Raw genomic sequence first — 144,179 nt, 5'->3', positions numbered from 1 at the left:
TTCAGGAGAGTTAAATGAGGAGGGAAGACTGGAGGTGCATGACACCATCGTCCCGTGGACTAATGCCCAGGTGGAATGATGCTGGAAAGAAAGGGAGAAAACCAGGTGCCCCGCAGCACAGGCCTCTCTCTTTCCAACCTCAGACATGATGTGACAAGCTGACCTTGTACCCTTGTTACCCGGCCTCTCCCACCACGACAGGCCGAACTCTCCAAGACTAAGCCAAAACAAACCCTTCTTTTCCTCAACTGCTTTGGTCAGGTATTTCGTCACGGCAATGAGAAAAGTAACTAGAACTTCTAAAGTTTCACCATCCTCACACGTGCTCGTTATCCCCGCTAAGTCCTAATTGTCAACAGGACTCATCTGAATGGAGAGAGCCTCAACTGAGGGACTGCCTAGTTCAGGTTGGTCTGTGAGGATTGTCTGTGAGAGACTGTCTGGATTATTAATTGATGTAGGAGAACCCAGCCCACTGTGGGCAGCACCATTCCTCAGGCAGGAGGTCCCGGGTTGTATTAAAAAAAAAAAGCTAGCTGAGCATAGGCCAAAGACTGAGATAGCAAGCTATATTCCTCCATGGTTTCTGCTTTAAGCTCCTGCTCCATCAATGACAAAGTGTGACCTGGAAGTGTAAGCCAAATAAACCCTTTCCTCCCCAAGTTACTTTTGGTCAGAGTCTCATCCCCCCCCCCCCCCAAACCTGAGACAGGGCTGCTCTGTGTAATAGCTCTGGCTGTCCTGGAACTCTCCTTATAGACCAGGCTGGCCTCGAACTCATAATGATCTGCCTGTCTCTGCCTCCCGAGTGCTGGGATTCATGGCAACAGAAATCAAACTAAAACAGCCATAAAAGTTTGCTGAGCTGCTTGGTGGCTCCTGTTGAGGGGGTCTGGTTAAAGAAACCCAACCGGCTCCACAACAAGCTTTACTTTCTCACTGAACCAGCCTAGGCCTAACTTTCTGTTTCTCAGGAATAGAGACTTCAGTTACAGGAAAAACCACAGAAAATGGGCAACCAATCAGAACTGGCCAAGACATCTGGCCAGAGGAGATAAGGTTGCTCAACTGCGGGTTTAAGCCAGCTTCTAACTCATGACTAACTCTTATCTTGGTGCCAACCAATCCCCAATGTAGCCATACCCGTGCTTCCAGTTTAGACCAATGGAAATAAAGATGTCTTAACTGTATCTGGAATCCCCTAACTGGCTTTAAAAAAGAGTCTTTGAGCTCGCCTCAGGGTGTGTGTGTGGGTGTGCCATTTTGTAAAGTGCTGACCCCTGCATGCAGGATTCTTACTCTCGAGACATAAAAACACTCTTACCAATTGCATGCTTGTGTGAATGATGGTCTCTGAGTGGTGAGTTTCAGACCCTGACACCATGGTGGCCTGTGTGGTTCTAGAGGCTGCATTAAGGCTAGAGATCTGGTGATGAATGGTGATATCCACACCACCATGTAACTGATGATCCAGCAAGAAAGACAAACAGCAGCCCATCACAAAGCATATAGCGTCTGTTGCAGGTTGAATGAGAAGTGTCCCCCACAGCCATGTGTTTGAACACTTTGCACCCAGCAGGTGGCGCCGTTTCGGAGTGCTGTGTAACCTTTAAGAGGTGGAGCCTTGCTGGAGGAAGTGGGTCACCTGGGGTGGGCCTTGGGGTTTTATAGTCTGGCACTACTTCCTGTTTACTCTCTGCTTCCTGAGAGACCAGTCTCTTTCCAATCTGTTGCCATGCTGTCCCCTGTCGTAATGACTGCATCTCCTTGAACTATACCAAAAGAAATCTTGCTCCCTTCAACTGCTTCTTGTAAGATATTTGCTCATTGCAAAAGGAACGCTAACAACTACTGTGCAATGTACAAGCTGCTACGGAAAGAGAGCATCTTCTGCTGGTGGAGTTGATGGAACATAACAATGACCACTAGGGCTGGCTTAGTTGGCTCAGGCTACTAGGCACAGAAGTCCAGCCTTGTTTTCCTCGTCGTCGCAGCTGTTTTCTTTGCTATTTAATAAGCATTGTTGCTGGCTTGATGATACTAAAGTCTGATGATTTCTTTGTTGGCACTCACATTACTTTTTGACACTTTTAGAATCTCATTTTTTTTTTTTTCTTGTGACCCTGAGCATGTAAGAACCAGCATCAATGTCCTTATAGTTTGTCTCTACCCTATGAAAACCCTACTATTTTTAGTCCGTTGTGTCTATTTCTCATTTCAAAACAGAGTTCTTTGGCGGTAGGGGCTGAGGGTTGTGAGTACAAGATCAACCTCAGCTAACCAGTGAATCTGAGGCCAGCTTGGGTTACTTGAGATCCTATCTCCAAGAATTAAAGCCGCCAACCATAAAGATCAACCAACCAACCAACCAACCAACCAAACCCTAAAACAACTTGAAGCCCCTACAGGATAGCTCAAGACATTCTCATTTCTGTCTGAGGGAGCCTGCTGGTTCTGTGCTGCAAGAGAAGCCCCCCAAACAAAGAACAGCACATCTCTCCTGACTCAGCTTAGCTTCTCCGGATACTTCCATAGTTTCCAAAGAGTCACATGTGCCCTCTGAATCTTCCAAAATTGACTTTTCTAACAAAATAGGAGTCACCTGGGGTGACCTGAGGGCTGCTTGTAGGGTTCCCCTAATCTCTTTAGGAAGCCATCAATTCCTGCAAATCTCTTTGGGTAAGTCCCTGGCACTTAATGGCTGATGGTTTTGAGTTATTTGTTTGCTTCTTTTCATGTGTGTGTGTGTGTGTGTGTGTGTGTGTGTGTGTGTTTGTGTGTAGGTTCTCTATGCAGCCCTTGGCCATCCTGGAACTCACTCTGTAGACCAGGCTGGCCTTGAATTAAGAGAGCCACCTGCCTTAATCCCAAATGCTGGGATTAGAGGTGTGTGCCACCACTGCCTGGCTACTGGTGGGGGCTTTAAGGCTACACAAGAAGCAGGGCAAAGGAAGGCAGATAAGTATTCTTAGAAGCCAGAGAAGAAACAGACTTAATTTTGAGACCCAGCTTTCCAGAAGGCAGTACATCTGTGGCCAGCTGTTCACATCCCTTGTCTGCAGCCATCGGATGCTGTACCCTGTAGCCTTATTTTCCTTGTCTCCATCTGAAATCAGCCATAAATCATTTCCAATGCTGAGACTTCCACAAAAATTCCCTGTGGTTTCTCCTCGTCTGGCACTCCATCTCTCACGTCGCGATTCCCATTGGTAATAACGTCGGCATCTGCTCTCTTTACCCACACTGTTTGCAAATGCTTTGAGTCCTTGATCAGTACTCCAAAGTTCAACCTCTGTTCTCCAGGAGCCAAAACACACACTGCATTATCCAGTTTAAATAGTTTCCGATCCTCGTCTGGGTGGCAGGCTTCATCAGCTCCCCTTATTGGCTTTCTTCTTCACTGCTCTTAATCCTTTCCGTTCACTCACTGGAGAGATTAACTTCGGTCTTGCGGCCATGCTAACTTAGCCACTCTGCGCTCCACTCCCTGGCATCCACGGTATGGGGGCTCAGTTCACACACTCTCAAAGGCAAGTCACTGGAGCCCATCTGTTTGGCTCTCCACTCTCTGGCATAAGATGGGTACAAAAGCTTACTGTGAAAGAGCATTGGGTTAGTTTCGGTCGTCTCTCTGGCTTGAAACATGCATGGGTTTTGGTGGTTTGCATGTTTGTAATGCGCATGTGGTTTCGTGGTGGTTTTGGGGTTCTGAGTGTAACGTACACATCTTTCTGAGTCTGTCTTGGTTTAGTTTCTATCCTCTCCTGAGCCACTTAGTTGGGCAGTTCTTCAGTGGAGCCGACTATACCATTCTGAGCACCTCCTGGCAGTGACATTTTTACAAGCCATTCTTTGTAATAAAATAGACACCACTCCTGGTCTTGTGAGAAATACTCCTTCATAGGCTTCTGCATACATGCCAGCACACACATGCAAAACTAGTCCGGAAATTAAAACCACACATAGAGGAAGATGCTTCCCCAAACCCGACAGCCCCCAGGAGCCACATCAACACTATCAGAGACGTTCTCCTCAGTCTTTCAAAGATAGATACGTATTTCTATGACTATCAGGGGAAATCATAAATTGAAATGAAACTCGTTAATATTCTCTTGCTACTAACTAGTCGCATTTTGAAGGCTCTCCTGTATCAGTTGCTACCCTGTGCTGAGAAAGCCATTTAATTTTCATGACAGCTCTATGAGGCAGGACCATCATCCTGTTTACCAAAGAGAGCACAGTGACTCATGGACGGTTTCACAGGCAGACGAAGAAAAAGGGTACAAGCAGACAGCTCCCAGAAGATAAAATGCAATCCCAGAGAGAAAATGTTCGAGATGTCTAGTGATCAGAGAAATGTAAATTAAACCCTTCAGTATCAGTTCATCCTATACCTGTGGGGGTTTTAGTTAACGGGTCACTCTGAGCCACATCAGTGACAGTGTCAGTCGGTGCAAGCTTTCAGGTCTTTTCAGTATGGAGAGATGATGGTTCCACGGGTAACAGCATTGGCTGCTCTTGCAGAGGGCCTGGGTTCTCTTTCCCAGCAGCCACATAGCAGCTCATAACTGTCTGTAACTCCAGGTCCAACATCCTTTTTCTTCTGGCCTCTGAGGGCACCAGGCACAAACACGGTGCATAACTTTAGAGACCAGGATTTCAACATGGCAGACCCAGGGTGCATACCTTCAGTCCCAAATACTTCTCAAGCTGAGCAGGAGGACCACTTGAGCTCACAGGAGACCAGCCCCTGGGCATCATAGTGAGACTATGTCTCAAATATATACATTATTTTTTTTCAACAGTTGATTTGGGTGGGTGAGGTATGGTACACAACCGTTCAGACCACAGCAATCCCGTGTGGATTTGTTTTGTTTTTGGTTTTTTTGTCTTAAAAAAAAAAAAAGAGGCCATTGCATTTCAACTTTCTAGCTAAGGTCATAGGTTTAAAAGAAAAAGCCATATACATTTCCTGTTTTGTGCTTTTCATTGAAAATTTCATAATTTTGTTCTTCTGTACTCCACTGTACTCAAGAATTTATTACTACCTTCATTTTCCTGCAGTCTTTCTAGAATCAGAAACAGTTCGAACATGGTAACAGCAGCATCGCCAGGAGAGGTTGTTAGCCGCCCAACATCAGTCCCCAGCAGACCGACCAAACCAGTATTTGCACTTTAACAAGATCCCCAGGTGACTGCATAGACATTAAAATGAGACTCATAGAAGGCTTCTAACTGCTGGTGAGACACTGGATCTCTGCCTAGCTTGAAACCTAGGCGGTCTCAGACACATTGCTAACTTGGGTCCACTGTTAGGCTCAGATTCCAGGCACCCATGTGAAGAGCCCAGGTGATGGTTACTATGAGAGAGATGCTGAGAATTGAAAGCCACGGAATTATAACTTAAAGGAAAATACCACAGAATTCCGCGGATTATAAACGGCTTTAGACTTGAGAAAGGGATGTTGCAATTTGAGTGGATTATATCCTAAACACGTGATAATGTGACTCTCATTGCATGTAGAAGTGAGATTTTGTAAAAAGTGTCGTCTTGCCTTTAACCCAGCACCCAGGAGGCTGAGGCAGGCAATCTCTGTGAATTCAAGGCCAGTCTAGACTACAAATTGAGTGCAGGATAGTCAGGGATGCTGCCTCCTGCCCTCTTCCCCCAAAGATAGGATTTCTCTGAGTATCCCTGGCTGTCCTGGAACTCACTCTGTAGACCAGGCTGGCCTTGAACTCAGAGATCCGTCTGCCTCTGCCTCTCAAGTGCTGGGTTTCAAGGCGTGCCCTACTACCTCCTGACTTATTTTTCTCTTATTTTCAATTTCCTCAGCAGCTCCCTGAGCCTTTCCATTCACTAAATGTTCTGGGCTCCTCACAGTGCTAAAGCCACCCACTTAGGAGTGCTGTGATGCCAGCAGTGAGCACTGAGTTCTTTTTTTTTTTTGTAGTTTAAACACATTTTTAATTGAAAAATAAAATAATTCATATTACATTTCATTTGCTATCCCATCCCATGCATCCTCCCATTCCTCCCTCCCTCCCGCTTTCACCCCATTCCCCTTCCCTATGACTGTGACTGAGGGGGACCTCCTCCCCCTGAATATGATGCTAGGGTATCAAGTCTCTTCTTGGTAGTCTGCTATCCTTCCTCCAAGTGCTGTCAGGCCTCCCCGTCAAGGGGACATGGCCAAATATGGGGCACCAGAGTTCGTGTGAAAGTCAGTCCCCAGTCTCCACTTAACTGTGGAGAATGTTCTGTCCCTTGGCTAGATCTGGGTAGGGGTTTGATGATGACTGCACATATTGTCCTTGGTTGGTGCCTTAGATAGAGCAGAACCCCTGGGCCCAGATCTGCCCGTCATAATGTTCTTCTTGTAGGTTTCTAGGACCCTCTGGATCCATCTATTTCCCTGTCTCCTATATTTTTCTCACCTAGAGTCCCAATAGGATGTCCTCACCTCTATTCCACTTTCCTGGTAAGTGAAGACTTTCATGAGGCCTGTCTCTTGGGCTAGTGTCCAGTTATAAGTGAGTATATACCATTTGAGTCTCTCTGCTTCTGGGTTAGCTCACTCATTATGATAATTTCTAGTTCAATCCATTTGTCCACAAATTTTGGGAATTCCTTGTTTTTAATAGTTGAGTAGTATTCCATAGTGTAAATGTAGCACAGTTTCTTTATCCATTCTTCTACTAGTGAGGAACACTTAGGCTGTTTCCATGTTCTGGCTATTATGAATAAGGCTGCTATGAACATGGTTGAGCGTATGTCCCTGTTGTATGCTGGAGCATCTTCTAGGTATATTCCAAGGAGTGGAATCGCTGAGTCTTGAGGAAGCCCTATTCCCAGTTTTCTGAGATAGCGCCAGACAGATTTCCAAAGTGGCTGTACTAGTTTGCATTCCCACCAGCAATGAAGGAGTGTTCCTCTTTCTCCACATCCTTGCCAGCATGTGGTATCACTTGAATTTTTGATCTTAGCCAATCTGATGGGTGTAAGATGGAATCTCAGAGTTGTTTTGATTTGCATTTCTCTGATGACTAAAGAAACGTGACCGAGAGACCATAGAGAAGAAAGCAACCAACAAAGAGATGGCCTTCTCAAACAGAATCCAGGAAATGGAGAGCACTGAGTTCTTTTACATACTTCCTGCTAATTAGCTTTGTTGACTTTTCGTTCTGCTTCCCAACTGAGTGACTTTGGGGTCTCTGGCAGTTTGCACCTTCCAACTCATCTTCAGCATTTCTCCATGTTGCCTGGAGCCCACCGGGCAACTATTCAATCTAAGGAAGCGTTAAGAGCAGAGAGCCCGTGAGCTAGGGAGATGGCTAAGTCTGTAAACTGCTCTGGCATGAGACCCTGAGGACAGGAGTTTGATGGGGCACACACCCGTAAACACAGTGCTGGGAAGCAGAGGCAAGAGGATTCTGGGGTTCACTTGCCAGCTGCTCCACCCAAAACTGTGAGCTCTGTGTGTCATGAAAGACCCTACCTCGGAAATACAAGGTGGTCAGTGTTTAGGACGACCTCAGTGCCGATCTCTTTAATTACCCACACACGCCCTCACATGCGCGCGCGTGCACACACAAAGTAGACTGGCTCGTAAGCCACATGAACCCCTCTTGCTGGGGCCATGCTTTCTTTATGGTTCCGTTTGATACTTTGAGGCTCGGCTTTGCTATACTAAGTCCAGGCTGGCCTTGAACTCAAGGTTGTCTTGCCTACCCCCACCTCCCCAGGCCCAGGATTGGGAGTGAGGGGTTTTCTTTTGTGTGGTCACAGATAAGGAGGGAGCCTCTCCTTAAGGATGTGCAAACATTTCTGTGTCTGCTCATACTCTTCGTCTCTATTCCAGAAACTAGACTTTGCAAAGTTTAGAGGGCTTTGTAACTCAGTGTGAGAAAACTTCTTTAAATGTTTAAAGGTGAAATTCAATTGATTTGTCAAATCTTAATTGAATTTCTGCTGTTGTCATCACTAGAAAATGACTAGCGGCTTTTCCATTGTTATTGAAATATTCATCTTCCTTATAAATATTTTGACATTTTTTGAAATGCAAAACACACACACACACAATGTGTACTGCCTAGATGTGAGTAAAACAGCCTCTTGTTTTAGCATAAAATTTCCTTCAGGTGGGGAAAAGGAGGTGACTGATTCTTCAGATGAGGAAGTGGACTTGCGCTAAGGAAGCCATTTTTCACACACACAAAATATTTCTAGATAGGGACAGAACAACTTCTCTGTGAGAGAAGCCCCTGACGCTGGGGGCCCTTTTGGAGTTGTAAGTCAGTAATGCAATGTGTGCCATTGAGCAACTCTGTGTCTTCTGCTCACAGTGCTGATTGCTCAAGCAGAAGGCTGTACCACAAGCCTAGGAAAGCCTCCGCCAGCTCTCAGGAGTCAAACTGTGAGAGGACTAAAGAGGTGGCTGTGGCTGCACTGGCTGTTCTCCCAGAAGGCCCGGGTTTAGTTTCTGGCACCTATTTCCTGGCTCACAAACCTTCTGTAACACCAGTCTCTGGGGAATCCTGTGCCTTCTTCTGGCTTCCAAGGGCACAGCATACATGTGGTGCACAGACATACATGCAGGCAAAATATCCACACACACACACAATTTTTAAAAAATACACACACACACACACATACATACACACACACATACACACACACACACACACACAAAGATTCTATGACTTCTCAGAGAAAGTATGCGTTGCCAGTAGATAAGAATAGCATCTTCTGTTTGGGCCTTACTCTTGTTTTCCCAACATATGGAAAGCAATAAAACCCAAATAAGGGGAAAGGGACTCACCACGGGCCATCTGACACTCAGGTGTTTTCAGTTTATGACCCTCGCTGATCCTTGAACATATGTATGGATAATTATATGTAGTTGTGATCATAAAACAGGCACAGTTTTATGTTTACTCCGGCTCACTTGCCGTTGCATGGGTTTTAATGCTTCCATTATCACTCAGAATTGCAGTGCCCGGGTGGCCCCTGTGTGCTGCTCTAGCTCACTGATGTTACATAGTTCATTAATATATTTCCTGTTTTTGGAACTGTAGATTGCTCTTGATATTTGATAACAAAGAATGAAGCAGCAGCAGATTTTTTTTTTTTTTTTTAATCAAACTTGAAGGGTCACAACCTGTGCTCCAAGTCAGCTCCAGCCGCCCATCCTCAATAAGACAGTTACAGGAGCCAAATTAAATATTAGAAGCAGGAAAAGGATATTTACTCCGTGTAGCCACATTGGGAAGAGGGACAGAGAGACCCAGTGAGCCCCTGAAGTCTATATTTGGGGTCCTGAAGTGAGATCAAAGTTTAAATAGGAGGCCAAGGATCTGCAGTCAAAGCTGTGCAGGTCAAGCAAGACGTGGCCCTGCCCGCCATCGACCCATGTTTGTCTGAGCTTCAATCTTCTCTCACAAGGTGATCTGACAAGTTGTTAGGGCTGTGTGAAATCTCTTTCCAGGAGACAAGGCACCTCTGTCTGGTGTAGTCTTCTCCCAGCATGAGTTTTATAGGTAGTCTTTTTTTTTTTAGCTCTATTTTATTTGGTTTCTATAATGCCTCTACCTCCCTTCCAACCCCCCAACCATAGGTAGGAGAGAAGGAAGGTTAGACAGGAAAGGGTATGCAGGCCTCTTTAGACTTAGTTCTGGCTGGTTAGGGTCGTCAGGTTCTTGGGGGCAATACCAACCTCAGTTGTTAGGATGTCCAACAGCAGCCTTCTTCCTTATTCTACTGTCTCCTCAAAGCCTCTCCGTCTCTGTCTCTCTCTCTCTGAGGTCTCTTCTCTCTGTGCTCTGATATTTCTTTCTTTCTAGTTGGTGGTTTTTTGTTTTGTTTTATTTTGTTTGGCCTTTTGAGACAGGGTTTCTCTGTTATAGCCTTTACTGTGCTTTGTAGACCAAGCTGGCCTTGAACTCTGCCTCCCAAGTGCTGGGATTAAAACGCAGCTTCTCTGCCAGTTCTATCCTCTCAGAATCCTTAGCATTAAACTAACTGCAGCTGGCAAAGACCACGCCCCTCTCCAAACTGGTGGAAAAACTCAAAGCATCTCCATATCCTACACTTGGGATTAAAACAAAAACCTGTTTACATAACATAACTGAGTTTTTTGTTTTGTTTTGTTTTGTTTTTTTAAGGAACTGAAACTTCCACTATGGAGATTCCTCAGGAAACCCCCATTTCTTACATGATCCAGGATCATTGGCCTAGGGGGTGATACCACCCACGGTGGCAAAGCCCTCCCATAGCAAATAGTAATTAAGAAAACACTCTGCAGGCTTGCTTGCAGGCCAAAGTGATGGAGGCACTATCTCAATTAAGATTCCCTCTTCCCAGATATGTCTAGGTTTGTTTCAAGTTGACAAAACCAACTAGTACAGTGACAAGACTTTCCACCAAATGCGTGGCAGAATCCATGTGGGTTAGGCCTAGTAAGGAATGGTGGGAAAGAAAGCACTGAGTATGTATACAGTGGGGAGAAAGGGCAGGAAGCTAGGCAGAAAGCCGCAAGAACATGATTGTGGAAGGCTGGCCTAACCGTGGGGGCCGGTTTGGTTTTAATGCAAAATACACATTATCATAATATCTCCCACTTTAGCCATTTTGCAGTGTGCAGCTCGGCGGTGTTCTGTGCTCAGGACTGCTGTGCTGTCATGGCTACTGTCCATCTGTAAAATTGCTTCATCTTGCCAAATGAAAATTCTGTACCTAGCCCACCTTTCATCTCATGTCAATGGAATGGTTTTTTTTTTTTTATGATTAGTTTACTTTATATATCTTCAAGGTCCATCCATTTATCATGAGTTGGAATTTTTTCTCTCCCCTCTAAAGACAAGGTCTCCCAGAGCCTAGACAAGCATCCTTATGTAGCCTAGGGTAGCCTTGAACTCTTGATTCTCCGCCTTTGCCTTCCAGTGCTGGGATCACAGGTGTGTAGCTCTTGAGGCTGAACAACCCGCCACTGCAGTGGATGCCCTATGTTCTTTACTCATCTGCTGACAGACACTGGCGACATCCCCACTCTGGGGCTATTATGAGTAATGACACTACGAGTGTGGGTGCACAAGGAGGCCTTCAGGACTTTTTAAAAGCTTTCTTTTGAAATTATAGCCAGAAATAATTTTGTTGGATCATATAGAAGGTCCACCTTTAATCTTTACAGGTATCACTGTACCATTTCCACTTTCCACTCGTACCAGTAGTGCAAGACTTTTCCCCCACAACACTTGTTCCTTTCCCTCTTCCCTCGTCTCCTTTCCTCCTTCCCCTCTTCTTTCTCTCCCCTCTACAGGGAACTGAACCCAGGGCCACATACTAGGCAAACACGACCACTGGGTCATTTTGTTTCCTTTTAAACTGTGTGAATTTCTGCATAGTTGCATGCCTGCTGAGTGTAGGTGTCCCACAGAGGCTAGAGGGGGGCACTGGATTCCCCTGAGGCTGGAATTACAGATGGTAGCAACCACCTGCTGTAGGCGCTAGGAACTGAACTCAGGGCTTCTGCGAGGCAGAGCATGCCCTGAACCACCTTTTCCCTCCCTCCCTCCCTGTCAGCAGCCATTCTAACGGTCTGAGGTATTATCTCATAGTGGCTTTGATTTTTTTTTTTTTTTCCCTAACAGTGAGAACCCTTGAGCAATTTTCATGTCATTGGCCACTACTTATACATTCTTTCTGAAGGCATATTCACTCAAGTCCTTTGCCTGATTTAATTTTTTTCCCCATTTCTTTTTGGAGACAGGGTTTCATTACATAGCCCAAGCTGGCTTCAAACTCTCAATCGTCCGTCCTCAGACTCCTGAGAGCTTAGACTATGGGATGTACCATTCTGTTTGGTGCCTTATGCATATTTTCTAATCAAGTGATTTGTGCTATTGAAATGTAAGGGAGTTTTGTTTGTTTTTATGTTGTTGTTGTTGTTGTTTTACATAGGGACATTCTGGCTTCTATATTCATTTCAGATACATGATTTGCAAATGTTTTCTCCTATTCCATGGATCACCTTTTAAATTACTAACTCAAGCCTTCACTGTCATGCTGTGGCCAAAAAGGTACAGATTTTAACTGTGACGTGACCTCCAGTGCTTCATTCCTCTTTTGTTGTGTACTTTGACCATATCCAGGAAATCACTGTCAAGCCTAACATCAAATGGTTTTCCTCTACTTTTTATTCTAACCATTTTATAGTTTTAGATTTCAATTTACATTTTAATCTCCCTTAATATTTGCCTCCGATATATAAGATTCAACTTCCTTATTTTGCATGCAGATAGGCCGTCTTCACAACACGGTGTTGAAAATACTATCATTTCATTATTGAATTATTTTTGGCTTTCCCTGTCAAAAATTGTGTGACTCTGTGTGCACTGTCTCACTTCTGGGCTTCCAAAGGGCTAGTCTTTGAGCTTATTTGAGGGTCAGGTGATAACTGAGAGGCCAAGGTGCATTCTGGGATGACCATTTCGGGTAAATGGCACATGGAGTGATGTTTTGATGCCATCCTTCACCTTCAGAGAAGGATCTTGCACCTCTCCTCCAAGAGGCCCAGATTCTAGACTGCGTCAACAGATGCTTAGGATGCTGAGTGGGACTGAGTTTCTGGGAGCAGAGTCCTTCCATGTAGGGGTGTGTGTGTGTGATCCATGCGAAAGTGTGGAAGGCACCGAAAGGGCCTTGGGACTGGACACTAGGTGCCATAGAAACTATGCTGTTAGGCTTTGGCTAGGTAGCACATGATGACACATAAGGCCCCCAAAAGGGTCTTAAAATATATATAATAGGGCTAGCTAAGTGACATGATCAAAGGCTGGTGACTGTGGGAGGCAAAACTTCGAGTAGGAGTTGGTAAAGCCACCTGTGCCAATGGGCATCCATCCTGAATGACTGGCCTCCAAGAACAAGGGTCTCCTGTGCTCATTGCACTATCATCTGCATCCCACACGGTTTCTCACAAACAGATGCTTAATAAATATTTGTTGAGTTGACCATAAGGCAAAGAAACAGAAATGACTTTATCAACTAAGAAGTCCCTTTTTACCTCTAGAGAGGGTTTCTTGGGACTAATAAATTATTGTTGTTGTTATTCTAGTGCTCGGAACCAGACCCAGGGCCTAAAGTGTGGCATGGCATACAAGTACAGTCCCGCTGAGCTATATGCACAGTCCTAAGCGATACTATAAGATTTCATTTCTCTTCTCAAAATAGATAAAAGTCTCAATTTCTATCTGTATTAGTCATGACTCACTAGAGACAGAACAAATAACACACACACACACACACACACACACACACACACACACACACACACACACACACCCCAGATAGTAACAGCAGCAGCGGCAGGAACCACCAAGGAGATTCAGTAGTCATCAGAGGGGTTGGCTTATGTGACTTTGAACAGTCCCATGGCCAGCAGCCTTTAAGGTGGAGCCCCAGGGCAAGGGATGGTGGGACTTTCCGTCCAACGTTGATGGCCTGAGAACTTGAGGAGTTGCTAGCACAAGTGCCAGAGGCCCAGTGTAGACGTTCTAGAATTCTAGCAGAAGACCTGTCTCTAGAAGGAACTGGCCTTTCCTCCACCTTTGTAATGTTATCTGGGCTGCTGGGGCCTTCCCACGCTGAGGGCCCATCTTTCTTATTTGGACTACTGAGTCACACACACACACAGCTCTCCTTCAGTAACACCCTCACGCCCACACTGAGAGACAAGGATTTACCAGCTAGCTAAGTATTCCTTAGTCTAGTTAGGTTACAAGCTGGAATTAACCACCATGCTGCTCTCTGCATTATTTATCTAGTATTGTCATCTCCTGGATCGTGTGTGTTGAATTTCGTCCTTACCAAAGTGCGCAAGCGGCTGGGTCTTCATATACAGCTAAGGACATGGAAGTCTGGAGACACTACTGTGTTTTGCTTAAGGTCACACACAGCAGTGTAGCTAGGATTTCTAACTCCCAGGGCCCCATGTTTCTCCTTTCTACCTCTGAGTCAGCATTCTTCACTAGTGGGACACTTTCCTTTTAGGGTGGATAGGCACAATTTCTTCAGTCTCCAATCATGACTCTTATAAACAAAACATTAATACTAATCTTTCATCTCTCTCTAGCTTTCCTCCACTTCTACAAGCTTGGCACCAAACCAGCATTTAAAATATCATTTAGTGAAATACACACATGTGCACACACACATGCACATGCACACACACATACATACACATGCGCACACATATATGCACATGCATATACATACATGTGCCCGCACACACTCACAGGCACACACTATTGCTTTGAAACAGGCGGGTCTTGAATTCACTGTCCTCTTGCCCTAGACTGGTCTCAGATAATTTGGGGAGCCCTGCTCTACAGCCAGCATTTGTATAGAGCTGATAGGCAAGGCAGAGCTGCTGGCCATTTATTTATCATCTTAGCCAAGATTTTCATGCAGTGAGGTTCCCAGAATGAGCCACTGGTTACAACTTGGGAGCCCATTTTTGTTTGTCAGGTTTTTTGCCTTCTAACAGCCTGCAGATTTCTCCCATCTCTAAGGCAAATGTTGAGGGGGAAGAGAGGAGGAGAGGAGGGGTGAGGGAGGGGCAAAAGAAAGATGAGGTAGAGAGAGGGAACAGGAGAGCGAGTCAGAGCATCCTGAGTTCCTTAGTATGTGTAGGTATGCTGTTACTTGGCACGTGGAGGAACAGCAACTGGCACAGAGGGCTGTGGTCCTACGAGGAGAGGGGGACCGCCATGCCTAATGTGAGACTGTGGGGCATGAGGTAGCCCACTCTTTATCGTGGAACAGTGTGCTTGGTAATTGGCTTCGCGTGAGTACAGTCTTGCGCCTGGCTGGCTGTGGGTCCTGAGTCTGGGGTTGGGTATTCAGAAGTATTAGCAACTGTTTCCGTGGATCTTAAGTAACCATTAGTAATGGAACTGACGTTCTAGCTCGCTTTCCGCCGCTGTGATAAAACACTGACCAAGCCAACTTGGAGGAGGAAAGTGTTTGGGCTTACGGCTTCCACATCACCCTGCATCGTTGAGGGAAGTCATGGTAGGAGTTTGAACAGGAACCTGGAGGCAGGAACTGAAGCAGAGACCATAGAGGAACGCTGGTGACTGGCTGGCTCGGACAACCCCAGGACCGCCTGGGGCCGGGTGGCACCAACCACAGTGGTCTGGATTTTCTCACATCAATCATTAATCAAGAAAAGGTCCTACAGACATGTCATAGGCCATGTCTGATGGAGAAGATTCCTCGTTGAAGTTCTTTCTTGTGTCAAGTTGATGAAGACTAACTAGCAAGCTAACATCTGAGCTGCCATCTCTTTATGTCTTAGCAGGTCTCCCTGATGTGAAGTTAGGCAGGAAGCACAGATGGAACTTTCTGGTCCTCTCTGAAAATTCACCAGATGGTGAGGAGTCCATTTTTTTTTTTTTTTGAGACAGAGTTTCTCTGTGTAGCCTTGACTGCCCTGGACTCACTTTGTAGACTAGGCTGGCCTTGAACTCACAGCAATCTGCCTGCCTTTGCCTCCATTGTGTTGGGATTAAAGGGGTGAGCCACCACACCTGGCACACCAAGTGCTCTTTACTGTGGGTTATCCTGGGCAATTCCCTCCATTGACTTCCTTACAGGAAGCAGAAAATTAATGACCAGGACTCTGGGGAAGAGCCATGCAACCGGAAAGCGAGGGCATAGTCAAAGTGGGTCCCAGCCCCGTGAGCCCAGGCCACCCACAGGCTGCGTGCATGCGCTCAGAACTCCAGACCAAGGAACAGATCCCGAAGCAGCGGTGACAAGCCTAAAAGTGGCGCTTCCTGTGGTGAGGGGGCCTGAAGCAGCTTTTAGCCGCTACAAGAGCTGCACCAGGGCGCCTTTGTCCGGGGTGCTCTCTCCAGGACCGGCAAGATGAGGAAGGGATGTGAGGAGCCAGACTCAGCCCTGGGCCTTGCTGGTAGCCCCGAGGAAGACATGTGAGATCTGTTTCCCTGTCTGTTGGTAGAGCCTCCTACAGCAGCCAGTGTCTGTGAGGAATAGTATTACACAGCCACAGGAAGCAACAGCGGCTTTTGAGTGGAACATTGGGTGGGGTCTTGAAGGGTATATAGGAGTCTAAACTCTGCAAGGCTAGGCAGACCAAGGCCTGACCCTGCAACTCGGGCTGCTGCTTCTGTGCACTCAGGGTTCAGAGGTCATGGCCATTTGGATGTGGGCCTTGGCTGCCTCCAGCCCAGTGTTGGGTTTTAACGTAAGAAACTTTTGTGGACTGCCAAAAAAAGAAATAAAGAGAACGCCCACCATTGGTAGAGTTGAGCCCTCTCGTTTGCTGCTCAGTGTTTTCTACTTCCATTGCATTCATTATCCAACTTTCTCATCCCAAACTTCTAATGTTAAAAAAAAAAAAAAAAAGTCTAAGTGTTAACACATGGCTATGGGCTTTGGCACATCTCTTTTGAAAGTGACTGCCACAATAACAAACTATGAACAGGATTCCTCAAGTAGGCTGATCCCAGAGTACTTTCTTCTTCTTCTTCTTCTTCTTCTTCTTCTTCTTCTTCTTCTTCTTCTTCTTCTTCTTCTTCTTCTTCTTCTTTTTCTTCTTCTTCTTCTTCTTCTTTTTTCTTCTTCTTCTTCTTCTTCTTCTTTTTCTTCTTCTTCTTCTTCTTCTTCTTCTTCTTCTTCTTCTTTTTAATCTTTATTGCTTTTAGATTTATTTTATGTGTTCTGCTTGCATGTATGTCTGCACACACATGTGTGCCTGGTGCCCAAGGAGGTCAGGGGAGGGTGTCAGGTCACCTGAAATGGAAATTACAGATAGTTGTGAGTCACCATGTGGGTCCTGGGAACTGAGCCTGGGTCCTCTGCAAGGGCAGCAAGTGTTTTTAACCACTGAGGCTATTTCTCTAGTCACTCCCCCCTTTCTCCCCCCACCCAGTACTTTCTAGTCACATGTAAATGTAATTACAGGATAGAGTTGTATTGACTGAAATAACAATATAAATGTGCCACAGTGAAGGAAATATAGATGGTTTTAAAAAACATATATGAAGTAAGAAAATGTTCAGTCATATAGTAAACTAGATTTCATGAATTCAGGGTCCTGGACCATGAGGTCACCCCAGATATCTTTGATGTTCCAATTTCCACCCCAGGCCAGTCAACTGGCAGCAGAGTTGGAGGAGGGCTAACCCCCACACATGTTGGGCATGGCGTCAGATCATAGGAAGAGCCGACCCTCTCCCTCCCCTGCCCTGCTTGTGCATATGGCCAGCTTCACACCCTGGATGAGAGACAGCTCTGGTAAATGTATTCTAAGGAGCCAAATTGAGGGCAGGTGGAGTGGCAAAGAAGCAGAGCACATGGGAGCATGCTGAAATTCAAAGCCAAGGTATATGTATGTTCAATTACTATGTGTCAATTAGAAATATACATGTATACTTTCTTTTTTTTTAAATTTTATTCTTTTGATATTTATCTACACATTATTTATTTATACAGTATTCTGCCCGCATGTGTACCTGCAGGCCAGAAGAGGGCACCACATCTCCTTATAGATGGTTGTGAGCCACCATGTGGCTGCTGGGAATTGAACCCAGGACCTCTGGAAGAACAGACAATGCTCTTAACCTCTGAGCCATCTCTCCAGACCCATACTTTCTTTTTTTTATAAAGTCAAAGCTTTAAAAAAAAAAAAACAGAAAGCAAAAACAAACAAACAAAAAGGTATGAGGGAAGGTTAGCTTGCTTGCCCTGGAAAGCACAGAACCTAATTCTCTCTTTAGCACAGGGCTGCTGGGCACCCAGGCCCTGGCACTGTAGGCGGCAAGCAAACCCCAGGTTCCCACTGAACCAAACTTTAAAGGCCAGACAGGAAATGAGCAGCACTTTTAACGGGAAATCTATGTCCATGTTGTTCCCCCTCTAAAATAAACAAAAGATCTGCAAGGAATTTCCTTGCACTATTTGGCAGGGGAAAGCAGCACCTGGTGGGCGAGTCAGGATGGAAAGGCGGATGAGAAACGGAGGAAAGCTAGGGCGGCTGTAATGAAGCTTTGTCTCACTTATCTCCAGAGGCCAAGCGTCCTATCAGAAAAGAAAGCTGCAAATCAGGAGAGCGGGTTATGAAGGATACACGAACGTGAGGACATACGCCTTTCTGGATTCCGAATCTTGCCTTTCATTTGGATTAAAAACAAAACCAAGAACACCTACCTTCTAGAAACTCCACATGGAGTATGTATTAGAGTGAGTGAGGACTGTGAAGGAGGAACTATGAGAAACAAGAAAAGCAATTATCCCCGGAGGCAGAAATTTCCCTCTCGCTTCAGCGCGCGTGCTACGCAGGCAATTTCAGCCATTTTCTCTCAGGTAATTTTTAGTCCTGAGTTCCCAGCGCCGGCGGGCGGGTGTGCTGTGGTCGCGGCTCACCTGCAGGAGCGGCACACTGCTAAAGATGGATGGAAATGGATGGAACGGGACCATTCTCTTAGGCAGGACGAGCCTCAGGAGGGAGGACACATTACTCCAAGGAGGCAGAAATCAAGAGAAATGAGGCAGCAATGGCATGATGTTGCTTGTGCTAAGTACAGGACATTAAAAAAAAAAAAAAAAAAAAAAAAAAAAAAAAAAAAAAAAACCCACTAATACAGTCAACTCAGCAGCATTTCATCATTGATTTTAGGAAGTCACACAGTTTAGCATAGTTTTCCCCAGCAAAAAAGCCTTGAAAGCTTGAAGTGTGAGAGCACCCTCCCACTATGGTTTTTAAAACAACCATACTTGATATACAAAGATTAACTGAGCAACAACAATTAATTTCTTTTTCTTTTTCTTCTTCTTCTTCTTCTTCTTCTTCTTCTTCTTCTTCTTCTTCTTCTTCTTCTTCTTCTTCTTCTTCTTCTTCTTCTTCTTCCTCTTTTTCCTACAGTGGACCAGGAAGTGTCTCTGACAGGAACAATAGGTTGAGAACATTGACAAGGAATTTTTTACATCAAGATTCACATTTTTCCCGGTTCTGGCCTTACCAGCCAATGTAGAAGAGATGAGGTTGGCATTCGTTTAGAGGGCAATCAACGGTCCTCCGTCATCTCTCGTGTAACATCTGAGAGCAAAGTTACTCTGCTGCACCACCCCTCCTTAGTAGCCGCCCCCTAGAGAAAATCTAAGTTAAGCCACAGGGTGCCATGTTCACGGCTCTCCGGACACTGTGATGCCTTTCAAGTCCAGTACTGCCTCCCTACCTCCATGTGTAATGTTTACTTGCCTTTAGCTCAGTGGTTCTCAACCTTCCTAACACTGCAACCCTTCAATATAGTGTCACACATCGTGGTGGCCCCAACCATACAGTTGTTTCATTGCTACTTGTATCTGTAATTCTGCTGTTGTTATAAATCATAATGTAAAAGATATGTGCTTTCCAAATAGTCTTAGATGATGCCTGGGAAAGGGGCTGCGACCCCAGAGTTGAGAATCACCGCTCTATCTGTTCCTTACTAAAGGCTAAGTGGTTGTGAAACCGCAGGCAACAGAGAATCAAAAGCTGTTGTTTTAGGCTCCTGGCCAAGTCAGTGTCGCCTGTAGCTCGTCTCTCACAGCTTCAGTGGCAGCCGAGGGTGGGCTGCCTTTGACCATCTGGAGCTTTTAATGTGTCCCATCCATCTCGTGCCAATCTGCTTTGCCAGAGCCGGGGTCACCGTGCTCTGAGACCTTTGAGGTATGCTTGGGGAGCTGCGCTCTGTAGCTTCCTGCGTCCCTCTTTGCAGGTGCACTTGTGCCTTTTCTGTTCGATGCCATTTTTCTTGTCCTCTGTAGGCTCTCACCCGCAGAGCTATTATTACTTGCTTGTTGCGGCATGTTGCTGATTCATGCTCATAGGAAGAAGTAATTTTGTCTTCAACACCTCTGCCCTGTCATTTAAGGCATATGAAAGGCGGATTTTGGCATCAACTCTCCTCCGTAGCTCTGAGGCCACAATACAGGTTCATTAAAAATGAAGATACAAGTGTTTTTTTTACTTCTATTTATATCTATAACCATACGAAAGCCAGCTTGCAGGGTACCTTTGCGCCTTTCAAATCCCAGACCACATTCCAAGAAAGGATCCACATTTCATGTTTGAATTGGCATTAATGTAGCATTCGTGTACATACAAGGTTTTAAAGAAAGATGTTTGATGCACGCTCTATTACTGACACTCCCTGAGTTCACAGAGTTTTGGTTACAGTACAGCCAAATCCTCCTCAAGATGTTTTAAGGGTCTTTTCCCTTCCTTGCAGCACAAAGGTTTTTTTTATTTTATTTTATTTTTATTTTTTTTCTTTTAACTTAAAGTGAGGAGTAGGCAGGTGATGAGTGCCCTGCCAGGAGGAATGCCAAGTGCAAGGCTGGGGGAGGGGTGAGAGCAGAGCTGAGCAGACTCAGAAAGCTGAAGAGAACTGATTGAGGGCTTTTTTGCTTTGTCATTCCTCAGAGGTCATTTCCCTTCCTTCCTTTCCATTTTCTAACTGCGGACAAGTGCGACTTGTCCTACTTATTTCGCCAAACCGACTGGCTCTCCGATGAGTGGGGGTAGGTGGGGGTAAGTGGGTGGGTGGAACCTCTGAGCCAAACTCCCACCAGCTTTGCACCTGGCTCAGGCGCTCTCTTCTTCAGCATCTTTCCCAGCAGCCTGTGAGCTCACAGATGAAGAGGATTAGGAGTCAGGTCTACAGCTAACTCTGCCACTTAATGCCTCTAATACTCTGGGCAGGTTACTTAGCATTTCAGAGCACCCGGCTCAGCTGTTAAACGGCCCCCATAACAACTAACTCACAGGCTCTTGGGAACCAAATGAGGTACCTACTGTACGCAAGATCAGCACTCAGGGCTGAAGTGGTTCAGTGAGACCCAGTGGCTCATCGGAGAGCCAGAACCTATGCTTTCTTCCTGGGAGACTCTCAGACAATACTTTTCCACAACATTGTACTGTCTTTCTCCCACTGTCTCAAAAACCACTGGGGAAAAAAATGTCTGTTGAGTGCAGTGCACCCTGCCTTGTAGACTGTAGACGTTGTTATTAACGACGACGACATCTCACATATTCAATGCTCTGGAATTTTACAATGTGCTTTCACTGGGGGGAGGGGGAGTACTACCCGCCAACGCTAGTCTACTGATGGCTAGCAGAGCCAGGGAGGAGGGGCAGACCTTGTGAAAGAGGTCTATTAGCGTTGCAAATGTGAAGTCCTCTGCCCTTGTGAGGAGCATAATAAACATCAGAACCAATTAGGTGACAAAGCTGATCTATTCAGACTTCAGATCTTCGGGAGCTGCAAAACCAGAGTAGGGTGAAGCCAGCAGTTGAGGTGACTGTGGGTTTTGTCCCCCAAGGCAGGCAGGCAGCGATTTGCATATGGGTGAGTTTTCACAGACGTGACTAGAGTGAAGCCATGATTTACAAGCACTGAATGGTAGAAATCAGGATTGTGTTCACAGTTTGGAGATGTCGCATATGGAAAGGGAACAAGTCCGTTAGCAGAAGTCAATGGCAACTGAGTGTTCCAGGGCAGAACGGGAAACATGTGACAGGAGAAACCCCTGCCTCGACTTCCTCACAACCTTCCGAAGCACATCTTCCTGTGAGCCAGAGTGACTGCCAGAATTGGTGGAAACAGAGAGCAAACTTTTACATCAATTTCATCGTTTCCACCATGTTAGAAGGAAAATGGACTCTGAAAATGCCCCTCCCTCGGAAAATGGATTTTTAAATATTAGCCTCTGCTAACCATGGCCCGAATTTTATGGGTGTGAGGGGGGACTTCAAATCCCACGTAGTTATCAGATAATTTTAGATTAATCCCCAGATACATTTGTGACATCTCAGGATTTCTCGGTATCTGCAGGCAAAGTCCCAAGCAGGCCCTTCCCTTGGCTTCCTCTGCTTAAATCTACATTTCTGTCTGGCAGCAAACCTGAGAAAGGAGGCTGGTGCAGGTAGGCTAAGTAGAAAAGGGACTGATCAGACAAACAGAAGATGGGGGGTGGGGGGTGGGGTACTGCAGGGATGTTGGAGGATTAGGAGATCTGTGCTGGAAGAGAGCCCAAGACAGCCCAGTTTGCGTCTCAGAGTCCAAATTTGGTTGATGTATTTTTGAAGCTTTTAAAGGTTAACTCACATGCTGTAATACATTATAGAAAGATAAGTAGCTGAATTTTACTGTGCCAGTCAAGAGGCTGGCTTGAATCTTGCTATTTAGAACTGAGAGAGACAGTACAATTTACATGTGTGAGAATGTGAGAATAATTTTACCTTCTGTTGTTTAAAAAAAAAAAAAAAAACCACCTTGGGCCATGGTTTTTAAATGGAGACACGAGAAGATCTGTTGGGGTTCCCATAGCAACATTAACTTATCTAAACTGCCCTGTGGTATATCATACTTTCATGACTGTTTTGGCTTTTAAATGTAGACTTTAATTATGAAACACAAGTGAGTTAAGAGTCCTGGGCAAGTTCTGACTCTGCCATCTACTGATGTGTGCATCTTTAAACAGAACCCTCGATGGCTTTATTTCTGCAAACTTGCCACCAAAGGCAAGTTTATTCCAAAAGGGCCTGTGGTTCTCTTCACCCCTGATCACTGACCTCACTCCACTTTCTATGCCATTGACAAGTCTTCAGTAAACCTCTCTAGATATGTTTGTAAACACCACAGCTGAAATGAAACACAAACCAACCAACCAATCAACTCTAGTTCGGACGCTAGAAGTCACATCCTCGAGGTCCTAGTCGGTGCTAGTCCATTTACAAGCTGACGTGCCCCAGCACTCTGCACCCGCGGCTCACTAACAGACTATCTATACAGACTGATACTTTGGTTACTTTGAGAACAGAGTCGAGGGCTAGGCCGATGCCCATCTCCTCTGAGAAGGTTGATTTCTCCCCATTCCCCCCCACAGCTTTTCTCTCTTTAGAAGAGTGACTCCTACCACCTGCACCGTGTCTGGGTGATGGTAAGAAAACTGAGCAGTTTTTCTAAAGATAGTTCTCTGGGGTCAGACTCCCATTTGATCCGGGAATCCCATCAGTTAAGCTGTTCTGCCCCAATAGGCCATGAGGTCAATCTGGTATCAAACTTTGGGGGTTTGATAAGCCAATCAAAAGAGGCAAACTGCTGGGCGTGGTGGTGCACACCTTTAATCCCAGCACTTGGGAGGCAGAGGCCGGGGGATCTCTGAGTTTGAGGCCAGCCTGGTCTACAAAGAGTTCCAGGACAGCCAGGCCTAAAGAGTATGACCCTGACTCAAATCAAAACAAATAAGAGCAACAAAAAGAGTCAAACTAAAATGGAAAACAGAAAAATATTTACTTGATGTGGCAATATTGGAAAAGGGATCCAGAGAAACCCCAAGTTGGTCCAAATCTTCCAGAATGAGATTACAGTGTAGAGGGCCAAGGGCAGACACATCTAAGCAGTCTCATCAAAGTGTGGGCCCATCACTGACACACCCTTGTCTGGACTTCAGTCTTGCCCTGTAGGGTGGTCTGGGGTTGTTAGAACTGTGTGGAATCTCTCTCTAGGAGACAAGGTCCCCTCTGGCTGGGTGCCGTTTCTTCTTCCAGCATGAGATTCCTGAGGAATGTTCCACTTTGGGGTCTACTGTTTCAACAGTCTGACAGTGAGCTCAAGAGAGACACAAGTGTCTCTTTGGAATATTTTCTTTTTCTCCCGGGTTACAAACCCACAACCCCAAGTGGACAAATCATACTCTACCAATTCTAAGTGATTTGAAAAGACTTGCTCACCTTTAATCCCAGCACTCAGGCGGCAAAGGCAGGAGGATCACTGTGAGTTTGAGGCCAGCCTGGTCTACAAAGCGAGTCCAGGACAGCCAAGGCTACACAGAGAAACCCTGTCTTGAAAAACCAACAAAAGTCTCACACCCAGAAATCTGAGCACCCTGGAGGCCAGGGCTCCTGCTGCCTTTGTGTTGAGGCTAGCCTGGGCTATAAGTCAGATTGTTTCAAACAAACAAGCAAGGACAAACTTTTATACCTGGCTTTTTCCAGGCCACTGCTTTCAGAGGACTGTGCACATCCTCCGGGCGAGGCCCTCACCTGCTCTTTGCTTAGACCAAGGTTCATAGAGACCACACTGAGAGGGTGGCTTTGACTGAGGATTCTCAGCCCTCTAAACTTTGATCTCACTTCAGAACCCCAAAGACTGGACTTGCAGGGGGTGGGGGTGGGGGTGGATCTCTCTGTCCCTCTTCCTAATGTGTCCCCAAAGAATAAGCCTCCTTTTCCTGCTTTCCACTTTACTTTGGCTCTTTTAATTGGCTTCTTGAAATGAGTAACCAGACGCAACTTGGAATACAAGTTGTGACCCCAAAATTTGATAACATGTAATGGAAGCATTCCATAAACACTGCAAAATGAGGGACTTGTTTTAGGGACTCTGCTTTTCTTTCTTTCTTAAGATTTATTTATTTATTATTATGTATACAGTGTTCTGCCTGCATGTACACCTGTAGGCCAGAAGAGGGGCATCAGATCACGTTACAGGTGGTTGTGAACCACCATGTGGTTGCTGGGAATTGAACTCAGGACCTTTGGAAGAGCAGGTGGTGCTCTTAACCATTGAGCCATCTCTCCAGCCTGGGACTCTGCTTTTTAAAGGGCAATTGGCAAGCCAACATGTTTTCTTTCTGAAGTAACGGAACAAGTATGTTTCGAATTGTTAGGAGAATTTTGTTGGGTATATGTTTTAGTTGTGGTGATAAAATACCCTGACAGTGAGGCTGGTGGGGTAGCTCAGGGGTTAAAAATCACTGGCTGCTCTTCCAGAAGATTCCCAATGCCTGTATGACAGCTCCCAGAGTTAAGTTGAAAGATTCCAGCTCCCAGAGTTAAGACAAAAAGTAAATCATTCAAAAATAGCTTCTAGAAGTCCCTAAAACTGACTAGATTCACTAGACCTCCTCCCTCCTGAGCGTAAATAGTAAAGACTATGCTGCAAAGAAGCAGAGACCAGTGGGGCTGCCTGGAAGAGGCTTAGGAGAACCGAGGCACCTGGAAAGGACACTCTCCAATCTGCTGAGCAGCCACAGGCTGTGCAGTGTGCTCCAGGTGCCCAGCTTTTGTGAGCTGTCACCAGTGCTGGGGTGGGCTTTGGTGATGCAGCTGTCTTTTGAGTCATTTCTACTCCTGTAAGCAACTCCTCACTCATATTCCTGTAAATGACTCTAATAAAACTCATTAATTCACTAAATTGAACTTTGGTAGTATCGGTAATTTGCTCTGTCATGGGCTCTCTATCGTGGGTGAGTAAATGAGAGCGAACTGCTTCTTCCCTGTTGCTCTGTCATACAACAGGCTCCCAGACATCTGCGACTCTCGGTGCAGAGGATCCGAGGCCCTCTGCAGGCAGAGGACCAATGGCTTCTTCAGGCACATGCACACGGTGCACAGACATACATTCATGCAAAACCCACAAACAGAGCTGGAGAAACGGCTCAGCGGTTAAGAGTACCATCCGCTCTTCCAAAGGACCTGAGTTCAATTCCCAGCAACTGCATGGTGGCTCACAACCATCTATGATGAGATCTGGTGCCCTCTTCTGGCCTGCAGGTGTACAACACAGGCATCACATTGTATAAATAATAAATAAATCTTAAAAAAAAAAAACCCACAAACACAAAAAACAAAAACAACAAACGCAGTGTAGGGGAGAAAGGCTTTATTTTTAGCCCACAACTCCAGGTTACAGTCCACTGGTTTCAGGAGGAAGCCAAGGAAGACGGAACTTGAAGCAGCTGCTCACACGCAGTCAGGACAGCCAGAGAAAGAGTACAGGTATGCTGGGCTCAGCTCAGGGTTTTCTCCTCTTGCTTGGTTCAGGATCCAAAGCCCAGGGAATGGTGCTGCCCACCCTGAGCAGGTCTTCCCACATCAATTAACACAAGAGGGACTCTCACAGACAACTGACAATCTGCAGGCTCTTCCCAGGTCATTCTAGAGTGTGTCAAGTTGATAGCTAAAACCAGCCACCACAGCACAACAACAGTGTCGCAAAGATGATCTGCATGTCTACGTTAATGAGGGGCACACTTCCTCATTTTTGGAAAGGAAGAGAAACTAAAGTTGTATTTCAGACTAGTATGGGGACAGGGCAGGGAAGGAGAAAATGAAAAAAAAAAAAAAAAAGGGAGGGGGGAATGGAGAAAATAGATAAGAACAGAACAAAACAAAAACCAATAAAACAATAAACCTTCATTCTGAGCTTGTAAGTTCCCCTAAAACCAAGGCATGCCATGCCTCTGCTACCAGCTGACAATAGAGGGCAGTTTGACTGCTTTACTACACCCAATAATAAAGCAGATAGTTTTTTCCATTTCTAAAAAATGGACAGGTTACATTTCTCAAACCTATAAAATCACAGGAAACATAGCTAGATGAAACAAAACCAAACAAACATATATTTCAAGTTCTGAGAAGACAGAGGGTGGGACTTTCTTCCACGTCACTCTGATGTACTTAACATGTCCCAAAGAGTGCAGACAATAGACTGCTGCGGATGCTCTATTTGTCTTTGGAAAGAAGCCTTTGAACAATATCACACCCTGGTTTGATACTTAACAGGACACAGAGTTCAGTCACAAGGAAGGAGTGAAAATGCTAATTTCAGCTCCTTTGAGTCCAGTGCAATGGCTTCTGGAATTTTCCTTGAACCCACACTCGGTGCATTTTCACTTGTTTTTTCCTATTAACTTGCAAGCGATGATCAACCAGATTTTGCTTTTCATGTAATCCGGCCTGGCAGCAGAACATGTGGTGGATTTCCCCTTTGAGACAAAAGTGGCAGTCAAAGATAGAACACGTGACAGGGGAGAGAAGAGGTGAGAATTAGCGGAACACCTCAGAGGACTGCTCATTCAAGTTTTCTTTATACCAAGAAGCACTATATAGGTAGGTGAAGGGAACCCACAAAACCAAGTGGGGCTCTTTTATCTCCTCCATATATTGCAAGTGTGAACAGCCTGACAGGGTCAGCAGGTCAGAGCAGAAAATTGTGAGCTGAGCTATGGCAACAGCTTTCAATATTTTGAAATGTGCCTCCTTTCTGAGCCTTTGCTTTACAACAACCCAAGATCACATAGTATAAAAGGCTCTCATGAGTCTGGAGAAGCCTTGATTGCAGGATTCACTTGGTGTTGTCAGAAGCACTTGTTTAAGACAAGACATTGGCTGGTGAGAACTAATCTTCTATACACTCAGAAAACCACAATTCTTTCCTGTGGCTGTGGCCTTTTATAAGCCCCTTTCACATGCAGGCCACTGATATCTCCAAAGTGACCCACGCTGCACCTTTATTCCAGTGTAAGAGTGAAAGGAGTGACTCTTTAAAAGTAGTTTTAACTGGGAGAAGATGAAAAGGCTAAAGGCCACTGCACACTGTTATGTGCAATACTATACGCAGCAGGGCAGGAAGACATCCAGGGTCTACACCACCGAGGCCTCGTGGTCACAGCTGCTGTGTGTGTCCCTGCAAACCATTACTTGAGGAGAGTCTTCAGGGCTCATCGCTTATCCTGGGCTAGATAAATCAGCATACCTTTTGTAAAGAAATAGGCTCTGGTACCATCTCCTCGGACATAAAAGTTTTCAGATAAACAACGCCCTAAAAAAAGAAAGAAAGAAAGAAAGAAAGAAAGAAAGAAAGAAAGAAAAAGAAAAACTTGATATTCCCTAAAAAGACAAGATAAATCAAAACAATGACACAAAATTTTTAATTTTCTCAAAAACACATGAAAATAACTTAGAACTCAATATACTATTACCTTTAAAAAAAGGTTTATTTTTAATTATGTATTATGTGTCTGTGTGTTGGTATACGCAGATGTGTGTGGGTGCTTGAGGAGGCCAGAGGAGGGTTTCAGATCCCCTGCAGCTGGAGCTACAGGTGGTTTTGAGCCACCTGATGTGGGTGCTGGAACTAAACTCCTGCTGTCCTCAAGGGCAGCACGCACACCTACCCCTGAGCCACCTCTCCAGCCCCTAGTACCTTTTTTAAAACGAAGCTGAGCATTATCGTATCTCCCATGATCCCGAAATAACAGCACTCCCCCGGGCTTCAGCAACTCCGACAGTCGATGGATAACGGCTTGCATCCTTTGAAAACAAAGTGAGATACGCTATGTGGAAATGTTTTATATGCTAGGGTCAACCTTCTTGGAGACAAAATAAGAAGAAACCATATATGTAAGAGAAACAAACAAACAACCCAAAACAAAAGCATTTTGTATTAAAAGAACCAAATTCAGAAGTCTAAGTGTTTTAAGAACTGAATTCAGCTGGAAATGTCTGATGTCCTGTGTTGAAACTGAACTGGAAACCACGAACCTGCTACAGTGGTGCACACCTGTGATCTCAGACTGTGGCAACAGCAGGAGGGTCGTGGGCTAGCCTCAGCTACACAGTGCAGCCCTGTCTCCAAGCAACCAGATGACTCAACCACCCATCCACCTACATTTCTGCCATTAAATAAGGAAGGAGACAAAAGTGAAGGCACGTCATTTCTTCCTGCAAATTAAAACAAGATGCTAGAGCCATCCCAAGTTTATATAGCTAAACAGATCATCTTTTCTCCGTGTTAGTTTATTGGCTGCCTGCTTTCCTTCCTTCCTTCCTTTCTTTTCAATTTTCTGTTTGCGTGTGCATGCACTACATGCATGAGTGTGCATATGCATGTTCACATGTATGTATAAGCCCTAACTTGACATCATGCAGGGTCTCTCGTGGACCCCACATTCTGGCTAGTCTGATGAGCCACCTCGCTCCTGGATTCCTCTGCCTCCTGAAGGCCAAGCTACAGGCTGTCCTCTGCCTCTGCCTCCTGAAGGCCAACCTACAGGGATCATCCATGCCTGCTTGGTGTCTTTTACCTGGGTTCTAGCAATCTGAACTGGGGTCCTCAGGCATACACAGCAAACACTTTACCTGCCGAGCCATCTCTTAACTCCTGACTTCTTTACTAAGTTGAAAGGTATCCCCATACACTCAAGATGGAGATCACTTTTCTTTTCTTTCACTCTCCTATCCATGTACCTATCAAGTTTTTTTCATCCTCTTACTTCTCCTCTTTGCTATTTTCTGTTTCCCACTGGCAGGTCCTTGGGGCAAACAATGACCTCTCCAAGTCCAGAAACAGAATCACTTTCTAGTACACTACAGTATCCTTCTTGGTAATTCTTCATGGATGTTACCAATGAGTTATTTGACTTCAAACAATGGTCCTGTCAAGTCGCTTCATTGAAAAAATAAAAAATAAATAAAAAGCCATGATTTTAATCCAGAGGGCAAAGGTTTATTTCTTATAGGGTTCTTGGCATGAATCTTTCTGATGGTGTTTCTAGTGCCTTCTAACCCAAAGCATCTCTTCCAACCAAACACTACGGCACTCTGTTACTCTGTGCCCTGTGCCTTTGTGTTCATGGGTTCCTCTCGAGAAAAAGAAATCTTTTATCCTTATTCTTGCCCTATTTTGACTGTAGTCACAGCCCAGTTCCCAGCTCAATACCAGGAAGCTCTTGCTTTGTTCTTGTTGATTGCTCATTCTGCTTATGTAGCACGCAATCAAACGCTGCCTCTTAAAGAGGCCTTGATTTAGTATTTTGGGTCTGTGTTCACAGCCTGTGTTTTGTGGGCCAGGGACTGCTGAGTGACCGGCATCAGCTGCCCACAGAGCCCCGCTGGAGAGAACCCATGGAGCCCACAGGCGATGGCATTCAGGGCGGGCAACTCTTGCCATTGCCTTCTGTGGGAGGGAAGAGGAAAGGCAACCTACACACAACGCTGCATTGTCTCTCTCATGCTTGTTTGATTTGGGCTTTTAAGACAAGGTTTGACATGTAGCCCAGGATGGTCTGGAGCTCACTGTGTAGCCCAGGCTGGCCTTGAACTTGCAGTACTCCTCCCGCCTCCTCCTCCTCTCCCTACTAGTGTTACATATCTACGCCACCACACCCAGCTTGGCTTCTGCTTCAACTGATCCACTTCAAGTTGCTGAGGCTTTCTTATTTAAAAAAGATGAGGTTACTTCAGAGAATTTATGAGTTCCTTTCAAGTAAAACAACACTCATGGCTTCCAAGATGGCTCAGCAGGTGAAAGTACTTGTCACGAAAGCCTGAGGGTGAAAGGAGAGACGTGACACCACGAAATAGCCTTCTGCCTCCACATCATGCTGTGGAACACACACACACACACACACACACACACACACACACACACACACACACACACACACACCATAATATATACATGTGCACACATCCATACATACACACAATTTTAAAATCCTTTAAATACTACATTTAGTGGAATAGTGGGGCGAAATCCATGTTATAAAGAAAGCAAGTAGGGAAAAAAATAAAAGCTGCTATGAAAATAAGTCTGAACAGCGGCAAACTATGACAGAGGTTGTATGTTTAGGTGAAAAGCTCTTTTTAAAAACTGGAATATAAGCTGGAGGAGCCATGCTACCGAAGTCTGTGCAAGGCTGCTGGCCTGCATGTGTGAGGCCCTGAGTTTCATTCACAACACAAGGAAGAAAGAAAGAAAAAAGCATAAATACCCGACAGGTAAGTGTTATTCTTTGTTCACTTCAGGCCACTTTCATGCTGTGTGTGAAAGAAAGAAAAAGAATGGCCTCTGACAATGAAACAATGAAAAACAAAACAAAACAAAACAAAAAAACACCAACAACAAAAAACCAAAAGTAAAACAGCCTGGGGGACTGGAGACATGGCTCAGCATTAAGAGCACTGGCTGTTCATCCAGAGGACCTGGGTTCTATTCCCAGCTTCCACACAGCAGCTCACACCTGCCTGTAACTCCAGCTCCAGGGGATCCAACACCTTCACACAGACAGACATGCAGGCAAAACACCAGTGCATATAAAATCAAATAAAAAATCTAAACCTTAAAAAAATATATATAATTTCAAGGTAAGTTCATTATGGACATTGTAAATTTCCTGGAATTATACTGAAATAAGTAATGTAGGAAAATAAAAAGTGAAGCACCTCACTACGCAGCCATTGTTTAAATCCTGGCCTAACATCAGAGTGTGTGGGTAGGACACAAGTAGGAGCTGTTTCTCCTGTCAGTCATTTCCACACGAGCTTCTGGGAATCATGGTGGGACCAGGCTGAGAATGAAGTAGAAAAGACAGCCATGGGACAAAGCCCTGTCTTAGCAGCTGTTCCTGTTGCTGTGAGAACATATATTGACAGGAGTAGCTCAAGGGAGAAAGTCAAAGGCTACCATGGAGGCGAAATCAAGGGGTCAGGAGCTTGAAGCGGCTGGCCACACCCCATCTTGTCAGAAAGCAGAGAACTGTGAGCCCGCCCACGCTAGTGTTGGCTTGCTTTCCCCATCTTGTATAGTTCAGGATTCCTTGGCCAGGGCACGGCCCACACATAGGAAGATGGGTCTTCCCATGCCAGTTGATGGGAAGCTCTCAGGTGATTCCAGACTGTCACGTTTACATTGACAGCAACCATCATGTCCCCTCCCTCCCTCCCTCCCAGAGACCCACCTGCCTCATCCTAGTGCTAGGGTGCCCGGACCTTTCTTTATTTTGTGCACTTCAGCTGACTGCTGTCCTTACTGGCCTCTGGACAGAGTAAGAGGAAAGAATAAAAGATAAAAACAGGCCAAACAGATAATAAAAATCTGCATTACTTGCTAAGTTCCACGCTGCTTTTATTTACAGTTTGTGTCTTATATTCTCTTTTATTTTGATGGCCAGAGAGACAGTTGCACTCTTCTGTAGCCTCCTGTGAGGTACGTCCAGGTACACTGTGACCCTCAGACCCAGGGTCTAGCTGAATTACTGCCACTTCTTCATTGCTGCTGCCAACAAGCTATTTTTCTAGAATGTTCTTGGATGCACATTCGCAATTATAGCCCTAAATGATCCTAAAGACATCTGCTTAACTGTTTCTTTATTTTCATGGCCTCTCTTTGATTCATTTTTCTCACTTTTATTTAGTTAAAATGACTCAAGGTGGGGTTTCACTGTGTTGCCCAGGTTGCTCTCAAACACCAAGGGTCCTTCTGCCTTAACCACAGGTGTGTTCCACCACAGCTCACTCACTTTATTTTTAGCTCATTTCCATATATAATACATACAGTTGTATTGGCATGACACATTTGAATTACTTTATAATAAACAGTGAATACTGCATTATAAAAGCAATATCCTAAGATATCTGTTTCCCCTTCTTATTAATATTCAATTCATATTATGATAAAACACAATATCTAAACCAATCTCAAATAGTCTTTTTGCAGTCTTATTTAGAATCTATGCATTTCCAGCTTTAAGTACCAAATAGGAACTCTTGTTCTTTACCACGTGCACCATTCTTTTAACCATTCACAGAGGAAGCAAACGCAGAGATGACATTTTGACTATTCTGCAGCAGTGCCAACAGATGAACATGTTATCAGAAAAGAAACGCGTTATGGAAACCAAGGAGGCAAGATGGCTTGACGGAACCTAATCTATGCATCAGGTATAAATATAATTTTCTTTTGGGTTAATTTGGGAATCAAAATTTCCCTCTTTAGGTAGTAAAATCCTCAACTTTGGATGGGAACTAAGAAGCAAACAAATGTCCTAGCAGCTTAGTGCACAGGACTCACATTTCAGTGGGAAGCGATCATACTACCAAGCAAGAAAAATCGGATGCAGATCTGTACCCTCTTCTCAGAGCCTGTGAAATCTCAGAACAGTCCAAGTTCTGTTGGGTGGGCATGGTGGAGCATGCCTGCAATCTCATCAGGGCGGAGGTTGAGGCAGGAGGGTCAGTGGGAGTTTGAGGTCAGCCTGAGCTGGATAGAGAGCTCAAGTCAGCATAGGCTACATAATGAGACTCTTTCTCAAAAAATCGAAAGTGAAAACCAACATCATGCCAACATAAAAATGTAAATCATATTTCAGGGGATACCCAGTACAAGAGCTCATGCCCAACATGCCCAAGATCCTATGGTTAATGCCCAGCAACACGCACATATGCGCGCGCACACACACACACACGCACACACACGCACACACACAACACACACACACACACAAACACATGCCCATATAAATAAATCACAGTTCTCAACCCACCTTAGATCCTAAAGGCCCAGAGACAATCTGGAATCCCTACAGCATGACTCCTGAGCAGGCTTCTTTGAATCGTAAGTTTGAAAGCCCCTCATTGGACCTGTGCGGAGCTGCCCAGACTGTAGCCCGGCTCTCCCCAAACACTCAAGAAGACGCTAAATCAAAGATGTTTGTTTCTGATCACCATGTACAATCTTCCTCCTGGGAGACTATTAGGCTGCTCTGCAGCTGTAATTTCCTTGAAGTGCTGTCACTTTTAATAGGTATGTGTCTTGGCAGAATATGCTCACTTCATTCTGACAGTGACAGAAAGCTTGCTAATGAAGCATTTGACCAGCTTCTTTCTTAAAAGTATGAAGAAAGGAGAAACTGCATTTAAAAGGCTGGCATGTTAAATATGACGGAGTTCGATAAATAAATTCAGGCATTGTCATTTTTGCTTTGCTAGTTCTAGAAACGACGGCTGATGAGGGAGCTCTGCACGCCAGCTTTGCCCGCTCGTCCTCGTTTACCTGTCAGGGTGAATGGAAGAGAGCACGAACACGAGGAGAACGACATCCAGCGTCCCCGGCGGGAAAGGGTAGGCCAGGCCGCCATCGCACACGTCGTGGGTAAAGGCAGAGCAGTGGGCCTCACTGTAGGACGCGTGCGACTATCACCATGGAGGAATAAAAAGCGGGAGTTAGCAGACTTCTGGAGGCTTTCTCCCCTTCCTTCTCCTTCCTTCCTTTGTGAAAGGTCATTTTAAAAACATCTCTTTCTTGGGTCAGTGAGATGGCTTGGCTGGTAAAGGTGCTTGCTCTTGGGACCTACGTGATAGAAGAAAACTGACTCCCCCAAATTGTTCTCTCATCTCCACATGAGTCCTCGGCATGCATAACCCCCAAACAAACAAATGTAATGAGTGCTCTGCTTTTTCCATGTTTCCTTTTCTGTAAAATACAGAACATCTTCCACCGCATGTCCAAAGTTAGGTAACAGTGAGGAGTGCGCAGCGCTGCGTGTGCTAAAATCCACTGTGTGCACTTTATGGAGGCCACGGCACAACCTCAGCTGTCTTTCCCCAAGTTCAGTCCATCTTAGTTTGGAGCCAGTCCCTGTTCTGGGACTTGTCCACTAGGCTAGGCCAGCTGGCCACGTACTCCAGGGATCCATCTTCCTGGCGGTGCAGGGCTGGGGTTACAAGCACACATCACCGGGTTCTGGGCAGGTTCTGGGGGGCTGAATTCAGGCCCTCAGGCTTGCAAGGCAAGCACTTTACTGATGGAGCTATCTCCCTGCATTCCTTGTTAATGGGGTTTCTTTCCACTCCCCGTTTGCTGCAACTGCCTCTTCGTTCCAATGAAGGCTTGCTAGCACTGATGGACTTGTGGAGGAAGCCCAGGTCCCTGCTGCTTTCCTCACAGCCTTAGATTTTCTCATCTCAAACAATTTCAATTCAATGAGTGCCTACTATGTGCCAGATTGTGTGTAAGGTGTGAGACAGGCATGAAGGAGAGAGGGCTTTATGGAGGTTTAGTTAAGAAATTCAGCCTGGGGTAGACAGAATATTGACTGATATTACTGGTCTTGGTATCCTTTGGACTTCATTCATGAACATGAGTATTTCTGAATGAAAATGCTTTTGATTTTTTTTTCTTTTTTTTTATGCTTTTGATTTTTAATGATGTGTATATGAGTGTGGGTTTGTGTATGAGCTGAGACGGCGCTGGCCCCCAGGAATTGGAGTTACAGGAGGTGCTGGGAACCGAACTCAGGTCCTCTGCAAGAGCAGCGTGTGCTCTCAGCCATTGAGCCATCTACCCAGCCATGATATTTCTCTTAAACTCAAAACAGCTTCTACTGTTTTCAGGTAAAACCGGGCATCCTATATAGGTAAAATACTTCTGCATCAGTTGAAATAACTTCCAGGAATTGCAAAAGCTCAGCTAAAAGTCGTCATAGGTGCACTTGGTGCAGAAACATTTCAGAAGAAATCGATTACTTCAAAAGCAAATAAATTAGACCTTTTAAAAATAAGTATGTATTTTTATGTGTGTAGGTGTTTTGCCTGCATGTATGTCTGTGCCTGGTGCCTTCAGAGGCCAGAAGAGGACACTGCATCCTCTGAGGCTGGAGCTACAGATGGCTGTGAGCCACCATGTGGGAGCCAGGACCAAATGTGTGTTAGATCCCGTGAAACTGGAGTCAGAGATAGCTGTGAGTACCCATGTGGACTGATACGGCTCTTCAGCTAATCTCTCCAGGCCTCTCAAATTAGAACTTTTAAAGCCTCTCTTTATTTATTCATTTATTTAGTTTTGGGTTTTGTTTTTCTTTTTTGAGACAGGATCTCACTATGTAGCTCTGGCTGTCCTGGAACTCACTATGTAGACCAGGCTAGCCTTTAACTCATAGAAATCTGCCTGTCTCTGTCTTCTGGGTGTTGAGATTAAAGGCGTGTGCCACTACATCCAGTTCCTCTTTTTATTTTTAATTTATGTGTGTATACATGTGTGTGTGTGTGCACGTGCATGCCAGCAATCAGTACTGGCTATCCTTTTCAATTGCTTGGAGCTCACTGACTTGTTTAGACTGGTTGGCCAGCAAGCCCCAGGATCTTCCTCCCCCTGGCTCAGTACTGGGATCACCCATGCTGCCAAGCTGGCTTTTTAACATAGGCACTAGGGATTTGAACTCAGGTCTCCCTGTTTGCATGACAAGCATCTATGGACAGAGTCATCTCGTCAGCCCATGCTTCTATTAAAGACTATATTAAAGCGTACCTTTACAAGCTCCACGGCTTCAGAAGCAAAATCACAGCAATAAAGAAAGGATCCTGGAATGTTCCTATGCAAATAGAGAAGACATTTAAATCCAGGGTCAAACACATTCAAACTAGAGAAGAAAAGGACCCGCAGGGGTGACAAGTACTTGTCACTACACGGTAACTTTGAAGCTTCCGTCCTGGGTTGAAGGAGGCCCTGCCTTACTTCTTATCACACCCTCATGTGGAAATGTCTAAGCCTATCTGCCCATGCTGTTCCTCCTTCCTCCTTCTCCTCTCTCTTACCCAGCATGCCCGGCAGCTGGCCCTGCGGCCTTCCCCCCCCCCCGACTTCCCCCCCCCCCCCCCCCCCCCGACCCCCCAGAACGCCGCATCCTTCATTCTTCCTTTATTTAGTACATTTGCCTTTTGAACCTTTCCCGACAGATGCTCTGATGCCCTGACAGGGCAGAAGCACATACAGTTTTATAATGGCAATAAACGTAATTTTTGAAAGAGAATTAAACTCTAATATACAAATTCTTGGCTATCTTTTCAGGTTATTGTCAAGCACTTATTGAACCTAATGTATACACCAAGCGTGAGAATATAAAGTAGGGAACAAAGTTATCTTATCAGACACTGAGATTATGGGCTTAGGTGCCTAACTTACCTGAGTTGGATGCTGGATTTGCCACTTCTTTCTGAATTTGATTCACACTTTCTTTATTTACAGTATGCTAATAATAATAATTTTGTTCATTTTATTTATTTATTTTACGGAGAAACATTTATGCATATAAAAAACTTTGACTTTTTAATTGGCGCCCACACTTAAAATTTCACATTTGGCCTTTATTTCAGATGAAGGGATGGCGAATGGGCCCTGCACCATTCACGGGCAGGCAGACACTGTGACTTCCGTGGGCCAGCGCTCTTGGCGATCACCCTCTGCATACTGGCATCAAACCACCTTTGTATCACACTGCTTAGAAAAGGTCTGAATTGCTGGAAACAGGTGAGTATGACATTACCCAATGATTGGGTAAATCTTAGTATATTAGTATATTATTCCAGCGAACACTTTGTGATCTTCCACGAAACCCAGATAACTGTGACCTGTGGTCAACTGTGTGCTGTGTGAATATGACATGTGCTCCGGTAGCTCTGAGGCACATGTGTGATCTGTGACTAAAGATGAAAGGCCCCTAGGACCAGACTGCACATGTCCTAGCCTTGGCTCCACCCTTACTAAGTAAATTGTCTGGCGGATGGTTTCTTAATCTGTCTGCAACTCAGTTTCTTCATCTTTGAATAGAGAGGAGTGTGATGTCTGAGACAGTTGTGACGACTGACTGGGTCAACATGGTAAGGCTTCTAGAAAGATTCATGGCTCAGGAGAACAAGCAGTCAGCAGTGACAGCCATTGTTACAGCTGTTGTTGTTATTGCTATTATTATTTAAGGAAACCTGCATCTGCCTCCCAGGAACTTAAAACTAAGATGACCCCCTAGAAATGTCCACACAATTCAGAATGCCTTTCTAATGGACTCTACGCCATCTAACACACATGGAAGGTCTGCCATCTACCTCCAAGTAGTCACAGGGCACCTGATGGATCCAGAATAGTCTGGTGGCCAAGGGAAAGCATGTGCTGTGTCCTGTCAAGGTGACGAGCTGACCACTGAGACAGGATTCTGACTGCATCAGCATCCCAAGCCTTCCTGTAAAGTCAGCTGACTGCCTTGGCCCCTCTCCCAGTACCCGGTGTACATGTTACCACCACCACGCCAGCAGAACTGTCTTGGGGGAGGCCTGAGAATTAGATGATCCTTGGAGGATGACGTGACCGCTCAAGTCCAATGGCCTAATTATGGCAAAACATTCTGAAAACGTAACATATTAATCCCAGGGCTGGGGAAGCTTAATTCTCCTTTGGAAGGCTGATCGCTGTTTGGCTTTTAAGAGGAATTAATTTCCCTAGGTTATTAGGCACACCTGTAATCCCAGTAATGGGCAACAAAAACAGAAGAGTCTTGGGTGCAGCCAGCCTGATGTATGCAGAAGGCCGCTTGGAACAGGAGGATGAGCAGGAAAAAGAAAAAGAAAAAACGAGGAGGAAGGGAAACAGAAAGGGGGGAGGGAGGAACTTAAGAGAGGGGAAAGTACAACTAACTAGTATGGAATCAGAGATGAATAATCAATATGTATCGAGCTCTTGCTCTATCATACTGTTAGGCTACCTGGAATACATAAGATAGAGAACCAAGAAATTTAAAGACAGCATGCTTAGCAATGCCTTGAGATCAGTCATAGAGTTAACACAGCCACTCGCAGGGCTGGTATATATGTTTGGTAGAAGGTCCAGAATCACTAGGGCATCATGTGATATAGGAGAATAGAACATTTCATCTTAGAAGCTGGGAAAGGGGAGACAAGATAGTAAGCACAAAAAGAGTAACACCATCCACATTTGCCAGCCCCCTTCACCCCCATGGCTAGCCACCACAGTGGCCAGTGGATGACGCTGGGAAGCACTGTTGGTTACACTAGGTGTCGGAAGAACCAGAGAATATCTATGCATCCTGAATCCAGAAGTGTCACGATGGTTGTGTTAGTAATTGTTGAATCAAGGTGGTGGGTTTATGGAGATTCACTGAGCTTTTCTCTGCTTTCTCAAATGCTTTTACATTTTTGCAAATGAAAGTTTAAAAGGTCATATTGTTAAGTTTAAAAAGTATGCATACAGGATGGCACTTGTACAGTGACTATGTTAGGTGAGGGGGGAAATCCTCACCGCCTCCCGATGGAGGCTTTCTGAAATAAGCTTTTGCTGATTTCTGTGGGGTAAATGATGGGAAGGGTATCAGGTCAAGCTAAGAAAGAAAGGAAGAACTAGAGAGATCAGAGGAGGTAAAAGATACAGGTGTCCCCAGGGGTCCCACTCAAACTAAGGCACCAGCCAAGGACAATACAGGTGGTAAACTTTAAACCCCTATCTAGATCTAGCCAATGGACAGAACATTCTCCACAGTTGAGTGGAGAGTGGGGTATGACTTTCACACGAACTCTGGTGCTTCATATTTGACCATATCCCCTGGAGGGGGAGACCTGGTGGCACTCAGAGGAAGGACAGCAGGTTGCCAAGAAGAGACTTGATACTCTATGAGCATATACAGGGGGAAGAAATCCTCCTCAGGAACAGTCATAGGGGAGGGGAGTAAGGGGAAAATGGGAGGGAGGGAAGAATGGGAGGATACAAGGGATGGGATAACCATTGAGATGTAACAAGAATAAATTAATAAAAAAATTAAAAAAAAAAAAAAAAGATACAGGTGTTGGTAAGGGGCGGCCTAATCACAGAAACCCCAAAGCACCAAGATGAGACTGGTGGTGGCCATGCAGTGGGTAAAGAGGACATCTGTGTGTTGTCTTCATCCATTTCTACTTTTCTGAGGCTTGTGGTCAGTGCTACCACTCCAGTTGACTGAGAGTCTGGGGACAATGGTCTGACGGTACAAAGGGGGTGTGTTGTATGTCCCTTGAGCGATGCTGGCACCATAAGATGAAGAGTGAGGTGTGTGCTTCACACTCAAGTCTCTGTGTAAGGTGCCATCTGCTCCCCAGGAGGGGCACACCATGTCTGATGCTGAGCAGAGCACAGCTTGTGGAAGGATGAGATCTCTTGCTCTTTTCTCCTTCTGCCTTCTACGTAAACACGAGTTTAAAAACTACTTCAAGCTTGTGGCTGTGGAATGCTTTTGCAGAATGTTTCCTGGTTCGTGTGATGTTAGTCACTGAGGACGTGTCTTTTGAAACTTCCTTTAGTCATGGTTTATATGGGAATGCAGAACACTCCTGGCATAGACATGACAAGGTATTTCCAGAATTTTTCGACATCCCATAAATATGTAAGATTTTATAGGGAAAATACTTAAAACTCACTGCAAGGTGTTCAGGATTGGAAAGACACTATTTCCCGCACCACAGCCAACCTAAAACCGAGAATAAACAAATGTGAATGCATTACATTTCACTTACAATATTGGAGTTTCTATTTAAAAAATAAATGATTACTGGATTCCTGGGTATGGCAGAACTTGTGAAACTCAAAGGCCTAAGTGAAACAAACCACAAGAGTAACAATCAAAGTTTGACTATGGAAATATTTACAATCTCGAACCCGCCAAAGCCCCTCCCAACTGGAATAATAAGTGAATGGTGCATTGTGGGCACCGCAGCAGCAATACAGCCTTTCAGTAGCTGTGATAAAGGGCAGGACTTATAACGGGGACAGAACACAGATGAAGAACACATGGCTTCTCAACGTGTGAAGAGCTATGAGGCATACCGAGCGGTGAACAGCATGTAAACTGAGCCACGGTAAGAGGGCCCTGGAACTCCAGGCCTGTAATTTCAGAAGCTTTGGAAGGCTGAGGCGGGAAAACTGGGCTACACAGTGAGTCCAAGGCCAGCCTGGGCAATTCAGGGGGACCCTGTCCCAAAGTAGGCTGGGTTGTGGAGCTCCAGCCTGTCATGTGAAAGGATCTTGGTTCAAACCCTTGCAGGAGCAGAGGGGTGGGAGAGAGAGCAAGAGTGAGGGCTGGCCTTGAACATGTACGGTATTCTCGGTTCTGTTTCCTGAGTGCTAAGACCGTGGTCACCTGTCACCACATCTGGTGGCATTAGTATAGCTCAAAACAAACTCTGTTTTAAGAGCTCTAAAAATTTCCAAATATTATAAACTAGTCAATCTAACCCAAGACGGGAAAAGGAAAGGGAAGTAAAGTCTACACCCAAAGACATTTGCTGAGGAAACAATTAAATGCCAGTGCTTTATCAGCAGCTGAGTAGAATTATAGTATTTCACTTACAAAATACTGTGTAGCCACAAGGATGTCTATAGAGAACAATTAGAGGCAGAAGACTGCCTATGACATAATGTTAAACAGAACAACACAAAGTCTCAAAGCCCAAGCACAGCCCAGACAAAGCAGAAAAATTGGTTAAATAACTTGTTTGTGGGATTGTTGGTAATTGTATTTCTCTTGTGTGCTCTTCAGCAAATTCTCTGTAATCAACAACTATTACCTTTAGGATCAGAAAGACAGGATGTAGGTCCAAAAATGGAAAACCACTGTCTACACCAGATTACAGCAAACCAAACATCTTGCTTATTTTTACTTCACCCCACAAGGGATAAAAACAAAGAGCAAAAATTAGAACCAAAAGTTTATCAGGACTTGAGACTGCCTCCAAGTTAGAAATGACAACAAATTAAATACACACACACACACACACACACACACACACACACACACACACACACACGAAATTAAAGCCACAAACTTAAAAGTTGACTGAGTAAAGCGCAAGTCCCTCAAGTACTGCTTACACATGCAAATACAGTGAGCATTTCACTGGATCTGGTCTTCCCACCTGAACAATCTGGACCATTCATAAAGCAGCATGGGGCGTGCCCTGTAACATCCTGTCACTCCGGCCTTGTCCGCGGGCACAGTACCTCTAGTATTCGGAAAGTGGCGTCGCTACCAGGAAAGCGCTCTGTCCTCCCAGGCCCTTTGCTGTGTTCTTCCAGGTCTCGGTTGGGAAAGTCAGCTCTTCCTTTGCTCCGAGGTTCTGATAAGACAGAACTCTTTCCACAATGCTTTTCTGTCCCTTGCATTCTTGAGAAGTTGCTTCTGAAGTGATCCCAGGACGATTCTCCCACTTCCTCTTTAGTGTTTTGGTGGTGGGGAAGAATTTCAGGAAATTCCCTTAACAGCCAATTACGATTCTTGAAAAACTTATTCTTATGAGTCTGGTAAAATGTGCCCCAGTATTTGCTAGCATCACTTTCAAACTTAACTAAAACAAAAAGGGAAAAAATCCATTTTACTATGAATTGTTTTAACCATTAACTGCTATTTTGATAACTAAATACCTTAATAATTAAGTATCTAAGCCAACTGTGGTGGTGTACACTTTTAATCCCAACCCCTTGGAGGCTGGAACAGGCAGATCCTTTTATTATATTTTTTATTTTTAATTTCTTTCAAGACAGGGTTTCTCGATGTAGCCCTGGCTGTCCTGGAACTCACTCTGCCTCTGGTCAGGCAGACTTTTGAATTCAAGACCAACCTGGTTTACAGAATGAGTTCCACGACAGCCAGGGCTACACAGAAAAACCCTGTCTTGAAAAACCCAAAACATAAAATAAAATAAATAAAAAGTATTCAGTAAAAATACTGAAAATATATTATATATTATGGTAGTTTGAATGAAAATGGCCCCCATAGGCTCATATGGAGTGGCTCTGTTTGAAAGGATTAGGATGTGTGGCCTTATTGGAGGAAGTGTGTCACTGTGGGAGGGTTCACAAGCTCAAGCCAGGCCCAGTGTCACTCTCTCTCCTCACTGCCTGAGGATTCAGATGGAGAACAGTCAACCACCTCTCCAGCACCATGTCTGCCTGTATGCCACCATGCTTCGCACTATGATGGACTAAACCTCTGAACTGTAAGCCAGCCCTCAATTAAATGTTCTCTTTTATAAGAGTTGCTGTGGTCATTGATCTCTTTATAGCAAATAGAACACCGACTAAGGCATATATATATACACACACACACACACACACACACACACACACACACACACACACACATATATATACACACATCAATAATTGCATTTCCAACTTAACTTTAATATCATTATAATAATTTTACTTATCTGATATAAGCCTAAAATACAAAAGCTCACTTACTCTTCCTCAAAGATCAATATGCAAGATATTTGGTCTTACTCTTAAAAAAAAAAAAAAATCTGTGTTTCTGTCAACAGTTAGCCATTCCATTTTGTGAAGAAACGAATCATTGAGAATTATTTTCTGCAGCCTTGTTCTGAATTATATATGTATATATTATTTTATTTTATTATATATTTTAAAAGACATGCTCTCTCTATGTAGCTTTAGTGTCCTGAAACTTGGTATGTAGACCAGGCTGACTTCCAACTCAGAGATCTGCCTGCTTTTGCCTCTAAAGTACTGAGACTAAAGGCAAGTGCCTAACAAGCATATTTTTAATCAAGTGTGTGTGTTTTTAAATTTTCTTAGAAAGCATCGCACCCAGTCTGCACTTTAAATATGACAAATGTGCATACTGGCCATCAGAGAAGAATGTGGGAATTATAAATTTCATAACTTTAGAACGAGAGGGCCCAATAAAGACTATTTTTGACATACTTCCTGGTTCTACATTTGAAGAAAGGAGCTCAAACTGCTTATAGAGGTCACCCCATAACTTCATTCCCCATCCCCCACTTCCTCAAATCCAGAGGCATCTCTTTCTACAGCTGTCTCCTAAGGAAATCTCCAAGAGAATTACTGATGCTTTCTTAATGAGTAATGTCCTCCTGGGGATAAGGGCTGTTTAGGGCTTTGGTCTCCTAACTTCAGGCATTTCTTAGCCTTCCTTCTGCTTCTCCCCATCACTACCTTGCATTAACAAAACAATTCAGGCCAAACATAGTAGCCTGGCCTGCAATTTCAATACTCTCGGGAGGCTGAGACAGGAAGATCATGAGTTAGAGATAGCCTGAGATACACTGAAGTTGAAGCCAGCCTGGACTATAGTCCAAAATGCCTGCCTCAGATAAACCATGGCAGCACACATCTTTAAGCTTAGTACTTACGAGGAGGAAGGAGGTTCACAAGTTCAAACAAAAACTAAATAAATGAATGAGTGAGTTAATTAAATAAAATAATTTGCTCATTTTGTCTTTCATCTAACAACCATTTCTTGGCTCCAATTATGTGTGACAAGGTTAATTCCTGGGCTTAATCCAAGGATTAAGACTTACCTTTACCCCAGCTGACAGGCTCATGACATTTTAACAGGGCTTTCAGAGTCTGGAAAAGCTCCCTAACGGGTATGTAACAATTTACAAAGTTTAGTGTTGGAGAAAAGTAAGGTATAGGGCAGTATGCCATTCACTAGAAGGAAGGAGGAAGAGGAAACAAGGCATGTGTACACAAACTAGAAGGCACATGCACACTAGTATAGGGATAAAACAGCACCAGGCCCGTGGCTCATGCTTGTAATCCCAGCACTGGGGAGGCTGGGGCAAGAGGGCTATTTTGAGTTTGAGGCCAGCCTGGGTATAAATTGGGACATTGCCTCAAACAAACAAACAAACAAACAAACAAACAAAAACAAGGAAAATTTAAAAACCTATGGTTTGAAGGAGAATTTTTGTGAATTTACCGTCAATTCCTACCTTACACTGAACTACACATAAAAATAAGGGACTCCTTTCCTTCATAAATTCAAAGAGGCTCAGTCTATGAACACGCAGCTGCCTCCGTCATCTATGGTTGTCCTGAAGCCTCATGGTTTCCTTGTCGGCTCGTCGCATAGGCCATCACCTTCTAGGCACAAGCCTCCTGGGCCCACTGCAGCAGCCCAAGTGAAGACACACATTCCATCTGCACTTAAGGTCTGAGAAATGACTGGGTCCCTACAGCTACACGGAACTGTGTGGTGTTAGGTCTGAACTGTCCTCTCATCTGCACTAATCCAAAAGTGCATGTTTATCCTGACAATGGTTCTGTGTTCACCTTTAACAATGAAAGTGCACCTATGTACTGTGTGAGGAAACAGAACAACAGTCTGAAAGTTAGACTCAGGAGAAAATACACAACTTCCAGATTTCCCAAGGGATTTTTTACGACTTCTTGTCTTCCTGTGTCTTAAAAACTCTTTGTAACTTACTCTCTGCAGATATATATATATATATATATATATATATATATATATATATATATATATGAGAATTTATGGAAAACAAGCATTATCAGTTATTAATTGGTAATGATATGATTGTAATAAGCTACATTCAAAAACAAAACACACTGGGCACTTAAATTCAACCCTAACTAGGCATAGTGGTGTACACCTTTAATCCCAGGACTCTAAAGACAGAGGTAGGGGCAGACGAAGGCAGGCCTCTGTGAGTTCCAGGCTAGTCAGAGCTACATAGTGAGATACTGTTTCAAACCAAACCAAACCAAAAAAATCAATCAATCAATCAATCAAACAAACAAACAGAAACCCCAACAGTGACACATAACTTTAGGTTCTATGTCAAATGTTTTTCTTGGATTTTTTTTCCCCCATTTACTCCTAACAGTACTGTCATCTAGTATGCTGTTTATTGACTTAGCTGGATTTCTACCTTTCCTAATCCTGTTTATGTTTGGAAGCAGGATGTTTTAAGGCCAGAAGTTCCTCTTCAGGTGGGCTAGCCAACACCAACTGGGACTAAGAGAGCCGACAGAGTGACTTCTGGAAGCCTGTTCTTTGCTTTGCTTTTTGTTTTGTTGAGGCAGGGTGTAGCCCAGGCTGGACTCAAACGTGGCAGGCCTCGTGTTTCAGGCTTTCTAGTTCTGGAGTTACAGGAATAAGCCACAGAATGCCTCCTTAGTGATCTAATTTACATACTAAGTGACACGCCCACCTGTCCTGGTGAGAAGCACCAAACTATAAAAGAAGTGAAAGTGCCGGAGAACTGTCATCCCCAGGGAAACCATAGACATCCCTCCCCTACACTGGCCTACTCTTCCCATTAACCAACTGCAGAAAAGACTGCCTGTCACAGTGATGTCTTCAGACACTGCACAGCACTTTGATCTCAGTCATCCCATTAACCTTCCTTATTCTCCCCCCTCTCCCCTTGCTCCTCCTCTTCTCCCTTCATTTCACTTATCCTAGACCTGTGCCTTTCCCCTACTCAGCATGGCATGAGATCTGTGAGCCCAAGACTCCCTTTTGTCTGTGTTCTGGACACTGAACGAACTTGAGCTCTTCCTACGAAGCTTAATTTTTACCCTCTGGCTTTGTCACACCGGGGTGAGGAAAGAAAGAAAATAAGAGAAAAAGGAGGGGGGGGGGAGGGGAGCCTAGCATGGGGGAAGCTAACAATTTGGGGTTAACACTATCATTCAAATAGACAATGCTATTTCAATTTATAGATAAGAAATCCAATGTCAAAGGCCATAAGATATTTCCTCCAAGGTCACATAGCCAGAAAGGGCGGCATCAGGACCTACAGTAAGCCTGCCAAACTCCTGTGGTTCTTGACTGTCGCATAGCATCATCTCCTTAGTACAAAGTTAGCATGTGCTCCCTCCAAAATATTCCTAAAGATAATCTGTTCCTTTGATTCTTATTTTGCTCTCAATTACAAAGCACCAAGTTGAAATCAAAACCTCAGTGTAAGTGATAATCAGTGTAAGAGTGTTCTAAAAATAATGCTGGCTGGAGTTAGCCTTCAGAAAGAGAGATGAGCAGTACAGAACCAATTAAGCCCAGTTCTGTCAATGACATAGAATACAAGCCATATGGGGTTAGAGGATGTATTCCTGATTAGCAGCAGGACCATGAAGTGTCCTGTGAGTACAGGTTGGCTTGCAGAGCATGGCCGGGATGTGTTGGCATTTTCAACTGTACCAGCCGTGTCTTCCATCAATGCTGACAACTCCATGCTTCCCGAGAGTGCAATGGTTGCCATGACCTTACAGAAAAAAGCACGATCAACTTCATCATAATTATGGGCCCGAGACAGTAAACACCTCTGGTGTACGGCTCAGTTTCTGGAACTGAAAGCACGCCTGTAATGACAGGAAACAACAGGTGCCACTTTCTGACCATGACAGAAGAGCTTTGGGCTCATTCTGCTGTTAAGTGCCACCCGTTCAGGTCAGGAGCCACAGAGTGTGGGGAAAAGGGGGCTGCTCTGACCTTAACAGGTGTATGAATGGCAAATTTTCCTCAGAGGAACATCTTTTTCTTTTGTTGTCCTGGGTTGCTAGCTGTTCAGAGTAAACTGTTCTACACCAATGACAATAAAAGGGATATAGTGATCTGTTTGGGCAGAGCTCGATGAGGAAAGATCTCAATTATTCATTTATTAAGTTCCATACTGTTGAGCAGAACAAAAAACATGGCACACAAAGTCTCTTCTGTGCTCACAAGTCATCTGAATCACCCTGAACATCGTAACTGAAAAACCAAATTAAACCATTTATGTATCTGGGATATATGATGTGATTAATATGAATTATGAAAATTTATTCTAAGTTGCTATGTAACAAAAAGTAATTTAAAGTTATTTTTGCACATCAATTACGCAAATACCTGAACTTTCAAAGTTGGAAATTTCCACATGTCACTGAAGGAAGTTCACTGTCTAATAAAAGAAAACTCTTTAAAATTACAAAATTAAAAGTGTAATTCTAAGGGCATTGCGTGAAACTTCCAGCAGCCAAAGCCATCTTAGAGGCAGGCATGCTATGGTTACTAGCACAGGTGTTTAACTATTCTGTTTCCCCATTCATACAGAATGTTCTCTTTAGTGGTATGGTATTCACAACACAAAGTGTACGCTCTTTTATTATCTGCCTGACATAGATAACTTACCCTAGGTAGGACCTTATTTACAAAGATGTTCTAAAGTAGAAACAGCAGCTGCCGTTGTTAAATTTTAAAAACCCTTTGCATTTTCTATACAACCAGCTGACATATAGCACGCTGGAGATCTTTTAAAGGAAATTATAAAATATAATTTTGTTAACTCAAAAAACACTGATTGTATCTTTTTTATTTCTCTGGGTTAACCCAGTTTTAAAAGAAATTATGAGCTATAATAAAATTGAAAAGTAATTAGGAAAAGAAAACATGGGATTAAAGATCATTAATCTGGGCAGTCTAATTGACAGAAATATTGCTAACTGGAGCCTGGTGCTATACATTTTCATTACACAGATGGGCCCTACCCATGCGACAGCAAAAGGCAATTATCTGTCATGCAGAAGATCTTATTCTCAGATTGTGCGGGTGTTTTCTAACTTCTGTTTTCACCAACAGCTCTGACAATAGGTGAAAAATGGGAGGCGGGATAGTGACATACAGAGACCAAAAGAAATGCGACAGGGCTGGCTAGCTTGGAAGAATAACCAGTATTTCCTCCCAGTGGCATTAATAAAGGAGATAAGATCAATACACAGCGCGCCTGCTCTACAGAGCTCTGAGGACGGGATCTTTTGTGATGGCAAAAATGGGTCTTTCAAACACTCGGGACTTTCTTCGATAAGAAAAGATGGTGGCTGGGTCAAAGCTTCTTTAGGGTGCTCACTAAGCCTGGGGGCAAAGCAGAGTCATCTATTTACCTTGACCCACACTCATCAGAGGCAGGAAAACAGTGAACGAGAGGCCTTGCCCAAGATCCTGTGTGGGGTCTGCAATCCCTAGCAGGGACTCTGTTGGGTGGCTGTCCCTGGAACATCTTGTCACTCGCTGTAGTTCCTCAGACCAGTTTCCTTCTCTGCTACCCTCCTGGCAGTCTTAGCTGCTCTCTGTACTGCCTTGTTTTGAATATAAGATAGCTGCCACCGCATAACTCCGGTCTGTTCCTGCAGTGCTCCCCTGACACCAACGGAGGAGCCAGTGTACTAGCAGAGGGATGAAGAGGTACCCCAGAGCAAATCTCTACTTCTTTCATTGTGAGATGGAATCCTTAGTTCTGTATCTTCACAGTATCCAGAAAAATACTTAGGACAGACTGTCATCGTAAGAACAAATCAAATGCCTCAAAGTGGTACTGCCAGCTTTCTTGTGCCTGCCTTTCCTCTTCTGCAGAGAGGCCAGTCACCACCTTTCTATTTTGGTCTCACTACGGTTCTGTGGGAACTGTGGTTTCTGAGGCTCTAAAATAACCTTCTCATTAGCTTCGCTCAAGTTCATTGTTAACACAAATAGGACAAAGTAGGCGGCCACGCACAGAGAGCTTTAACATTATCAGCCCCGCTCTATTTAAGTTCTGAACAGAAATATTCAAAAGGAAGTGAAAAGAAATCCTTGTTTTTTCATGTCATTAGGATAATGTGCAGATAATACTGTGTATGAGTTTTAAAACAACTGATAGTGTTGAACCTCAGTTCAGGCTGGGGTCCCTGCCATATCCAGGTGGCCACTAGCAGAAGCTTGAGTAATGTGGAAAATATGTCTGTGCAGCTGCTGGCAAAGAAGTGAAGTTATACTTCCTCAGAGGCGGTGACGGAGTTCCTGTGAAGGAAAGCAGTGCTGGTGGACTGAAGGCAGCACTGCTGCCCCCCTCCCCCACACCATGCACTCTCAAGTCCAACCCCGACACTCCCTGGCAGTACTCTTCTCCAGGACTGCCCAGTGAGAGCTCATAAAAATAGAATTAATTCCACCAGGGTCAGGGGCTCGTCTTTCCTGTCCACCTCACGGTGCAATGATGCCAAGGGTGAAGCATTGCCTAAGGAAGAGGAAACAAAGCCAGAGGAAACGACAAGTTACCAATGACTCCAGAGAGCAAGATAGGCTGGTGCTGGCTCCAGCTAAAGGCGGACGGCGGTTGGTCGGTTGCATTATCTTAGTCTCTCCACTGCAGCATTTGCGCACCTCCTGATTTTCACTATGTGCCTTACAAGGGGGAGGGGGGGTTGCAAACATTTTTTTCCATAGAGAGTTTCTGGAAAGCTGGTCAACCTAGGACTAGACTTCTAGCTTTGAAGGAACCTTTCTATATAGTGCCAGATAGGTACTTAGTCTTTTTGTTTGTTCACTTGCTTTGTTGTTTGTTTGTTTAGGTTTTTTGAGACAGAGTTTCTCTGGGCAGCTCTGGCTGTCCAAGGACTCATTCTGTAGACCAAGCTAGACTCAGACTCAGACTCTGCCTCCAAGTGCTGGGATTAAATATGCACCACCATTGGCCAGGTATGTAGTCTTTATGTGACAAATACAGTCTCTTTTGAACCAAACAGCTCAAAAGCAACCACAGACAGTATGTCAACAAATGAGCATGTCTTTGTTCTAATAAGACTTTATTTATAAAAAATGTTGCAGGTTACGGAGATGGCTCAGTGGATAAAGTGTTGGCTGTGCAAGAGTTCAACTCCTCAGACCACGTAAACAGTGCTGCAGCTGCGGTAATCCTAGCACCAGAGAAACAGAGAGTTGGAATTCCTAGGGGAAAGCTTGCTAACTAGACTAGCCAACTTCAGCAGAGACCTTGCTGCAGTAAATAAAGTGGAGCACTATTGAGGTAGACACACACACACACACCCCAAAACACCACCCTCCCAGAATCCCAATAATCTGGATGTGGCGCATAGGCAGCCCAGTCTGCTGACTCCAGGCTGCTCTGAAACACGGACAATGCCGCAGGAGGGATGAAGAAAGCCAAATAACGCTGCTGTGCTGTCAGAAGCCGAGCTGGAAGCTGCTCTGTGAGAGGGGTGGGGGATGGCGGAGTGACGTCACACGGTTAGGGCTGGGCTATAGTTACTCTCTGATCCTCGTGCACGTGCTGCTGACATGGCTGTGAAGACCTAGCACACGCTGTGAGAACTCTTTTGTGAAGTACATAAATTTCTGTATATATTTGGTACTTCAACACATTATTTTTGACTTAGGAGATGGGAATCTACTATGTAGCTCAGGCTTTCCTCAAACTCACAGCAATCCTCCTATCTCGGTCTTCTAAGTGCTTGGATTACAGACGAGCACTACCATGCATGGCTCTAATGAATATTACTTTGAGAAAGAGCTAAATCCAGCCACCCTAGCACTCAGAAGGCAGAGGCAGGAGGATCAGTGCAAACTCGAGGCTGTGGTTTACAGTTTGAGCTTAGTCCAGCCAGTACTGCACAGTGAGTTAGTCCGGCTGGTAAGTGCTTGCCCTGTAAGGAGTTGCAGGCCCAGCACTCATGCTAGAATGAGCTGAGCACAGAGGCACATGCGTGCAGCTCAGTTCTGGGTAGGCAGAGGCAGACCTGGGGAGACGCTCAGCAGTGAAGTGCTTGCTTCCCAAGCGTGAGGACCTGACTGGAACTGAAGAATCCATATTAACAACAACAACAACAACAACCAAATCTGCCATGGTAGCATATACTTAAAACCCTAGCAATGAGGAGGCAGGGCGGATGGTCCCTGAGGCTTCCTGGCAAGGCAGCCCAGCCTCTTTGGTGAAGTGTAGGCAGTGAGAAACCCTGCCTGGCCCCTACCTCTAAAAGGTGAATAGCATCATTCGATGTTGACCTCTGGTCTCCACATGCATGTGCACAGACATGCACACATGTGCACCCCTCCCATGTACACATGAACATGCCTACACATACACACACAAATGGCGGGAGGGCAGGAGATGCTCTAAGAAAGTCATTTTAAGGAAAATAAAGTGGAAATTGGTATACAGAGAGGACAGCATTTAGGCAAAGTGACTAGAAGTCATATAGCATGAAGGACACTGACCACTTTCTTCTAAAAAAATTTTTTCAGTGTGATATTTTTAAAAATTGTGGTAAAAACACATTAAATGCAGCATCTTAACCATTCCTTAGTGCATGGCCCTATAATGTTAGGTGTGCTCACACTGTTGTGAAACATAGCTCTAACCCATTACAGGATTCCTCCTTCCCATGTACCCAGCCCTTGGCAATCACCATCATGTACAACATTTTATTATCCATTTATCTACGGTAGCTGCAGGCTCCTGCCACCTCTGGGAAACGGCTGCTGAACCATGTCCCCAGAACATCTGGACTCTGCTACACTATACCCAGGTATACGCACCGCACTGTTCTTTCTATATGGCTAAACTTGTCTTTTCATTAACTTCTGAACAGGATAGTCTTTAGTAGTGTTATTGTTTTATAACACTTGTGTTTCAATTGCATTTATCTTTTGCCTATCATGGAGCGTGCAATGCACAGTATCTCTTTGAGAGTGTGCTTTGAATCTTTGGGGCCTATCCTAAAAATGAACTGATGAATTAAAGGGAATACTGCTATTTATATGAATGCTTGCCTGAACATATATAAATGCATGCCTTGTGCCCATGGAGGTCAGAAGAGGGCATTAGATCCTCTGGTACAGGAGTTACAGGCAGTTGCTAGCTGCCATGTGAGTGTTGGGAACCAAACCACAGTCCTCTGCAAGAGCAGCTAATGCAACAATTGCTCTTAACTGCCAAGCCATCTCTCTGGCCCATCCAGTTTTAATTTTTAAGGAGCCTGAACAAAGGTTTCTATAGTGGCTGCACCATTCACACAAGATGTGCACAAGGGCTCTTGTTTTAACACTTGTCACTTTCTAGTAGTTTAGTAGCAGCCCAAGACAAGCTTCAAGCCATATTTATGAAGTTGTCAAGTCCTTCTCTGATTAAACTCTAAATGCAAAGTCTCCCAAGAAAACTGCTTTTGGTCTCTGCTAAAACCTTAGCCTGGGCTACGAAGGTGGCTCAGTGGGGAAGGCGCTTGCTGTACAGCCAGGGAGACCTGAGTTAGGATTCCAGCTGTGGCAGAACGCTTCTGTGACCTCGGAGTTGGGCGTGGGGCAGAGCCAGAGCCCACTGTCTAGCCAGTCTAGATGAAATGGTGAGCTCCAGGTTCCAGGAGAGACTTGGTCTCAAAAAACTAGGGTGGAGAGCGAAAGAGAAAGACACTTGAAATTGATCTCTGACCCCCACACAGGTACACATGAGTGAGTGCCCTGGTACACACATATGTGGGCATGTTTGTGTACACACACAGCCCATGAGACAGACAGACAGACAGACACACACACACTCACTCTCACTCACTTATCCTAAAAGACTAACAATATTTTAATATGACGTTTTCTTTTTGTTAGAAGTTTCTAACAAGTGAAGTGCACAATAGCACACTCAAAGTGGTGTAGCTAGAAGAAAAATTTAAAAGTTATATTTTCATATCTTGCTTAAAATGCCACCCATATGTATATCTTCCAGAAAAAGCAATATGACTACCAAAAGACCAATTATAGGGTGAATACATAATTTATTTCATTAATTTTGGTTCCACTACAAGGGAAGAACTGGGAATCCCACCAAAAGTGGCAAATGGGTTGACTGGCTGGGGTGGAAGCTAAGAACTCTCAAATGCCCTGACATCAGAGGAGCCCAGCTTTACCTTGGTCTTCTGGAGGGACTCGGGTGGCTGAGTTTTCCTCTACTTTTCTTCTAGCTTCGTCTTCTTCTTCTTTAGACCACTGCATGTAGTCCCTAGTAAGAAAAAAAAAAAAATCATGTTTGACAAGTGGAGAAGGCAGCGACCATGTGGCCGAGGACTCCAGCTCACATTCTAGGTTAAGGCAAACATATGTGGTACAAACTGACTCCATGTCAAACGGACTCATTTTGTGTTCCTGGTGCTAAGTGCCGCCCTGCAACGCCTACAGGCTTTCTGTTCAAGTCTGGCTGAGACTTTGGGAAATGGCTGCTTTAGTCATGTCCTCGGAGCACTCCACGCATTGCTGTAGACGAGGCAGCCACCTTTGGGAAATGGCTGCTTTAGTCATGTCCTCGGAGCACTCCACGCATTGCTGTTTGAGGGCTAATGTGGCGCGTGCTGCTCTAGGGATAAACATGCTGCCGTCTGTCAGCATCAGAATGGGACAATCCTTAGCAGGATGCTCCTGCTATGACACACATTTGGATATTCTGCCAGAAATGTTGAGTCACACACATGTCCACATGCATGTGTGTGTGTTTTTCTTATGTGGACGTGTGGAGGTCAACATCAGGTGTCTTCCCCAGCCACTCTATATCTCACTTTTTGAGGGTCAAGATTCTCACTGGACCAGCATCCAGCAATTTGGCTAGACTGACTGTGCAGTCAGCAGTCTCCACACACCCCAGCACTGAGATACAGGCCCTTTACATGTGGGTTCTAGGGACACAAACTCAGGTGCTTACTCTGCATGGCAAGCACTTTACCCACCGAGCCATCTCCTCAGCCCCAAGAGGCAAGTTTAAAACATTTAGTTCTTCTCTAAATTTTCAAAGTAATTTGTTTTTTTTTTCTTATAAGCTACCTTAAATTTCTGAAATAGACTAACTTATATTTAAATGAAATATGTTTTTTTGTTGGTGCTGTTTTGTTTGATACAGATCTCATTGTGTAGGCCAGGCTGACCTCAAACTTATGGCAATGTGTTCCAGCCTACCAAGTGCTGGGATTACAGGTGTGCGTCACCATGTAGCCAAGTGACAGAGAACTTGATGTGGGATGTAAAAGGTTCATTTTTCTTTAATCTCTCACTTTATGTATTTTTAGTTTCAGAATTTATTCTCTTTGTATGAGATCATAGTATTTTGTGCTATAAAAATTTTCTTATTACATATCATGTATGAGGCCCTAGGTTCAAAGCCCAGAACCACAACAAAAGAGGAGAAGGAGGAGGAAGGAAGGAGAGGAGGAGGAGGAGGGAGAGGAGGAGGGAGAGGAGGAGGAAGAGGAAGGAGAGGAGAAGGAAGAGGAAGAAGAGGAGAAGGAAGAGGAAGGAGAGGAGGAGGAAGAGGAAGGAGAGGAGGAGGAGGAAGAGGAAGGAGAGGAGGAGGAAGAGGAAGAGAGGAGGAGGAAAGGAGGAGAGAGAGAAGAGGAGGAGGAGAAGGAAGAGGAAGGAGAGGAGAAGGAAGAGGAAGGAGAGGCGGAGAAGAAGGAGGAAGGGAGGAGGAAGAGGAAGGAGAGAGAAGGAAGAGAGGAAGGAGCGGAGAGGAGAGGAAGAGAAAGAGGAGGAGGAGAAGAGAAGGAAGAAGGAGAGGAGGAGGAGGAGGAAGAGGAAAGAGAGGAGGAGGAAGAGGAAGGAGAGGAGGAGGAAGAGGAAGGAGAGGAGGAGGAAGAGGAAGGAGAGGAGGAGGAAGAAGAGGAAGGAGAGGAGGAGGAAGAGGAAGGAGAGGAGAAGGAAGAGGAAGGAGAGGAGGAGGAAGAGGAAAGAGAGGAGGAGAAGGAAGAAGGAGAGGAGGAGGAGGAGGAAGAGGAAAGAGAGGAGGAGGAAGAGGAAGGAGAGGAGGAGGAAGAGGAAGGAGAGGAGGAGGAAGAGGAAAGAGAGGAGGAGGAGGAAGAGGGAGAGGAGGAGGAAGAGGAAGGAGAGGAGGAGGAAGAGGAAAGAGAGGAGGAGGAGGAAGAGGGAGAGGAGGAGGAGGAGAAAGAGGAAAGAGAGGAGGAGAAGGAAGAAGGAGAGGAGGAGGAAGAGGAAAGAGAGGAGGAGGAGGAGGGAGAGGAGGAGGAAGAGGAAGGAGAGGAGGAGGAGGAAGGAGAGGAGGAGGAAGAAGGAGAGGAGGAGGAAGAGGAAGGAGAGGAGAAGGAAGAGGAAGGAGAGGAGAAGGAAGAGGAAGGAGAGGAGGAGGAAGAGGAAGAAGAGGAAGGAGAGGAGGAAGAAGGAGAGGAGGAGGAGGAAGGAGAGGAGGAGGAGGGAGAGGAGGAGGAAGAGGAAGGAGAGGAGAAGGAAGAGGAAGGAGAGGAGAAGGAAGAGGAAGAAGAGGAGGAGGAGGAAGGAGAGGAGAAGGAAGAGGAAGGAGAGGAGAAGGAAGAGGCAGGAGAGGAGGAGGAAGAGGAAGGAGAGGAGGAGGAGGAGGAAGAGGAGGGGGGCATCTTCTTGGAATGGAAGCCACCTCCATATGTCCTCCAATGAGCCGGTTTTCTAAACAACCAGACGCCTTCATACTCAACTCCCCTATCTCTTACTGACACTGTCTTAGTCAGGCTTTCTCCTGCGGTGATGAAACATCATGAGCAAGGTGACCTGGAAAGTTTTATTTCACTTACATTTCCAGGTGACAGTCTATCACTGAGGGAAGTCAAGGCAGGAACTCAAACAGGGCAGAACCTGGAGGCAGAAGCTCATGCAGAGGCCATGGAGGATGCTGCTTACTGGTTTGTTCCTCGTGGCTTTCTCTGCCTGGTTTCATAGAGAACCCAGGACCACCAGCCAAAGATGGCATCACTATCCTTCACAGTGGCCTGCGCCCTCCCCCAGCAATCACTAACTAAGAAAATGCCCTCCAGGTTTGCCTACTTCCCGGATCTTCTGGAGGTGCTTTCTTAATTGAGGCTCCCTACTCTCAGATGACTTTAGCTTGTGCCAATTTGACATACTACTAGCCAGCACAGATACCTACGAGAAAAAATGGGGCAGGGATGAAGGCTAAGACAGGCAGACCCCTGGAGCTCACTAGCCTCCATATACATGCACATACATACGTGGACCTCTAAACACATTTCAAACACACACATGCACACAGAGAGAAACCCTGACACTGTTATCATGTGGTATTTGTAATCATCTGAGCAATGAAAAGGGAAAATTACATTCTTGGCGGCTCACAGTGACTGACAAGCATTAACTGAGCAGTTGGCACGATCATAACCACTATAGGAACCACTGCCATTCATTATTTATTACAGTGTCAGGCATCACGCAGAGCACGTTTCACATATATTTGTCTTATTTGATTTTTTCCAAAACTTCCACGAAACGGTTATAATCCTGCTCCTCTTCTATGGGAAACAGAGATTATATAGCCAGGCAGAAACTTAATTCAAACCCAGATCTGGGTCATGTCAAAGTCCATCTTCCTGTAGTCCATCGGTAACTACCAAGGTTGCTGGTGGTACAGGGGTGGGGGCTGAGGGGTGGGGGTGTTAGACTTACTCCTTAGAGAAAAGGGAATGGTGATGCAGTGGCACGGATGGGTGGAGATGGTAGCTCAGTCAGCTGATGTCTGGGAAACCAGGGAAGAACAGAAAGGTGGGTTTGGGCATGGGGTGGAGCATAGACGGCGGGGCAGCTACTCTTCCTGGTAAGAGGATGGGACTACAGACAATACATACGGGGAGCAGTGAAAGCGTCCATGTTGACAGGTTCTCTTTGGTGGGTGGAATTGGGGGCTGGGTAGATGATGAGTGGGAGGAGCTGCAGGAGAGCAGCCAGACTGCAGTGGTCCAGGGGCCACGGAGAACAGGAAGGAAGAGTGCAGAGAGACACTGGATAATCTGTTGTTGTGGCCTTGACAAAGCTACCCACTGGGGAAGAGTCAGGCCTGACTGTGGACACATCACCGTGAACATCTAGGAAAGCAGGGGTAAGTGACGGAACAAAGAGTCACCTTGGGTGAGACGCCTGGTTCTGTGCTAAGTGGTGTTTATGCAATCAGATATGTGAGTATATTCCAGTGACCTAGTTACCTGGCTATAAATACCCCTACTGAAAGGGGAGAAACTGGTTCATGCTTTCCTCTCCCTGCCTCCCCACCAACTTAAAAAAAAAAAAGGAGAAAAGAAAAAGAAAAAAAAAAAAAGTCAGTATCTTGCTATGAAGCTAGGCAGGTTCCAACTTGTAGCAATCCTCCAGCCTCAGTCTCCTGAATGCTTGAATTACAGACACAAACTACTACCCAGGTCTGTTCTTAAAAAAAAAAAAAAGATGCTGGGGTCTCCAGGAGAGAGAGAGAGAGAGAGAGAGAGAGAGAGAGAGAGAGAGAATGAATTTCACATAAAATTTAACTACAAGTATATTTTAAAAAACCCAATCACAAACCAAACTATCACTAAGCGTCTTTGTCATTTGTTTTAAAGAATGGAACTGGACCAGACTTTTATTTTCACTTAGTTACTACAGAGGTGTGACCACAATATAACCTGGGGCTGGCAACTGTACTTTGCGTTCTATTTGTATGTACATACATAGAGACTTGATGTGACAATTGTGACACTAAAATCAACAAGTCAGACATTCATTTTTACTTTTTTGGTTTTTCGAGACAGGGTTTCTCTGTGTAGCCTTGGCTGTCCTGGACTTGCTTTGCAGACCAGGCTGGCCTCAAACTCACAGCGATCTGCCTGCCTCTGCCTCCCAAGCGCTGGGATTAAAGGTGGGCACCACCACTGCCGGGCCAAGTCAGTCATTTAAAAATTAGCATTACTAAGACTGAGGATGAGTTAATTATCTATAATTTCTACAGTAAAAAAAAAAAAAAAAAAAAAAAAACAACAACAAAAAAAAACAGAACAATTTCGGTGTGTATGTAGGGTGGCTCATGCCTGTAGCCCCGAATACTCAGAAGACTGCGGCAGGAGAATTTCTTAAGTCCAGCAGCCACTCTGGACAGCACAGCGAGACCCCATTTCCTAAAGGGCAACATCAACAACAATAAAGACAGGAGGCTCAGTATTTCAAGGCTAGCCCCAGCTACAGAGTGAGTTTGAGGCTCTATCTAGAGAGCCTGTTTCAAAACAAACCTTCATTTAGTGTATAGCATCAGGCCCCAAGACAGTGAGAGTACACGTGGCCTTTAAAGCATTTGTCTCAGCTGTTGAGTTTAACTTCCTATTTCTTGACTGATCGGTTTGGTTATTTATTCTCCTTTTATGTTGCTTCACCTTCCTGACTTCTGAAGTGAGGAGAGCATCATACACATGCTTTGAGGAACAGCGTTCCCCACTGCACAGTTACCCACAGCAGCTATAGATGTCCCTGCTGTGTTTGCAGGGACACTCTCCAGACCCGCTGCTTTACAGCAGCTCTTGCCAGCAGACATTGGATTCCTCTGCAGGAAAACCCAACAGCCAGCAGCAAGGATGAGTCAAGCTTTTATGTAACAAACGCAACCACAGAATTCAGGCAAGCGAGTAGTCAGCGAACCAAAGAACCAGCCATTTAACAGCCAATGGAAAAGTAGTTTCTACTGCTTGGCTCATAAATTGCACACGCTGGAATTTATTATAACAAAGTATCTCAAAAGAAAAGTGAAGTTCTGTGCAAGAAAATCGCCATACAAAGAGGTTTGTGGAAACACTAGATAGAATAGCAAGAACATGGAGGAAACCTCAGTGTGGTAGAAATCAGTTCAAGGTCTTAAAGAAAGACGCTGCGTGCCAATTGACGTGTCTCTGGAAACTTTATATCTGATCAGAAGGGAAGAGCAAAGGCACCAGGGTGAGGGGACCCAGAGCTGGGAGTTCTTTTGCTTGTTTGTTTGTTTACTCAGCAACAATCTTTGTGCTATATTTCTGAGAATTCACAGATATTTTATTTAATACATGTAATCTGAATTAATAACTAATGGTTTCATTATTCTTTTGAAATGAGCAAATATAAAAAAATATATACACATATAACATAAACATATGTATCTGGGGGGCTGCTGGGTTTTTTTGTTGTTGTTGTTTTTTGTTTTGTTTTGTTTTTTGAGACAGTCTCCTACGTAGCCCTGGCTTGCCTAGAACTCACTATGTAGATCAGGCTGTCTTAAATTCACAGAGATCCACCTGCCTCTGCCTCTTAAGTTCTGTAATTCAAGGTATGCATCGCTGGTTTAAACAAAACTTTTTTTTTTTTTCAAGACAGGGTTTCCCTATTTAGCCTTGGCTCTCCTGGACTCACTTTTATAGACCAGGCTGTCCTCGAACTTAGAGATCTGCCTGCCTCTGCTTCCTGAGTGCTGGGATTAAAGGTATGCGCTACCATGCCTGGCTACAAAAAAAAAAAAAAATTTATTTTTTTTTTGAGACTGGGCTTTTCTGTTACACACAGCCTTGGTTGTCCTGGACTCTCTTTGTAGACTAGGCTGGCCTAGAACTGTCTGAGATTTGTCTGCCTCTGCCTCCCAAATGCTGGGATTAAAGGCATGCACCACCGTGCCCGACAAACAAATATTTTAAATGTCCATTTTAATTTCTACTATGAAAAATATCAAAAAGCATAGCTCCATGTGTCCCTCCATGACTTAAGAGTATAAAGGAGGTCCTATGACCAAAGTGTTTGAAACTACTGGCCTAGAATAACCCCTAAAACTATACAAAAATGTACAGCTAAAAAGTTGGTACAGAGAATGGAATACAAAGTATTCAATTTCTTCAGAGTAAGGCAGGAAAAAGGGAGCAGAGCAAAAAAGAAGAAAAGATAAGTGAACAGAATTTTAATTTAAAAACTTAGGATGTGCAAAGAAGTCCCATGGAGCCTACTGCTCTATGAGCGTGCTCATAAAACATATATACATATACGCTCCATACCTAAAGTTTCAACGGAGGCGTCCTACATAGCTTAATAATGCCAATCCCAGAAGCTATGGGTGATCAAATAAAACTCCCAGTGCCAGGTCTCTGGGATGCCTCCATGAGTGGGTCAGGAAGGCCTCAGCGACCCCCAAAACAATACAGGCTATTGCCAGCTGTCTTGGCTTCTCACTAGACCTACATACTAGGCCTATGGCTGAAATCAGCATACACCTTAGTAGTAGGACAAGGAAAAATCAAGCCGAGACTGAACTGGAGGTTTCGCCCCTGCCTGGCAGCGTGCATAGAACCAGCATAGGCTATTATGTAGTTAGCAGAGGGAGAAAAGATATTAATGGTCTCACCTAGATGACATGTGCTATAAGACTAACCTACCAGGCAAGATATGCCTGCTCACTGGGATAACAGTGCTATGAGGATTACGAGGGACCGACTGCTTTTTTGTTTTGTTTTGTTTAGATTTGAGGCTCCTTCATAGGAGGGAATTCATGCCTAGTACTGTGTGAACGTGACCAAAAGACCATGGCTGGGCAGGTCACAGGGGCCCTTCCCTTCCCTTGGGAACTACTGGAAAATAGGAAGTCACTGTCTTCAGTGCTGCAGTCACTGGTGAATTGCCCATGCGTCAAGGGACAGCTACCCCTGTGCTCAGGAAGAAGGCCCGTACACAGTGGGTCACAAAAAAACAACGGCGTCTCAAAGACTCAAAAATAGGACGGGGGCCTGTAAGAAGGAGAGAGGTTAATGAGGGTGGGTGTGGGGGTGAGAGAGGGTGGAGGGTGAGTGAGATCAGAATGTGCTGCATACATGTAAGAAACTGGATCAGAGTGTGTTATGTGCATGTATCAAACTGATAAAAAATACATTTAGCAATAAAGAATTAAAATTCACATTACAGAACTGCTATCTTTTAAAAAATTTTTTTCATTTGTCCACTTTTGTAGCCTCCCTTGTTGCTTCCCAGTCCCATCCTCCCTCCCTTGTTCCTCCCTCTTTCTGTCCCCCTTAAAAGGGTAAGAGCCTTCTTTCCCTATCACCTGACCTCAGCCTATCAAGTCTCACCTGGACTGCCTGTATCCTCTTTCTCTGTGGCCTGGCCAGGGGGAAGTGACCAATGAGTGGGCACCAGAGTCCATATCAGAAGTAGGTCCTACTTCCCAGGAGACTGTGCTGCCTATCTGAGCAGGGTGTCTAGGTCCTCACCATGCATGGCCCTTGGTTGGTGCATCAGTCTCTGCAGCAGCCTCCCCTCCCCCAACTTGGTCTCCTTGTGGGGCTCCTGCAGGACTGCTATCTTATGTGTCTCTTCTTTTTATTTTCCTTCTTTTCTTTGGTGTGTAAATTAAATGTATTTAAAAAGGTTTCTTAGTCAGGTGTGACTGTACACGCCTGTAATCCCAGCATTTGGGGAGGCAGGGGTAGGAGGGTCTCTATGAGTTTGAGGCCAGCCTAGTCTACAAAGTGATTTCAAGATGGCCAAAGCTACACAGAGAAATCATGTCTCAAAAAAATAAAAAACTAAAACCAAAACCAATCGAACAAACAAAAAGCCAAATAGTCTGTAAAAAAATCTGACATACGTGTCTCTCTGCTTTATACTAATCAAATAAGACTAATACTTCTCAAAACAGTATGCAAACTAAGTGCTTGAAATTATAACTATTCTAGTTCATCAAACTAAGATGCTATTATTTTTCTGTACCTATAAGAGAAAAAAAAAAAAAAACCTCCAATTACAACTGTAAGATGCCACCAACTGTAAGAAGTGTCATGATTTCAGAGACATTAATTAGTGTAAGAGTGTGATTCCCAGAATGGGTGAGCTGCAAATGTTACAGGTGCATGAGCTAATAAGTGGACTATTTTCAATTAAATCTTCTTTTCCACTATTTATGCTAATTGACTCCTGGACGCCCACTTCTCTTTTTAGACATATAAATATCCCCATTGATTATTGTTATTAGTAAGTCAGTTTCTTACTTAGGATGAAATGGCTAACAGATATAATGTGGAAAACTCTGAGGCACAAGGGGATGGAGGTGAGCCTGAGGTAGCCAGCAGCCTCGATCTTTCTAACTAAATATTTACGGGGAATCATATTACACATTAGGCGCTGAGCTGTGCATCATTGATGAAGATGACGGAGTGAAAGATAAAATTGTTGAGGGGCTCTGATCTGTACTAAAGAATATACAGTGGCCCACCAAGAGATAAAAAGGTGGCAACAGGTAAGGGGTATTCTTCCCTTAAAATTAAAGCTCAACCAACGCCATGAATGTAAAATGTAGCTTGTACATTCTCCAGAGCTAGGGGCAATAAGGTAGGAGAACTGAACATCTGAGGCCAGCCTGAGCTGTACAATGAGATCATGCCTCAAACAAACACCAGAAAAGCAGAAAAACAAGACAAGGTTCTTCCATGCCACTCCCTCTCCTTCTCACCAGGTCCCTGTCCTCAACCTCACTCACTCATCTGCTCTCTAGCTCTAAAAGTTACTTTGTGTTTTCTAGAATAGTATAGAGGGCACCCTGCACTGTAGGAACAAAATTCAAACACACAGGTTTGGACTGCAACTAACCACACATAACTGAAGTGAGAGGAGACTATTAACTATATTCTCCATCCATAGAGCCTTTTACTCATAGAAGTTTAAAGTTCATCTGTGTTGTGTATATTTTTCTATTTTTTAAGTTTATTTTATTTTATTTGTTTTTTTGAGACAGGGTTTCTCTGTGTAGCCTTGCCTGTCCTGGACTCTCTTTGTAGACCAGGCTGGCCTTGAACTCAAAGAGATCCACCTGCCTCTGACTCCCAAGTACTGGGATTAAAAGTGTGTGCCACCACTGCCTGATTATTTTTTAATTGTTTTATTTATGCGTATGTGTGTTTGCCATGTGTGTAAGCACCTATGGAGGCCAGAAGATGGTGGTGTATCCTCTGGGGCTGGGGCTACAGATGGTTATGAACTGCTCAACGTGGGTGCTAGGAACTGAACTCAAGTCCTCTAGAAGAGCAGCAAATGTTCTTAACTGCTGAGCCATTTCTTCAACCCCATGAGGTGTGCAGCAATAGTAGGTGCACAGTTAACTTTTCACGGCACTGCGACATGATATTCCAAAATAGTTTTGTCACTTTGTATTATAACCAGCAGTATAGAAAGTTCTAGTCCTCCATATTCTTACCAACACTGGGATGCTTGGCATTTTGCATTTTGGAACATTCTAATGAGTGTGAAGTTGGATTTCATTCTGACCCTAATTTACATTTCTCTAATGACTAGTTATACTGGCCATCTTTTCCATGTGCATATTTCCTGTCTGTGTATCTTCTTTGGTAAAATGATAAAATCTTTGTTCATTTTTATTGGCTTGATTTTTTTATTATTGAACTTTGAGAACTTAAAAAAATTCTGATCCTAAATTCATGATCATCAGTAAAAAGGAACAAACATTGATATATTGATCAGGATGGATAAACTTCAGAATAATTATACTAAGTAAGGCCAGGCATGTATGACTTCTTAAATAAAGTATTAGCAGGTGGAAATTAACTCAGAAGCTATTCAGCATATTCTTCTCTCTTTCTTTTCCTTATTTTGTGGGTAAAATTTCCTAGATACTGTATTGTTTTCAAAGCCCTTTTCATCTCTTCTTGCAAGCTACATTTTGGAGTCTGGTACTGTGGCTTTTCTCCATTTCTCTGTAGTCTGAGGAGGAGTGAGGATGAGTGGGGTCGGCAGAGGAGGGCCACTGACGGACCTCATTGGCTAACAGGCAGTCTTTATGAGGGCCTCAGCGTGCTCTGCCCCTTGTTTTGTCAAGTGATCTTTTAGTGAAGTGTTTTTCTCTGTGTTCTTAAGCAGCTGAGCATCCCACTACAGCAGGAAGTGCATATTCTACATGGGGTCATGAGGCTGCAACACTGAACACTGCACCCCCAAGAACAGGCAAGCCCTAGGATTTAATAGTTCCAGGGAGTTCTCTAGATAAATTGGTGGCATATCTATTAGGCAAAGCCAGTAATCTCCTTAAAAGTGCTCAGTAGGAGTCTCTGAGGAGAGCTCAGACTGTACAGCAGGCAATACTAGCGAGTCAGGCCTCCCTCGGTAGCCTCCTCGGAACATCTTCAGCCCTGTCACACGCCCCATCTTCCCCAGCAGTGAAATCTGTAGTCTAGGCATTTGAGTAGCTTCTTGGATCTTAGCTAGGATCAAGCATGGCATTTGGACATTTGAAGCTGACTGTCCTCTCAAAGCTTATCTAAAATATCTACGTAATCTTTTTTTTTTCCCCCCCCAAAATAAACTATGAGTTTCTATCAGTGACCTAAGTTCAGAACTTCAAAATCAAATTCTTCATTTCCTTTGTTCTGCCACCTTCTCCTTACGGACCCTTTATAGTCTTTCTCGTGGCTCTTTCCTACAGCCGATCTGTCCAGGGTACTGTCAGCAAATAGTCTCTACAATGTCATCTCTCTTTAGAGACTCTGTGATGTCCTGAATATCAGCTCTGAATCCAGCACTACAGGCGACCCTGATCCTACCCCACCTTTGTCCTATACCACTCAACCTTATCTGTCACTGATCTCCTGAAGATCTTAAGAAAGAAAGAAAGAAAGAAAGAAAGAAAGAAAGAAAGAAAGAAAGAAAGAAAGAAAAGCATACAATCTTATTTACCATTTCCTGAAAATGCCTTGTGTATCTTTGTTTTATATTTCTACCCAGCATGGATGCCCTTGCTCCAGATATGCTATATTTATCAACAAATATTTTGGGGAAGTGGAGGGTAGAGATGACCTTGCTTTGTAGCTCTAGCTAGCCTGTACTTAATATATAGAGCAGGTCTGCCTGAGAGATCCACCTGCCTCTACCTCCCTAGTGCTGGGATTAAAGACTTGTACCACCACACTTGGCTCTCAACAAATACTTTTGTGTTAGATACTGTCCCAAGTATGGAAGGCAAAATAAACAATCCTAATTTCAGATTTTCCCAATTGAAGAAATTTTCCTAGATGGGCATGGTGGCTCGCCCTGTAATCCCAAAACTTGGGAGTGGGGAACAAGAAGGTCAAAGGGTCAAGGTCACACCCTCCTCTCCAACAGAGTGAGCTCAAGGTCTGCCTGAGATGCATGAAATTGTCTCAAAACAACAAAAAACTCCCTTTCTTACGTCCATCAGTGCAGTTTCTCATTAATGAGTTGCTTCTTATATGGCAGTCTACAGCACTCAGCCCTTAGAGCCTGAGGCTTCCTTGTGCAATTATTAGCCTTTTCATAAACACCTTCAAACCATGAAATAGGGCCCAGAGTGTGCACTTGACAAATATCTGTGAAGAGGAGAGGGCTTGTGGATGCCAGTGGCTGAAGCTTGTAATATAAGCTACTCAAGAGGCTGGGCAGAAGATGGTAACTTCAACCAACAGGGCTACAGAGAGGAGGACCTCTCTGCAGAGGAGAGCCTGCGCCCCCTGGCACCACCACCTGGTAGTAGCCTGGCCAGTCAGGCTGGGGGCCTGCAAGGATACCAAAGTTCTAGATGTACGAAGGAACTTCCACTTTCCAATTCCATGTGCAACGTTCAGAGAATGTAAGTCAAGGTTGGCTATCAGGCTTTTGGACTTCTACAACCTAAATTAGATCATCAAATTAAAAGAAAAATTCCTTCCTCACAGGGTGTGGTGGAGCATGCCTTTAGTCCCAGCCCTCAGGAGGCAGACAGATCTCCCATATCCGAGTCCAGCCTGGTCTCACATAGAGAGTTCTATGACAACCAGGGCTACAAAGTGAGACCCTTTGTCAACAAACAAACAAACAAACAAACATCCTTCCTTGGTCATAATGGGGAAAAGATATCTAATGAACATATATAATATCAGATTATAAAGTAAAGCTTGGGCGAGCAAGATGGCTCAGTGGGTAGAGCTCAGTGGGGTATCACACCTTGCCACTAAGCCTGATGATCTGTGCTGGCTCTTTTAGAACTCACATGATGGATGAGGAGAAAAGAGTCTTGAAGCTGTCCCCTGGCCTCCACATGTGCTCTGTGGCACATGCTCCACAAGTAAACAAATAAATGTTGCCGGGGGGTGGGGGGTGGGGGGTGGGAACTCACCACATGTTGTGTTCAAAAACTTTGGCTGGGTTAGTTAAAATCCTTGACCCCAGAGGGGCCACCGGGTGGATAACACTCTGGCATCTGTGTGGCACCTTCCCTTGCCTCAGACGACAAATGCAATTTCTCCAAATCACATTCATCCTAAACAGGACCTGTAAAGCCACAAACAGTTATTAATCACTCAACAGGTATTAAAATAGTTTTCTAAAACCAGGAAACAACACACACAGAAAAAGAAAGCTATATATTAATTCTTTGATGGACGTAAATGTAAAAATTTTCAACAAAATAGCTGCAAACCAAGTTTAGGGACACAGTAAGAGGATCATACATTACGAACAAGTAGGCTTTATCCCAGAAAGGCAAGGTTGGCTCAACATATGTAAATCAGCAAATAATACAGCATATAAATACACTTAAGGACAGAAACTCATAATTCTTTCAATTGATGCTGAAAAGGCATTTGACAAATTCCGACATGTGTTCATGAGAAAAGTTCTGGAGAGTTTAGGAATAGAAGCAACGTGCCTCAAAATAATAAAGGCATCAAACCCAAGGCCTGCATTACAGCCAACAGACAAGCTGAGAGCGTGTCCAGGGAAATCAGGAACAAAGCAATCTGATGGAGTGCTCAGAGGTCTTAGCTGCAGCAATTAGACAAGACAAAGGCAAAGAGCGGATAAAAACAGCAAAGGAAGGAATCACACTATCCCGACTAGCAGACAACATGGCTCTTTACTTAAAAGACCCTACTGGGTCCCCGAGACAATTCCTGGGCCCAATACACACCTACAGTAAAGCTGCAGGATACAAAAGTCAATATTAAAAAAAAAAAAAAAAAAAAAGAACAAAAATGTACTCTCTGAGAAAGAAATTAGGAAAAATATCTCATTTAAAGTGCACCCCCACCACCAGATTAAGTATTTAGGAATATGTCTAACCAAATAAGAAAAAGTCCTCTACAAACTTACTTCTGAAAAAGGGAATCACAGATATATCATACGATGGGAAAACAGTTCTTGTTCATACAAGTGTATGTTTAATAGTCAATATACTGTTGCAAATATACTTCCCCATAGAACACACGTGTTTCAATTCTAGCTCAGGAGAAGAATCCTTAGCTGAAGCTGATGTTGACAGCTAAATTGATAATTTCGAATTTAAGGGTTATGCCATCGTAAGTATGTTCTGGTACAGATGTCACTCTCAAGTCTCTATGGCAAAGTATTCAAAAGGGACTCTCGGTGTCCACTGTGCTGCTGTCTGGTGGTTGAGCTGTCCCTCACAGCACTCAGGCTACTGTGGTAACCAGTTGGTAGAAACCATCTCTAGGTGACATGTATAAGCAGGCATCAAGGCGACCAGAGGTGCCATTAGGCAAGAGAGCAATGTGGTGAATGCCCTTCACTACCCTGCTCAACATGAACCTCAAAATGTCAAAACATCTCACTATGCTTTCCACAAAAAATTTCAAGATTTTTCCTGTTGGGGTTTTAATAAAAGAGGAGCTTGGAGAGGCATAAAAAGGCTGGCTGCCTGTCCCAGCCCCTGGCTTGTTCCTTCTCCTGAGTGCAGCCTCTACCCTGACATGTCTTTGTTCTTTCTACAGCCAGTACTCCACACAATACCAACAAAACTATCTTTAGACCTTTCTGTATTAAATATATTCATAACATGTTCTGTATGCCAAAGAGAAGAAACTGATTAGACCCACAAAGGCAGGTAATTCATGCTTAAAACTGAAAAATGATGCAGACAATGGTTCCCACTCAGGAAAACCGAACCTAAATGTGATCCCAACCCTTCAAACGATGATGTGATACTAATCGCTGTGCAAAAAAGGAAAAGAAAGCAAAGCTTCTCTCACTGTACATGACCACAGACAAAAAGACACAAGACTGGCTATGAGCAAAATGTCAGGAGTATGTGCCTTGAAGGCTGCTGGTCAGAGAACAAAGCTCAGCATCGCCAGGGCCTAGGCATGTGGCAAATTCCTTGTTTAGGCAGCTGTTTCTTTAATTTACCACACAGACATCTATTTCTTTCATTTCTTTATCATATTTAATATCCATATCTGGTGCTGCACTACTGTTCAATCTTAACTAAATATCTAATAATGCTAACATAAATATATAAAACCTTTTAAATATATAACTTTAATGTATTTAAAGTTTTCAAATGAAACTGCAAACTTCTAGAAGCAGAACCCTGCTATTTGTGGATTGTTTGACTGACTGCATAAAAATTGTACTTATCTGACATAAAGGAGTGAAAGCTGAGATGCTACCACAGACCTCAAATATACTGGAAAACTAAAAGGCTATTACAGACAATTTTTTTACTCTTTTATTTATGGTATAAATAACTTGGAAAAAACTTACCTATAATAACTTTCTAAAACATCCCAAGTTAAAAAAAAACCTAAGCAGGCCTAAATTTATTAAATGATTGTACAGTTTAAATAACAACAAGACTGTGATGACTAACATATACTTAGTGCATGTATATACATACATATATATGCACACATATGTAAAGAATAAATCAGAAAATGCAAGTGTTGGCAAGGGGATGAGGAAACTGGAAGCCTTACACACTGCTGATAACATGTAAAATGATGCAGCTGCTATGGAAACAGTGTGGGGCACTCCCCAAAAATTAGACCCAGAGCCAGCAATTCCATTTTGGGGTATATATTTAGAAGGATTGAAAGCAGAGAGGGACCTGAAAAGGTGTCTGAACTCTCAGATTCACAGAGGCACTGTAGACAGTCAATAGCCTGATGTGTTCTCTGAAGGAATAAGAAACACCTAACACTGTATTCTGACCCAGGCTACAATGTGGATGGATCTTGAAGACAGTCCCAAAGGCACACACGCCGTGCTGCTCCTCTTACAGAAGGTTCCTAGAGTAGTCAGATCCAGAGGGACAGAGAGCGGAGTGGTGCTCGCCAGAGGGGAACAGGGAGGTAAAATGTCTAATGGGCACACGTCAGAAAGTGATGTGATGACAGGGAGACCACATCGAGTTGCATGGAGCATGATAACATGAGCACAGCTAGAGAGCTAATGCCCCCTGTGCATGTTAAGAACACGTGGGCCTCACACGTATGAGAATGATGAAATTCAATACTTTATATGCTAACTTAAAATCTCATTTCAAAAAGTACATGTTCACACACACACACACACACACACACACACACGATTTCACTACATGCACGCAGTGATACAGAAATGTCTTACTACACACCTCAAAGGTACACATTTTTAAACGGAAGCTAGACAGACACGGTGGCACATGCCTTTAATTCCAGCACTTGGGAAGCTGATGTAAGAGTGCCAAAGGTTTGAGGTCAGAAAAGCACAACAAAACCTAGCCCACAACAGACAAATACATACACGGATCAAGAACAAAGCAAGGTAGACCAAGAAACCAGGCCCAGTGTCCGTCGGGGAAGCTGAGAAGTCCTAGAGATGGGTGCCGGCAATAATTTGTACAACATGAACGCTTAATGCTAGTAAGCCACACAGTTAAGAAGGATTAAATTGGTAAATCCTCTCCTAGTTATAGTTTCCCACAATAAAAAACCAAACAGCTTTCCTACAAAGAAGGTGCAAGCCCACACATTCTCACTAGTGAACACCAAATATCTAAGAAACAACAAAACAAAACAATAGCAACAGTGCACAGCCTACAGCAGATGAGAACACCTCTCAGCTAGCATGGCTGGGAGGATTATGACTTTGTATGAAAAAAATGACTGAATGTGGCCATATCATTACAGGGTGATTTTCCCACTGACAGTGCTTCCCATTAGGTTTTCAGGTTATAAAGAATTTGTTATAGATAAAATTTGAGGGTATCTAAGAGGGAAAGCCTAGGCAAGAGTTTTTGTTGTTGATGTTTTTTTTCTTTTGAGCATTTCCTATTATACTTTAATTGCTGAGGCTGATCTAGTCATGAGCTGCATAGCAATATGCTAGTTAAGACAAAATTCACATAGTAGTTTCCCTGAGATTATAGTGGGGAAAAAAGATTAAAATGAAAAAAAAATTTCCTATCACCCAGTATTTTACCACAGCTTTTGTATGGTAGGTAGACAAAGACTGTTGTATTACAGTAGCCTGTGGCAGCAGTACAGGAACACTGCTCATAGGTTTATTATCTAGGCATATGGGCTATAGCGTACAGCTTAGGTATAAAAGGAGGCTATACCATCTACACTGGTATACATGCACTCTCTCATGTGCACATAATAACAGATCATCTACTGACATGTTTTCCACAAAGTATAAACGTCATTAAGTAACTGTATTTAGTTTGTGGTGCTCCATCCGGTTCAGAGCAGAGAAACACAGCACCAAAAATATCCATACAGCCTGATACCTGTTTTGAGCTTTTGTTTAACTCTGCAGCTGGGAATTGGTTGCATCGCTTCACTTAGCTCAAACAAATGCCATATCAAGCCTATGTCACCAAGTGGCATTTCTTTCCCTTCCTCTGGCCCACTGTCATCTCAGCACCCTACAATGATCCTTCCTCTTGAACCCTGTAAGGGCCAAAGTAAACTAACTATAAATGGAAGAACATTAGGGCCCCTTAGAGCTCAAAGGCAAGACTTCATAGCCAACTGGCTGAAGCAGTAATTAAGGAACAGAAACCCAGGAGGGAACAAATGCTCACACAAGCATCAGATCGACAGTGTCACCACCAATAGCATTGGCCATTCTACAAGGTGCACTATGATTAGCCAACAGGCTTCCTGCCAGATCGAGGTGTGGGAAGATGTGATGGTTTCCATGAGAACGGCTCCCAATGGCTCATATATTTGAACATGTGGTAACCATGAAGTGGCACTGTTTGAAAGGATTAGGAGATGCAGCCTTGTTGAAGGAAGTTTGTCCCAGGGAGGGTGGGCTTTGAGGGTTCAAAAGCCCATGCCAAGCCCAGAGGCTCTCTCTTCCTGTCGATCCGGATTAGGGCTCTAGCTACTTTTCAGCACCATGTCTGCCTGCCTGCCACCATGCTCCCTGACAATAGACTAAGCCTCCAAACTGTAAGCCATCCTCAATGAAATGTTTCCTTTATAAGAGTTGCTACAGTCATGGTGTCTCTTCACGGCAATAGAACACTAAGTAACTGTCTGCCTACCTTAGAATTTGAGGAGGAAAAACAATGTATGAAATGGCCTGGGACAGGTACAGAGTATGACAAGCTGAAGAGAAGATGGTTTTGATATCCACTGACCAATGGCCAACCACCACCACCACCACCACCACCACCACCACATTAAACTTAGTTACAGAAGCAGAGGCCCTGGCCAGAAGGACAGCTTGTGGGAAGCAGCTTGCTCTGACTCACAACTTTTGCCAAATGCCATGCACTCTAATAAAGTGCATCCCCCTTTTCAGTAATTCAAACAGCTGCAGACCCATACCAACTACAACATAGTCTACTGGGATAGGTAAAGTGTACATACTACACACAAAAATGCCTTTCAGGCTGTGTGCGTTACCAAAGTTTGAACCCAAGGTGTTACATGTCTTAAACACTGACTTTACTGAGCTACAGTCCCAACCGAAAAGAAAAAGAAAAATACTTCTGAAATAACTGCAAACTTTATGCTTCTAGAACAATAATTTTTATACTTTTTTTCTAAAAAGGAACATTTGAGTTATAGGAAAGCACCAATTCCAACTCATCAGGCTAAGTGTGTCCTATGTTCAAGGTGCTGATGCCCATGAGGGTTAGTTAAGACCCCAGGATCAAAATCTATGAATGCTCAAGTCTTTTACACAAAACAGAACAGTTTTTGTGGGAAACCCATACATACCCTTTAAATTTCAGTTCAGTTTACTTTTTTCTTCTGTGTGTATATGTGTGTGTGCACACATGTACGTCCATCTGTATGGGAGCAGAGTATCTGCATCCATGCACACTCATACTGAGGACAGAGGTAAACAACGGGTGTCTCCTAGCATGCTCTTGAGCTGGGGCCTCTTACTGAAGCCGAAGCTTACTCTTTCGAGTTGGCTGGTCGGCCAGTGGACTTCAGCAATCCCAATGTCTACCTCTCAACACTGGAGCATCAGGCACACATGGCCACGCCTGGCTTTTTATGTGGGAGCTTCAGGACTCAAGCTCAGGTCCTTCAGCTTGCTTTGCCCCAGGTGGCCATCTCCCTCCCACAACTTGTTGGTTTGTTTGTTTACTTGTTTTAGGCAAGGTCTCTGCTGGCCAGTGAGTCACAGAGATCTACCTGTTACCACCTCTGTGCAGTGCGGTTACAAGTACAAGCCACCATGCCCAGGTTTTTGTGACATGGGTGCTTGGGTCTGAACTCAGGTCTTCACGCTTATGTGGCAAGCACGTTGTTAGTGACAGTGCCATCTTCCCAGGCTACTTTATTTTTGTTGTGCTTTGGACACCAGGCACAAGGTGGTAAGTAAGCCAGGGCCTAAGCCCTTCCTTTATTTGCAGTTCCCCCAGAATACTGAAATCAAAGTAAATGTTGTATATAGTTACTATACTGTGCGGCCGAGAGAATAATAAGTAAATAATCTAAATGTGTTCAGTGCAGATACAGTCGTTTCCCCCTCCCCCGCCCAATTTGTTTCCGTGTAGTGTTAGATATTGAACCAAGGGTCTCACACATTCTAAGCAAGTTCTCTTTCACTGAATTTTAGCCTCTTCCCTGGTCCCCACCACCCTTAATTTTTTTTTTTTTCCTGAGAGGCCTCACTAGTCACTCAGGCTGGACTTAAAGTCATTCTGTAGTCCAGGCAATTCTTGAACGCTAAATCCTCCATGAGCCAGCCTCCTGGACCACCAGGCCAAGCTCCAAATATTTTTCATCACAATAGTTTTAACCTCCATTTGCATCAAAGGGTATTATTTTGGGGGGTGGGGAATCAATAAAGGACAAAGGAAACGCACGCTCTGAACCAGAGTAACAAATTAAACAGTCATCTAGCCCCCAATAAGAACTGATGCTCTTGATTCCAGCGTGAGCAGTCTGTAGAGGCTGACTCCACCCATCTTCCCTCCCTTCCCCTGGTCTGCCCTGTTGTTGCAAGAGCTTTCTTTTACTTATTTATATTATATTTATTATAATATTTTGTTTATAAAACACATGAGTGGGCACACATTATGAGGAGACCACAACACACTATATGAGAGAGAGAGAGAGAGAGAGGAGAGGAGAGGAGAGAGGGAGGAGGGGAGAGGAGCGAGGAGAGAGAGAGAGGAGGAGGAGGAGAGAGAGAGAGAGAAGAGAGTCATTTGCCTACTACTTTTGAATGCCGCATACACCAAATGTATCCCAGTACTGATTCTTGGGGTTTCATCCAGTTGCTAATCTTTTTTTGCAACTGATGAAAGAGGCTCAGTGTTACTTCTCTCTCTCTCCTCCTTTCTCATTTCTGTATCTTCTCTTGGGCCCTCATCACACAGCCAACAACGGATGCAGCTCGGAGTCCCCAGCCTCAGACCAGGAGAGTGCATTTTTTTTTTTTTTGCAGTGCCCAAACCTCCAGAGACAGGCAGAGGCCTCTTGCATCAGGCAAAGAAAGAGACATTTTACCACAGGTTTTTCCACTGGGCGAGCAGCACAGCTGGGAGGTGGAGGAAGGAAGGAGTCTTCACCTCTCCACGCCTTAAGCTTGGTCCTAGGCTTACAGGGAACACTCCAGGTGCTGAGAGGAACACCAATGAAACAGCAAGAAATCCTGTTTGTGGGAAACCCTTAAGGGTTACCCCTGGAGCACTGTACCCGGAGCCAGGCAAAAGCAATTTGTAAGATGCCCCAAGAATGATTCCCAGTTGTCTCAGCTTCCTGAAGGCCAGAGCAGAGAAATGTGCTAATCATCTGCCAAGTGTCTGCCCACCACTTAAAAGTTACCGCCCCTTCAGCAGTTCCTGGGTCATGAGCCTCTTCAATAAACAAATTACCTCTGTAACTGTTTAGCTTTTCTTCTCAGCTGGGAAGCTGGTACAAAGGTTCCACTCAGAGGCGCAAGCATCATCTAGATAGAGCTGCACTAAACATTACCTAAGAGGCTAGCATTAAGGAGAGGGAATTAAAGTGCTGCCGCGCACTGTTTGGGAGAGTAAAAGCCGACAGGTAAGAAACACTTAAGGATCAACTACACTGCGGCGAAAACTGAAGCTTCAATTAATCCTGGCAATTTCAGCGAACTCCGAGGGTGACCATCTGCAAGGCAAAAAGCTCCGCAACTTGAACATCTTGTTTTAATCTTTCCTTGCATGATTATAATTTCAGGGTATAAATAAGGTTATTAGCAAGAACAGAACCACAACAACAATTACAGTAAGTGCTTGCAGAGCGCTTTGATCACGCTATGACGTTAGTCACCCTGCAGCTTCCAAATGGGAATCTCATGGTTACTGTTTGCTCTCCAGGGCCGGCCTGAGAGGTGGCTTCACCATGCCTTTTCTCACACAAAGAGAGGCTGCTAGGATTCGGGAATAAGAGAATAAGTTAGGGACTTGAGGAAACCCCACCAGTCTGAAATATCTGAAGGGATTACTATTTTAATCACTCTGGGAGTCATATACATTATGCTGGACCAGAATAAAACTGGTTTAAACTCATCCAATTGGCATTTTACATGTCTGTGTGACAGTAACATTGGGAGCCATCAGCCAGTTTGGTGGGCTGATAAATGGTCCTAAGGCACATGCATGCTCATCTGTTAGCGGCCATTACAAGTGTGATAAAAGCTCACGTGGAGAAGACCCTGGCGTTCTACCCTGCCTTTTCCCATCCCCTATAGAGGTCTCTCTCCTTAGGTGTGCTAGGCAGCAGGAGATACTCATCTCATAAGCAAGACTTACTTGGCCACGTTTGGACTGCCCTAATTAATAAGACTGTCCTGGCTGAGAGCAGAATATTATGAAAATTTCAAGGTCATAAATGCATCTTAGATCTAAAAACTTGAACTACCATCCTCAATGAATAAGTGTCCAAATGAATGTATTTCTGCACATTAAAAATAAGATGAGATTTACACAGGCAGAGGCTATAGCACTGTGTAAATTCTATTTTTACAGAACTATAATTGCTAGTTATGAGGGCTCACATTCATATTCCCGGCACGTAGAGGGCTGAGGCAGGAAGATTTCAAGTTTGAGGCCGGTTTGAGCAGCCCAACAAATTCCTAGGATATATAGTGAGACCCTATCAAGACAGAGCACTACACAATTATAGACAATGTCTAGTAAAGGCAAAGTATAGGAGAAGTGAGTCTAATATGGTATTAGCAGAGAGGAGAGTGAGCTGGAGACTGCCTGATACTTAGGATATTTACATTGAACAAAGAAGAATGAGTAGGGGGCTGAGAGATGGCTCAGTCGTTAAATTCTTGCTGTGCAAGTACAGGACAGACACAGACACCCAGGACCCACATACATACGGAGCGGATGTAGCACCTTCCCTGTAATCCAGCCTCAGAAGGTGGAGACACATTAGCCAACTTGTTTTCCTTACTCATAACTGACTAGAGCTTGAACATATACTATGCTCTGTCAGGCCCAGCCCACTAATGTGGAACACGAGTCAGCTCTTATGATTCTAGTTCCTAGTAGAGTCCTGACCCCTCTGAAATACCATGAGTGGTCTTTACATTTCTGTCAGTATTCTGGTCTTCCAAACTCCCAGAGCAAGCTGGTGCTGAGACCAAGCATGTTGCTGAGCTCCAGGTCGGACCGAGCGACCCTTCCTCACTGAACAAGGTGGAGACCTAATTGGGAGCGATGCCTGACATCAGTCTTGTGCCTCTACATGCACATGTACCCACACATATGCATATGTGCACACGCATGCGCACACACCCAAAAAACAGAAAATAAGTAAGGGATAGCCAGGAAGATAAAAATAAAAGCCAAGGCATTTCAGGTAAGAAATAGCATGCAAATGGAAGGAAGGAAGGAAGGAAGGAGAAGAAAAAGAAAAGACGGCTGGTTGAACTACATCAGTAGGCAAAGGTGCCTACCACCAAGGCTGAGTACCTGTGTTTAGCCCGTGGGCCTCACAGGGTGGGAGGAGAGAACTGACTTCTGTACGTTGTCCTCTGCCCTCCACACATAGGGACCTGCCATGTTTATGTCCTCTCAAACAAATAAAAATGTAATCTAGATCATGTCAACTGAGTGTCTGGAAAGAAAGCTAACAAAGTATACCAGAAAGTAGTCCAGTTTTAAAAACTGACACACTTTTTTTGAAAAGAGAGAGAAGCAAGGAGGCACACAGAGTATTTGGAGAATTAGAAAGTTAACTTGGGAAAAGGAGCGATGGTGGGTATCTCTGGATGGGTAGAGTAAGAAGGACTAAAGACACAGGCAGCATAGCTCTTGGTGTGCTAGCTGAGAGAGCTCAACAGCCCTGAAAGTGCCACGAGTCAACTGAAATTCAGCAGCCAACACACAGACGGTACACGGCAGAAGCCAGGTTCCTCACCCTGGAGTGGGAGGTCAGAGACAAGAGGAGAAGGAGCCCTAGTTCAAACGGCCCCGAATTAGAATGGAGGTCACCACCATGAAGCCGTATTTAGTTTAATATAAACAGGTCGAAATACAAAGAAAACATCTGTAGTCTTCACTGTTAATTCCACTGCATTTGAAATCATGGCAGACATACCTCAGGTCTTCTAGGAGAGTGTCTCCAGAGAAGCTTAACTGAGGAGGGAAGACCCACCCTGGATGTAAGTGGCACTATTGGGTCAAGTGGGTGTGAGATCGAATAAAGGGGGAAAGAGCAGGGCAGCTTGAGGAACAGTGGCCTTGATCTCTCTCTGCTTCTAGACTACAGATGCAATGGCATCCATTAATCAAGTGGGGTAGTCACCATGATGAGCCTGGCCATGTGGTTCATAGGCCTTTAGAACTGGCTTGAAGGAAGACCATGAAAGAGGTTGGAACTTTTGGCTAGAGAAGCCTAGAATCTTGTAAGCAGAATTTAATGGGCCATTCTGGTGGGAGTTTAGAAGACCAGAATGCCAACAGTAATGACTGTGCCCTTGATGAGGGGATACTCCTCCATTGCTGGTGAGGGTGCAAATTTCTATAGCCACTTTGGAAATCAGTAGGGTGGTTTCTCAGAAAACTGGGAATTGATCTACCTCAAGACTTAGCTATATCACTCCTGGGCATATACCCAAAGGGTGCTTCATCCTACAGTATGGACATGTGCTCAGCTCTGTTCATAGTGGCTCTATTTGTAGTAGCCAGAAACTGGAAACAACCTAGATGCCCTTCAATTGAAGAATGGATAAAAAAAATGTACATTTACATAGTAGAGTATTACTTGGCTGTTAAAAAAAGGCATAAAAAAATGACTTCATGAAATTTATAGGCAAATGAATGGAACTAGAAAAAAATCATCCTGAGTGAGGTAATCCAGACCTAGAAAGACAGACATGGTATGCACTCACTTATGAGTGGTTATTAGCTGTAAAGTAAGGTAATCAATCTATAATTGATATACCCGAAAGGCCTGCTCTTTTCTGAAGAGATATGGAGAAGGAGTGGATCTGGGGGAGACAGGAGGTGGGGGGAAGGGACTGGGAGGAGAAGAGAAGAGGAGAAACTGGTCAAGATATAATATATGAGATAATAATAATAATAATAGTTATCATTATCATTATTATTAGAATGAGGGGGTTTGGAGAGATGGCTCTGTGGCTGAGAGCACTTGACTGCTCTTCCAGAGGTTCTGAGCTCAATTCCCAGCAACCACACAGTGGCTCATAACCATTTGTAATGGGATCCAATACCTTCTTCTGGTGTGCATGAAGTCAGAGCACTCATATACATAAAATACGTGAATAAATAAATTAGTCTTAAAAAGAAAAAGGAATGGCTCATGAGGTTTCAGAGAGGCCAGGGCTCTCCTGGGAACTGAACGGCAAGAGACCACTCATGTTCTATGTCAATGGCTTGACCTTAGCACAACATGATATAAATTCAAGCTGAAGGCAATTATGAGGGGAAAAAACCAAACAAACAAAACACAAACAAAAAAAGGTGGTAGAAGCTATGTCCCATGGTTACGTACCTGGATTTTCACTGGAACCAGTCCTATCTCTGTCTTCCCACCCTTACTGAGCCAATAAACCCCCACAATTACTTAATTTCTATTTTCTGCCACTAAATTTAGCCATTCTTTCTTTTGCCCACTTGATACACGGCCTCACTATGAAGCTCAGGCTGGCCTGAGGTCCTGACCTTCTGTCTCAACCTGTGAAGGCTGGAGATGTAGCTCAGCGGTGGGGCATTTACCCATGTGTACAAGGTCAAGTTCATTTCCCAGCGCTGGGAAATGAACTAAGTAAACAAACAAATGAATGAAAGAGGCACATGAAGAATTACGTGGATGATAGACTTCATGTGGTGGCAACCCAGGTTTAATAGAAATAAGGGGCGCAGACAGACAGGAGAGACTGTTTAGTAATTTAGCTTTCTAAATTGCCTACCCTGTGTCTCCTAGTAACAAAAACAGTAACACTGTAACCCTGAGACAAACATGCTGGTTTGAGTGAGAGATTCTTAAAACATGGCTAAGACCACAAAGTCACAAACATCTACGAAAAGGAAACACTTGGGCACTGAGAAAAAGCTCAAAGCTGGACTGCCACTGCCCACTTTACTTTGGTCCTCCGAAAGTCAGCTGGTTAAGTTCCCCCACGGGCACACCTTCTTGAGAAGGCTTTGTCAAACAAGGGTTCCGTGATAATGTCACTGGGCTTTTATTGTGATAATAATCGAAACGCCAAATCAACAGGAGCACACGTGTGACTGCTGGTTGGTTTCAGTGCCTGTGTTTGCATTTATGATCTTGTTGGCAACAAGCAGCACAGATGCAATATGTAAATGATGCATCTGAGTATACAGCGTGCTGTAAAAAGATTCCGCAGGATTCTGAATAGAGAAAGGCAGTGAGGGAATTGAGCAGACACACAGCACACAGAAGCACAGATGGGCCCAAGGCAAAAGAACCTGTGTCATGATGGCCGTTGCCTTGCTTATAATGAGAGCTGCAATTTAGCTTCCCTAGAAAAACAGCAGCCACACTATAATGCTGTTAGTTTGAGTTTTATTGGTTTTGTTGTAGTGTTTGTACTTATTCTGATGTTATGGTTGAAAAGGCGCTCTATGCACAAAGAGCACATACCTAGATTTGTGTTCACAGACAATACAGAGAACACATTTTACGCCAACCCAGGAGTCTGAGAATGTTTTTCCTTGAAACAGTCCTTTATTTTTCAACATTGAGAAATACGGTGTTGGGAGACTCTGTCTCAAAAGAATCTATTCTTACTTCTCCTTAGCAGTAGAAACACTCCAGGTTAGGGAAGAATGCGTGGGATTCTTGGGAAATGGTTTCAGGCGGGGTGAAGGGTGTGGGTTGAGAGGCATTCAGGGTCTGTCACTGATGCCTTAGCTCCCAGCATGATATTTTGATCATTTTAATTTCTTCAATGAAATGTGGCCAATAGGATGATTTCAGAATAAAGGAGGCTTTCAGGAGGTATAGGTATCGTGCACAGGCCGTGGGTATAGTGCTGTGATCATGGTAGGGGTTTGATGCTAGCATCAGTTTGGCTCGCCTTAAAATGTCCACAGGGTTCCGTGGATATAGGACCAAGCTTTCCACCAGGAACTTTCTTAATTTAAAGGGCTCTAATTAGTCCTAACTTTCCAAGGAGACCAAAGACCAAGCACCAAGCAGTTAACAATTTGGGCTAAATGCTAAAGCTGATAAAAGGATCAGCCCCTGTCTGCCTGCTTGCTAGCCTTAATTTTTGGAAGAGCCATTTACTTTGCTTAAACCTGTAGGTTCATGTGTAAAACTGACTTCATTCTTTTTAAAAAGATTGTGTGTGTGTGTGTGTGTGTGTGTGTGTGTGTGTGTGTGTATACACCATGTGCACAAGGAGCATAGAAGGAAACTTGAGGATGTTGGTCCTTCACTATGATGTGGGTTCCGGTTCCAGGAAATGAACCAAGATCGTTTTCCCTGGAGTTACCTCACTGGTCCTCCAGAACACTTTTAGAGGATACCTCTTAAAGCCTGAAGAAGAGGGGGGGAAATACAACATAATTAATCCCTACCAGCCACTGTGAGTAATTAGCTGTTGAAGGGCTCATCTGGGACAAGGCAAACTGACAGTTAAACCTAAGTCTCTTGCTGCAACCGTGTGGGCAGAAACCGAAAGAGGAGGCAGCGGCCACGTGTTCCGTTTCCCTGAGGAGGAGCACCAGGTGAAGACCAAGTAGGTTTAGCATAGACGAGAAAATAGCTAAGGAGTCTGGAAAAATAAGGGTCTATTACAGACCTCTGGCAAGGGGTTGGGTGGGGCAGAATTGAATACTGTAGAGAAGGAGGAAGCCTCTTGGCAGACAACCCCTGGAGAGTCCTCTGAATGGAGGCTTTGAGCTGGGAATGCAGCTACACACACGAACATGCTATGATCTCGCAGAACACTTGTAACACACTGGCTGGGCCGGCATCTGAGGGAGGAGGCAGCGTCTTTCTGGACACCTTCCAGGCAAATCTTTCTGATCGCTCGTGTTTCACCCTGAAAGGTCACACTTGGGATGTGAGCAGCAAGCCCACAAACCAAGGAAAAGAAGAATATAGGCATTTACTGCTTGGTGCATAAGAAACCTTAGGCTAAGAAACCATATAAGCTAAGACCACAAGCAGTGCATTTGAGAAGAGCATGGGGCTGGCGCCCTGTAACTCAGTTGGTGGCATACTTGCTTAGCATGGGGTGGGGAGGGGGGCTTGGCCTAATCTCTAGTTCTGTGAACAAAGCAGTTTAGAGAAGTTCATGAATAAAATGTCATGCCAGATTTGAGACTACTAATTCCATTTTCATCTCATATACAGATGTCTCCAGCCTATGAATGGGCTTAATTGGATTTTTAATATAATATTTTACATATATATTTATATTATTACACAAATATAAAATAAACTACATACAGCAAGAAGAACTATGCAACAATCAGGAATTATATTAATGTTACATTCATAATGTTTTGACTATTTGTGTTTGGCAACCTTGATGAAAACATCTTTCCTATCTTGGTGAGTCTAAAATTCTGAATATAAATCAATATCCATCATATCTCATCTCTATCAACTTAAAACATCTACCTAGATCTAAAAAAATCTTAACTCCTAAACAACTAAGCTTAATTGTAAAACTAAACTATCTGGTCTTCAACTCCATCAGAGACTTGAGAAGGAAAAATTAATTACCTAATTAAACAGGAAGTGCAGGTTAGCAGCTTCCAAAGTGGGGGAAAAATGACAGAGACAGTTTGCTGCCTGAACAGTCACCCAAAACTCTCTATAACATTGGAGCATCATCGTTAGCCTCTGGCCCAGTATATCTGACAGACATACATATTGGTGAGGCAGGAACTATTGAGGACTTGCTTACTATTTTTAATATTGGTATAAAACTTTGTGTATTGATGCAAAATAAGTTTAATTTTGATACACTGGAATAGAATTCAAGTTTAACATTATTCTCCATGCCTGGTGTGGTGGCACACACCTTTAATCCGAGCATTTGGGAGGCAGAGGCTGGCAGATCTCTGTGAGTTCGAGGCCAGCCTGGTCTACAAAGTGAATCCAGGAGAGCCAAGGCTACACAGAGAGACCCTGTCTTGAAAAAACAAAACTCAAAACAACAACAACAAGAAAAGACAGGTTAACTCCTGGCAACACCCAGCCTACCTCAAAGAAAGTGATGAACATCAAAGAACTGGAGATGGCTTCAAATGTGGCAAACCAGCCACTGGGCAAAATGTTCTCGTTTTGACTACAGACAGAATTGTGCCTAAAGCTGGCCAAGCTTGGAAGGCCTTACTTGTAAGATCATTTGTAAGTCAGCAAAGGGCTCACTTCCTTGAGACAGGGCCTCCTACCTAAGGCTGGCCTAGAACTCTGTGTACCTGAGGATGACCCTGGACCCTATCTTCCTGCTCCCACTTCCTGAGTGCTGGGGTTACAGACTAAGGCACCACTGCTGAGGACTGAACCCAGAGTCTCACGTACGCTAGGCGAGCGCTTACACTAATACAGCTACCTCCCCACTCTGAGAAGCATTTTAAGTGGTAATTAAGATACCAGGCTAGTTCACACATGCTTTTTAAATCCATAATGTGGATGAAAAGAAATGTGTTTGTTTATTTCAAATGGCCTTAGAAAGCTGGCACATTTCATTTTCCCAGATAGCTGAAACCCTGCCAAGCCATACTGCCTGGGGCAACTTGAATCTTATTTAACACAAAAACAATCTGATTAAATGATGATTCTTTTAAAACAACAATAACAACAACAAAACATACAACCTGTCGGGCATCTCCCGCTGCCTGACAGCACAATGGGTGTGCAGGAGCTCCCGCTGCTTCACTAAGCCGTATCTGTGATCAAAATCAGTGTCCCTTTGAATACGTCATATGAAGAACATACCATTCTCCCTAAAACTAACGGAACAGCTTTGGAATCCCATTTCCAGAGCTGCGCCTAGCAGGCGGTCCTTCTCTTCATAGTCTTAACCCAGGCGAGCTCTTGGCACTAGGACCCTATCCTTTGTTTCCTGCGTTGAGTTGCTGTTCTTGCTGCTACAAACGTATAAATTCCCAAAATATCCAGCTCCAGAGATCAACATCATTACGGCAACAGGTTCTGGAAGAGTCTGCTTCCTTAAACAGTCTGCAACAATCATAGCTCAAAATTCCACTTCACAGCACACACTGTGACACCACAAACTAGAGTCCGCAGTGCACACTCTGCTTGAAGAAGCCATATGAGCCAGGTGTTTTTTAAAAAGCTCTTTAGTGCACGCCCTTAATCCCAGCACACGGAAGGCAGAGGCAGGTGGAGCTCTGAGTTCAAGACCAACCTGCTCTACAAAATGAGTTCCAAGACAGCCATGGCTGTCTCAAAAAAACAAAGGCAAAACCAACCACACACAAAATGTTCTTAAAAAAAAAAAAGGAACACACACACACACACACACACACACAACCAGGCTGGGCAAGATCTCTACAAATCCAACCAAGAAATAACATACAGGACTGGTAGGAACAAAGCTACACTACTCCACAGAATGGCATGAATGACAACTTTCATGAAAAGACAGTATGTGAACCTCTGGAGGTAAAGATTCAGGAATGCTAAAAAAAAAAAAAAAAAAAAAAAAAAGAGTAAATTTTCTCTAAAGTAATCTATAAAATTAAAATAATTCCAGTCGAAATTCTAAAAGTGTTTTGGGGGAAACTGGAACAACTAACTTAAAGGTTTATTTGGAAAAAACAAGCAGACAGGAAGTGCCAGGAGAACATCAGAGGGAAGGGGGTGACGTGGGCTAGGCTTCAGGACAGTGCAGTAGAAGTGGGCTCATGCACCAGACCTTGGAGCCCTCTGTAGGAAAAGCAGGCCTTGGCCATGTCTCTAATGTGACAGCAAGAGCAGCAGATTAGAGACTCTAGAAACTGATCAAAATACGTATAAAAAGCCCACCCGTAATAGCTAGTATTTTGAATCAGTGGATTAGATAGAAATATGGCTTATTCAAAGAAGTACATTAAGAAAATGGGCTACCTGTCATTTGAGAGAAATATTATCTCTCTGCTCCACATCGAACATCAAAACTGCAGACAAATTACACGTGAACATAAAGCAATCACATCTCAAGGCAGTGAAGGCTCCGAAAGGCAACAATCTGAGTTCTGTCTTTGGGGCCTGCATGGTGGGGGAGAACGGCCTCCTGCAAGTCGTCCTCTGACCTTCATACATGTGCCAGGACACACGGTCACACCCCTCCACCAAACAAACAAACAAATAAATGTAATTGAAAATTTTTTGTTACAGCTTTTTAAGATTTATTTACTTACGTATTTGAGTATTCTGTTTACATGTATACCTGCAGGCCAGAAGAGGGCAACAGGTCCCATTAAAGATGGTTGTGAGCTGCTATGTGGGTGCTAGGAGTTGAACTTAGGACCTATGGAAGAGCAGTCAGTGCTCTTAACCGCTGAGCCATCTCTCCAGCCTCTAAAGTTGTATCTTAAAAGGCTTAGAGAAATTTATAAGTATTTCTAGAAAGTAGGGAGGAAAAAATAATCTTTGAAACGTGATACTAAACTATAGAAACTGAAATACATTGTTGGCACTGAGGGCACTGCTCAATGGTAAGAACATTTGCTCTGCAAGCATAAAGACCCAAGTTCAAACCCCAGGTACAAGGCTGGGCACGGCTTGTGTGCCTGTGCTCCTAGGGAGGAGACAGCAGACCCCAACAGCTTACTGGCCAGTCAGCCTAGAGGAAACAGCACGCTTCAGGTTCATTCAGAGACCCTGTCTCAAGGCAAGAAGGGGGAGAGCCATAGGGAAAAGCCTTTCACCTCCACATGTACACACATAGATGCGTGCACCTGCACAATCACACACATACACACACACACACACACACACACACAATGAATGAGAAAAGATTTTGGAATGCTATAAAAGATGGTGGGGATATTTGTAAACTGTTAGGGTGTTTTATTACCAAAATAAGGAATGCTTAGAAAACAAGTAGAAATGACCTCAGTAGAAAATATGCTATTGTCAGGAAGAGCCATTCACAAAATAAATGTAGACTGCCATTCAGAAATGTTTATCACACTAACCATGTCTTTGGAGACGTTTATCCCATGGCTGAGTCCTCTTGCTAGTACAAAATGGCTGCAGCAGTTCCAGCTACCACACTGACAGGGCAACCTCAGTCTCTCTTTAGGAATGAGGGAACCTTCTCACATGCTCCCCAGAAACCCACTCTCAGGTTTCACAGAAATTGAGTGACAAATTATCCCCAAGCTAATGTCAGGTGAAAGAACAGGTTGCTATGAGCCACCGAGAATGCAGGTCCTCAGAGCTTGGTCTGCAAAAGCCCCACGTTCCCACCAAGGGTCTTCAGACATCAGAACTGTCTTCACAACAATATTAATGTTTCATTTACCTTCTGTGAATTGACAGAGTCCATTGATGGTGTACAGACAATACAGACACAGCAGGCTGGTCTGGATCAGAGCAGAGGCAACAAACCACACACTCTCAGGGAGCCAGTCATGCTCATGTGTTTCTTTAATGAAGCCATAAAAAGTATCTACGTGGAGCACAATTTTTTCTTTGTCATTTCCCCAACAATAAACAAGGTATTGCTGTCAGGAAAACAACAGGCACCATGCATTGCCTTTGAAAGAACTCAAGCTTTTAGGCAAAAAAATAAAATTCTAGTGCATGTGTGTACACCATGGTGAGGTAGCAGCTTCCTACTGCTTGTACACTGCTGAGCTAGGGTAAGATATTTTTTATTTGTACAGTGAAATGTGCCAACATTTGGAGGACCCACTACAATTGATGAACTAATATTTTCCATAATACCAAGATCCCATGTTACAAAAACACACACAGGCAGAAGAAAGCTTCGTTCCACCTACAAAACAGAACAACAAATGTCTGTCAGATTGTTTCCAGATTTGGGGGGGGGGGGGTTCTATGTGCCCCAGGCTGGCCTGGAACTCTCTATGTACCCCAGGCTGGCCTGGAACTCTCTTTGTACCCCACGTTGGTCTTGAGCTCACAGAGATCTGCTTAGGCCTTTGCTTCTTCTGGCTCCCTAGTGCTGAGATTAAAAGTATGCATCACCATAGCAAAACATGATGGAAATTTTTATTTTTAGAATGATGTTCTATAAAATAATCAGAATATATTAAAATTTTTGTCACAGCACTGTTTGTACATATGCTGGAAAAGTATAAATAGTTATTTTTTACAGTGCTTGGCTAAATTATTAAATTCATATCCATAAAGAAGAAAACCAAGTGTCCGTGTAAAATGTTGCCAAAACATTAAACTTATTAATACAGAAAACAGTTCTCTGAGTAGAGAGGGACTAAAGCAAGGACAAAACCTCCTGAATGGTCCTGGAACTGGCCTATATGCATGCATGCACAGACACGGTCTAGGCAGATGGTTCCTAACTCGAGTCTCACAGGTAGTCTCAACACACCTTAAAATGTTCCTTCCTCGGATTGTTGGTTGGTTATGAGGCAGGGTCTTAAGTAACCCAGGCTGGCCTCAAAGTTGCAATGTAGCAAAGGCTGGTTTTGAACTCCTTATCCTCCTATCGCCACCTCTCAAAGAACAACAACATCAACAAAATCCTCAAATTGCCTTTGTGATTTTAAAGTTCTGAGCATACAAGTTCAGTATAATACCCATGAGTAGAGGGAAGGAGGGATCATAAGCTGGCCTGGGTAGTAGGTAGCACTCGCCTGGGACGGTCTCAGAAGCCCCCATTAGGATGCCAAATCCAGTGATCTGGAAACCTCCTATTCAACTACAGCAGGCACGTGCTACCTTGCCTTTTTGGTTTTCTTGCAAACTTATACACATATGTAATGATTACATAGTTAACATTTTATGTCACTAAATATTTATCATGTCTTTATCACGTCATTGTGTATGTGTGAACCTTTGAATGCCTCTCTTCTAGGTTTTTTTTCTCCTTTAATGGTTGTAGCTACAGCCAGTATACTGTGCTGCAGAATGGCAGTTGCCTGCATTTTTTTGGACCAGGTAGGTATACGACACCTCCTTGCAGCCCGCTTCCCCCTCCCCTTCTTGTCCTCTAGTGACCATGGCTCCACACTGCCGTTTGGCATAATGGCGCTTTCTCTCCTCATTTTGCGACTGTGGTTCTGATGCGCCACCATCGGTTCATTTATAGTGCTTGTTAATCATCAGACAGCAAACACAGATGGCCCCAGGCAGGTCTGCCCAGCCTTGCAAGGAAGCAGCAGCCAGCCCTGGGAAAGCGTGCGCGCCCTCTGCTGGGCATGTCCAGAGAGACAACTTCTCAATCAGGCATTTTATTGGCCTTTTTGGTTTTCAGTGAGGAATTTGGGAACCAGTTCCTGGAACTGCTTGCTGAAAGAGACAACTCCTGACATTGCTTTCTTTCTTCACACCAAAGAGAAACATCAAAATGAAGTTTCTCTGCGAATATATTCCATGAAGCACTGTGGGACTTTGTGTACTAACTTAAGTAGTAATAAGAAAACATGGTAAAAAACCAAGCGTGGCCTTCCACACGGATTACTCCAGGATTCCAGTGCTCAAGGAAGCAGGATCCAGAGCTCTGGGCCGGGCAGGGCTACATAGCTGAGCTTCCCTCTCAAAATTTAAAAAGGCAAAAGGGCTGACAAGATGGCTCAACGGGTAAAAGGTGTTAGCCCACGTTGCCTGGCAACCTGAGTTCCAGCTCACACCCGCACTTGGATGGCAGAGGCAGAAAGTGTGCTGCAAGTTCAAGGACAGCCTGGGCTATAAAGATGTGTTTCACTCCAGTCAGTGCTACTGAGCCAAAAACCAAAACAAAAAATAGGACGTCTTGCCAGGCAATGGTGGCACACACCTTTAATCCCAGCACTCAGAAAGCAGAGGCAGGCGGATCTCTTGAGTTTGAGGCCAGCCTGGTCTACAAAGAGAGTTTTAAGACTGCCTGGGTTACACAGAGAAACCCTGTCTCAAAAAACCAAAACCAAAACCAAAAAACAAACAACAAAACCAAACACATAAACAAAACCTAGGACGTCTTAATCCAAATAAAAAACTTCAGAATCTCAATGCAGGAGTCTACGCTCATAGAAAGAAGGCCCTCCCAGGCTCCATGGCTTTGGTGTCACTCAGTCACTGCCTCACACAAAGCAGGCAATGACAGTTAAGAAGTCTCAGACTGGAGAGATGGCTCCGTGGTAAGGGGCACTTGTTCTTGCAGATGATATGAGTTCAGTTCCCAGCACCTGCATGGTGGCTTGCAACGACCCATAACTCCAGTTGGAAGGGATCTAAGACCCTCTTGTCACTGACCTGGGCACTAGGCACGCACGTACACAGACAGACATGCAAGCATAACACTCACAGACATTTAGAAAACTCTCAGGCCCTGGTCTTGCCTTCTCTTGAATCTTTAGTCTCGATGTTTTCTCCTTTAAGAATGCGGCACTAAGGATGCAGCTCTGTTGGCGTGCCAATCCCGAATCAGTATGTGGAAGAGGAGCAAGGCAGTAGGATTCAGCTGTAAGCACAACGATGCCCTAAACTAAAGAGCAAGGTGGTGATGATAAACAGAATTACTATATATTGCCACACACTGCTCTAAATTCTTTCCATGTATCCTCTCGGCTGGGCACCTGAAGAATTTATTTAGTAAGGCAGAGGAGGCTGGAGAGATGGCTGTGGTTCAGAGTGCTTGCTTCTGCAGAGAATCCAGACTTGGCTCCCAACACCCACATCAGGGGGTCCACAACCACCTGGAACTCCAGCTCCAGGGCTTCTGCAGGCACCTACACACACACACATACAATTAAAAATAAGATACAGCTTATGTGGGGAACAAGATACAGCAATGGAGCCAGAGACATGAGGTAATTCTGGTTATTTGGGGTGCCCAGTGAGGCTAAGAATGGAACTTCAGCAGCCTAGTTCTTGGGCTCACCTCTTTTTTGTTCATTTGTTTTGTTTTGTTTTGTTTTTGAGACAGTCTCGCTATGTAGTCCTGGCTGTTCTGGAGCTTGTTATGTAGACCAGGCTGGCTTTGAACTCACAGAAGCCTCCTGTCTCTGCTTCTGCCTCCTGAATACTGCCATTAAAGGTGTGTGGCAGCAGGACCCTCTCGGACTCACCTCAACCACTGAGGCGTGGAGCTTCTCTCTCTACAGAAGCTACGCATTCACCACATTCTGGCAAAGTTTAAATTTCAAAACACCTTGAGACTTGCTGCAGAGCTCAGGATATACAAAGTTCCCGCATGTGTGAATATGTACCCCCCTGTTTGGCTCTTTAATAACAGGAGAAATACATTATTACCAACTTAAGTCCATACTACTTCAGACTTCATCCTTTCCCCTAATGTCCCTCTCCCCACCCCCGAAAGAATTACAACTAGCTGCCATCTCTTCTGAGCTTGTTTCTGAAAGGAAGACTTTTTTTGCATTTCAAGGACCCTGTGTTTTGAGGAGTGGGGATAGAATGTCTTTGGTTGATATTTATCACATTCTTTAAAAGTATACTAAGGGTGTGAGGTTGGTTTGGGTTGGTTTTGGAGCTGGGAGTAAAGCCAGGCCTTAACACACGCTAGGCAAGCACGCTACCATTGCGCTACATCTCCAGCCCAAGGTCATGGCTTCATAGAGGAATAGACCAAAGATACAACGCAACACATCACATCAAGAGCAGAGCCTTTGGTGTGGCCCATGACTGCTGTTAACCTTGATTACCCCACTGAGACAGTACTTGATGGGCTTCTTTACTGTGACGTCACCCCCTACACACACACACACACACTTTGAGCTGTTCTTCGGAAAGAAATGACTATAGTTTGTACTCAGATTAATGCTGGTGCCATCTTTGGTCAGAGAAGCTTCTCTTGGTACAGTCAGAGGAGACTGCAGACCCTTAACTGGTCAGAGTACTGAGAATAGACGACTGCTGAATGTCCAGTCATAAGTGGACGTCTAAGGCTGGTGAGATGGCTCAGCAGGTAAAGGCACTTTCTGTGAAAGATTGGTAACCTGAGTTTGATCCCCGGAACCCACACAAAGAAGAAAAAGGAGAGCTAATGCCACCAGGTTGTTTTCTGACCACCACGTCACTTCCACTCTAATAATCAATATATTTGTTAAGTGGGAAAGCTGTATCTCACCCCACCATCACCCCCAAGGCTCAGAAAACACTGCAGAATAAGGGATGGAAAGACTGTAAGAGCCTGAAGTGACTGGAGGTGGTGTAGGATGCTGAATTTAGGTTGGACACAGCTACTGCATGAACTCATAGCAGCTATAGATTACCTGCACATGACGACACAATATTGTATGTGGAAGGGGGAGGGACTCACGGGACCCCATGCCCTCCCTTGAGTATGTATACACAGTTAATGATTGATGGGAGAGAGAGACATTTTCTTCAGTGGTGTACTACTGCGGAGGAGCTGCCACTCCTGTAACACCGTCAATAAAACTCTCTGGGTCAAAACAAAAACCATGGAAGTAGAAGAGTGTGGGGTGTGAGGAGTGTGGGGTGTGGGGAGTGTGGGGTGTGGGAAGTGGGGGGTGTGGGGAGTGGGAAGTGGGGGGTGTGGGGAGTGGGGAGGTGTGGGAAGTGGGGGTGGGGGTGGTGTGGGTGGGTGTGGGGTGTGGGGAGTGTGGGGGTGGGAAGTGGGGGTGTGGGTGTGTGAGGTGGGAAGTGGGTGTGGGGAGTGGGGGGTGTGGGGTGGGGAGTGTGGGGTGTGGGAAGTGGGGGGTGGGGGTGGGGAGTGGGAGGTATGGGAAGTGGGGTGTGTGGGGAGTGTGGGGTGTGGGAAGTGGGGGGTGTGGGGAGTGGGAGGTGTGGGAGGTGGGGGGTGTGGGGAGTGGGGGAGTGGGAGGTGTGGGAAGTGGGGGGTGTGGGGAGTGTGGGGTGTGGGGAGTGGGAGGTGTGGGAAGTGGGGGGTGTGGGGAGTGGGAGGTGTGGGAAGTGGGGGGTGTGGGGAGTGTGGGATGTGGGGAGTGTGGGAAGTGGGGGGTGTGGGGGAGAATGCTGGCTGGGAAGAGAAAAGGGATTAGCAGAAGTGCTGGGGAGACAAAAGGGAGCAATGGAGTGAATATGATTAAAGCATATCATATACGTGTATGAAAATGGCCCAATGAAACTCATTATTTATGAACAATGATATATGCTATTTGGGGCTGAGAGAGCAGTTAAGAGCACTGGCTATTTATTACAAAAAATTGGAAAAAAAAAAAAAAGAACACTGGCTATTCTTCCAGAGAACTGGGGGTTCAATTCCTAGTACCCACACGGCAGCTTACAACTGTCTGGAATTCCTGTTCCAGGGGATCTGACTCCCTCACACAGACATGCACTCAGTGAAAAGACCAGTGTACATAAAATAAACATAAATAAATTACTTTTAAAAATAACATATGGTATTTAAAAAATATTAAGAGAGAGAGGGGAGGGAAGAAGGGAGGGAGGGAAGGAGAGAGAGAGAGAGAGAGAGAGGGAGAGAGAGAGAGAGAGTGTGTTCAGAAAATGGGTAGGTGAAAGGCCACACTGGGATACTGGGATATATTCTTCAAATAAAACATAAAAATGTAAAAACAAACAAGAAGTGTGGAGTTGGGAGCTGAGAAGTTATGTCAGTGGCAAAGCACTCGCTGTCAGCATGAGGATCCGGGTTTGAGTCTCCAGCACCTTGGTGGAGTGTGGGTACATCACTGCAAGTCTGTAACCCCAGACCTTGGTGGGCAGTAATGGGTGGATCCCAGGGACATGCTGGACAACGAGCCTAGACAAACCAGCAAGCATCAAATTCAGTGAGAAACTCTGTCTCAAAACATAGAGCATGACAGAGGATATGCTGGCCAGTTTTATGTCAATGACACAACTAGAGTCATTTTGGAAGAGGGAACCTCAATTGGGAAAATGCTCCCACCAGATTGGGCCGTGGGCAGGCCTGTGGTGCATTGTTTTGTTTTGTTTGAGGATTGATGGATGATGACCCAGTTCACTATGGGCAGTGCCATCCCTAGGCTGGTGGTCCTGGGTGCTATAGGAAAGCAGGCTGAGCAACCCATGAGGAGCAAGGCAGTAAGCAGCACCTCTCCGCAGCCTTTGCTTCAGGTTCCTGCCTTCAGTTCCTGCCCTGACTTCTCTCAGCCATAGCCGGTGACCAGAGAGTTGTAAACTGAAATAAACCTTTTCCTCTCCAAGTTCACTCTGGTCATGGTGTTTTATCACAGCAACAGACGCCCTAACTAAGACAGAGAACAGCACCTGCGGTTGATATCTGGCTTTCCCAAGTACACACATAGGTGTACACTCACACATATTCCTTAGCTATGCCTCCATCACTGTGCTTTTGTTGTCAGCACTTTAGGCTTTCTGATACGGCAGGAGGCCACGCGCTCATCTATTCTTTAGCTAACACTCCAACCAGTCATTTCGTCAAAGAGCCGTTGTTCCTTTTATTAGAGTCTGGGCACGGAGTACTCTATGCTCCTTGCTACTAGGTTGTCTCTGCTTCTGTGCCCCTTGGTTGACAAAGGAAATGCATGTATAGAACAAGCCAACAAGATTCCCATCTATGGCTATAAATGTGTACATACTTACAAATCTACATCTACATTAAACTAGAGGTCAAACCTGCTAGATCAAGACCTCATCACTCAGGTCATGTCTCCCTATAGTCTCTCCTCTTAGGAAAAGCACTAATTAATTGCAGGACGGGAAAAGCAAACCAAATTACTCCCCTCACTGCCCAAGACCAAGGCAATTTAAATTGTGGCTTCACTTTTTTTTTTTTTTAAGATTTAGTTCTTTATTATGCATACAATGTTCTGCCTGCATGTGTGCGAGGGCACCAGATCTCATTACAGATGATTGTGAGCCATCATGTAGTTGCTAGGAATCGAACTCTGGACCTCTGGAAGGGCAGACAGCATTCTTAACATCTGAGCCATCTCTCCAGCTCCACCCCGCCCCCCACAACTACTGGCTTCTCTCTTATTTGTGCCTTCCTGCCTTATGACTCCTCTCACCTAGGCTAGACCACGCTGGATCATGTGGTATGGAACTTAGTACCCTCTTTCCCATCCCCCTCCAAAAAAAAAAAAAAAAAAAAAAAAAAACCCTACTGAAGGGTCTGTTTCTCTAGAACTCCCATCAGGCTCCACATGGTGGCTGTTTCTTCTAATGCTCTCCCATTTCAAGGCTGTCTGTGGTCATGAGTCTGTTTGTCATTCTGAATGACAGCCTCAGCTCCCTTCCTATGAACCTGCCACCCTTTTCTTTCTGACATAATGACACTGAGGCCTACCATTCGTTCTTCCTTCCTTCCTAACAGCAGTAGCAGCTTTGACCCTAATCCATGACGACGGGTGTCAGCTAGCTTCCCTGTTTTCTCACCTGCATCCTTCCACTCTGATCCTAAGAAACCCTGTTCTCTTCGCCACCATCTAACTAGTAACTGTTCAGTTCCAAAGCGCATGGAGAGGGGCTTCTGCCGTCACCTCACACTGAGGCAAGCCCGAAAGCCAAGGAAGAACTGAGGGGCTGAGAGAAGGGAAGGAAGCCCTTCACCCTGATGTTAGTTTGCCTTTCCTACTGCCTGAGAATCAAGTAACATATAGAGTCAACACTGCCTTCTCAAGAAACTGGTCACACAGGGTGTTAAAATCAACAAACTATACTTATTTAGGGCCAAATATAACCTTGAGTTTAACCAGTATTAATACTGCTGGGTGGTGATGGTGCACACTTTTAATCTCAGCACTCAGGAGGCAGAGGCAGGCAGATCTCTGAGTTCAAGGATGGCCTGATCAACAGAGTGAGTTCCAGGACAACCAGGGTTCCATAGTGAAACCCTGGCTACACAGAGAAACCCTGTCTCAAAAAACAAAACAAACAAAAACCACCACCGCCAGCAACAACAATAAAAACAGTATTAGTACCTGTCTCTTATCCATAAATTCCCAAAACATCTTCTAGTTTCATTTATAAAAGGAAATTCTTTAAGAGAAATAAAGCAGCTCTCATAGTTTTAAGACATGGTCTCACTATGTAACTATGGCTGGCCCGGGAACTCACTATGTAGATTAGGTAAGCCTTGAACTCACCAAATCTGCCTGCTTCTGTCTCCCAACCCCTAGCCTATTTTTACCTACTTAAACTCTACTTTGAGCTGGACATGGTGACACATGCCTTTAATCCCAGCACATGGGAGGCAGAGGCAGGCAGATCTCTGTGAGTTTGAGGCCAACCTGGTCTATAAAGCAAGTCCAGGACAGCCAAGGCTACACAGAAAAACCCAGTCTCGAAGGAAAAAAAAAAAAAGAACTATTTAGAAACCCACATACATGGCCATTTTAGACACCTAAATATGATGTCTGTATTCGAATCTAGAGCACACATTCTCTCTTGTCTGAATGAACTTCCTATCTTTGCCTAACTCCAGCTGCACTTGGAATCTTTCTTCCAGTGCAGACGAGGGTCCTGCTTTACCTGAGCAGAGGTCCCTAAGAGGAAGGGAAATCATGGCAGTGCTGTCTGTGTCTCCCCAGCAACCATGACAATACCTCCAGTCTTAAAAAGTTGCTCACATAAGCACTTGTCTCCTGGCCCCTTGCAGGGGAGCCACTGTACACTTCTGCCCCAGTGTACCTTTCTAAGCCCTCTCCATTCCTGCTGTACTTTTTTCTAAGAGAAGGCACTGGGTATCATCTTTGCATCTCATTTTTTGCCCTTGCATGATGCTTGTATCTGTAAGCATGTGATCTCGCTTCAGTCCTAAAGGTATCCACTCAACAGAGAGAATAGACCCAGAGAGAGAAGTAGTCAGGACCTTAGCAAGTGTGCTGCTGTCACTACAGTGACTCTGGCTATGATGCTCTTTCCTCTATATAATCCCTTTCCGCAGCCGTTTAAGTGGGATTGCGTGTGCACTGTTAAGGGGTGCTGAGGGTCAGTGCGTGTGCACTGTTGAGGGGTGCTGAGGGTCAGTGCGTGTGCACTGTTGAAGGGGTGCTGAGGGTCAGTGCGTGTGCACTGTTGAGGGGTGTTGAGGGTCAGTGCGTGTGCACTGTTGAGGGGTGCTGAGGGTCAGTGCGTGTGCACTGTTGAGGGGTGCTGAGGGTCAGTGCGTGTGCACTGTTGAGGGGTGCTGAGGGTCAGTGCGTGTGCACTGTTGAGGGGTGCAGAGGGTCAGTGCGTGAGTGCGTGTGCACTGTTGAGGGGTGCTGAGGGTCAGTGCGTGAGTGCATGTGCACTGTTGAGGGGTGCAGAGGGTCAGTGCGTGAGTGCGTGTGCACTATTGATGGGTGCTGAGGGTCAGTGCGTGAGTGCGTGTGCACTGTTGAGGGGTGCTGAGGGTCAGTGCGTGAGTGCGTGTGCACTGTTGAGGGGTGCAGAGGGTCAGTGCGTGAGTGCGTGTGCACTGTTGAGGGGTGCTGAGGGTCAGTGCGTGAGTGCGTGTGCACTGTTGAGGGGTGCAGAGGGTCAGTGCGTGAGTGCATGTGCACTGTTGAGGGGTGCAGAGGGTCAGTGCATGAGTGCGTGTGCACTGTTGATGGGTGCTGAGGGTCAGTGCGTGAGTGCGTGTGCACTGTTGAAGTGCTGAGGGTCATTTAGAGTCTATTCTATGTTGACTAAAGCTTTAACTTTTTTTTTTTAATGAGGAAATGGAATCTAGTTCTGGAAATTTGGTAAACTTGATACCCCAGAAGCCTTTCCACTGTGCAACACCCCAAAATGCTGGGTAAACCAGCAAAAATATATGCATATTATGTTAACAACAGACATCACTAAGCCAGCAAGCCAGGAAGAAATTTTCAGAACCCAAAATTCCAGACCTGACTGAGCGCTGGAGCCAGCAGGAACCCAAAGCCCACAATGCACAAAAACAAAATATGTCACCACATTTATCTAAGTGAATGCATTTAGTCTAACTTTACCACATTATCAAAATAGAGGGAGAAAATCATAGACCATGGCACCAAATATACAGAAAGCACTGGAAAAAAATTCAATGTCTAGTTGATCAAATAAACAATACTGTTTGCCAATATGGAACAGGAGTTTATTAACCTGATAAAGAGGAGCCGTCAATGGCCTGCAGTGGGGTTGGTTATGGGACTAGGAGCTGTGCAGACTCCCCAGCAGCAAGACAGATAGGGAGATCTGGACAGATCCAGACATGTTTACACAACAGTCGTGAGCCAATCAGCCATCCTGTCTTTCTTCAAAGTGACCCAGCCTAAATTACAGGAGGAAGGCTCATCAGAGGCTTTAAAGGCCCAGCCCCGAGAAGAGACTACATATGTCAGCTCGGAGCCATCCTTGTGCAGGGCAGAGGCTCTCTCCCCCTGCGGCCATACTGCGACTGTGCTGTTTCACCCCCAATGCAAGCTGCTGATTCTGACCCATCCTGTTTGTGTGTCTGAGACATCTCCACTGCTAAGTGCTGCAGATTTTTCCCACCTTTTAATTTTAACTGGCAGAGAAAATTAACCCTATCAAGACTCCTGGCTGGTAACAATGTTATCCTCAGTAGTAGCTACTATAAATACCAGAGTGAACTTTCTTCTTCTTCTTCTTCTTCTTCTTCTTCTTCTTCTTCTTCTTCTTCTTCTTCTTCTTCTTCTTCTTCTTCTTCTGTTGTTGTTGTTGTTTTTCAAGACAGGGTTTCTCTGTGTAGCCCTGGCTGTCCTGGACTCTCTTGGTAGACCAGGCTGGCCTCGAACTCACAGAGACCTGTCTGCCTCTGCCTCCCAAGTGCTGGAATTAAAGGCATGCACTACCACAGGCAGCATCAACTGCAAATTTGGGTCAACACAGTAAAAAAGGAAATAAATATGGGAGATAAAGGGTAAAGAAGTAACAAAACTCACAGTTCCCTAAGGGATTAGCAACAATCTGTCTGCCTGAAGAAAAAAACAAAAAAGAAAACCCGAAAAACCAGACTCCTGATGCCCATGGGTGATGAGTATTACAACTAAAGTCTGGGAAGGCTGCTCGATCTAAAGAGGACATAAGCATGTTTATCTACTTGCAAAAAGTGTAATATTAAAAAATCCAATCAGGCCAGCAAGATGGCGCAGCAGGTAGAGAGAGCATTGGTCACCAAGCCTGATGATCAGAGTATGATACTCGGGGCCCACATAGTGGAAGGAGACAGCACTCCCTGGAAACTCCACACATATATCATGGTAAGCCCATTCCATGCCCCTAGTAAATATATTATGGAATAAAACAAAAATTTGATCAAATTAAAAACTATAAATTTTAGGCTGGCATGGTAGTACATGCCTGTAAACTCAACATGGGGAGGCGTTGGCTGGAGATTAAGTTTGAGCCCCAGGAGCTTCATAATGAGTTCCTGTTTCAAGAAAGCAAAGCACACAAATATACATACATACATACATATATATGTGCATATATACATATATATGTACACACACATATATATGATTTATAACATTTCTTTAAAATATGTGCTTTTTATGAAGATGCAAAATAGCTCAGTCCTTGAGGGAAAAATTATCAAACTTCAAAGAAACTAAAGATCTAAAGAAATGAGGGGAGACTGTTTATAGAATAATTTAAAATGGGTAGGCTATCCATGCTCTCTAGTTTGATATTATAATGTCATCCCAGTCAAAATCCCAATGAGGGGCTGGCGAGATGCTCAGCAGTTCAGAGTGCTCGCTGTTCTTGCAGAGGACCTGGGTTCAGTTTCTAGGGCCCATATGGCAGCTCACAAGTGTCTATAACTCCATCCTGGGGCATCCAATGCTTTCGTCTTACCTCAGAGGGCACCAGGCATACATGTGTGCACATACATACATATACAGAGGCAAAGCATTCATACACATTTTTTAAAAATCTATTTTTTAAGTTTTAGTGAAGTTTTCTGTGGAACTTAAATGGTTTCAAACGAAAAGTACAAATAGTAACAACAACAACAACAACAAAACAAGAAAAAAGAAAAAAAAAGATATTTCTGAGTTATAAGCCTTGCCCCACCAGCTGTCAAGCATTGTTACAAAACTGACTATAATAATTAGTCAGCTACCAGCTCAGAGAGAGAAAAACAGAACGGAACAGAGACTGGAAACAGACCCGACCATGTGCCATGGCTTACATCTGGTTCATGTGTGGCTCCCAAAGGCTCATGCATGAGAAACTGGTCCCTAGTGTGAACTGCTCAAAGGTGGCAGAACCTTTAAGAACAGCGTCTAATGAAAGGAAGCTGCGTAGACTGCTGAAGGCACTGAGTTCACCAGCACTCAGCCAGTTCCTGGTTCTTAGGAGAAGAGCAAAGACAGCTCCTGAGTGTCTCTGGCTACTTGTCACCAAACGATCTCCCTGTTGGGGTATACTGTGTGAAGGTGTGTCTCTGTATATTCAATTAAAAGAAAAACAAAATCAAAAACAAAGACAGATCTTGCCTCAGGTTTATTTGTAAAAATAGGATAGGAAGGACACTGGTCATCTGTAAATAGTGTGTAGTAAGTGTGTCACACCAGTCCATCTGTCTTCACATTGACAAAAGCTTTTCCTATGGGGCCTTCTCAGGGGCCTGGGCACCTTTGGGAGCCTGAGCTGGGGCTGAAGCCTGGGCCTTAGCTGGAGCTGCGGCCTCTGCCTTGGTTTGAACCTTGGGTTTTGGTTGGCTGGGCCTACGACCCTTGGCCATGTAGCTTCGAATCTGCTTCCCAAGCTTGGGATAAGTGATGTCAGCAAGCAGGCTGAGTTTGTGGCTGGGGTCCTTTGGCATCTTGGGCTTACTAGCCTTAGGCTTCACAAGAGCCTTAATGGCCTTTGCATTGTTTGCCTGCACTCTGTACCAGCAGACATCTATGGCCTATCACTGGTCTCATATTTTCTAAATATTTGTTTCTTCCTCATCTGCCAAGGCAATCTAGAATTATTTCTGAATGGCTTAATTTAATAAAGAGCTGACGGCCAATAGCTGGCCAGGAAGGGAAAGGCAGAACTTTTGGGCAGAGAAAGGGACTCTGGGAGAAAAAAAATCAGAGGCAGGAGAATCACCAACAGACATGGCGGCGGCGGCAGGGGTGGGGTGGGGTGGGGGGTGGGAGTAGGGTGGGGAGTGAAGGTCGTGAACAGGAGCAGAGAGGTACAGACTTGGCACTGTGCCCAGACACAGTGCCAGGATAAATAAGGTTAGGCCAGCTGAGAGTCTACCCAGCTGAAACGCCTAAGTTTTAAAAATTAACAAGCCTCTATGTCATTACTTATATCGCATGTGGGTCCAATGGTCCTTATATATAGTCCCCACCATGATGCCATTGACCATGCTATGACCCAGCCAGGGGAGCCTTCCCAAGAACTCACACACAGTCAGCCACTCAGTCGTGGGACTTCCAGCCTCCAGGCATAGGAATTAAACTCCTTGAACACCCAGCCTCAGATATTTTGTTATAGCAACACAAGACAGACAAAGCCACCACACATGTCACTTGATGTATGACAGGGCTAACCCTGCACATCTACACAGAAAAGAGGACTAACTACTCAATAAACGTTTCTGGGACAAGTGGCTACTTGAATAGGAAAAAAACAAAAAAAACAAAAACAAAATAGATCAGTAATTCACATCATTTCCACACTTAATTAAAGACTTAAACGGAAAAGACACATTTTAAAAGGTTTTTTTTGGGGGGGTGAGTTAAAAAAACATGGTTCTTTCTGTGTAGCCTTGGATGTCCTGGAAACGCACTATATAGACCAGGCTGGCTTTAAACTCACTGAGATCTGTCTACCTCTGCCTCCTGACTTAAAGTTCTTACCAAAAACAAACAAACAAACAAAACCCTTTGTGACATCAAGTTAAGGGCTTCTCAAACAAGAATCACAAAGTTGCTGTGTGTGGTGGCACACATCTTTAATCCCAGCACTCAAAGAGGCAGGTAGACCTCTGAGTTCGAGGCCAGCCTGGTCTACAGAACAAGACCAGAACACCCAAAGCTACATAGAGAAATCCTGTCTTGAAAAACAAACAAGGGGGCTGGAGAGATGGCTCAGCTCTTCCGAAAGACCTGGGTTCAATTCCCAGCACCCACATGGCAGCTCACAACTGTCTGTAACTCCAACATTTGACACCTTCACACAGACATACATGCAGGCAAAACACCAATGCACATAAAATAAAAATAAATTTAAAAATGAAAAAACAAACAAATGAACAAAGAAACAAGCCCCCCCAAAAAACCAAAGAGTCACCAAGTTTTAACACTATAGAATATTTATATATATATATATATATATATATATATATATATATATATATATATATATATATATTTTTTTTTTTTTTTTCCTGATTTAAGTTAAAAGCTGCTTTTTTGTAGAGTAACAAACCACCTCAGGATATTACACATATACACCAAGCACCCAACCAACTGAGCCAGGATTAAAGGTGTGCACCACCGCACCCAGCGAGACTTGTTATTTTAAAAATTAATGAAAATCAATTTTATTGAAGATGAAATATTTTTATACTAATGATATAGGTATACTTGCATTTGTGTGTTTTCAAGACTAGACCTCACTGTATAGCCCTAACTAGCCTAGAACTCACAGAGTCCTACCTCCCAAAGAATAGTGAAATTAAAGTCATGTACCACCGTGTCCTGCCCAGCCCAGTCCATTTTTATAAAAATATCTAAGTCTCAGTGCTAGGGAGATGGCACCATGAGCACTGTGCAAGCATAAAGACCCGAGTGTGGATCCCTAACACCCGCATAAAAAGTGCAGAGTGTGGTTGTGCATACCTGTATCCGGCAAAGTACCAGCAGAGATAGACAGATTGTCACAGGTAACCAGTGAGCAGAGGGCTCAGTGAGAGACCCTGCCTCAAAGGGAAGTCAGAGAGAAATCAAGGAAGACCTCCAGAATCAACCTCTGGTCTCCACACGCATGTGTACACACACACACACACACACACACACACACACACACACACACACACACCGAGCTGACCCACAAACTACACACGTAAATAAATTAGTAAGAATTAAATCTTGGCTGAGTGAAATCATAAGATGTAGAAATTCTTCAAAGCTTTTTCAGGGTTGATACAGATTTTATAATTATCAAAGCTGAGAATACCACTTTGCATAAATACCTAGTTACAAACTGGCAGGAGGCATATTTAGGGCCATTTCAGATATTGTTGGAAATTCTGTCCTAATCACAAGCCAAAATTTCATTTCACAACTTATTTATGAAACTCAAGTCTGCAACCCAAACAGCAAGTTTCAAATCAAACATCCTGGCACCGTATAATCTAAAGATATACTAATTTGGTCCTCACATGCTGAGGAATGATGGTAGGGAAATACAAAAAGTCTTTGTTTTCCATATTTAAACCATTATGCAAAAGAATTAACAATCAAATACCAAGCACCAGACCATGCTGTTAGCGTCTGTACACGCTCTTCTGCTAGGATGCTGTCTTTTACAAGCAAACCCTCAAGTATACCAAAGTGATGCTGTGTAACCTTGCCTCCGAATTATCCCTGATTGGCTGAACAAATGCCGACACCTGGGCAGGGCGAACGTGAGGCAGGCAGGGCCAAGTTTCTCAGGCATGGAAGACAGAGGGTCACAGGAGAGGTAGAGAGGGAGGAGGAGAGGAGGAAGGAAGAGACTGCCACAAGTTAGAGCAAAGAGGAACCACGTGGCTGGGAGGTGCCTGCTCTGAGGATCGGCGATGAGAGAGACGGCTCAGACGAGAAGCACGTGCAAGAATTTATGGGATGCTGGATGAGGAATAGCCCAGCTAGGGATGACTAGAGCAGCTGGCATGGGATGTGGGGCTGGGAGGTATAAGATAGCTTAGGGGAGGGGCTTCTGCCCAGCCCCAGAGCTTAGGGCACATTACAAACCTAACAGGTGTCTGTGTCTTTTATTGATATGGTAGTGGGTTAAATAGTAACTGCTGCAATAATGGCTGGCAATTAATAGTAAACATTAACAGCCTTTTGATTCACTTCAACAGATAGTAAAAATGCTGCAATCCATAGCACACAACAGCTTACACAGCATACAATAAGAAGCGTGTTGTGCAGTGTGAAGCGTGTACCCTGTGTGTGCAGAAATGAGGCAGTAACATAGGCAAGCACTCCCAGAAACCTGTCAGATTCATCACACATTTGATTTTTTTTTGAATTAATTCTTGGTTGTGCATTCAGAAACCTTTTACTATTGCCAAGTTTCTCATGACCCCCATATAACAGTGGGAATCCAGTTTAAGAATGGCGCCTACCAGTGCATTCTCCACACTAGGGCCAAACTGACGTTATTGAAACAAACTAGATCATGCTACCCCCCTCCTCAAAGCCTCTTGCAGCTTTCTGCCACAAAACGATAAAGCCAAATGCCTTCCTTCACCCTGAAAGGCTGGCCATGCCTTGGCCCCCGCCAATGGCTCTAAGTTTAATCTCCCTTCTGTATACAAAAGAGCCGCCCCAGCTTTCTGGACATTTAGAACAAGCCGACTTGGTTGTTACACACCTCAAGAATCCTGAAATCGAGCATCCCTTTGCCTGGATGCGTGCCTTTGTTTGAGGCAGGGTCTCACACTGCCACTCTGTAGTCCAGGCTAGCCTCAAACTCACACGGACCCTCCTGCCTCAAGCTCTTGCGTGCTGGGATTACAAGCATGAACCACCATGCCCTCTTTCCTGAGACCTTTGTAGAGCGGCTCCCCTCATCGTGTGAGGCTCAGCTTGAACACTCCTCCTTTAGAGAAGCCTTCTCGGACCATTCTGGCTAATCTGGAGCTCCCAGTTTTACTTCCTTACAGTGGTTCCCATTACCTGGAAATCTATGTTTTCAACCAATAATGATGAGATACAACACTAAGTACCACCTAGCTCCCTGGTTTGCAACCTTCCTGATGCTGCGGCCCTTTGAGATAGCTCCTTGTGGTGTGGTGTGGTGACCCCCTGCCCCAAGCACAAAATTCTTTCATTGCTTCTTCATAAATGAATTTTGCTATTGCTATGAATCATAATGTAAATATTTGATATGCAGGATATCTGGTATGCAACCCTGTGAAAGGGATGTCTGATACCCAAAAGGATTGTGACCCACAGGTTGAGAATCACTCTAGCTGGCCCCTCCTGTCACAGTCACTATGCCAAAACAGGTCCCGGCCCAGGCAGATGACAATAACTGTTGAGTTGCTTCAAATTTTGCTTCTGAACAAATATTCTTATACCTGAGTGCTTAACTATTTAGCCAAATCACCTTTCTTTAAGTATTCATATAAAAAGAAAGCATTTTACTAATTTCCAAATTTGTATGTTTTCTTGTCCTTAAAATATCATGGCAAGATGTAAGTGTTTTGATAACATAAAATAAAAAATGGGGGTTAAAAAAGAAACAGCATTTATTTTATTCCCTGAACTTGAGAATCTGTAATTGTAAGTTGTATCTGTTAATACTATTTCACCTTCTACTGTTGGCAGAGGGTTATTGTGTAATTCATATGCTGATTTCTGTATACCCCATATCACAACAAGCTTTGTTGTGAGAATTTCCTGTCTAAATGTTGTGTAAACTCTGCTCCCCAGTTGTCCCCTTGATAAATAAAGCCACTTACAGCCAATCGATGAGCAAGGGGAAAGAATAGGACTGGACTTCCTGCCAGCCAGGGGAGGAGGAGTTAGGTAGGACCTTCAGCCAGGGGATTCAGCCATGGGTAGAGGTCCAAGGAAAGTCAGGAGGAAGGAGCTGGAGCCAAGAAAAGCTACAAAATGCAAATATAGCTGGGCTGTTTGCTGGGAGCAAGACAAAATAACAGAGAGGGTTAAGAACAGACATAAACTGCTCGAGATTGTGTTGTGAAGCTTAATTTTACACAAATATAAGAGTCTCAATTATGTGTTTGATAGCTGGATTAAGAAATAATAAGCTAAAGGAAACAAGCACTGTTTTAAAAATAACTTCAACATTCTACATATGAAAAAAATGCCCACTTCTATTTTTCTTTAGACAAGGTCTTACTATGTAGCTTTAGCTGTCTGGGAACTCACTATGTAGACCAGGCTGGCTTCAAACTCTTAGAGATCCACCTGCCTCTGTCTCCTCAGTGCTGGCACTAAACGTGTGCAGCACCATAACTGGCTAAAAAAAATACATGCTTTAAAAGCAGACTTCCTAGGGATTTGTGCTTCTCATTTCTACTGTAGTTTCCTATTGATTGAAAGAATAAGAAGAGGCTAAGCCTTCATTCACACTAAAAGCCCTTAGCTGCTGATCACAGGTTCTACACATTGGCTTTTGCGACATTCGTTCACTCATTTAACACACATATGCAGTCACCCTAGTTTAAGTAGTGCGCTAAAGAGGCCGCACAATATTACAGCTCACTTTTCTGCCCAGGTTAGCCCAGTATAGTGCCCGGAACATATGCAGTGTGACAGGGAGGCGCACTCAGGGCTGCTCAGCTGGATGGATCAGGGACAGCAGAACTATGTCACCTGGGAAGAGTCTAATAGCTAAAAGGAAGAAAGGGAGCGCTAAGGAAGATCGCAAGTAGAAAAGCTTGAGCAAGCGGACAGACATTAGGACAGGAACAGACGTGGAGGATAGTGGAGAGGTGAGGTTGCGGACGGAGCAGTGGTAACGCCATGTCCTGTACAGGACACTAAGGGCTCTGATCCACTCTCGATGGACCCTGAGGGATCTGAACACGTAACCTCCTGACTGTGGCCTGAAAGAGAAACCTTCATTTTCAACTTGATTAAAAAACAAAAACAAAAACCAACAACAACAACAAACCTTAAAAAAAGAAAGAAGGCTTTTAAGAAAAACACAGTCAGGATCAGGCAGATGACCACCTTTTAGTGGCGTCTAGGGTTTTGGGCCCCACATTAGGGTCTAGGGGTGCACTATGCAACAAGCTGTACATTCTCCATAAACGCAGAGTAAGGAAAAAGTCCTGGCTGGTCTCATACCAACTTGACAGAAACTAGAATCATCTGAGAGGAGTAAACCTTAATTGAGAAAAATATCTCCACAACAGCTGTTCTCAACCTTCGTGTTGTGATCGACCGATCTTTTTACAGGTGTCGCCTAAGACCACTGGAAAACACAGAGACTTACATTATGATTCATAACAGTAGCAAAACAACAGCTATGAAGTAGCAACAAAAATAATTTTATAGTTGGGGGACCACAACATGAGGAACTGTATTAAAGAGTTGCAGCATTAGGCTGTAGGCAAGCAGGCCTGCAGATAATTTTGTTTTTGTTTTTGTTTTTGTTTTCCCGAGACAGGGTATCTCTGTGTAGCCTTGGCTGTCCTGGACTTGCTTTGTAGACCAGGCTGGCCTCGAACTCACAGAGATCTGCCTGCCTCTGCCTTCCAGCAGTGCTAGGGTTAAAAGCTTGGGCCACCACACCTGGCTTTATTTCTCTCTCTCTAGATCACATCAGCCAGATCATTTTCTTAATTAGTGATAGGTAGAGGAGGGCCCAGCCCACTGAGGCTGGTGGTCCTGGGTTCTATAAGAAAGCAGGCGAGGCAATCCAAGAGGAGCAAGCCAGCAAGCAGCATTCCTCCATGGCTTCTGCATCAGCTCATGCTGGGGTTTGAGTCCTTGCCTTGCCTTCCCTCAGTGAAGGGTGATTCAGGACATATAAGCTAAATAAACCCCTTCCTACCCAAGTTGCTTTTGGTCACGGTGTTTCATTACAGCAGAAGAAAAGTAACTAAGACACTTAACGTATATAAATGTTGTTGGCCACTGAAGGTCAAATAAAGTCAAGGCACAGTGAGCAAGGGAAAGTTTCCAGGTGGCTTAAATAAAGATTGAAGGAGGCACCGAGTAACCTGTAACACTAGAAAAATATGTATAGGTGTCAGTGTAAGAAATGTGTACCATGAAGGACAGGACAGACTGACTGGCTTTTGGATTTTTTTTTTTTTTCGAGACAGGGTTTCTCTGTGTAGCCCTGGCTGTCCTGGACTAGCTTTGTAGACCAGGCTGGCCTCGAACTCAGAGTGATCCGCCTGCCTCTGCCTCCCGAGTGCTGGGATTAAAGGCGTGGACCACCACGCCCGGCTGGCTTTTGGAATTTTTAAAGTCTAGCAAAATGGTATCAATGATCACAAGGAGTAAACATTCACATGAACTTACAGCTCATATAGTTCTGATTCATTAGCTTACAAATGCCTGGTTATTACAGTTGCATACAGGACTTTATATATACTGTTACATTTGCATATACTTAACAGACTAAAAATACTTTTAACAATGGAAGATCTTGGGTAGGGTTCCGGTTTGAGACATTCTGCAGTGGGTGACTATGAGCTACTAAGAGTGATGTGACAGCTTTGTGCATTAGTAAAATCACTTCACAAAAACTGCGGCGGGTTGGGATTGAAAGTATCGAAACCCAGGCAGAAAGAACAACTAGAAGGCTAATTAATAACGTGATCTGAAGAAAACGGGAACGCACAAAACTGCTTAGATGATAAGACTGGACAGAAACAGAATCAAAAGGACTTGGTTGTGGGAGAGGCAGAGACAGTCTACTGATTCTCGCTGGGGAGCTCGGTGGTAAGATAAAGACCACAGGGAAGGAAACATTCCAGAACGCTGGGCGAGAAAGAGTGGGGGGCTGCTCAGGCTGTGCACATTATGCAGCCCCAGTCTGCTGCCTGTCAAAAATGATGAAAGAAACCATTTACTATGATGATGTGGGGGCCACGCTAGATGCCACTCAGGAAGACCTGAAAAACCTTTAGAGGTAACTGGTCTTCAAGTACCACACTAGTTAAGAACGCAAGTAAAAGAGAAATGGCTAATTAGACTTCTCAAGCTTGCAGCATCCCCAAAGGACAAGCAGTTGGATCTGGTAGAACGAGGGGACTTGGCTCCAAGGCAAGAAAGACAGCACCATTATAATGCAACAGCAAATGAGGGCGATGCCCATGTCTGAGGGGTGGTCCACATCCAGCTGTGAAGACCTCACTGCAGGCACTTTATATGGGGAGGCGAAGGAGTGGAGGGTGCACTCACAATGCGCCCGCTATCGGTTGCTGTTTCTGTGGTAATGCTCGACTATCGTGTTTTTAAAGTGATGTGACAAAGTCAGCACGGATGGATATAAAAGCTCGGCCATGGTGGGAGAGCACAGGAAGATAAGAGCTGCAGAGAGAAGAAAGAGAAGTGATGAATTCAGGAATGATTTGCATTTTGCTTCAGCCAAAGGAAAATCCAGCTATACTTTTTTCTGGGTCCCCAGTTTTCTCAGCGACAGCTGCATTCATGAATGACCAAATTAACTATTGTAGAGCATTCTAAAAATATACAAAGCACTCCACTCTCTGCTATAACCAAGTCATGAAATATTGGGGTGGGGGGGTTGGGGGGTGGGGAGCCAGACCTGGTAAAAATCCAGCCCCCCCTCAACTTAAAAAAAAAAAAAAAAAAAAAAAAGCAGTTACATTTTGACCCAGCACATTCATCCGGAATTGTACTTCTGTCAATCAGAAAGCTGGTGCGATGCAAGACATCAAACTAGAGGGGTTTACAATGAGGTAACAGGTCGCATTTGGTACAGTTATTAAAAATCTTTAGTGTGCTGGGAATTTAGAACACACAGGCAGAGCTAGTTAAACAGAGGATGTTAGTTTTTACTTAGGGGAGTCAACCTGGATTGTCTTAGGCAGTCCAATAAGAATGCAATAATTTCATATTTTATTCCCTATAAGGAAAAAGAAAATAGGAGGAAAACAGAGCAGTTACCACAAAACCAGCCAGGGTTCCCCACTGGCCACACAAGGGCGGGCCTCTGGGAAAGAGAAACTCAATCCTACTTTGTTGGGAAAACCAGCATCTTTCACCACTAATTACAATGCAAAAGCAAAGTGTGTATTCAACCAAATGTTTTAGTCACCCTAATCCACAAGGTCCCACGTGCGGCTGAGGGAAAGCCACGGGGCGTACCTTTGGAGAGTCCCACTGGACACGTGGCCAGAGCCTCGCAGGGCCAAAGAAGGGGCTGACAGGCGTCCCCGCACCAGAGTGGAAAAGGACTGCTTCCTGGGCGCGGGGGCAGGACACAGATGAAGCAACACCACGAGGCGGCTGCACAGCGCCCCCCAGGGTCTGCCCCGCTAGCCGACTGCAGCCCGGAAGGCGACCCGACCCACTGCGCAACCCTACGGCTCAGCCTATCAGGGCCAGGAGAGGGAAGGGGTGTGGGAGGGGCGGGGCGCGGCGGGGCGGGGCATGTTCTCGCTTTGCCTAATGGAAATTGTAGTTCTGAAAAAAGAACGAGGGGGGTCGGGGATGCAGGAAAAAAAAAAACTACAAAAAGGCCGTGGGAACTACATTTCCGGAAGAGGGCGTGGCTACGGCGGGCGGCGAGGTGCAGCGGCAATCCCGAGAGCCAAAGGAAAGGCCAGGGAGGCGCCGTTGGTTCTGTTTCTTTCCGCCAAACCCCTGTGGCGCTAGCTCTTAGTCTCTGTCCCTAGCGTCCAGTGCGGGCCTTCCGCGTCAGCCATCCCTTGAGGTTCGTAGGTGGCAGTTGCCCCCCCCCCCACACACTTTGCGGAAGTGAGGGGCGCGCCCCTGCGGACCCGGAGCCTCCATGGGCCGGACCCCGAAGGCCAATGTGTGCCAAAGGCTGAGTCGCCGGGCTCTGGGCTTCTTCGCACGCGACGCGGGCGTGGTGCAGAGGACGAACCTGGGCATCCTGCGGGCGCTGGTGTGCCAGGTGACGCCCGCCTTAGAGTGTGCCTGGGGTCCAACCTCCTGCCGGGGTGAAGTTTTGTCCGCGCTCTGATTCCCCTTTGAGGGTCATAAGTGGGGAGGGGCATTCGTGCCCTGCAAATAGGGTGCTAGCAAATGGGTACTCATCGGTCCACCTCGTGGCCTTAGTTTTAAAAAGCGTCTTTTGCCTTCCTGCAAACAATCGATTTGCAAGTTTGGCATCAGTTCAACCAACACGTATGGCAGAGGGAGAAACACGAAACAACAATGTACTTTAAAACTGTGGATTTACACTACCACCTAAAATGGTTCCTAAACTGAAATTCTTTGTATCTTTCAGGAGAGTACTAAGTTTAAGAATGTTTGGACAACTCATTCCAAGTCACCTATAGCCTATGAGAGGGGAAGAATATATTTTGACAATTACCGGTGCTGTGTCAGCAGGTAAATTCTTGGTAATTTTTTTCCCCCTGTAATTCACCTGGCTGTAGTTTTTATAGAACCACGTGGCTTATTTAGTGCTTAGTGAAATAGAAAGATGAAAAAAAGAGTCCATAATAAAACTAGATGGAAAATGCGTGTGATTTTAAAACCTCGTTAAATCTAAAGTTGCAGGTTTCATTTTTGTAAATACTGATTTCACACAAAATTATAGCACTGGCAAAAGAATACGTTGCTCAGCACCATTTGCTGTTTTATAACATTTAAAAGACCAGAATGGAGAATATAGGTTATGATATAATTAGATGTTGCTTAGGAGGCAGGCATTTGTATTGTGTCTTAGAAGTACTTATTTTTTTTCCAAGAGAGAAAAATATTCAAACAAATATATAGTATTTATAGACACATAATATTTAATAGTTAGCCTCGTCTACAGGCCGAATTGATGCTTCCATGCCTGTTACCTAGATGAAGAAATTGAGTTGCCTCTCTTTCCTTTACGTTGGCAACTATCTTAAGGCATATTCTAAACATCCGTGGTGGTACGTGCCTTTCCTCCCAAACAATGCAGGTAAAGTTAGTTTGTGGAAGAACCCATGTTTGAAAGTGACATCTAATTGAGTGGCAGGAAAGGCGACGAATCAGAGGAGGATCTGAGAGAGGAAAGGGAGCAGCACAGAGAAGGAAAGGGACATGAAGCACTTTTACAGAGAGAACAGGCTGCACCCAGGTAAAGCCAGAAGGAGCCAGAAATTAGAACAGATGGTTGCAGTTAGTTTGAGGCCAAGCAGAGCAGTTCAGTGAGAAACCGAGAGAGAAGCCAGGTGGAATCAGTCATCGTGGGGAGGGGTTTGAACCACAACAGCTGGGTTGAACCAGCCAGCCAGAGCTCAGAAAGAACTAGAAAAGGTGAGCTTATTCAGCACTAAGTCTCAGAGGCTGACAACATTCCAGGCCTGGATTAGATTGTATGGAGGCTAGAAGCTTCCAGGACCAGGCCTAGGTTAGCAGAAGGAGGCAGTAAGCTTTGGAGATGACATTCAGTTCAGGCAAATAAAAGTTGTTTTTATCCATGTCTCTCCATTTTTCCCTTGGATGTAATTTCCAATGCTTTATAGAATGCACATACACTTGAACTTCTCCATAGCTGTTGCAGAGTTAGTTTATTAGGATTCTTCAAGCCAACTCTATAGAGATGGTCACAGGAGTTGGAGCGACTGACCTCCCTAATAGTAAAAGCTGAGTAGTTCAGGTGGAGGGACTACTGTAAAAGGAGCTTTTATTTGCCTGTTGCTCACCTAGGCCTAGTCCTGGAAGCTTAGGCCTAAAATGTTTTTAGCCTCTGAGACTTACTGCTTGATAAGCTCACCGTTTCTTGTCTTACTGAGCTCTGGGCTGGCTGGCCTAACTCAGCTGTTCTGCCTCAAACTCCTCTCCCAGAAGACTTAATTCAATTTGGCTTCTCTCTCGGCCTCTGAATTGCTCTGCTTGCCTCAAGCTAACTCTGGCAATCTGCTCTAGTCTTCTGGCTCCTCATTCTCTGGCTTGCGTTCGTTCTGTCTTTACCTGAGTTTAGCTTGTTCTTTCATTCAAACTCTCCGGGTAAAACTACCTCCTCTGCATCGCCCCTTAAGTAGCTTCCCTTTCCTCTCTCTTCTCGTGAGAGTTGGGTGTATCCTATTCTGTCAAGTCTTTCTCTGATTTGTCTTTCTTCTTCTCCTTCTCCTTCTTCTTCTTCTCTTCTTCCCTCCTCCTCCTCCTCCTTCTTCTTCTTCTTCTTTTTCTTCTTCTTCTTCTTCTCTGCTGCTCAATTAGACATCACTTTCAAACATGGGTGCTTCCTTCTACAAACTAACTTTACCCTCATTGGACGGCGGACCCAAGCTATTCTTTACCTGATACTTGCTCTATACCAGACTGGCCTTGAATTCAGATCTGTTTGCCTTTGTCTCCTGGATTAAAGGCGTGTTTGTGTTCTAGCCAGATCATGGAGACCCTAGAAGGTCTTTGGATGTGATCTCTTGCCAGAACAGCTATGTTCTGAATTAAGATTCCTCTACAGAATACTCAGCTCAGGAAAGAAAGATAAGGCCAGTATGGACCATACAAAGAAGAAGTGTAGTCAGAGCCCTGTTCTTATATGCTCTAACACCAAAAGTAGAGCCTCCATGGGGCCTGGGCACAAAGAAACCCCAATTTTCAACCACACTAACAAAGGACTCAGCCCCAACACAACATGACTAGGGCTGGATGAAAATAGTGTCTTCTGAGTCAGAGCAGCAGAGGGAAGGATCCTGGGGTTATTGGTCATAACAGTTTAGAGCTATGATACCATCTTGTGCTCTCTCTCTCTCTCTCTCTCTCTCTCTCTCTCTCTCTCTCTCTCTCTCTCTCTCCCCCCCTCCCCCTCCCCCTCCTCCTCTCCCTTTCCCTCCCTCTCCCTCTCCCTGTCCCCCTCTCTCCCTCCCTCCATTTTTCTCTCTCTCTGTCTCTTTTTTTCCTGAGACAGGGTTTCTCTGTGTAGCCTTGGCTGTCCTGGACTCGCTTTGTAAACCAGGCTGGCCTCAAATTCACAGCGATCCACCTGCCTCTGCATCCCAGAGTGCTGGGATTACAGGTGTGCACCACTGTGCTCAGCCCAAGGTTTTCTTGAACAAATGCTTCTTCACGTGCTTTTATAAAATCAGCCAAAGACTTTTTTGTTTTGTTTTGTTTTGTTTGTTGTTCAAGACAGGGTTTCTCTGTGTAGCCTTGGCTGTCCTGGGCTCACTTTGTAGACCAGACTGGCCTTGAACTCAGAGATTGCCTGCCTCTGCCTCCCCAGTGCTGGGATCAAAGGCGTGCACCACTGCACTCATCAGTTTTTCTGAAACAGTGTCTATAAGCCTCTGGTTCTAGCTCTAGAGATCTGGACAGTCTCTTACATGTTCATGATGCTTGCCCATCATCATACCTTGCAGTATTAACAGTGACTGAGGTCCCAGTTAATACCCAGCACATTGCTTTCCCATATTGGACACAGTTGTTTTTATTTTAAAAAGTTCAGTCAGAGTAAATGCCATTGATTACTGTCTTAGTGATAAATAATACAGGTGTTCTTCATCATGCTGTTGAATGTTGTACCCACAGGTACCCACATGAGATTGCTTTCACTCCTGTGATATTCAGTTTGATTTAAACCTTTGAGTTACTGGGAGAATATCAGAGGTGAATAAAATGTCATCCCCAAAATTGCTTCTCTTCACAGTAGTTGTTGAACTTTGGAGTTTATCAGTAAAAAAGAAAACATCTATGGGCACATCTCAGTGGTACTCAGAGAAAGAGAGACTGGCTGGCTATAGCCCCAGCCCAGGGAAACTGAGGCAAGGACTGCTTGAGAACAGCCTTAGCACCATAACAATACTGTTTTGAAAGTAAACATCAAGGATAGAATGTTTGCTTTCCCAGTAGGGACTGCATGAGTGTAGTGCTGGGTATAGAGCCTGGAGCCTGACACAACACCACAAATGTTTCAAAGGCTAGCCTTGAAGTTGCTGGAAGATACAATGTTCAAGGACAGTGGAAATAGGTACATATTTAGTATTTCTGAAAGGAATAAAATATACATTAAAACGTGTTTCCTTTTGTATCCACAAATGCTCATTTCGACTAATGTGTCTTTAGTCAGGGCTGTTTTGTGGTTATGAAACACCATGACCAAAGAAAGTTGGGGAGGAAAAGGTTTGTTTGGGTTATGTTCCCACATCACTGTTCATCCCTGAAGAAAGTCAGGACCGGAACCTGGAGGCAGGAACTAAGGTAGAGAAATGTTGCTTACTGACTTGCTCATCCTACTTTCATATAGAACCCAGAACCAGCAGCCTATGCATGGTACCACCCACAACGATACCCTATAGGCTTTCCTACAGCCTGATCTTAGAGACATTTCCTAATTGATGTTTTTCTCTCTGGTGACTCTAGCTTGTGTGAAGTTGACATAAAACTAGCCAACACATAATAGGGCCTTTTAAAAAAGCTATATATTATTAAGTATCAGAGCAATAGAATGAACTCACTGGATTCAACAGACATTTACAGTAAATGTTTAAGAATTTAATTAAGAATTCAATATAATGCTATTTTGTAAAGCAAAGTCCAGGTAACTCCATTTACATAAGGAAAAATGGAAGGTAAGCCAAAGTGTCTGTGTGTGTGTGTGTGTGTGTGTGTGTGTGTGTGTGTGTGTGTGTGTGTTTAAGGGGTTTTATTGTAGTATCGTAAACGTAATTTTTATTCACCTGATTAGCCTAGGCCTGGCTCTGGAGGCTTCTGGCCTCCATACAATCTAATCTAGTCCTAGAATGCTTTCAGCCTCTGAGACTCACTGCTGAATATGCTCACCCTGTCTTGTACTTTCTGAACTCTGACTGGCTGGTTCAACTCAGCTGTTCTGGCTCAAACTCCTCTCTAAGCTGAGTGATTCAACTGGCTACTCTCAACTTCTGACTGGATTGCTCAGGTTGGCCTCAGACTATTTTTGGTAATCTGCTCCAATCTTCTGGTTCCTCCTCATCCTCTGGCTCACTCTGTCTTCACCTGTGACTAGCTTGTTCTCTCTTCAGCCTCTCTCTGTAAAACTGCCTCCTCTCTCCCTCATCCTCTGTGCTGCTCACTTAAGTGGCTTCCCTTTCCCTCTCTTCTTGTGAGAGTTGAGAGTATTCTATTCTGTCAAATCTTTCTCTGATGTCACTTTGTCTTCCACTCAATTAGACATCACTTTCAAACATGTGTGCTTCCTTCAGTAAACTAACTTTACTTTCATTGATTGGGGCTCAAGGCATGCATCACCACACCTGGACCTAAGCTTTTCTTTACCTGAAATTTGCTCTATATAAGGCTGTCCATGAACTCAGATGTGCTTGCCTCTGTCTCCTAGGATTGAAAGTGTATATGTACCGCAGTGGGATCATATAGACCTAGAAGGTCTTTGAATGTGATCTCTTGCCAGCACAGCCATATTCTGAATTTAAATTCCTCTTCATAGTACAAACTATGTTAAATATTTTTACTAATTTTAGTTATGTGTATGTGCCTGTGTGCACATGCATGTGTTAGTGAAGGTACTTGCAGGGGCCAGGAGCATCATATGCCTTGGAACTGGAATCACGGACAGTTGTGAGCTTCCTGATGTAGGTGCTGGAAACCACACTTGAGCCCTCGGGAAGAGTAGCAAGTGCTGTCTGCTGCTGAGCCCCCTCTCTGGACCCTGTTATAAACTAGTTTATTTTATTTCTTTTAGATTTTTTTCCCTATGTTTATGTATTATGAATTTGTGATCAGAAAAAAACAGAACAGTAAATAGTAGAAAGTTGGAATCTGGGGCTACAGACATGTGAAAGAAATGTTTCAGATCTGAGCAAAGACTGCTTTAGTTTAAAACTTATAATAATGCTTTTTTTCTTTTTTCTTTTTTTCTTTTTCCCCAGTGTTGCATCAGAGCCAAGAAAACTTTATGAAATGCCAAAATGTTCCAAATCAGAAAAAATTGAGGATGCTTTATTATGGGAATGCCCAGTGGTGAGATTTCTTTCTAGAGCATTGATTTTCAAAGCTCCCCACACACTTAAATGTTTGTGTGTGTAATTTTACTTTTATTTCATTAAAAAAAAAATGTCATGCGTGAGTACTGTATTTATATAATCTCTGCCCCACTTCCTCCCCGTTTGATTTCCTTCCACGTTCCTCTATACACATTCCTTCTCAACTTCATGTCCTCTTCTTGATTATGGTACACGCACACGTGCACACGCACACACACACACACACACACGCACACACACTCGCGCACAGGCGCACATACACATGCACACACATGTGCGCACAGGCGCGCGCGCACACGCACACGCACACACACACACAGTGCATAAACAGAACCTGCTGAGTCCATTTACAGTTAACTCATATGCATTTGTGTTTAGGGCTGACTCCGGATTGGATACCCTGTCAGGAGTAGTCCCTGACACGGGGGCTGACTTTCCCTCTCTTAGCAGCCATTAATTGCCTGTAGCCCTTCATTTAGGGTGGGGCTTTATGAGATTTCCAGATGTCCGCTAGTGTTGTCCTTGTGCAGGTCTTTTTTAGGCAGCAGCATTGTTGAGATCTCATGTGTGCAGCGCCTGACATATAGAAAACACAGCAGATGTGCTGGCCAGCTGGCTTCCGCAGCCTTTCTGCCCCTTCTTCCATGATGGACTTTAAAGCATTTTAGCTTAAAAGAACTAGTCGGTGTTAGTGTATTACTTAAAGGATAAAATTAAAAAATGATTGTGATTCCCAGATCTTTAGAAAAACCAAGAAGAGAATGTGTCTTTTCAGTATCCTTACCAAGTTATCTTTAAAAACATCGTCATTCCAAGCTGGAAAGGTAGCTCAGCAGGTAATGTGCTCACTGCCAAGCCTGATAAGCTGCATCCACTCACCAGGGCCCACGGAGGGTAAGTAGGGTAGTTGTCTTCCTTACCTCCCATGCACAGGTAATTTCTTAAAAATCAGTATTTGGAATTCATTTATTTTGAACAGGCTCTTGTATGAGCCCAGGTTAGCTTAAGACTTGATCTGTAGCTGGGTGTGGTGGCGCACGCCTTTAATCCCAGCACTCGGGAGGCAGAGGCAGGTGGATTGCTGTGAGTTCGAGGCCAGCCTGGTCTACAAAGTGAGCCCAGGACAGCCAAGGATACACAGAGAAACCCTGTCTCAAAAAAAAAAAAAAAAAAAAAAGGACTTGATCTGTAGCTGAGGATGAGCTTAAACTTCGACTCCATCCCCCTGAGTGCTGGGATTGTAGGCCTGCACCACTATAGTCAGTTTATTATGAAAAATTTTAAATTAGAAATAATTTGTAAATTTTATAAAGTTAGAAACTGATGAAAAGCTTTATAATATGAAGTAGTTTATAATCATTCCTAGTATTTGTGATCATTCCACTCCTATACTGAAATAAATTCTTGTAAACAAATATTATATAGATCTTTGAAAGTAGATTCTTATGAATTCCATCTGTGAATGTAGTTAGAAAATAATTGTATAAAATTTAAAACTACAGTAGCAAAAGTCATCCCATTAGGCTAGCATTTGCCCTGGCCTGCAGTTTTCAGGACACTGTTTCCTTGAGATGCTAGCATTCAGATACAGAAAGCTAGGAAGAATTGGTCTGGGGAAAAAATAAAAAGAGAACATTGAAACTTCTAAAGATTAAACAAGGATATTTATAAATTCCCCCTCAGTCTTTAATACCACTGCTTCTAATAATGCTAGCAAGCACAATGATTGTCAAACTTACAAATTCTTTTTAATCACGGCCCTTCTCTGAGAGTTCTCTTGTTTGAGTTACGGCCCTTCTCTGAGAGTTCTCTTGTTTTAAGTTTCCACAGCATCATTTCTAAGAAGTTCTCTTAGGAAGCGCTGCAGCGAATTAATCACATCCGTGAGAGACTTGTCAGTCGCTCTTGAAGAGAAGAGCGCTCCCAGTCTGTAACCCAAAGTACTGTCTAAGCCACAGCAGCAATATTCTGAACTTAATGTTAAATTTTTTCCAGGCTGTTGTTTTTCCATAAAGCTGTAATTTTTTAAAATTGTCACCCCCCCATAATTACTCTCTTTGCATAGAAGCCTCCTTTTTAAGAATTAGAAAGTTGGAAGCCTGTTTTCTTCTTCTTTAGTTGAAAACTGTAAATAATTGTGCCTTAAACAATTTAAAACCTTTTAATCTATTTTTCTGGAGGAGGATTAGAGAGATGATAGGTTTCTTAATTGAGAAAGTTTGAATTTACCAATTCAAACACCCAAAATATAGAGCAGTCCTGGAAAAATAAAGTTAACCTAATTCCTACTTTCATTCCGTAAACATTGCAATGACTTTGTTTTTATTTGTGGTGACATGGATTTTTTATGAAGAACTCAGAGGAACACTGTACTAATATATGAATGCAAAACTAACTTTTAAATTAGCACTCTATTTTGTTTTGTGTCTGAGATAATGTATGAAATGCCACTTTCAGTTTAAGAAAATAGTTCCACTCTATAATATATACTTGTTTCAAATGTCTCTTCATTGGACTAAGTAGGAATAGTAGATACAGCCTTAAGACCTACTTGAAATGATGCATGAGTTGTAGTTTTAAAGCATTCATGTCATTGCCTATGAATTAAAATAAGCAGTTAGTGTATTTAAATACTGCACCATCAGCATGGATGTGGGAGGACTAGTTCACAGTCACTCTGCACTATACAGGGACTGCCTAAGAAACAACAGAAATTAACAAAACCAAGCAAACTAAAAGAAACAGTTGTTGCCCTGGAATTTGCAAGGGAAGACAGCTCGGTAGCTTGCGCAGAGGCCATGGCCTCTTCTCTCCTGATAGTGTTTTACCTAATGACACATTTGTTTCAACTTCTCAATTCTAAGCTTTACTACTGGAACACCCACGGTTTGCTCCTCTTTCCCTTCGGCAGCAGACTGGGCCGGTCGGATGGCTCAATGGTTAAAGGCGCTTGCTCCGGGTGATGCAAGCAGAGAACCTGAGTTTGAGCCCCAGGACCCCATAAAGGTGGGAGGAGAGCTGGGCATGGTGCCACGCACCTTCAGTCTCAGCTCGCAGGAGGCGGAAGCAGGCGCCCTCTGAGTATGAGGCCATCATGGTCTACATGGGTAGTTCCAGGCCAGCCAGGGCTACATGCTGACACCCTGTCTCAAACAAACAAGCGGAAGGAGAAAACTGGGTCCACCTAGCTGTCCTCTGATCTCCACATGTGCACTGTGGCTGGTGCACCCATTTGTACACAATAATAATGATACATTTTAAAAGCATTTAAAACATGGTTAAAATAGTTAAAATAACAACCTGCAGTCATGTCTTTCCTTGCCTTTTTTATTTGTGCACTAGATGGTTTTTTGGACATAGAGTACTGAGATTGTTCATAGCCAAGTGCTTTGTTTTTACCTTTTTTTTTTTTTTTTTTAGGGAGAAATACTTCCTGACCCATCAGACTATAAGTCCTCACTCATAGCACTGACTGCTCATAATTGGCTGCTTCGTATATCAGCAACTACAGGGGAAATCCTGGAGAAAATATACCTTGCTTCCTATTGCAAGTTCAGGTACTAACTATGAGATTATTATTTAAAAGTTTGTTTTAAAATTTTGAGACCTGGCCAGGCATGGTGGCGCATGCCTTTAATCCTAACACTTGGGAGGCAGAGGCAGGCGGAATGCTGTGAGTTAGAGGCTAGCCTGGACTTCAAGGTGAGTCCAAGACAGCCACCGCTATACAGAGAAGCCCTGTCTCTAAAAACAAACAAACAACAACAACAAAAAATTGAGACCTATAGCCCAGGACATTGTAAGCGCCTCCTTAGTCCTACCCTCTGTCCTGGTTTTCCTGGTATATTTATGATCCCAGTTTGTATAAACTACTCTCTTTGTTCCCCCACCTTGCTCTATTTGAAGCTCTGGGGCACTGGCCTATATTATTTATCTTTGTATTCCCAATGAGTAATTAGCCTTTATGCACTAGTTAGAGGTAGATGGCTCATGGGTTCTCCATTCTAGTACAATCTAAGATATGCAGTTTTAACTATTATAGTCAATAGAAATTTTAGAATGAATGTGAGTATGCAATTTGTAAAAGTAATATTTTTAAATACTTTTTGTAGCTCCCATTTTAAATTGGAAACGGGTGTAGTGGTGCACGTCTTTAATCACAGCAGAGGCAGAAGCAGATGGATCTCTGAGTTTGAGGCCAGCCTAGTCTACAAAGTGAATTCCAGGATGGCCAGGGCTATACAGAGAAACCCAGTCTTGAAAACCAAACCAAAATAAATAAATAAATAAATATAAATTGGAAATGATTCGTGTGTGTGTGTGTCTGGGGGGGCAGGTTTTGTTTGTGTGGTTTGTTTGGGGACTGGCTCTGAAACTGATCTTGAACTCCTGCCTATTCCCTCCAAGTGCTGGGACTGCAGGCATCCCCCATCGCACCCAGTTTATTCTGTGCTGGTGTTGAAGCCAGGTTTGTTCGCGCAGGCCTAGCACTCTCCCAGTAAGCGGTACCCCAGCCCTGGTTCTGCCCAGTCTAAGGGGTGAATGCTCTTACGTTAAAAATGTTTTTATAGATGCATTCATTTTATTTATTTTTTTGTGGGTGTTCTGCCTGCATGTGTATTTGTATGTAGCGTGTGCGCGGTTCCCATGGAGATGAGAAGAGGGCATTGGGTCTCCTGGGACTGAAGTTATGGATGGTTGTGAGCCACCATGTGGGGGCTGGAAACTGAGCCTGGATCCTCTGCATCAGCAACACGTGTTCTTAACCACCGAGCCATCTCAACACCCTCCTCAGAATCAGTTTTTAACTGGCATGGCAGCAGATGCTCTTAATCCCCCAAAACTTAGAAAGCTGAGCCAGGAAGATCTGGCTTTCAAAGTTATCCTCAGTGACATACCAAGTTCCAGGCCAGCTTGGGCTACATGAGGCTAGTCTCAAAAAAAATTTTTTTTTAATTAGAAAAGAATGATTTAAGACTCTAGAAGAATTAAAATTTAAGTAGAGATGTATCATATGAGAATCTAGAGGAAAAGTTAAAGCCATTTAAAATATAGTACTTTTCTTTTATAGATTAAGTTAAAATATCTTAATTATAAAGATAATTATAAGCAAATAATAATTTTTGCCCAAAATAAGCAAATAAAGTATAATGTGTTGATTTTCAGTATAGGGACTGATCTCAAACTTTCAACTCCTCTTTGTTCTTTCAAAAGGTACCTGAGCTGGGACACTCCTCAGGAGGTCATTGCAGTCAAGTCGGCTCAGAACAAAGGCCCGGTGGCGGCTCGCCAGGTCTGCAGCGTTGAACATTGTGTCCTTGGGATTGGCCCACTTGTGGAAGCTAGTGGCCTTGGTGTTGGGAGAGTACTGTTTAAATTTGAAGCGGACTGCTCAAATGGGCTTCTCTATTTGATATGTGTTTATTTGGGGGACTGGGGATTGAACCATGCGTGCATGACAGTGCTCTAGTGCTGAGCTACATGCCCCAGGTGCAGGCTCTTAACCCCAGCATTTTGCAGAGGCAGGAGGCTCTCTGAGATCCACGCCAGCCGGGGCTGCATAGTGAGACCCTGTTTTGTTTTTGTTTTTGAAATATATTTATTTACATTCAGAATTTTAATTTTTTAAATTTAATTTTAATTTATGTGAGTTGCTGTGAGGGTGTCAGATCTTACAGACAGTTGTAAGCTGACATATGGGTGCTGGGAATTGAACCCGGGTCCTTTCAAAGAGCAGGCAGTGCTCTTAACCGCTGAGCCATCTCTCCAGCCCGAGACCCTGTTTTTTTAAAAAAAACTGTCACCCAGAATTTACTAGACTTTATAAAGCCTAGAACTACCTATCAGGAAACTTATTTCTGTTGGTAAGGAACCACTTAGGAAATATTTATGGAACATTTTATAAAATACAGATTTTTTTCCCCTCAGAGGTTTTCCATTCTTATCTCAGGATAGGACATATGAAAAACAACTATAAGAAGAAGCAACTATTTTCTGTTTGCTTTTGGCAAGATCTGTATTCGCGTTCCCCCTTGTGTTTAAAACATAGCTTAAATTTTTTTTCCTGTCACATTGACTGTTAGGTAATTAGAATTCTGGGGTACCTTTTTGTTTGGGGTATTTAATGTTTTGGTTTGGCTTTTGAGACAAAGTCTGACTGTGTGGTCTAGGCTATCTTCAAACTGAGATCCTCCTGCCTCAGCCTGACAAATGGGATTGTGAGCATGTGCTACTGTACCTGGCTTAGGAGCCTTTTAACAAATTAAGTGGATCGTCTTTGTTTTTTTGGCTTTTGTTTTTGTACCTTGTTTGAATAACCACATCAGGTAGGTGTTCCCTTATCACCTCCAGCACGTTCCTTCGCCCTCGGCCTCTTGTTCTTCTTTCCTTTGCCTTCTTTGTCTCTGTGTGCGCCACTGAGCCAAATAAGCTCTTGGTTAGCTTTTTAAACATCATTAAACAACTGTCAAGTTACACTTATTTATACATGTGGGGCTGGGGCACTTGTAGAGGAGGACAGAGGACAGATGGAGGAATCAGTTCTCTTCTACCCTCTGAGTTCCAGGGATCGAACACGTAACCACTGAGCCATTTCTCCAGATCTAAACTTACTTTTAATGATGGTTATTTATAAATATTTCCTGCATCTTGCCCAATCATAGTTTTATTGGGATATCTTTGGCCTTTTCCTCATAATTCTGAAGTGGCCAGCCCAAGAAAAGGAATACTGTCTATTGCTTTATTTTCACACACATCGTGTTGCTTTGTGCTTTGGTAAAGGAAAGTTTCTAAAAGTGAAAGACTGTAGACCAGCTGTGGTAGTGCACGCCTTTAATCCCAGCAAAGGCAAGTAGATCGCTCCCTGTGAGTTTGAGGGACAGCCTGGTCTACAAAGTGAGACCAGAACAGCCAATGCTACACAGAGAAACCCTGTCTCAAAAAACCAAAAAAACTATAACAAAGTAACACAACATTTCAGGAGAATTCTAGACATGTCTGGTCTAATGTGCTACCTAAAGAACAGTCTAGCTGTGCGGGTGCTATGTACGAAGGTTATTTATTACCTGATAATGTTATTAAGTCTTGTGAGCATTTCTGCATTCAAGACTGTTCCCACAATCTCTAGCCAACAAGCAGTAGTTCTTGGGCAGGACATACAAATTACACCTGCCCTTAGGTTTAGGAACATAGATCTGAGATTAGTAAAAGTATGTCTCTTTGAGAGGACAAGTCTCGGGGACGTTCAACATCACACTGGTTTTGGATTTGTTTGTGTTTTAACTTTTACTTCCTGAGCCTTTGATTGGTATTCTTGGTACTCAAACCTTATTTCTGCTCAAGTGGAATTTTGCTGTGATGGGGTCAATAGCTGTGCCATCCCTAAATGAAAATACTCCCTTGAATTCTGCACTAGAGAAGTAAACAGATTACTTTGCATTCCATAGTGGAAATAAATTGCTTGGAACTTGTTTTTTAAGATAAAGGAGCTCTCTTCTTCAAGTTGATAAATCATTCAAACTTTTTCTGACATACTATCTGTCTTCAGTACAGTCCTACCAGTATGAATCTTTCAGTAATTGGACCATGGTGCCACTGTGCTTTGATTAGCTTCATTATTATTAGAACTCCAGTTCACAGTATAAACGCTCAGTGTTCTGATAGTTTCCTTTTGGAGAGTTTTGTATTTCTGTACTTGTGTGTCTGTGAGGAGCTGGGGGATTAGTGCACATTTCAAGTCTGTATGCTTTACTGGTGAAATAACTTGCAGTCTAAATAGATGGAAGTTCTCAGTTCATGCAAACTTTTGTGTAATTAATGCTAGGGCAGATGTATATTTTGAACTCACGAAGATAAGTGTTTTCTGAAGTACTTGGTAGAGCTGCCTATAATTCTATTCTCTCTTTCTAGGCAGGCACACAGCAGCCTGCTTTGTTGTACCTTGCAGTATTCCGGGTTCTGCCCTTCTCACTTGTAGGCATTCTAGAGATCAACAAAAAGGTAAGAACTCCCTCCCTCCCTCCCTCCCTCCCTCCTTTCCTTTTCTTTCTTTCTTTCTTTCTTTCTTTCTTTCTTTCTTTTTTTAATGCAGGATAACCCGGAACTTACTATGTAGACCAGGCTAGCTTTGACCTCAAAAATCCATCAGTTGCTGCCTCTCAAGTGTTGGAATTAAAGGTGTGCACTGCCACACTGCATTACGTAATTGTAATATTTTATTGACAGCTAGGTATAATATCTTCATTTTCTTAGAGGTTTTGATTGGGAATGTGCTGTCTATGAAGTGTTTACTGATCTGTCTTATTTCATATCAAAGTGTGACCATTCGAGTGGAGAAGAGGCATAGCCAGCCCTTGAGCTGCCTGTGTGGTCTGGTGTCTCAGGCTGCTTGTCATTAGTGCTGGAAACCTGTGCTCAGTAACACACTGCTAGTTTATAAATTCATGAAATGCCTAACGGACTTTTTTCAAAAGGAATAATTCAAAGCTTGCTAAAATGATCATTAAGTTTCAACAAAATGTCTCATTTTAATTACAAGGTACAGGTCTAAAACTTGCTTATTATGTGAACAAGACCTGCAATGGAGTACATACCTTCTCTAACTCATGCAGTTTGAGTTTTTATTATGTGCCCGTTTATCTTGATTTATGGAATATATGAGAGGAAGGAAAGACCAAATTTCAACTGAGTAAAAGTCTTTCTTTTTAAAGATTTTCATTTTGTGCAGAGTTATCTCGGGGGACCTTCTGCAAGTTGTTAATGATTTATAACATTGTGGAAGACAAGATCTTGAGGATCTGCTAATAGTCACTCGCAAACAAGACAAATTGATTTGAACATTTCCTTTTCTGAAAGCTTATACTGAATCGCATAAACTAAAGAATAATGCTAGTTACCGCTTATTGTTTATTTTGTGCCCAGGCAGCTTTAAATGTTTTAAGACATTGTGGCAGTGTATTCTAGTAGAAGTTGAGCAGCTATTTATTAATTTTAAAATGTTTGAACTACCCAAGCACTTCTTTTCAAAGTGTGGGAAATTAAAGAGCGAGGAGCTACCCAACACAAAGCAAACCATAATTATCTTTCTAAGAAAATGACAAAAAGACCAACTTGTACCTTCATTGTTTTCTTTATGCTTGTGGATTAAGTAATTCTGTGTATTACATTCTTGAGGAGGAACAAACACAAAAAGACTGGCAAAGTCAAAGTTGTTCCTGTTTATTATGTATCCAACACAGTCATTTGAGAGATTTGGTTTTGATTATTATAATATGGATTAAAGTACATCTTTCATATATTTATATGTATTGAAAGTATACAGGGGTGAGGGTCTTGAGCAGTCATGTACTTAGGCTATTTATCACCATGGGACATCTTCACCGAGGAATCTTTCTTGAGTAGAAATCAAAATGGATTTTTATTTCCTCTATACAAAAAGATATGCCTGCCTTGCTTTTTGTTGAATATTAAAATAGGCACATAATCACGTTCTTTCTCAGAGCTGTATAAGAAATCATCCCAAGGTTCAAGAATAAGTTTTAGGGACCAAAAAGCCAAAGTCTTACTCTAGATAAATGTCTGTAGGGGTTTGGTCTGTATGGTGTTTTTAATGCAGTTGAGAAATCAAGCCTTACTAGAAATTAGAGAATATAATAATGATAAAAATCTGGAGTTGGAGCCAGGTGGTGGCGCACACCATTAGTACCAGCACTCGGGAAACAGAGACAGATCTGAGGTCAAGGCCAGCCTGGTCTACAGACTGAATTCCAAACAGCCAGGGCGGCACAGAGAAATCCTGTCTCAAAAAACACACAAACATCTGGAGTTGGGAACTAGGGAGATGAGTTGGTGGGTAAGAGTCATGAGAATGTGACTTTAGATGCCCAGCCCCCACATAAAGTGCAGGCCGTGTGTACCTGTGACCACAGAATTGGACAGGAGAGGTTACCCCAGGCCTTGCTGGCCCGAGGCTACAAATGAGAAAAGCTCCAGATTCAGAGACCAAGACCCTGTCTCTCAGGGGAATAAAGTACGGAGTGGTAGAACAGGACACCCAGTGTCACCTCTTGTTCTTCACATGTGGGCATGGGCTTACCTACTTGCACACACATGCATTATATATAGAAAACATACACACACACACACACGGATCTGCAGAAGACCATTTCTCTTATAATTACTTTCCAAGAGCCAATCTTTTTGCCTCTAAGCAGCTATCAACATTTGTCTTTATGGGGAATATTTTAGTATAAATAATGAGTCTCTATTGGATGTACTGATAAACACTCATTTAAAATTACATGGCCTCAGTGCATACCACTGCTCTATGAAAAGCAGAATGTTTAATTACTGTGTATTGACAAAGCTGTACAGAAAATGGATGCAGTTTGAGCCCTGTGTGCAGTGCCTCCATAGATGCTTCCAGCTTGAGGATCCAGTGGCTTACTGCTCGCCTCTAGTAACACTCGAGCCTCGAGTTGCTAAATCCTAATTAAGTCTTAATGTGAGGCTGCAAGGATGGCCTGACTATAAAGCAGGAAATGCAAATATGTTGACGACTCAGAGTATTGGCCTTCTGGTCCTTTCTTAGGTGATATCTGCCTTTTCCCTTAGATTTTCGCGAATGTCACAGATGCTACCTTGTCCCACGGAATACTGATAGTGATGTACAGCTCGGGACTAGTCAGGCTGTACAGCTTCCAAGCCATCGTCGAACAGGTAGAGGAAACCACAGTTGGACATGTTACACTTAGTGTGAGGTTTGGACAGAAGGTTTTTGTTGACGTTTGTTTTGTAGTTTTTGTTATTGTTTTTAACAAGTCGGGTGCTCATATAGTTTTGATTATAAAATTTACTATAGAACTATGAAAATACTGTAACCTTTACAAGAAGGGTGGGGAGGATAAACAGAAAGGTCCTTGAATGAAGACATTTTCTCTATCTTGTACATGTAAAGTTTATTTTCTTTCCAGCCAATGAATAAGTAGGCATTAAAGCCACCATTTTGTTTTGCTTTGTTTTTAGTTCATGCAACAGAAACTTGACTTAGGGTGTGCATGCAGTCAGGGCGGGACTACTGGGACTGTAGGAGAGGCTCCTTTTGGCATTCCTTGTAATGTTAAAATCACAGGTATGGCTGCTACACAGTGTCATTTCACCTTAAAGTAAGTGCTCATATAAATGGTTCTGCATTGTAAGCTTCCGTGTTTTTCTCTCTGACTCATTTTACTTCCCTACAGCATATGTGTCCCTTACTGTGAATAAGCGCCAGCAAAATTCTATGTGTTGTTAATTGAAGTAGAGCCCTGAGGATGCTGAGCCTTTCTGACCCTTGCGTCCCTGACTAGAAAATGATGAGTTTCACCAGCTTATCCCAATTTAGCTTCCTTATAACTTAAGGTTTTTAGCTTTGTTAAGTCTACCCATGGCTACCAACTACAGCTAGCAGATCCTAGACCTTGGGAGAATAAACAGGAAAGTTAAATGTGATTCTATAATGACAGTAAAAACCTTTCTGGGTTTTTTGTTTGTTTGGTTGGTTTTTGTTTGTTGTTGTTGTTGTTGCTGTTTTTTTGTGTGTGTGTTTTGTTTTGTTGTTTGTTGTGGGTTTTTTTTGTTTGTTTGTTTTTTGCTTTGGTTTGGTTTGATTTTTCAAGACAGCCTTGGCTGTCCTGAAGTCACTCTGTAGACCTGGGTAGCCTCAAACTCACAGCCATCTGCCTGCTTCTGCCTCCTGGGTACTGGGATTAAAGGCATGCTCCACCACACCGGCTAACTTTTCTGTATTTAACTAACTCCCTGAGCCAGTTGTGGTGGACCATCCCTATTACCCTAGCACCTAGGAAATAGGGCCAAGGAGGATCAGGAGTTCAACCTCATCCTTGGCTACGTAAGGAAAGCAGCAATTGAAGCCCAGCCTGAGCTACATGAGATCCTGTCTCAAAAAATAAAATAAAATAATAATGTTTAAAAACATAGTCTATAAGCTGGATGTGATGGCACACGCCTGTAATCCCAGCACTCAGGAGGCAGAGGCAGGCAGATCTCTGAGTTTGAGTACAGCCTGGTTTACCAAGTGAATCTAGGACACCCAAGGCTACACAGAGAAACCGTGTCTCAAAAACCAAAACAAAACAAAAGACAAACAGAAAAGATTCCTTTTTAAGTGAATTGAGCAGTTTTAGGGAAAGCTAGCAATACCTCCTAACCTTAGGAATACCTCCTGTGTCCAATATAAACATGCTCACAAAACTCCTGGAAGCCTTTTGTCTGCTGTATGTAAGTCACTGTGTGCATGTGTGGGGCCCCCAGGGGCCAGAGGAGGGGACCAGGTCCCCCCTAGAGCTCGGGTTATAGGTAGTTATGATGTAAGTGCTGGAACCAAACCTGAGTTTATTATCATGTGATAGTTGAATTTCTTTCATAATTTACTGATACATACCCTTTGACTTATTATATTGGGATATTAATATTTTTATTACTTGAAAAAAGCCTTTGTTTATTAAGTATATTTTCCTTTTCTTAAAAGTTGTTTAAGGACTTAAATATGTTTGATATATCTACACCTTTACCTGTTTCTCCTCTATCCTAATGGTTGTTTGTGAGCTACTTTTCATGATTTTTTTTCCTCCTGTGTACATCTCTCAGAAGTAAGAAGAGCCCAAGCAAAGCACACATTCCATTTTAACATCTAACTCTTACATGAGTGATCTTTCTGAGAAAACCCCTTTAGGCCAAGTGGCTTCCTAAGCCGGAGTCTCAAGGCAGAAGCACAAAGCCAGAGGCCACAGATGAGCTCTCTGCAGTACCTTCTCCTCACAGTGTGTTGAGTGGATCTATTATGCTGTAATTAAAATTGAGATCAAAGAGGAAGAAAAAAAAGCACCAACAAAAATTTCTCAAGAGACTGATTGGATATGTCAATAAAAATCAACTTGTTTGATGGTAACGCTAGTAGTGATATCCACTCGCTAATAAACTCTCCATTGTGGCAGACTCATCCTAATAAATGGGTGGCGTTATTCAGACCAGTGTTGCTTCTGTGCAGGGAGTGTAACTCGGCACAGCTTCTGTAGGGTTTGCTGGTATATACCTGTGGCCTGTAATGTGGAGGTCTCCTGGCCTTTGAAAGATCCTAACCCTCACACGAACTCTGGTGCCCCTTTTCTGACCATGTCCCCCAGATGGGGAGGCCTGGTGGCACTCAGAGGAAGGATAGCTAGTTACCAAGAAGAGACTTGATATTCTGAGAGCATATATAGGGGAAGGAGGTCTCCCTCGGTCACGGACATAGGGGAGGGGAGAAGGGGAGAAATGGTAGGAAACAGGGGAAGGGCTAACAATCGAGATGTAATGTGAATACATTAATAAAAAAAAAAGATTAAAAAAAGAAAGAAAGATCTGTTAGGCTAATGACCTGCTACCATTGTTAAGCGAGTTGATGTGACTCACCCAGAGTTTTGTACATAGATCCTGGGTAAGGGAGGCTGTTTATTATAGATTTGCCTCCCTTGCCCCCTACAGTAAGCACCTCCAGCCTGTGTTGCTGCTGCTGCTGCTGCTGCTGCTGCTGCTGCTGCTGCTGCTGCTGCTGCTGCTGTTTTGGGTCTGCTCACACATTAGTCAAACATTTCCACCATAATGCATGCCTAGAAAGTTAGCTTACAGCCTTACTTTGTTTTCTACTAGCTTTCTGTCTCTTAGCAACAGACCTCTTTTCTGACTACATTTTATTCCCTCAAACGTAGTCATTTTTCATTATGGAACTTAGTAAAATATGTGTATGTACCAAGAAAGGTTGAGCCTAGTTAATGACTGGTGCAAGCCTACCCAGGATGAGAAGCTAATAAAGTTCTCTTGCTCATCTTTACAGACTCTCCACCTCCACTCTTTGAAGTTTCATCTCTGGAGAATGCGTTTCAGATTGGAGGCCACCCTTGGCACTACATCATCACACCTAACAAGAAGAAGCAAAAAGGAGTTTTCCATATTTGTGCCCTAAAAGATAACTCCTTGGTAATCCATGAGTACTCAACTTTGTTTTGTTTTGGTTTTTGAGACAGGGTCTCTGTGTAGTCTTGACTGTCCTGGACTTACTTTGTAGATCAGGCTGGCAACTTAAAAAAAAAAAAAAAAGATTTATTTATTTATTAAGTATATAGCATTTTGCTTGCATGTATGCCTGCACACCAGAAGAGGCCCCCAGATCTCATTATAGATGGTTCTGAGCCACCATGTGGTTGCTGGGAACTGAACTCAGGACCTTTGGAAGAGCAGGCAGTGCTCTTAACCTCTGAACCATCTCTCCAGCCCAGAGTACTCAACTTTTTAGTAGTAAATTTATATTAGAACTTTTATTCTCCACTTCTCTAATAGCTCTATAGGTCCAAGAATTTGGGAACTATTTTTATGGTTTTAGACAGGGTCTCTATGTAGTAATCGCTGGCCTGGAACTCACAGAGATCCTCTTGCCTTGTTACCCAGTGCTGGGACAAAAGGCATGCACCACTACACCCAGCATTTGTGAACAATTTAAAATACCGAGAACATAGGAAATAGTGTTGTGTTACCCACAATTTTAAAGCACAACTGTTTGGACAGTCTTAGAGCACTAAGGATCCTCCCTTCTCATCCAATTCATATATTCTCTCTCTCTCTCTCTCTCTCTCTTTCCCTCCCTCTCTCTCCCTCCCTCCCTCCTTTTCTCTCTCTCTCTCCCTCCCTCTCTTTCTCTCTCTTTCTTTCTCTTTCCCCCTCTCTCTTTCTCTCCCCCCCCCTCGCTTTCTCTCTGCCCCGTCCCCCTCCCCTACTCACTCATGTAGCCCAGGCTGACCTCAAACTCACTATATAGGCAAGACTGGCCTTGAACACCTGATAACTCCCATCTTTACCTCCCAAGTGCTATGACTGTTAGCTGTGTGTCACCATACATAGTGAAGAGCTTTGTTGCGAACAGTTCTGTTGCAGGATTCTTGTAGAAAACATGTCTCAGATGCCACTGTGGGAACTGTCGCTAGAATAGGCTCGGGCTGCCTCTGAAACTGCCGTGGAATGTGTTGTTGGTTTTGAAGAGAGCAGAACCAGATGGTGTTCTGGAGCTCACAGGGTTGGCACTGAAATGGCACCTTGTCAAGGGTTTCCTCACGTTGCTTCTGGCGCCACAGGAAGAAATGGCTCAAGGCAAAACAGCAAAATTTCTACCCATTAAATTCATCTTAATTTTCTTTCAAAATATGATTTATTCACTGATTTTTTTTTTCACGTAATTTGTTGAGGTCTAACATAGCCACACATTTTCTTCCATCAGGTTGCTTATTTTCCCCAAAGGAAGATTCTTTCCCTGTTATGCATCACTGGGCTGCCAAGAGAACACTTTTACCCACTGACCCATGCTGTGGCCCTCATCTTTGCTTCTGTTGTTGACTTAATGTAGTTTATTCCTGAAGTCTCCTTTCATACCAGATAAATTTTCTTTTTATGAACTGGATTAAGTTTATTCCTCACCCATGCCTTCCAGGGCTCTGCACAGTCACTATGGACTCTAGCAGTGTTTAAAGTCACTGTTCCCACCTTTCACCATGTTGAAGGTCAGCATGTTCTTGGACCCTGTCATCCTTTCCTGCTGATGTCATGGGTCAGCGAGTCTGTTGTCCTCTAGGTCACCTTCGCAAGAAAACATTTCTCTCCATTTTCTCACGTCTTAGTTACATGTAACAGTTCCTGTTGTCCCCCTACTCCCAATGAAACTCTCTTTTATAAAATTTTACAGAAAAGTTTCTAGGGGCTGTTTCCTGCCATTACAAATTCTGGTTGGACTGTTCACCTCTCCACCAAGAATTTTTTCAACCACCAGTACCTGTTACTCTCGGTCCCGGCTAACTTTGCATCCAGCCAAACCTTACACGATGTATATCCTGTACATTTAGCGTATGTTCTTCATAGATAAGAACTGACTCTATGTGTCCTTTCGTAAATGAGTGGTTTTTAATCATACATATCACACACTCTCTAATAACAATTACAGCATTTGGAAGCCAGAAGTTAATGCATGCATTAGTTCCTGGGCTGCTTTGTAGGAGGTAAAGCTTACGAGTACACATGGATCCTGAGGCATACAGTATTGTTTTTTCCCTTTCTTGAGACTGGGTCTTACTATGTAGCCCTGGCTGTGCTGGAACTCACTATGTAGACCAGGCTGGCCTTGAACTCTTAGAGCTCTGTCTGCTTTTGCCTCCCAAGTGGTAAGATTAAAGGCATGCGCCAGCACACTTGGCTTTGTTCTTTATTTTAATGTCTGAGTATACCTACATATTTTGGAGTAAAACTACTTTGTCTTAAGTGCTAATCAGTATTAAACTGTTTTCTTAGATATGAAAGTTTAATGTTTAACTTATTTAAGGTGCTTATGTGACCTGTGTCAGAGACTCTTGTTTGGTTACGTGTTTGTGTAAGTGTCACCCGCTCTTCTGATTGACCGATATTGTGGACAAAGTTGGGAGGAGGAGGTTGTAGGGAACTACATGTGTATAGTACTGGAAAGTTCATGGACTTTGGAGTCAGATCTGCTGTTTAATAGGTTCCAAACATTAGGCCAGTACTTGCTTTCTTTGTGTGTCCGTCTGTGATTAAGGAGCCATACATGGGGTTGCTATTGAGACTTGCCTTGAGTATTAGTAAAATCAAATCTATTAGTGATGAAAGGTATCCCCACTGCCCAATGCGAAGTGCAGGCACGAGAGATGGCAGCTTAGGTGACTGTTATCTGAGGTATACAGCATGGCGTAGAGTAACTGGCATCCTCGTGTCTGTCCTTGGTCGGCCCTCACACGCCACCTGCCCCCCAGCTGTTTCATGTGTTCTTTCCTATGCCGCGAGCTACCAAGAGGGCTAGATGATTTGAAAAATTATTTACCCTTCTAACCTCTGTCCTCAATATTTTTTCCCAACTTCAGGCAAAAAATGGAATCCAAGAAATGGAGTGTTGCTCGCTGGAGTCTGACTGGATCTATTTCCACCCTGACGCTTCTGGAAGAATAATACATGTTGGTCCAAATCAAGTCAAGTGAGTAATTTTTTAGCACTTTAAAATTAAAAGCAACTTTTATAGCGTTTATTTGCAATTTTTTTTTCAATTGAAACCATTGTAATTATGTGAAAAATTCCCTTGTGTGGACTATTTCCTGAGAGACTGTTGTCTACACAATCTGGTTTTATTCTTTAGCTTTACCATTACTGTTTATAAGTGTTACATATAAGTCCCTTGATTGATGATATGTGAGTGAATGAAAGGGAATTATAGATTACCCTTTTCCTCGTTGAGGGTTTTTTTTTTTGTTTTGTTTTTTGGTTGTTTTTGTTTGGTTGGTTTTTTTGGTTTTTTGTTTTGTTTTGTTTTGTTTTTTAAAGACAGGTTCTTAGGGGTTTGCTGTGTAGCTCATACCGGCTGCCAGAGTCTGTAGCCCAGGCTGGCCTTGAACTCACAGTCTGCCTCTGTGCCCTGATACTGGGATCACAGGAGCATGCCACACACCTAATTGGGTCTTAATTTTCTAGGATTGATGAGAGCGAAGATAGCTGATCCAGGCCTGAAATTTCAGCTGCCCAAAAGGCCCAGACAGGAAGATTGCAAGTTCAAGGCCAGCCTGGGCAGCTTTGTGAGAGCTTGTTTCTAAATAAAAAGGGGCTGGAGATGCAGTTCAGCAGTAGAGCACTTGCCTGTAGTGAGTGAGGTCTCAGCCTCAGTCTCCGGTACCCTGCAGAGAAAGGCAAAGGTTTGAGTTTGTCCTGAGCAAGTGGCCTAGTGGTTGCTGTTCAGCTGACCTTCTGCGTTAAAAGGTCTTCCTCCGGCTTCCCTGGCATCAAAATAGTCTCATGGTTTTGGTCTTTGACTCAGACTCCACTAACTGAAGCTTATCCTCAGTATTTTGGTCTTTTCTTCTCACCCAGGTTTTCTTCATGTTTGATGCTAGTTAGTTCCTTGATTCAAAAACTGGAAATATTCTACCCTTCCCACCACCTCCACCCCCCAGTTTATGTACTAGCTCAGAGCACTCATTGGCCTAACACCAGAAATTTGAATTTTTTTTTGTTTTTGGTTTGTTTGTTTGTTTGTTTTTCAGACAGGGTCTCTGTGTGGTCCTGTCTGTCTGTCTTGGAACTTGCTCTGTAGACCAGTCTGGCCTCAAACTCAGAGATCTACCTGCCTCTGCCTCCTGAGTACTGGGATCAAAGGTGTGCACCACCATGCTTGTCTTTTCCCCAGGTTTAAAATTTTTGGATAGTACCACTAATTGAGATAACTCTTCTGTCAGTTTAAAACATTATCTGATGACTTTGTCATTGGCAACTATGAAGTGCCCAGTCACCCTGCCATGTGGCTTCTCTGTCCTTGCTGTTCTCTTTGCCTAAGGAACTTGAGCTTTGAGAACATTGTGCTTTTAAAGCTTTTTAACAATGCGAACAGATTTCTGTGGGTGGGAAGCAAATTATTTTATTTTCTCTTGATTAATAAGCTTGACCCATGAGATCATTTATACTTAAATCCAAATCCTAAAATATAATCCTAAAAGAAACGGTATTGTTGGCCGCAGGTTTTGCTCTCTTGTGAAAAGTCCTGTGTTGCAGCTCATCGCTGTCCTGTCTCTCTCACCCTAACTCTAAGTACTGTTCTTAGCCATGTGTTCTACCGAAACAACAGTGCAGCCTCTAATGTGGCGGGCGAGATACCCGGGCCCTGCAGCAGGAGCGAGAGGTGAGGCTTGCTCTGCACTGTCACTAAGCTGGTTCAGGACTGAGCAAGCCACTGCGTTGCCCATGTCAGTACCACTTGTCACAGCTGCACTTTTCTGTTTCACAAATATGAGTGTGAAGATGGTTATGGATTTTTAGCGATGAGATTAATGTTACAGACTAGTCAGTGGAGAGAAGTGCATTGCTGCAATTTTCATTTGGTGAGTTTCATTTGAGGTCAGCGTTGGCAGATTGGTGGAGTTTCACAATCTTGAGTTCTTAGGATTCTTTTTCCTTTCCAGAGTCTTGAAGCTAAGTGAGGTAGAAAATAATAGTTCTCAGTATCAAATCTCTGAAGATTTCGTCATTTGGGCCAATAGAGAAAACAGAGTAAGTGAGAGATTTTTTTATATCCTTTCTATAGAACTGTCTCTGTAGCTTGCAACAAGCATGCTTGCTTGCTAGGCTGCAGACGCCACCACAGCTCTCCAGCAGTTTTGGCTGGGTCTGCATGAGTAGCTAGGCTTACATAGGAGGTTTGAAGACAGCTGGTGATACTGAGTTTATCTTGCTTCTTTCTATTTCTTCTCTCTTCAGATTTTTTAGTGATGAATTGTCAATCTTTGGTTCTAAATAGTTGTGCAAACTGAAGGCTAGGTGGGGCATAAATCCTTTAAAACCAAGTAATACCATACCCTAACTGCAGCTGGTTAGTTTTCCTGTTGTGTGTAAGCTGAGCCCCTTGAAGAGCAAAGTTTCCGAATGTAGATTCACCTTGAGTTCCCCGTCAGAAGGATGAGTGAAGAGCAAATCTATAACCTTTAGTTAATTTTTGTCTATTCTAGCATTTATCTATTTAAAGCCTTTATTAAAATAAATTATTTTTCACTGAGTGAAGAATTGGAAACTAAATTTAAATTAAACTTGGGATTTTCTCACTTTGCTGAAGGCTTGTGTGTGCCGGGAAGGGCCAGCTGGTTTAGCGTCGTTCCAGGGACTGTCACCTTTGCGTGCACACAGTGGGGCATGTCCTGACCTTCCTTCTCCCCTCTGATAGAATGAAAGCTTAGTCACTGTCACAGCTTCTGGACGCGTGGTGAGAAGAAACGTCAACCTTCTGGATGATGACCCAGAACAAGAGGTATTCCTGAGCCAAAGATGACAGTCCAACAGTCCATTTCCACTCAAATTAGTGCTTCCAGGCCTGGGCAGACCCTGGAGTAAGAGATGCCTACGGGCAAGACACTGGGGTGGCAGGAGCTGGTTAAGTCAGTGTCACTCCACCTTCTCTTACTGAAACCTTTCAAACAATTTTATTTGTAGTAACATTTATAGGGCCAAAATAATTTGAAAACATGATTAGCTTAATGTATTGTGAGGCATGGATGTACTTTTCTGTTTTGATTTTTTGTTTGTTTATTTCCAAGACAGGGTTTCTCTGTGTAGCCCTGGCTGTCCTGGAACTTACTCTGTAGGTCCACCTGCCTCTGCTTCCCAAGTGCTTGGATTAAAGGCGTGCACCACCACTGCCCAGCTACACTTTTTTTTTTCTTAAGATAAGGAGTTTAAAAAGCAAATTCTTCAGGGTGAGTGATGAACGTAGTTCAGCAATAGAGTACCTGAGTAGCATGCATGAGCTCCTAGTTTCAATCCCCATAGAAACAAAAGGAAAACAGAAAACTGGCAACTGTAAGTTGAGGTTGTGCTGGCAATACTTCTGGGCTGGAGGGGTGGCTCAGCAGGCAAGAGCACTTGCTGTTCAATCACAAGGACCAGAGTTCCGGTCCCGGCACCCGTGTAGCAACAATGTGGTCGTCCTGCAAAGGCCTGTAGCCCCAACCCCAAGGGGTCCAGTGGTTTTTCTGGTTGTTTGCCAAGCCCGTTGGATTCTGTTTTACTCCCAGAAATGGGTCACCATGTTTTACAGGTATTATAGAGATAAATTTCTACTGGTTCTCTTACCCATTTGGTCTTCCTCCTGTCATATTTTCATAAGTGATAGAATGAGTGTAGTTAAAATATAGGAATAGTCCTAGCTTATTAACTGGAATTGACCCTACTTTTATCTGTCTTATTGATCTGTCCCCAAGACCTTCAAAATCGTGGACTATGAAGATGAGCTGGACTTGCTTTCTGTAGTAGCTGTCACTCAGATAGATGCTGAAGGAAAAGCTCACCTGGACTTCCACTGTAATGAGTATGGAACCTTACTCAAAAGCATCCCACTGGTGGAGTCGTGGGATGTGGTACGTATCACCTTTGGGATATTGAGTTGTAAGGGTTTCCTTCAGGTGCCATGTATAAGAGCGTGTCCTATCAGTCCAGGCTCACCCTGGACCACATGAAAGAAGTTACTTCCCGACATGCAGGACAAAATGAGTACTTCTAAGCCTTCTTTCTCTTAGCATTAGGGATACCTTCTTGCCAGTATCCTTGAAAATAAAACTTTGTGTTTCTTGAGACATGTTGTTCCCTTACTATAGTCTTTTATTTTACTCCCAATTATGTTTGGCAACACTTTGTTTAAAAAAATGAAATTATAATGTAGTTATCTTCCACAGTTAGTTAATAACAGGCAAGTTGGGTTTCCAGCACTTGGAAATAATTGTTCGTCCAGACATTATAAAATATCAATGTACTGGGAATATAACTCAGTAGGTACACGATCAGCCTAGCATACCGGAGACGCTGGGTTCCGTTCCCAGCACCACCTAAAATGAGTTGCTGGTGCTGACAAAGAACTACGAATTCAGGCTCCTAAGTCCGGACCTCTTTCCATTCTCTTAAGTCTTCAGTATTTTCCCGTTAGTCATCTTCATGCACATAAATGATGAAAACTCCACTTCTGGCAATTCTTCCACATCTGTGTACATAGGGAGGTGCCTAGGGTAGGTGCTATGGTATTTTGGTGGCACAGCAGTGAATATGATTGTGTGAAAAGCAGATCCCATGTGACTGTGTTTTGTTACAGACGTATAGCCATGAAGTCTACTTTGACAGAGATTTGGTGCTGCACATTGAACAGAAACCCAACAGGATCTTCAGCTGCTATGTTTACCAGATGGTCTGTGACCCTGGAGAAGAGGAAGAAGAAATTGTCAACAGAAGCGGTTAAGACAGTGAGATCTTCGTAACTTGAGACATTGGTGAAACTGTGTCCTATCCTCCTTATCTGCATAGAACATTCTGCAGTATTTTCCAGAACAGGCCTTGTGCTAACTTCAAAGGACTAGGTTAAACTCTTGCCACATACGGTGGTGAGGACTCTATTTTATGTAAATGTTCTCTAGGATGCTATCCCAAGAGGCTTAGCATTTTGAAACTTTTAGACTAGGTGCTAATGGGAATATAAAAAATGCTAGGGAACAGAAGACAGTTAAATCCAGGTGTCAAGGAGACATCATTGATTCAGGGATAATCAACATACTTCTTAAAGACTACTACAAAGCTTTAATTAGTAAGGCTAGGAAAGAAAAATAAAAATATTAAACATAGAAGCCATGTGTGGTGGCACACACCTGTAATGCCAGCTCATGGCAGGTAGAACAGAAAAATCAGGAGTTCAAAGTCAGCGTTCGCTATCTAGCAGATTTAAGGCCAGCTTGGTGTACATGAGACCTGGTCTCAGGATGACAAAAAAAAGAATAAAAAATACGATATACACTATATCAAACTTTGCTTAAGGATTAGAAATAGGATTTGTAATATAAAATTATACTTTTGAGCCCAAAACATCACAGCTCCTTTGTAAACAAAACAAAACAAAAATACAGTTTTCTTGTGTTCTTATGCAATAACAAGAATAGGTTTTAGTTTTCAAATTATCATTTTTTAAAAACTAATATTTTGATTAGCATAGTAAAAGAGAAAACAGATGAGGTAACAAACCACCTGGCGAGTTCCCTGAATAAGTACACAGGAATAGAGCAGACAGCACTCAGGAGGCCATCTGAGCACCAGGAGGCAGCATCCTTCTAAAGTGTTCTTGGATCCGGTGGCTTCAGGACCTGGCTAGTGTCAGCTGCCCTGAGGAGTGGTACCTGAGAAGCTTGGAGATGAAGTCCTGGGGTCTCCACAGGCACTGATGGAGGAAACCTCAAATCCACCTGGAGGATGTGACTGTTTGTCTCACTGTGAGTGATCCTTTTGAAGAGTGGAGTTCTACCAGCCGCTCATAGCAGAGCACCCCAGGGCACCCCAGATCCACCTTCTCAGCACACGTTCTCCCCTCAATCTTTCCTGGGAGCAAATAGTTCAGAGTCCCAGACTCTGTCTTTTCCCAGATAGAGGAGGTATGCATAGACCAACCAAAGTCTGCAGTCCTCACCTCACCCCTGAGGCCCAGCAGGAGACTCTCTGGCTTGATGTCCCTGACAATCACCTTGTTCTCGTGAGAGGAGGTCAAGGCAGCCACCAACTCCTCCATGATCGAGGCTGTGTGCTGCTCATCTCGCCTGTGGTTTCTCTGAAGCTCCTATAGGGTTCACCCCCTGATGCATATTCCAGAATTAAGGTCACTTCTGAGCATCTTAGAAGTAGGTTGTACAGGCCTAGGCTATTCAGGTGTTGTAGGTGTGCTTCCTGTGAAGCTGGTGCTCCAGTCCCTCCTCCTCTATCTGGGACTTGATGAGGACCTTCAGGGCCACCGTGGAATAGTTTTCCTTTAGCTGGTCCAGGTACACATTCCTACAGTTCCCCTTGCCCAGAGGATACCCTATTTCAAAGTCATGGACAGTGAATACCTCCTGGTTGAGGTGCTGGCCTCCATCTGGCCAGTGGTTAAGGTAAAAAGGAGGGAAAATGGGCGTGGTAATGCTCACTGGCAATCCCAGTTGTGGGCGAAGCTGTACCTGAGGCCAGTCACCATCTTCCCTAAGCTCTAAAGAGGTGAGGGCAAGCTGAAGTTTTGCCAGCTACTTGGGCCCAGGGACCCGTTGAAGGGGTGGGCAGGTAATGCTCCTCCCGCAGCCTCTCCAGCTGCCCACAGGTAAGCTCCAAGCTACCATTCCTTACATGGCTTGATGTTCTCATTGACTGTATTCTGTGTGTGCACTTGAGTGTGTCTGTGGATATATCTGCATGTTCACATGTGTGCAGGTGTGTCTGCATGTGTGCATGTGCGTTTGGAGACAGAAGTTGACCAGTGGTGTGGTCTCGAGAAATCTCTAAGGCTGAAGCTCACGGGTATTGCTAGTCTGGTGGCTGGTCAGGGACCCTTCTGTCTGCTTCCTCAGCACCGGGATTAAAGGCATGTCGTCATGGCCAGATATGTACATGGGGGCTAGGCACCAAACTCAGCTGGACCGGTCTCCTCCACAATAAGGACATGTCTTATCAAAAAATCCAGACAAAAGTTCCTCATTTGTAGCCTGTTTAGTGTGCTCTCTCTCTCTCTCTCTCTCTCTCTCTCTCTCTCTCTCTCTCTCTCTCTCTCTCTCTCGCGCCGCTCCTCCTCTCTCTGTCTCTCTCTCCTCTCTCTCTCTCCTCTCTCTCTCTCGCTCTCCCCTCTCTCCTCTCTCTCTCTCTCTCCTCGCGCGCTCTCTCTCCTCTCTCTCTCTCTCGTGCGCGCGCGCTCCCTCCCTCCCTCCCTCCCTCCCTCCCTTCCCCCACCAAAGATTTATGTGTATGTATGAGTGCATTATCTGCATGTTCATCTGCACACCAGAAGAGGACACTAGATCTCATTATAGATGGTTGTGAGCCACCATGTGGTTGCTGGGAATTGAACTCAGGTCCTTTGGAAGAGCAGACAGTGCTCTTAACCATTGAGCCATCTCTCCAGCCCTCTGTTTAGCTCTTAATACATCTAAAGATGTTGGTCTTATTTTCCACATGTTCATCTCACTTTTCCAATTCAGCCTGAAAAGAATGACTATAAAACAAGGAAAGAATATTCAGGGCAGGTAGTCACACCTGTAATCTCAGCACTCAGGGAGCCACAACAGGGGGATTGCTGCAAGTGTACAGCCAACTTGGACTATGTAGCAAAACTGTGCCTTCAAAACAAAACAAAAACCTTGATCCCAAAGGCAGAGGCAGAATGTATGTGAGCAAAAAAAGAAATCCTTCTGAAGCTGGTCCTGTGTCGAATTCACATCTGAGAGCTGGGTGGTAGAAGCACATGCTTTTAATTCCAGCACTTGGAAGCCAGAGGCAGGTGGATCTGAGTTCGAGGACAGCCTGGTGTACAGAGTGAGTTCCAGGACAGCCAAGGCTACCCATAGGAAAACAAAACAAAGCATTTCCATCTGGGAACATGAGCCCGATAGAAACATGCTAAAGTCTAATGCTTGGCTCTAGGATGGAGAACGTGAGAAGCAGCTCTGCTTCATGCCTCCGAAGCCCTGGGAGCGCTTTGGAGACTGCATTGTAATTACAGAGCAGGTAGTAGTCACAGTGCCCAGCTCTGCCTAGCATAGGTACAGCTTGGTGTTTTGGTTTTGCTGTGTTGTTTGGGTGGTTTGTGTGTGTGTTTAGACAAGGCCTCACTATGTAGACCAGGCTAGCCTCAAACTCAGATCTGCCTACCACACCTCAAGTGCACACCACACCTGACCCATTGAAAAACAAGTTTACACAATGAAAACTCCAGTGAGAAGAGCACAACAGAGAGGGCGGTGCCGCGTGGGCTCAGCTCGGCATGTGTTTGCGTTGCACTTTGAGAGCATTTGCAACAGGGTGTCTCTAGAGTTCAGTCGTGCCAGAGAATCTTTTAAAGGTGATTATTGAGTTTATTTCACTCATTGCTATGTGTATATGTGATAGTAGAACCCACTCATAAAGGCAGTTGAGACATTTCTGAGACACATGGTAAGAAAGAGAGGAATGGGCGGAAGCCCGCAGTGGTGGCGCATGCCTTTAATCCAGCGCTGGAGAGGCAGAGGCAGTAGGATCTCTGAGTTCGAGGCCAGCCTGGTCTACAGAGTGAGTTCTAGGACAGCCAAGGCTACACAGAGAAACCCTGTCTCAAAAAACAGGTGTGCTGAGCCTAGTGACTCTCAACTGGGAGGCTGAAGCAGGAGAGTTGCCACAAGTTGGAGGCTAGCCTGGGTGGCATGGTTACAGGCCATGCTGGGTCACACAGCCACTTGTAACTCCAGCTCCAGAGGATCTGGCACCCTCTTCTGGCCTCCACAGATACCCACACATATGCTCACACATACAAACACAAAAACACATACAAAAAGAACTGTCCAAAACTAACAGAGTGAACTACAGCTATTTAGCTTGGGCCAGTTGTGGCAGTTCATGGAAATGTGGGCTGCATGACTCGTAATGGGACGGCTGATTAAAAAAAAAAAAAAAAAAAAGGAAGATACTGAAGCTAGAAAAGCATGGAGGAAATTTAGTTGCCACTCACACCAAGAAGACGAGCTGGGGATATAGCTTAGCGGTGGAGCACTCGGCTGTCGTGCAGGAGGCCCGAGGTTCTGTTCCCAGTGCTGGAATAACAGCAGCAGCAGCAGCAGCAGCAGCAAAGACGATGCATGCTCCCCAAAAGGTGCAGGCCCTGTAGTGTCGCAGCCGCTCGCTCAGAAGCCGGCTGTGCTCTCAGTAAGTGCAGCTGTGAGCTGAAGGGGTGCAGTTCTGTGTTCTCAGAGGGACACAGCAGGCTTGTGCTTTGGCTCTCTACAGTATTTGTCACAACTCCGGGAGAAACAAATCCTGTTACTGTTGCTCTTGAACTAACAAGTGAGGAGCTAACAAATGTTTTGTTTAAATATATTTCATAGTTTCCCACCATTTGGGTGTTTTATTAAACCTTATATATACTTTTTTTTCTTTTTTGGTTTTTCGAGACAGGGTTTCTCTGTGTAATCTTGGCTGTCCTAGACTCACTTTGTACACCAGACTGTCCTGGAACTCACAGACATCCGCCTGCCTCTGCTTCCTGAATGCTAGGATTACAAGCATGCGCCACCATACCTGGCTAATTTTTCTTTCTTTCTTTCTTTCTTTCTTTTTTTTTTTTTTTTTTTTTTTTTTTTTTTTTTGAGACAAGGTTTCTCTGTGTAGCCTTGGCTGTCCTGGACTGGCTTTGTAGAACAAGATGGCCTTGAACTCACAGTGATCGGCCTGCCTCTGCCTCCCCAGTGCTGGGATTAAAGGTGTACACAACTACGCCCAGCTCTACTTTTTGTTTTTTAATAAGGGAGAAAATCATATTCTCTACCTCCCTCTCCCCTTCTTCTTTCTCCTCTCTCCCTCCCGACCCTCCCTCCCTGCCTGCTGCCTGCCTCTCCCTTTCCTTCTCTCTCCCTCTCTAACCCCTGAAATTTACTGTGTAGTCCAGGCTATCCTTAACCCTGTGATGAGCCTCCATGCCCAGCTATGTGTTCTGAATGCTTTCTGTCTCCTACTGGTGTTGAACCTATGAAATATTCCTGCTGAAAGTAACCACTTCCTGTATACACTGCCATTGTCTTTCTGCTTCGTTCAACCCAGGAAATGAGGCTTGGACAAACTCCCACAGCATAGTGAGTGACCCTAAGGAACTGGGGAGCTGTTCACTGAGTGTGAGGTGGTTTTTGTTTTGTGTGATCTGCACTTCCACCCCAGGGCTAGCAATTGACCTTGGGCCTCAATCACACTAAGCAATGTTTTTACTACATCCCAGCTCCCAGTAAGTTGTGTGGCTGTGATCATTGAATTTCGTTTTGTTTTGTTTTATGTTTTTGTTTTTTTACTAAGTTTGGGTCAAGCAGAGCTTATACATAAATTGATAGATAGCTCTTCATTTAAAATTAATAGTTTGTAATGAGGTAAGCAACAGTGTTATTACTACTCTTATATAAGTCACTGCTATTCAATAATTTTGGGGTGTTGGCTGTAAGTTGAGAAGCAAGAGTATTGCCACAAGCTCAAGGCTAGCCTGGGCTACTTAGTGAATAAGCTCAAGGCTAGCCTGGGCTACTTAGTGAATAAGCTCAAGGCTAGCCTGGGCTACTTAGTGAATAAGCTCAAGGCTAGCCTGGGCTGCTGAGTGAATAAACTCAAGGCTAGCCTGGGCTACATAGTGAATAAACTCAAGGCCAGCCTGGGCTACATAGTGAATAAACTCAAGGCTAGCCTGGGTTGCTGGGTGAATAAACTCAAGGCTAGCCTGGGCTTCTGAGTGAATAAGCTCAAGGCCAGCCTGGGCTACTTAGTGAATAAACTCAAGGCCAGCCTGAGCTGCTGAGTGAATAAGCTCAAGGCCAGCCTGGGCTACTTAGTGGATAAACTCAAGGCCAGCCTGGGCTACTTAGTGAATAAACTCAAAGCCAGCCTGGACTGCTGAGTGAATAAACTCAAGGCCAGCCTGGGCTACTTAGTGAATAAACGCAAGGCCAGCCTGGGCTGCTAAGTGAGTACCAGGCCAATAAGGACTATAAAGATCCTATTTTCAAAAGACACTAATGATGGTGATTTTTACAGATTTTTTTTCTCTCTCTTAGCATGTCTGTAAACATTAAACATTTTAGAACCTAAAGAAAACTCAGGAGCTAATTTCTGCTCCCTGTGTTTCTGTGGGATCTCTGTCTCACACTAGAGAGCCTTCCTCGCTATGTTGGGCAGATTTTAAACATACAGTAAAGTGTATATAATTTTATTGTGTGTAACCAAATGCCAACTGGATAGGTCTCATCCAGTATTACATCACGCATGTAATACATATAAATTTTGAATTTTTATTCAATATTGACATGTAATGAAATGCACAGACATTGTATAAATTTGCTGAGTTTCTGTGACTGTTATCAAATCCTTGTCAAAATGGAGAAAGCATCGAGGTCCTCCCCTCGCAGGCCACCTCTGCCGCTGTCATTCCACCACATTCCTGGTTGAACTACGTGGCACAGTGGCTGTGAAATTCACTTACCTTGGAGTACCACTTGTTTATTCCTTTTTATTCCTGAATATTTTATATGAATACATCAGTTTGTTTTTCTGTCTCCCTATTGATGGGCACATGGGCTGTTTCTATTGTTTTTTTTTTTTTTTCCTGTTACGAATAAAGCTGCTGTGTTTACTTCTGTGTGTGTTTGTATACATACATATATATGACATATGTACATATGGTATATATATATCACTTATATGTCTTTATTTCTTTTGGATACATTTCTAGGGGTAAGATAAAATGTTGGTGTCTACTAGTAGGTGTGTGTTTGGTATACCAGACTTTTCCAGAAACTTGCTCCATTTCACATGTCCGTCACACCATATGAGATTTGCAGTGGCTCTTTATTTTGTCTAAAATGTAACATTTTAACATTTCTTCTGTCACTGGTGGTGAATGTGTAACCACTTATAGTTGATACCTGGCTTGTTTCTACATGTGTCTAGAACCTCTTGGCAAGCTTTCGCTCTTTATCTTTGTTCACATCCCACCCCACTCCAGGAACTTTGAAGCATTATTTGTGATAGCAGTTAAGACAACCCGAAACTCACACTGAATTGTTCTTTATCAGGACGGAACACTGTGGGCACCCTGACTCATTAGTGGAGACTAGCATTAGGAGCAAATCAGGGTTCCAAGGTCACACGTTGAGTTGCTCACTTGATCACTGGAGCTGGACAAAGTGGCACTAGATAAGAGGCTTTATGAATCTGTAATAGCAGAAGATGATAATTGTCTTAAAGGTTATGAAGTCACGTTACTTTAGGTTGTATTTGTCTGCCCTCAGCAGCCTTGATCTTTTCCCACTAACAATAGTATTCTCGGGGGCTGGAGAGGTGCCTCAGAGGTTAAGAGCACCCGCTGGCTGCTCTTCCAGAGGACCCTGGTTCAATTCCCAGCACCCACACGGCAGCTCATAACCATATTTCCAATTCCAGGGGATCTGACACCCTCACACAGATATACATGCAAGCAAACAATAATGCATATAAAATAAATTTTAAAAATCAATAGTATTCTAGGATGCACACAATATTCAAGCTGACAGCTCAACATTTTAGAGCCCTTTATTTCTCTTCTGTTCTCTTTGATCCTCAGGTCAGTTGTCTCCAAATGCTCCAAAGTGTGTGTGTCCGATGTTTTCTCTCTAGTGCCTTGAGCCATATCTTGTGGTAAAGGAGGGTGGATGAGAGTCTTAGCCTCCTGTATAAGTCCAATAAAAGT

General features: G+C 44.0%; 2 protein-coding genes and 1 pseudogene across 6 annotated transcripts; 1 reads left to right on the top strand and 2 right to left on the bottom strand.

The window, feature by feature from the left end:
* Positions 1-26,568: 26,568 nt before the first annotated feature.
* Positions 26,569-107,772, bottom strand: Mettl8 (methyltransferase 8, methylcytidine). The gene is made up of 10 exons (XM_051166525.1): positions 107,559-107,772; positions 65,937-66,091; positions 52,942-53,033; positions 41,449-41,792; positions 39,870-39,919; positions 35,944-36,007; positions 33,691-33,830; positions 28,063-28,169; positions 27,613-27,678; positions 26,569-26,842 (listed from the first exon to the last, which is right to left on the bottom strand). Exons 2-10 carry the CDS (start codon positions 66,077-66,079, stop codon positions 26,682-26,684), a joined length of 1,167 nt encoding a protein of 388 aa, XP_051022482.1. The 5' UTR covers positions 66,080-66,091; positions 107,559-107,772; the 3' UTR covers positions 26,569-26,681.
* Positions 107,773-107,980: 208 nt separating this feature from the next.
* On the top strand, positions 107,981-136,657 carry Dcaf17 (DDB1 and CUL4 associated factor 17). Of its 5 annotated transcripts, none has more exons than XM_051166544.1 (14): positions 107,981-108,330; positions 108,667-108,770; positions 114,233-114,323; positions 117,767-117,903; positions 119,561-119,639; positions 122,255-122,344; positions 124,958-125,062; positions 125,369-125,474; positions 128,217-128,359; positions 131,296-131,405; positions 133,375-133,462; positions 134,130-134,213; positions 135,163-135,318; positions 136,044-136,657. In XM_051166544.1, the coding sequence occupies exons 1-14, from the start codon at positions 108,205-108,207 to the stop codon at positions 136,185-136,187; spliced, it is 1,563 nt and encodes a 520-aa protein (XP_051022501.1). In that variant the 5' UTR covers positions 107,981-108,204; the 3' UTR covers positions 136,188-136,657. The 5 variants fall into 5 exon arrangements, 4 of the variants coding, with proteins under 4 accessions (XP_051022501.1, XP_051022502.1, XP_051022504.1 ...); XM_051166546.1 differs by having other exon boundaries at positions 108,290-108,386; XM_051166545.1 differs by lacking the exon at positions 122,255-122,344.
* Positions 136,658-136,928: 271 nt separating this feature from the next.
* On the bottom strand, positions 136,929-137,852 carry LOC127206919 (aurora kinase C-like; annotated as a pseudogene).
* Positions 137,853-144,179: the final 6,327 nt, after the last annotated feature.

This window comes from Acomys russatus, chromosome 24 (assembly GCF_903995435.1).
Source record: "Acomys russatus chromosome 24, mAcoRus1.1, whole genome shotgun sequence".
Lineage (NCBI taxonomy): Eukaryota > Metazoa > Chordata > Mammalia > Rodentia > Muridae > Acomys > Acomys russatus.
Note: the sequence above shows the minus strand (reverse complement) of the source record. Positions and strands in the feature narration are given on the sequence as shown.

Excerpts from the sequence above, each read along its gene's own strand:
- Mettl8 (XM_051166525.1), bottom strand. The coding sequence starts at position 66,079 with ATGAATGTGATTTGGAGAAATTGCATTTGTCGTCTGAGGCAAGGGAAG. Across the intron at positions 27,679-28,062 it reads TCAGCTTCGTTTTAAAAAAG|GGCGTTGTTTATCTGAAAAC; the intron begins GTACTAGGGGCT and ends TTCTTTTTTTAG. Across the intron at positions 26,843-27,612 it reads AGCCTATTTCTTTACAAAAG|GGGAAATCCACCACATGTTC; the intron begins GTATGCTGATTT and ends TTTGTCTCAAAG.
- Dcaf17 (XM_051166544.1), top strand. The coding sequence starts at position 108,205 with ATGGGCCGGACCCCGAAGGCCAATGTGTGCCAAAGGCTGAGTCGCCGG. Across the intron at positions 108,771-114,232 it reads TACCGGTGCTGTGTCAGCAG|TGTTGCATCAGAGCCAAGAA; the intron begins GTAAATTCTTGG and ends CTTTTTCCCCAG. Across the intron at positions 125,475-128,216 it reads TTGTAATGTTAAAATCACAG|ACTCTCCACCTCCACTCTTT; the intron begins GTATGGCTGCTA and ends TCATCTTTACAG.